The 144,179-nt window shown below is 44.3% G+C and overlaps 2 protein-coding genes across 6 annotated transcripts in view; both read right to left on the reverse strand.

Annotated features, from left to right (window-relative positions):
• Positions 1-7,347: 7,347 nt before the first annotated feature.
• LOC135551990 (growth factor receptor-bound protein 10-like) lies at positions 7,348-66,282 on the reverse strand. 5 transcript variants are annotated; one of them, XM_064983319.1, is made up of 17 exons: positions 66,034-66,282; positions 61,287-61,401; positions 57,674-57,764; positions 44,339-44,582; positions 44,076-44,202; positions 21,452-21,608; positions 19,888-20,003; positions 19,265-19,339; positions 15,584-15,721; positions 15,338-15,448; positions 12,931-13,029; positions 12,663-12,740; positions 12,443-12,559; positions 12,261-12,327; positions 8,773-8,860; positions 8,552-8,645; positions 7,348-8,393 (listed from the first exon to the last, which is right to left on the reverse strand). In XM_064983319.1, the coding sequence occupies exons 2-17, from the start codon at positions 61,335-61,337 to the stop codon at positions 8,247-8,249; spliced, it is 1,800 nt and encodes a 599-aa protein (XP_064839391.1). In that variant the 5' UTR covers positions 61,338-61,401; positions 66,034-66,282; the 3' UTR covers positions 7,348-8,246. The 5 variants fall into 5 exon arrangements, with proteins under 5 accessions (XP_064839391.1, XP_064839395.1, XP_064839394.1 ...); XM_064983323.1 differs by lacking the exon at positions 61,287-61,401 and having other exon boundaries at positions 7,349-8,393; positions 66,034-66,172; XM_064983321.1 differs by lacking the exons at positions 7,348-8,393; positions 8,552-8,645; positions 8,773-8,860 and adding exons at positions 8,870-10,329; positions 10,464-10,510.
• A 27,980-nt stretch (positions 66,283-94,262) lies between these two features.
• The window catches only part of LOC135551992 (triple functional domain protein-like), a 117,383-nt gene continuing 67,466 nt past the window's right edge, over positions 94,263-144,179 (reverse strand). Inside the window, 47 exon segments of the mRNA XM_064983324.1 lie at positions 94,263-98,949; positions 99,211-99,349; positions 100,546-100,746; positions 103,073-103,151; positions 103,359-103,480; positions 103,751-103,913; positions 104,185-104,212; positions 104,470-104,605; positions 104,754-105,001; positions 105,973-106,226; positions 106,229-106,552; positions 106,658-106,966; positions 107,117-107,297; positions 107,927-108,115; positions 108,359-108,436; positions 108,689-108,739; positions 109,036-109,218; positions 109,328-109,397; positions 109,481-109,584; positions 109,782-109,848; positions 110,129-110,277; positions 112,577-112,672; positions 115,871-116,041; positions 116,373-116,557; positions 117,321-117,431; positions 117,846-118,089; positions 118,326-118,425; positions 118,555-118,700; positions 120,730-120,831; positions 125,935-126,125; positions 126,298-126,409; positions 126,743-126,835; positions 126,930-127,019; positions 127,896-127,965; positions 128,197-128,306; positions 128,582-128,648; positions 129,056-129,171; positions 129,595-129,792; positions 129,932-130,054; positions 132,040-132,155; positions 132,278-132,392; positions 132,512-132,661; positions 133,708-133,899; positions 134,216-134,335; positions 134,610-134,776; positions 136,583-136,778; positions 139,445-139,619. Of these exon segments, the coding sequence (XP_064839396.1) occupies positions 98,377-98,949; positions 99,211-99,349; positions 100,546-100,746; positions 103,073-103,151; positions 103,359-103,480; positions 103,751-103,913; positions 104,185-104,212; positions 104,470-104,605; positions 104,754-105,001; positions 105,973-106,226; positions 106,229-106,552; positions 106,658-106,966; positions 107,117-107,297; positions 107,927-108,115; positions 108,359-108,436; positions 108,689-108,739; positions 109,036-109,218; positions 109,328-109,397; positions 109,481-109,584; positions 109,782-109,848; positions 110,129-110,277; positions 112,577-112,672; positions 115,871-116,041; positions 116,373-116,557; positions 117,321-117,431; positions 117,846-118,089; positions 118,326-118,425; positions 118,555-118,700; positions 120,730-120,831; positions 125,935-126,125; positions 126,298-126,409; positions 126,743-126,835; positions 126,930-127,019; positions 127,896-127,965; positions 128,197-128,306; positions 128,582-128,648; positions 129,056-129,171; positions 129,595-129,792; positions 129,932-130,054; positions 132,040-132,155; positions 132,278-132,392; positions 132,512-132,661; positions 133,708-133,899; positions 134,216-134,335; positions 134,610-134,776; positions 136,583-136,778; positions 139,445-139,619 (7,204 nt within the window). The 3' untranslated portion in view covers positions 94,263-98,376.

Consider the following 144,179-nt stretch of genomic DNA (forward strand, 5'->3'; position numbering starts at 1 on the left):
CTGCGGTGGCAGGGGACCGAGCTGCGGTGGCAGGGGACCGAGCTGCGGTGGCAGGGGACCGAGCTGCGGTGGGAGGGGACCGAGCTGCGGTGGGAGGGGACCGAGCTGCGGTGGCAGGGGACCGAGCTGCGGTGGGAGGGGACCGAGCTGCGGTGGTAGGGGACCGAGCTAAAAAAATAGTTGGAGGTAGTTTTGTGTCCTTTGGTCTGATGAGTGCAAATTTTTGATTTTTGGTTCAACTGCCGTGTCTTTGTGAGACGCAGAGTAGGTGAAAGGATGATTGCCACATGTGAGGTTCCCACCTTGAAGGATGGAGGAGGAGGTGTGATGGTGCTTTGCTGGTGACACTGTGATTTATTTAGAATTCAAGGCATACTTAAACCAGCATGGCTACCACAGCATTCTGCAGTAATATGCCATCCCATCTGGTTTGCACAATCATTTGTTTATCAACAGGACTATGACCCAAAACACACATCCAGGCTTTGTAAGGGATACTTGACCAAGAAGGAGCGTGATGGAGTGCTGCATCAGATGACCTGGCCGCCACAATCTCTCGACCTTAACCCAATTGAGATGGTTTGGAATGAGTTGGACCACAGAGTGAAGGAAAAGCAGCCAACAAGTGCTGAGCTTATGTGGGAACTCTTCCAACAGTCTTGAAGAAGGATTCCAGGTGTAGCTGGTTGAGAGAATGCCAAGAGTGTGCAAAGCTTTCATCAAGGCAAAGGGTGGCTACTTTGAATAATCTAAAATATATTTTGATTTGTTTAAAACTTTTTGGTTACTACATGATTCCATGTGTTATTTCATAGTTTTGATGTCTTCACTATTATTCTACAATGTAGAAAATAGTAAAAATAAATGCAAAACCCTTGAATGAGTAGGTGTGCCCAAACTTTTGACTGGTATTGTATGTATAAAAAAAAACAAAAAAAACATTTGGTTTAAATATTTTGTGTATGATACTTAAAGCGGCCACGACGTCTTAGATTTACAGGGGTAATGGCAAAGAGTAAATTGTAGCAATGTAAAGCACTCATAGGCCCCTTAGTGAGTGAATGAGTGTGGGAAGAGTAAATGTCCTAGGATGAATGAAAACAATGTTAACAACCTGCTTGAGTTATTGTTATTATGAGTTATGGAGCTGGCAACACCAAGGTTGTGAGTTCAATTCCCACATTGGCTACATTTACTGTGTGTGTTAAGTGTAAGTGGTTTAGGATAGAGCCACCTGCTGAAGTGACTGTAGCACAGAGCCGTGAGAGACACATTAAACCGGTCTGTGTGTCTGCGTGTGTGTTAGCGTTATAGCCGCTCTGTCATCCTGTGGGATTAACAGTACTTCTGAACAGCCCAGGGCCCGGTTTCCCATCATTCTATGGTTCTAAAATGAACTTAGCCTTCAGATGCTTTTTGGGAAACCGGGCCCTGATTACTCCACTCCTCTAAACACGTTATAATCCACACGTGCCACATGGGCAGGACAAGCACGTCACGCCTCTCTAAGAGGAGCGCAGAGGCAGTGTGCGAATCAGAACACACACACACTCCTGAGTTGCATGAGGATTGGACTAGGAGCAGTTTGACTCGTACTAAAAAGAGAAAGGAAGTTATATAGTGGAATAGGTGTGTAAATAAAAAGTGTACTTTGCCCTTGGTCTCAGTGATGGTCTCCTTGTGATGCTTGATAGTGTGCAGTCCCCCCCACCCCCCACATGATGTAGGCTTACGAGGAAGAGCAAGGCGTCTGACACCGCAACACACAGCCAACACAGAGAGAATGCATCCATAACACCTTCTCAGTGATCACACCACACCACCAGAGCCACGGGATGATTACACAACGTTACAATAATGACCCGATCAGCCTTTTGGTTCATAACAATGTCACCTTTTAATCGAATTTCCAATAATCAGAGAATATATCAATCCCTTTGTACAAAAATACCTGAACAGGATATACAACGTGGTTGATTCAGATGTCTTCCTGACATTTCGCTCTCAGAGAGAACAGGAGTGGACAGACACCTCCATTAAAAAACATGAGCCGGGACTCAAACAAACCACAATGCACCACCCACTGACAGCACACTGCATTCGACTATTAAAAGGTAATTTTGCTGACATTCGCGGAGATCCTATTCTGGGTAAATGCAGCGGGTATTGGCTAAAACATCAATTACCCTCAAAAGCCAAGTGCAGTGCGATGTCGGTTGTTGTGGATTGTGGGTTTGTTTGAATCCTTGCCCATGGGCTTGAGTGGTGCAGAACAGATGGGTTGTGTTCAGTAGTGAACAAAATGTATTAAACCAAAGTGTAACAAAGAAACTACCTGAACATATCCAATTGAAACAAACAAGATTATAGTTTCACCTTGCAAAAAGGTTCTGCTAGGGTTTGCCGTATGGAACAGGACCCCGGATATGGTACATGGAGTTAAGGACAGAGAGACAGGGAAGGTATAAGGCTAGACTGGCACAGAAGAAACTTTTGTCCAACCTTACATTTACTTTTTTATTTATTTCCTGGCTAATTTGATAAATGTATGAGAGAGATATCCTTAGCTAGTCCCGTTTCAGTCTCTCGTCCCTCGCCCCCTCAAACTCAAGTCTGGACCTCGAAGCCAGTTGAACTGCATTTTTTCATTGTTCCCCTCTAATCAGGGAGTGATTTAGACCTGGGACACCAGGTGAGTGCAATTAATTAGCAGGTAGAACAGAAAACCAGCAGGCTCCGGACCTTGTAGGGTAAGAGTTGAATACCCCTGCCTTAGACTATTGATCATGCCCTTTTTATGATGTAGGCCTAGATTAGAAAACCTGGATGGGTGAAGTAAGCAATATGTTCTCAACATTGAGTGTAAGGCAGGATTTCTGAAACTGGGTCCTGGGGCCCCCATGGGTGCACATTTTGGTTTGTGCCTTAGCACTACATAACTGATTCAAATAATCATCTAATTTGTATTATTTTAAATCAGCTGTGTAGTGTTAGGGCAAAAACCAAAACGTGCACCCATGGTGTCCCCAGGACCAAGCTTTGGAAACACCGGTGTAAGGAAAGCTGCATGGCCCAGATTCAATCAAAAGGTGCTTTGTCGACAAGTGCATTGCACTTTAAGGTAATTTACGCTTGTGCCGGCATCTGCAGCGTTTACCATAAATGTGATCTCCACAAACGTCAGGGAAATTGCATTTGTAAGGCGCATTGTCGACAGTGCAGTGGGCTTGTCGACAACACGCCTTTGATTGAATCCTGGCCTAAGTCATGTTCAGGACAGAGACTCACGACTTTGACAGCATCGAAAGTCCTTACATAGACAGTTAACATTCTCTGAGCCAGTCAGCTTATACATCCTGCAGAATTCAATGCATGCTAAAAGAGTCCAGTTTGAAAGCTTAATTTAATACTGTTTATGTTCTGGTATATTATTTTATATATATATATATATAAAAGTTCAATTTGTGATAAAATCAAAAGCAAACAGTCAATGAATCAATAATGAAAAACACATCGTCACCTTCATTTGAGACGGAGTGATGAGTAAAAGCATAACGCCCAATACATAGGTAATGTCCTAAATGGCACCCTATTCCCTTTAATACTGCACTATATAGGGAATAGGGTGCCATTTGGAACGCACTCATAGTGATCTGTAACCTAGATACAGTGTTAGATCTACAGCTTTTCCATAGTTTCACATTCTATAAAATAGATATTCATATGCTGAATTTATATATACTGTACATCCATATGATTGGACTTCTGTGAAGGATTGCATTATAACACAGTGATTAAGAGGCAAAGACTGAGAGAGTGAGACAGAGAGACAGAGAGAGACAAAGGGGTGGTTATAATTTTAGCCTGCCCTAATTGACTAAGATGTCCAGCCAGAGCTTCTGAGTGAGGTGAAGTATTTGATTGTTTGGTAGTGCAGACTCCTGTAGAGCTGTAGAGTCAGGTATGGTTCAGGAGTGATTGGACGGGAGTGACAACAGTGACACTATTCAGAGAGCTGGCCTGGCAGAGTGCCTGGTAGCCCCTTGCTGATGTATGTGTTTGCGCGTGAGTCTAGTAAATCTGGTGAAAGCTTTGAGCAGGTATTATTATGTCACACACTCGCTAGGCCAACAGCTCTGCTGCCTCACGCTAGAAGACTGAGAAGGACGAGACAGGATAAGACGGGACAGGCCAGAATGGGTCGGGACAGAACAGTTTAGGACAGAACAGTTCAGGACAGAATAGGGTAGGACAAGACAGAACAGGGTAGGACAAAACAGGACGGGACCTTACAGGACCAAACAGGGGCTGGCTGAGTCCCAATACTCACAGACATCTTCCTACTCTACCCTTTTTTCCATTGCTAAACAGGAGAGGAGGATTTGGAACATAATACATTTCAGATAAAAGAATAGGTGGACTATGTGCATTATAATAGTATGACTTCACACACACGCTCATACACACACACATACACACACATACACACACACACGCTCATACACACACACATACACACACACACGCTCATACACACACACATACACACACACACGCTCATGCACACACACATACACACACACACGCTCATACACACACACATACACACACACATGCTCATACACACACACATACACACACACACAAGTCGAGAGAAACTAATTTAACTATGGCTGCAGCAAAGTCAACGTAGCATACATTTCAACATAAATACAGGCATGTTGGGGAGTGCTTTAAATGGATCCCTGTATTCTGAGAATGAATACCCTCTCACATCTATTGGTCACTGATCAGTTAGGAACTCCCCTCACCTGGCTGTCTAGATCTTAATTGGACACAAATTGAAAGGACAAACCACAAACCAGCAGACACTAGGTCCTTCATGGAATGAGTTTGACACCCCTGGTCTACAACTTCAAGGTGTGGGTCAGGGACAATACAGCCAAACCTAGGTTCAAATACTACTTGAAATCTATCAGATACTTGGGAGATTGCCTTGAGTGCCAGAGGGGTGGGGTTTGAAGTTTTGGGACTGTTATATTGGTCTATTAAGCCAGGCAAGCTCAATCAAGCACAGAAAGTATTTGAAATGATTTCAAATAGTATTTGAACAGAGCATCATGCTGACTGCAGTAGGAAGCTAACAACTGACTTGGAGAACACTTATTGACATTCATACAATACTGACTGGCGGTGATGAGGTTTTGTTCACTTACAGTGAAAAAATGCATTGGACATATGTTCTAAGTGCAATATTAGTGTGGGTATTGGAATGTAGCCTGAAAGATTGAACTCTTGACAGTACAAATTGAAGGTGCAGGGGGCAGGTTTGTGAAACTTCTCTTCCTTCCGTCCTGTTCTCATCTCTCTGAACTTTAGGGTTGTTCTGGATTTTTTAAATGTTCTGATGGGATCAGGTAGAGCCGGACATAGCAGGAACATGGCATGGCTCTCAGTCCAGAAAGGCTCTCCAGCCTCTAATCCAATCTAATCCAATCAGCAGGCTGGGATTTCTTACGCAAAAAGAGAAGAGGAAGAGCAGGACAAAAGGAGAAGAAAGAGAGGAGGAAGAGCAGGACAAGAGGAGAAGAATGAGAAGAGGAAGAGCAGGACAAGAGGAGAAGAATGAGAGGAGGAAGAGCAGGACAAGAGGAGAAGAATGAGAAGAGGAAGAGCAGGACAAGAGGAGAAGAATGAGAAGAGGAAGAGCAGGACAAGAGGAGAAGAATGAGAGGAGGAAGAGCAGGACAAGAGGAGAAGATAGAGAAGAGGAAGTGCAGGACAAGCAGAGAAGAATGAGAGGAGGAAGAGCAGGACAAGAGGAGAAGAATAAGAGGAGGAAGAGCAGAACAAAAGGAGAAGAAAGAGAGAGGAAGAGCATGACAAAAGGAGAAGAAAGAGAAGAGGAAGAGCAGGACAAGAGGAGAAGAAAGAGAGGAGGAAGAGCAGGTTGAGACATTCAGCTTCATTCAGTTTACAAGAGAACTGTAGGCTGTCTGTTCAGAAGTGCAAATAGTTCTGCAACAGTAATACAACACCATCGCAATGCCATCAGCTCTGACAGGGAAGTTCACATCTCAAACAATCACCTGCCACTTCATACAAACGGCCAACACAGTTTGCTTTTGTTCTGTTTGTTGTTAGCTTTTTCTCTTCCTAGTGGCTGTGTATAAAGTATCGTAGATAGAGTTAGATGGTTGGTCCAATAAGGATAGCAGAGGAAGGGCATGACGCCCCCAGACAACGTCACGCTTCAGGATGCCCCCAGACAACGTCACGCTTCAGGATGCCCCCCAGACAACGTCACGCTTCAGGATGCCCCCCAGACAACGTCACGCTTCAGGATGCCCCCCAGACAACGTCACGCTTCAGGATACCCTCCAGACAACGTCACGCTTCAGGATGCCCCCCAGACAACGTCACGCTTCAGGATGCCCCCCAGACAACGTCACGCTTCAGGATGCCCCCAGGCAACGTCACGCTTCAGGATGCCCCCCAGACAACGTCACGCTTCAGGATGCCCCCAGACAACGTCACGCTTCAGGATGCCCCCCAGGCAACGTCACGCTTCAGGATGCCCCCCAGACAACGTCACGCTTCAGGATGCCCCCCAGACAACGTCATGCTTCAGGATGCCCCCAGACAACGTCATGCTTCAGGATGCCCCCAGACAACGTCATGCTTCAGGATGCCCCCCAGGCAACGTCATGCTTCAGGATGCCCCCCCAGACAACGTCATGCTTCAGGATGCCCCCCAGGCAACGTCATGCTTCAGGATGCCCCCCAGGCAACGTCATGCTTCAGGATGCCCCCAGACAACGTCATGCTTCAGGATGCCCCCCCAGACAACGTCATGCTTCAGGATGCCCCCCAGGCAACGTCATGCTTCAGGATGCCCCCAGACAACGTCATGCTTCAGGATGCCCCCCAGACAACGTCATGCTTCAGGATGCCCCCCAGGCAACGTCATGCTTCAGGATGCCCCCCAGGCAACGTCATGCTTCAGGATGCCCCCCAGACAACGTCATGCTTCAGGATGCCCCCCAGGCAACGTCACACTTCAGGATGCCCCCCAGACAACGTCACGCTTTAGGATGCCCCCAGACAACGTCACGCTTCAGGATGCCCCCCAGGCAACGTCACGCTTCAGGATGCCCCCAGGCAACGTCACGCTTCAGGATGCCCCCAGGCAACGTCATGCTTCAGGATGCCCCCAGACAACGTCACGCTTCAGGATGCCCCCAGACAACGTCACGCTTCAGGATGCCCCCAGGCAACGTCATGCTTCAGGATGCCCCCAGACAACGTCACGCTTCAGGATGCCCCCAGACAACGTCATGCTTCAGGATGCCCCCAGGCAACGTCACGCTTCAGGATGCCCCCCAGGCAACGTCATGCTTCAGGATGCCCCCCAGACAACGTCACGCTTCAGGATGCCCCCAGGCAACGTCACGCTTCAGGATGCCCCCAGGCAACGTCACGCTTCAGGATGCCCCCCAGGCAACGTCATGCTTCAGGATGCCCCCCAGGCAACGTCATGCTTCAGGATGCCCCCCAGGCAACGTCATGCTTCAGGATGCCCCCCAGGCAACGTCACGCTTCAGGATGCCCCCCAGGCAACGTCACGCTTCAGGATGCCCCCCAGGCAACGTCACGCTTCAGGATGCCCCCCAGGCAACGTCATGCTTCAGGATGCCCCCCAGACAACGTCATGCTTCAGGATGCCCCCCCAGACAACGTCAGCCAGAAGGCAGCATGAAGCATCAGGTGATCAGCTTATAAAGACTGGACTGCACAGGTTGATTTTTACACATGGTCAATCGTTGTGATCGATTTGATCCCTGATGATCAATAAAGAAGTGCTGGGAAACCAGCCCCCTGTCTATCGTCTGTCTGAGGTGGGTGAATGAGTAGGAAACAGGGGCTTGGTTGGATCCACAGATTACTATAATACACCACATGTCTGTTTGTCTGTCGATTTATCTATCTGTGTGGCCACTTTCCAATTCCCCCCCCCAAAAGTGTGCAATTGTTCACTACCCCTCATGCATTTTAAAAGCATTAGTGTAACTAAGCATGTACCATCAGCTTCCAACACTCCATTCCTTTCAAATCCACAAGGAACGAGTGAATAAGTGCACACTTGACGAGCTAGTGAACAAGGGGTAGAGAATTTAACTGCAGACAGAGGGTAGTTTAGTGAGATCAGAGGGCAGGCGTATGGTTCATGGGTCAGGGGTGAAGGGTCACAAGGCAACGGCGGTACAGGGGTGTTTGAGCTTGCAGGGCAGCACCCCTCTGTTGAGCTGGTAGAACTCCACCAGGTGGATCAGGTCTGTGAACTTGGTGGAGCCATCATCCAAACTGAACAACATCTGACCTTCCTCTTCACACTGTGAGAGAGAGAGAGAGAGAGAGAGAGGAGACAATATACAATACAGTTGAGAAGGAGGCAGGAGATAGGATGTGAGAGCAAACTGAGATGGAGCCAAATTGGATGAACAAGAAGGAAGTGGAACCGAATAGAGGTAGATGAGTATAAAGAACTGACCGGTAGGATCTGAAAGTGTCTGATCTTCTGGTGGTGGCACAAGGTCAGGACAAACGCCTTGGGGTTACTTTGACTGTCTCTCAGCAGGAACAACCTGACACACCCACACATAAAACATTTTCACTTATGCTGTACATCTATACATAGGGATGGTCTGTGGGTACTAGGATGGATGGATGGGAGGGTGGCTTAAGAAGGATAATACAGCTTCTAAGCCTTACCCGTCTACTTGTCCTTGTTGCATGATCATCTTGTGGGACTCTTCTCTAATGATGCGACCATGGAACCATAGCTGTGTTCTGTGGATCACTGAAAGACAACATCAGGTTTCAGGTGTCTGAAAGATATTTTTGGCTTTCAATGTATAAACACAAGATGTGCACTATACAGCTTTACACATGCAGAGATACAAGCAGCCTGCATCCAAAATGGCACCCTTTCCCTATATAGTGTTCTTCTTATGACCAGGGCCCATAAGTAGTGCACAATGAAGGAAATAGGGTGCCATATGGGAGGTAACCACAGATGTAGGAACTGCTTCATATCCCACTTGTGTAACAATACACTCCATTAAGTCAACCCTCAACCGACAATGCAGCTTTAAGTAAAAAGTGAATTAAGTAAAAAATCTAATTAAAATATCACAATTAAATAGCAGTAGTAAAATAACAGTAGCGAGGCTATATACAGGGGGTACCGGTACAGAGTCAATGTGCTGGGGTACAGGTTAGTCGAGGTCATTGAGGTAATATGTACATGTAGGTAGAGTTTAATCGACTTAAAATAGATAATAAACAGAGAGTAGAAGCAGCGTAAAAGGGGGGGGGGGGACAATGCAAATAGTCTTGGTAGCCATTTGATTAGCTGTTCAGAAGTCTTATGACTCGGGGGTAGAAGCTGTTAAGAAGACTTTTGGACCTAGACTTGGCGCTCAGGTACCGCATGCTGTGCGGTAGCAGAGAGAACAGTCTATGACTACATTGGCTGGAATCTTTGACAATTTTTAGGGCCTTCATCTGACACCGCCTGGTATAGAGGTCCTGGGATGGCAGGAAGCTTGGCCCCAGTGAAATACTGGGCCGTACGCACAACCCTCTGTAGTGCCTTGCGGTCAGAGGCCGAGCAGTTGCCATACCAGGCAGTGATGCAACCAGTCAGGATGCTCTCGATGGTGCAGCTGTAGAACCTTTTGAGGATCTGAGGACCCATGCCAAATCTTTTCAGTCTCCTGAAGGGGAATAGGCTTTGTTGTGCCATCTTCACGACTGTCTTGGTGTGTTTGGACCATGATAGTTTGTTGGTGATGTGGACACCAAGGAACTTGAAGCTCTCAAGCTAGTCCACTACAGTTCCGTCGATGACAATGGGGGCGTACTCAGTCCTCCTTTTCCTGTAGTCATCAACAATCATCTCCATTGCCTTGATCACATTGAGGGAGAGGTTGTTATCCTGGCACCACATGGCCAGGTCTCTAACCTCCTCCCTATAGGCTGTCTCATCGTTGTCGGTGATCAGGCCTACCACTGTTGTGTCGTCGGAAAACTTAATGATGGTGTTGGAGTTGTCCCTAGCCATGCAGTCATGGGTGAACAAAGAGTAGAGGAGGGGACTGAGCACGCACCCCTTAGGGGCCCCCGTGTTGTGGATCAGTGTGGCAGATGTATTGTTACTTACCCTTACCACCTGGGGGTGGCCCATCAGCAAGTCCAGCATCCAGTTGCAGAGGGAGGTGTTTAGTCCCAGGGTGGAGTGCAATAGAGATTGCATCATCTGTGGATCTGTTGGGGCGGTGATGCAAATTGGAGTGGGTCTAGGGTATCTGGGATAATGGTGTTGATGTGATCAACCTTTCAAAGCACTTCATGGCTACAGATGTGAGAGCTTCGGGTCAGTAGTCATTTAGGCAGGTTACCTTAGTGTTCTTGGGTGCAGGGACTATGATGGTCTGCTTGAAATGCGCTGTCAGGGAGAGGTTGAAAATGTCAGTGAAGACACTTGCCAGTTGGTCAGTGCATGCTCGGAGTACACTTCCTGGTAACCCGTCTGAACCTGCAGCCTTTTGAATGTTGACCTGTTTAAAGGTCTTACTCACATCGGCTCCGGAGAGCGTGATCACACAGTCGTCCGGAATGGCTGATGCATGCTTCAGTGTTGCTTGCGAGCATAGAAGTTATTTAGCTCATCTGGTTGGCTCATGTCACTGGACAGCTCGCGGCTGTGCTTTCCTTTGTAGTCTGTAATAGTTTGCAAGCCCTGCCACATCCGACAAGCGTTGGAGCCGGTGTAGTATGATTCAATCTTACTCCTGTATTGATGTTTTGCTTGTTTGATGGTTCATCGGAGGGCATAGCGGGATTTCTTATAAGCTTCCGGGTTAGAGTCCCGTTCCTTGAAAGTGGCAGCTCTACCGTTAAACTTTGTGCCATGTTGCCTGTAATCCATGCCTTCTGGTTGGGTATGTACGTACGGACACTGTGGACGACATCGTCGTCGATGCACTTATTAATGAAGCCAGTTACTGATGTGGTGGACTCCTCAATGCCATTGGAAGAATCTGTGCAAGAAAAACAGTCCTGGAGCTGAGCATCTGCGTCATCTGACCGAGTCACTGGTGCTTCCTGCTTTAATTTTAGCATGTAAGCAGGAGTCAGGAGGATAGAGTTATGGTCAGATTTGCCAAATGGAGGGCGAGGGAGAGCTTTGTACACATCTCTGTGTGTGGAGTAAATGTGGCCTAGAGTTATTTTTCCTCTGGTTGCACATTTAACATGCTGATAGAAATGAGCTATAAATGGATTTAAGTTTCCCTGCATTAAAGTCCCCGGCCACTAGGAGCGCTGCCTCTGGATGAGTGTTTTCCTGTTTGCTTATGGCCTTATACAGCTCATTGAGTGTGGTCTTATTGCCAGCATTGGTTTGTGGTGGTAAATAGACAGCTACGAACAATATAGATGAAAACTCTCTTGGTAAATAGTGTGGTCTACAGCTTATCATGAGATACTCTATCTCAGGCGAGGAAAACCTTAATATTAGATTTTGTGCACCAGCTGTTGTTTACAAATATACACAGACTGCCACCCCATGTCTTACTTGAGGCAGCTGTTCTATCTTGTCGATGCATCGTAAACCCTTCAAGCTGTAGGTTATCCGTGTTTATCGTTCAGCCATGACTCGTGAAACTTAAGATGTTACAGTTTTTAATGTCCCGTTGGTAGGATATTCATGATCGTAGCGTGTCAATTTTGTTATCCAATGATTGTACGTTGGCTAACAGGATTGATGGTGGAGGCAGATTCCACACTCGCCGTCGGATCCTTACAAGGTACCCAGACCAAAATCCCAGATCTCTCCGTCTCTTTCACATGCGAATGACGGGAATTTGGGCCTTGTCGCGTGTCTGAAGTAAATTCTTTGCGTTCGACTCGTTAAAGAAAAAATCTTTGTCCAGTACGAGGTGAGTAATCGCTGTCCTGATATACAGAAGCTATTTTCGGTCATAAGAGACAGTAGCATAAACATTATGTATAAAATAAGTCACAAATAACAATAGCACAATTGGTTAGGAGTCCGTAAAACGGCAGCCATCTCCTCCGGCGCCATCTAGCATTACTAAGTATTTATGAAGTTACTGTTAAATGTTGTTACTAGTGTAAATATTACAGTACTACTATCCATGTATAAGAGCAAAGTAATGTAAAGTGTAGGGTACCTGAGCTGAGAGAAGATGGGTGGAGGAGGCTGGGACTGCCCAGAGCATTCATACGGTGACCACGTTTCTGATGGCAGAAAAAAAAAAAACTATTTTAGATTCAGAATGACAGAAGTACACCTTCTTCTTAGTCTGAGTTTCCCAATCTTCCATCCCATCCACTTCCTCTCCTTCCTACTCACCCTCCATGTCTGTCCCTCCTCCACCGCGGCACTCTGTGCTTCCAGAGGGTTCTCTATGACGCGTCCCGTCCTGCCAGAGAAGTCCATGGCCACCAGAGAGTTCTCAGACACACTCCTCTACAGAGACAGAGATCTTGTCTGAGCCACGCTACCGCTCTCCAATAGATTCTAGTTTGCTTAAATAGAGTAGGGAATAGAAACATGTGAATAGGAATCTTACCACAGGAGTAGAGAAGTGTGAGACAGGAGACTTCTGCTGCTGGGGACTCTTGTAGTTCTGATACAGTAATATCCCATACTGTCAAAACAGAACATATATGTAGCTCACAACAAAATACATTTTCAAGTAATAAATATAAATGAAACATCAGTTATACAGAAGATTCTGTGAGAGAGTGTGTGTGTGTGTGTGTGTGTGTGTGTGTGTGTGTGTGTGTGTGTGTGTGTGTGTGTGTGTGTGTGTGTGTGTGTGTGTGTGTGTACTGTACCTTTAACAGTCTGAAGGCAGTCATCCAGCAGGTTCTGCTCTGTTCATCTTCGGCACACAGCATCCTCAGCTCCTTGCACCCACTCCTCACCTTACTGGGCTGTCAATCAAACAATCAGCCAATCATTGAACCTTACTGGGCTGTCAATCAAACAATCAAATGTTCAGTTAGACAACCCGTCAGCCAGTATTTACTAAATCTATAACTAGATCTATAACTAGATATATCTATAACTAGATCTATAACTATATATATATCTATAACTAGATATTGCTTAAAGCCCCTCAACTAAGATCACTGCCCAGTATGGCAACAGCTTGGCATCCGATCGAAAGGCGCTACAGAGGGTAGTGCATACAGCCCAGTACATCACTGGGGTCGAGCTCCCTGCCATCCAGGACCTCTATACCAGTCGGTGTCAGTTGAAGGCCCTAAAAATTGCCAAAGCCTCCAGCTACCCAAGCCATAGACTGTTCTTTCTGCTACTGCACGGCAAGCAGTACTGATGCACCCATAATAAGTTGCATGGACTCATTCTGGTGGGCACTAATAGTGTTTAACATAGTGTTTTTGAATGACTACCTCGTCTCTGTACCCCACACAAGCAATTATCTGTAAGGTCCCTCAGTCGAGCAGTGAATTTCAAACACAGATTCAACCACCAAGTCCAGCGAGATTTAACAATGCCTCGCAAAGAAGGGCACCTATTTGTTAAAAAAAGGGAAAAAAAGTCTAACCTTTATTTAACTAGGTAAGTCAGTTAGGAACAAATTCTTACTTACAATGACAGCCTACCCCCTGGCCAAACAAACCCCTAACACGGACGACGTTGGGCCAATTGTGCACCGCCCTATGGGACTCTCGATCACGGACGGTTGTGACACAGCCTGGGATGGAACCAGGGTCTTTAGTGACGCCTCTAGCACTGCAATGCAGTGCCTTAGTCCGCTGCGTCACTCGGAAGACACTGAATACTCCTTTGAACATGGTGAAGTTATTAATTACACTATAGATGGTATATCAATACACCCAGTCACTACAAATATGATTAAAAAAAAGATTGAACCTTTTTAACTAGTCAAGTCAGTTAAGAACATATTCTTATTTATAATGACAGTCTAAGATACAAGCATCCTTCCTAACTCAGTTGTCAGAGAGAATGGAAACCGGTCAGGGATTTCACCATAAGGCCAATAAAGACTTTAAAAGTTACAGTGCTTAATGGCTGAAGAGGAGAAAACTGAGGATGGATCAATAATATTGTAGTTAATCCACAATACTAACCGAATTGACGGAGTGAAAAGAAGGAAGCCTGGACCGAATAACATATTCCAAAACCTGTATCCGTTTTGCAACAAGGTACTAAGAAATACTGCAAAAACATTTTGGCAAAGCAATTCACTTTTTTTGTCCTGAATACAAAGAATTATGTTAGGGGCAAATCCAATACAACACACACGGTGTACCACTCTCCATATTTTCGAGCATAGTGGTGGCCGCATCATGTTATGGGTATGCTTGTAATCATTAAGGACGGAGGAGTTTTTCAGGATAAAAAATAAATGGAACAGCGCTAAGTACAGGCAAAATCCTAGATAAAAATCTGGTTCAGTCTGCTTTACACCAGACACTGGGAGATGAATTCACCTTCCAGCAGGACAATAACCTAAAACACAAATCTACACTGGAGTTGCTTACCAAGAAGACAGTTAACATTCCTGAGTGGCCAAGTTACAGTTTTTACTCAGAATTTTGAAAAAAATAAATGTGCAAATGTTGCACAATCCAGGTGTGGAAAGCACTTAGAGACTTAACCAGAAAGACTCACTGCTGTTATCGCTGCCAAAGGTGTTTCTACAAATTATTGACTCAGTGGTGTGAATACTTAGGTAAATGAGAAATATCTGTATTTCATTATCCATACATTTGCAAAAAAATAAAATAATGCATTTTCACTTTGTCATTATGGGGTACTGTGTCTAAAAAAATATATATATATTTAATCCATTTAGAATTCAGGCTGTAACACAAACTGTGGAATAAGTCAAGGGGAATGAATAGTTTCTAAAGGCTAAGATATCGTTACTCATTGTGTATTTATTATTACTTTATTATTACATGTTTTACTATTTCTATTATTTCTCTATTTTCTTTCTCTCTTCGTTGTTGGGAAGGGCCCATAAGTAAGCATTGCACTGTCAGTCTACACCGGGTGTTTATGAAGCATGTGACAAATAAGAATTGTGTGTCAGGCTCAGTGTGTCCTAGCAGGCCCTGTCCCAGCCTATCCCACTAGGCTGAGCCAGTATAACCTGGTTACCTCCAGGGATAACCCCCGCAGAGGTATACACATTACAGGACTGTCTATCTGCTGCCTGGGGCCAGTGTGTGTGAGTGTGTCCCTCACCTTGATACAGAACTGGTAGTCAGTGGGGGCGTTGTGCAGCTTCCTCCCTGTGGTCACTGTGAACACACTACTGTCCTCCAGGTCTGACAACAACTGGAGGTGTCTGGGCTCCTAGAGAGAGGATGGAGGTAGGGAGGAGGTTTGAACAGTCCTTCCTTGGAGTAGTTTCTTTAGTGCAGTGCACTAAACAGATAATTGGGCACTAGGGCAATGAGAAGTAATTTTGGCCACATCCCTTCTTCCTACCTTGGAGGATCCTTTAGTGGAGTAGTAGAGTCCAGAGCGTCTGAGGAACATGGAGAGTCTCTTCCAGGACTTCCTGCCAGACTCCTTCAGATAGAGGAACCCCTGCACCTCCGGACAGCTGCTGGAGTTTAGGAAGTTCTGTACCAAAACACACACGGGAGTGAGCAAGGACTCTCTGGAATGTGTGTGTGTGCTTGTGGATGTGGAGGTGGGGATAGAGGTGTACATATGTGTACATGCACAGGTCAACATTCACAAGGCCGCGGGGCCAGACGGAATACCAGGACATGTGCTCCGGGCATGTGCTGACCAACTGGCAGGTGTCTTCACAGACATTTTCAACATGTCCCAGATTGAGTCTGTAATACCAAAATGTTTCAAGCAGACCACCATAGTCCCTGTGCCCAAGAACACTAAGAACACATGAAGTGCTTTGAAAGACTGGTAATAGCTCACATTAACACCATTATCTCAGAAATCCTAGAGCCACTCCAATTTGCATACCCCCATACACATCCACAGATGATGTAATCTCTATTGCACTCCACACTGTGGAGAATGCTATTCATTGACTACAGCTCAGCGTTCAACACCATATTACCCTCAAAACTCATCACTAAGCTAAGGATCATGGGACTAAACACCTCCCTCTGCAACTGGATCCTGGACTTCCTGACAGGCCACCCCCAGGTGGAGAGGGTAGGTAGCAACACATCTGCCAAGCTGATCCTCAACACTGGAGCCCCTCAGGGGTGCGTGCTCAGTCACCTCTACTCCACCCCAGTCATAGACTGTTCTCTCTACTACCGCATGGCAACCCCCAAGCCATAAGACTCCTGAACATGCACTCAAATGGCTACCCGGACTATTTGCATTGTCCCGACACCCCCAACCCCTCTTTTACGCTGCTGTTACTCTCTGTTTATCATATATGCATAGTCAGTTTAACCATACCTACATGTACATACTACCTCAATCAGCCCAACTAACCGGTACTTCAAATCAAATCAAATTTTATTTGTCACATACACATGGTTAGCAGATGTTAATGCGAGTGTAGCGAAATGCTTGTGCTTCTAGTTCCGACAATGCAGTAATAACCAACATGTAATCTAACTAACAATTCCAAAACTACTGTCTTATACACACAAGTGTAAGGGGATAAAGAATATGTACATAAAGATATATGAATGAGTGATGGTACAGAGCAGCATAGGCAAGATACAGTAGGTGGTATCGAGTACAGTATATACATATGAGATGAGTATGTAAACAAAGTGGCATAGTTAAAGTAGCTAGTGATACATGTATTACATAAAGATGCAGTAGATGATATAGAGTACAGTATATACGTATACATATGAGATGAATAATGTAGGGTATGTAAACATTATATTAGGTAGCATTGTTTAAAGTGGCTAGTGATATATTTTACATAATTTCCCATCAATTCCCATTATTAAAGTGGCTGGAGTTGAGTCAGATAGAAGCTGTTTTTCAGTCTCTCTGTCCCAGCTTTGATGCACATGTAATGACCTCGCCTTCTGGATGATAGCGGGGTGAACAGGCAGTGGCTCGGGTGGTTGTTGTCCTTGATGATCTTTATGGCCTTCCTGTAACATCGGGTGGTGTAGGTGTCCTGGAGGGCAGGTAGTTTGCACCCGGTGATGCATTGTGCAGACTTCACTACCCTCTGGAGAGCCTTACAGTTGTGGGCGGAGCAGTTGCCGTACCAGGCGGTGATACAGCACGCCAGGATGCTCTCGATTGTGCATCTGTAGAAGTTTGTGAGTGCTTTTGGTGACAAGCCAAATTTCTTCAGCCTCCTGAGGTTGAAGAGGCGCTGCTGCGCCTTCTTCACGATGCTGTCTGTGTGGGTGGACTAATTCAGTTTGTCTGTGATGTGTATGCCGAGGAACTTAAAACTTACTGCCCTCTCCACTACTGATCCATCGATGTGGATAGGGGGGTGTTCCCTCTGCTGTTTCCGGAAGTCCACAATCATCTCCTTAGTTTTGTTGACGTTGAGTGTGAGGTTATTTTCCTGACACCACACTCCGAGGGCCCTCACCTCCTCCCTGTAGGCCATCTCGTCGTTGTTGGTAATCAAGCCTACCACTGTTGTGTCGTCCGCAAACTTGATGATAGAGTTGGAGGCATGTGTGGCCACTCAGTTGTGGGTGAACAGGGAGTACAGGAGAGGGCTCAGAACGCACCCTTGTGGGGCCCCAGTGTTGAGGATCAGCGGGGTGGAGATGTTGTTGCCTACCCTCACCACCTGGGGGCGGCCCGTCAGGAAGTCCAGTACCCAGTTGCACAGGGTGGGGTCGAGACCCAGGGCAGTTCAGATACTGGAAACAAGTGTGATAACCAACTGTAACAATGCAAATAAATGGGCTAATGGCTGATCTCTCTATTCTCCTTCTTCCTCCCCTTTTCCCACTCCCCTCTGCAGAACGCTGTCTGGAGGACCATGAGTTGGTGGTTCAGGTTCAAGCCTCTATGACCAGCGACAGTAAATTCCTCTTCAGGAAGAACTATGCCAAGTATGAATTCTTCAGGAACCCCCTGGTGAGTCCACACGTGCACACACTCCGTCGCACACACTGCCTGAGGTGATTCAGTAAGAGGGAGTGACCTCGCCCTGATTAAAAGCAGTGGTTCGCGCTTTCAGTTTCACGCAAATGCTGCCATCAATCCACGGTTTCTGGTTTGGGAATGTTTTAATCGTTGCTATGGGAACGACATATTCAATGCACGTTCTAATGAACTCGCACACCGAATCAGCGTATTCGTCAATGTTGTTGTCTGACGCAATACGAAACATATCCCAGTCCACGTGATGGAAGCAGTCTTGGAGTGTGGAATCAGATTGGTCGGACCAGCGTTGGACAGACCTCAGCGTGGGAGCTTCTTGTTTTAGTTTCTGTCTGTAGGCAGGGATCAACAAAATGGAGTCGTGGTCAGCTTTTCCGAAAGGAGGGCGGGGCAGGGCCTTATATGCATCGCGGAAGTTAGAATAGCAATGATCCAAGGTTTTGCCAGCCCTGGTTGCGCAATCGATATGCTGATACAATTTAGGGAGTCTTGTTTTCAGATTAGCTTTGTTAAAATCCCCAGCTACAATGAATGCAGCCTCAGGATGTATGGATTCCAGTTTGCAAAGAGTCAAACAAAGTTAGTTCAGAGCCATCGATGTGTCTGCTTGTGGGGGAATATATACGGTTGTGATTATAATCGAAGAGAATTCCCTTGGTAGATAATGCGGTCGACATTTGATTGTGAGGAATTCTAAATCAGGTGAACAGAAGGATTTGAGTTCCTGCATGTTTTTGTGATCACACCACGAGGCGGCCATCTCTGTCGGCGTATATAGCCTCGCTACTGCATATAGCCTCGCTACTGCATATAGCCTCGCTACTGCATATAGCCACGCTACTGCATATAGTCACGCTACTGCATATAGCCTCGCTACTGTTAGTTTTCACTGTCTTTTTACTGTTTCACCTAATACCTATTTTTTACTTAAACATCGCATTGTTGGTTAGGGCCTATAAAATAAGCATTTCACTGTAAGGTCACACTATTTGCATTGTTACACCTGTTGTATTCAGTGCGAGTGACAAATAAACTTTGATTTGATGTGTGTGTGCTAGTGCATGTGGTGTAACAGTACTCCACCTGTAAGAGCTGTGACTGGGGGATGGAGCCGTTAGATACCTGACACCATGCCACCATCTGCTCTGGAAAGAAGTTCTGGAGAGAGATAGAGAGATAGAGAGAGATAGAGAGAGAAGAATACAGAAGAATGGGAGATACTTCAGGGACTTCAGTATCACATTAGTGATGGAACCACTATTAAGAAGGTGTGTGACAGAATGAGAGAGAGAGGGGAGATGAGAGAAGAGAGAGAGAGAGAGGAAGGAGGGAGGGAGTGAGAGTAGTTGAGAGAGGGTAGAAGGAGAGAGAGAGAGAGATGGTGGAAGGAGAGAGAGGGACATGGCGAGAGGAGAGCGATCCAGAGTAGATGCAGTATGATCTCACCCCTGACGTAATTCCTTGGTGAGCGCTCATATACACACACACACACACACACACACACACACACACACACACACACACACACACACACACACACACACACACACACACACACACACACACACACACACACCCTACCTTTTGTGTGATCGACATGGTAGTTTTACTGAAGTCATTACCAAAGCTCTGAGGTGAGGTCACTCCCTCTTACTGAATCACCTCAGGCAGTGTGTGCGACGGAGTGTGTGCACGTGTGGACTCACCAGGGGGTTCCTGAAGAATTCATACTTGGCATAGTTCTTCCTGAAGAGGAATTTACTGTCGCTGGTCATAGAGGCTTGAACCTGAACCACCAACTCATGGTCCTCCAGACAGCGTTCTGCAGAGGGGAGTGGGAAAAGGGGAGGAAGAAGGAGAATAGAGAGATCAGCCATTAGCCCATTTATTTGCATTGTTACAGTTGGTTATCACACTTGTTTCCAGTATCTGAACTGCCACTGGAAAAGAGAGGAGAGATTGGTAGGCTGTGAGCACGCGTGAGAGAGAAGCAGGGTTGGCATTGCAGTAGGATGATGTCATATATTTTACTTGATTGGACAGAGAAGCCGAGCCCAGTTCTCCTGTCCTCTCCCTCTCCTTTCACCCTAACACCCAATCCCCTCCCTCCCTCCCTCTCTCAGCTCCATCCCTCCCTTTGTCTCCCTCCCTCCCTCCCTCCCTCCCTCTGTCTCCCCTCCCTCTAACTCATCCCCTGTCAAAGCACAGTCAGAAATAACTGTAGTTTGTATAAAAAGCTGAAGTTGACTATTGAGAGTAATAGACCTCATATATTGTTAACATTCTCTATTTTGATGTATAGGCTAGTGTTCTCCTTTCACGCTCTCTTGATCTTGAGATCACATGACTCCAGCTGATTGGAGACCCCAATTGACACGTTCCAGGTCGGACGGACGGACGCACACATACACACACAGTGCTAAAACCCACAGTTGCTCAAAAAGGATTGAGCCCATACCGTGCCTCACTGCTGGCTAACACAGAACTCAAGGTGTGTGTGTGTGTGTGTCTACGCCACTCTGTCCTGGCGTCTAGCAGGGGAATTTCCTGTTGAAGTAGAAGGACAGAGCTGATTGTCTGAGCTGTCTGGGGGCTCGACCAATGCAGCCCTGGGATTGGCTGTTTGCTGCATTGGCCTGATACTGACACCGTGCCTCTGCACCCTTCCCCCTCACCCTCTCCACCCCTTCCCTTCCCTTTCTCTGCGCTCCTCTCACATACAGTTTTTCCAGAAATTACGATGATCTACCAAGAATAAAACCTTCTTCTATTCCAGTAACAGTCAGTAGAGATAGGAAAGCTTGGTGGAAAACAGGATAGAGAATAAGAGGGAGGCAATAAAACCACACTAAAAAGGTGAGGCAATAAAACCACACTAAAAAGGTGAGGCAATAAAACCACACTAAAAAGGTGAGGCAATAAAACCACACTAAAAAGGTGAGGCAATAAAACCACACGAAAAAGGTGAGGCAATAAAACCACACTAAAAATGTGAGGCAATAAAACCACACTAAAAAGGTGAGGCAATAAAACCACACTAAAAAGGTGAGGCAATAAAACCACACTCAAAAGGTGAGGCAATAAAACCACACTAAAAAGGTGAGGCAATAAAACCACACTAAAAAGGTGAGGCAATAAAACCACACTAAAAAGGTCACAGAAGGTTAAACAGAACTGTGGATTTTATGTGATTGAAGCTTTTAGGTAGCTAGAGTCTACAGTATATGCTTCCCCAACCTTAACACACTCAATGCTCGCACACACACACACCGAGGCCCAGTAGTGGGTGATGCTCCACCAGGCTCCAGCTGTTGTCGTCCAGACAGTGGCTCTTATGGACCAGGAGCTGACACACGTCTCTGGCCCTCATATCTGCCGGCACCTCCACCACCTTCCCTGCTCCATCCTCACTGTACACCTTGATGATCTACACACACACACACACACACACACACACACACACACACACACACACACACACACACACACACACACACACACACACACACACACACACACACAGTGAGAGAGATAAATATTGTCTTCATATAAAAACAATATGACACCGTCCCTGCCCCATCATCACTGTTCACCATTATTTAAATGAAAGGTCACAAAATACATTTGCAGTCATTTACAAACAAGCCACTGTAAAGAGCCTTATATTCATGTCATAATAATCCAGACTAAATAACGGCCATTGTGAGTCAGTTGAAATGTTAATAAAACAGGTTAAGCCTAGTCCTGATCTCCTATGAGCTGTTAGACTTAGTCCTACTGTGTGTCTGTTTCTCAGACTGACACACACACACACACACACACACACACACACACACACACACACACACACACACACACACACACACACACACACACACACACACACACACACACACACACTATCCGTTCTACGTACTATCCAGATGGTTGAATCCGGATCCTGTGGTACAGACTGTTCTCTCTGCTATCGCATGGCAGGCAGTACCAGCCCGCCAAGTCTAGGTCCAAAAGGCTCCTCAACAGCTTCTACGCCCAAGCCATAAGACTGTTGAACAACTAATCAAATGGCTACCCGGACTATTTACATTGACTTCCCCCTGCTACTCAATGTTTGTTATCTATGCATAGTCACTTTACCCCTACCTACATGTACATATTACCTCAATGACCTGGACTAACCTGTACCCCAGCACATTGACTCGGTATCGGTACCCCCTGTATATAGCCTCCACACTGACTCGGTACCGGTACCCCCTGTATATAGCCTCCACACTGACTCGGTACCGGTACCCCCTGTATATAGCCTCCACACTGACTCGGTACCGGTACCCCCTGTATATAGCCTCCACACTGACTCGGTACCGGTACCCCCTGTATATAGCCTCCACACTGACTCGGTACCGGTACCCCCTGTATATAGCCTCCACACTGACTCGGTACCGGTACCCCCTGTATATAGCCTCCAAACTGACTCGGTACCGGTACCCCTTGTATATAGCCTCCACATTGACTTGGTACCGGTACCCCCTGTATATAGCCTCCACATTGACTCGGTAACGGTACCCCCTGTATATAGCCTCCACATTGACTCGGTACCGGTATACCGGTATATAATATAATATCATTTGATGTAAATGAGGATATTCTCGAATGCTGACCATGACCATGACCTACGTTTCTCGTCATCAAAATAGTTGACTCGTGATTACACATACGCACCTGAACATACACATTTAACAATATGCCTGAGATACACCACACACACACACCACACACACACACACACACACACACACACACACACACACACACACACACACACACACACACACACACACACACACACACACACACACACACACACACACACACACACACACTCTACCAGTCAAACGTTTTAGAACACCTACTCATTCAAGGGTTCGTCATTATTTTTTACTTTTTTCTACATTGTATAATAATAGTCAAGACATCAAGACTATGAAATAACACATATGGAGTCATATAGTAACTAAAAAAAAGTGTTCAACAAATCTAAATATATTTTATATTTGAGATTCTTCAAATAGCCACCCTTTATTTCATTGTTTTCATGTCTTCACTATTGTTCTAAAATGTAGAAAATAGTAAAAAATAAAGAAAAACACTTGAATGAGTAGGTGTTCTAAAACTTTGACCGGAAGTGTACATATATACCTCTGAGATATACGCACTAAACATATGCCTGAAAATATACATACATACATTCACATAAACAGTACTCACACTTAAAAATACACATACGCACTTAACGATATACACACACACAAATATTCACGCCTCAAAAACACACCCACATTTACTCAAATACACACATACACCTGTGAGCAAAACCCTATTGATAGAGATATCTCTATCTAACCATCTCTCCATCCTAATCTTCTTCCTCCCAGCAGGGAAGTGTGTTTGTAAGGGTGGATGTGAGCGTGTTGTGTGTGTCCGCAGAAAATGTGCCTAAATTTCCATCATTAAGTTTTATCCCCAAACCCATCAAGACACAACACTAGAAACAAGTCCAGAGTAGAACACAGAATCACACAACACTACAAACACCATAGTAGAACACAGAATCACACAACAATAGAAACAACTTCACGGTAGAACACAGAGAATCACAGGAAAGCAAAAATGACGCCACAGCTCTCTCTGCCTCCTCCTTCCACCGTCCCAGCCCAGTGCCCAGGCTGTGTCTTGACCATTACAGGACAGAGACAGGACAGCAGAGAACAAAGGGTAATGCACTAGAAAGGAGACGCCAGAAACAAAAGAAGAAAAGTATTTATTGCGTCTCGTAGTAGTTTAAGAAAGTTTCTATATGTGGAATGTCATCACCGCTAAAGTTATACACACACACACACACACACACTCTACCCACACACACTCTACCCACACACACTCTACCCACACACACTCTACCCACACACAAGCTACCCACTACACACAAACATGCTTACCTCTACAGCCTGAAAGAGGCAACAGTCAGGAGAGCACGATGGCATTTTCACACTGAGCCTCACTTTACTGAGACAGAGAGAGTGGAGTGAGAGAAAGAGGGAGGGATAGGGGGAAGGAGGGGAAGAGAGGGAGGGACTGAGAGGTAAAGTGAACACGAGATTGGCAGAGGGAGAAGGAGCGATGGAGGGGACATTGAAATAGAAGGAGAGAGACGGAGTGAGGAGAGGGGGAATGAAAAGGAGAGAGGAGGGCAAGAAAGAGAGAGAGAGGAGAGAGAGAAAGAGAGAGAGGAGAGAGAGCGCGAGAGAGAGAGAGAGAGAGAGAGGAGAGCACTTCCTCTCATGCTGGGCAGGATAATGCCTGAATGCTCCTCTGTCTAAGACTCAGCCAGTGGATTAGTGCGGTGTGTGTGTGTGTGTGTGTGCGTCATGCGTGCAGAGAATTCACTTCATGTCACACACAACGTGCAAACAAATGCATGCACACACACACACACACACACACACACACACACACACACAGACCCAGTCATAGTCACGCATCTCCAAACATTTTCTAGCTGCCTCACGGTTTCAATTTCTCTTATCAGACAAACCTTCCCCCTTTGTTTTCTTCCCTCCCCTCTATTCTCCTCTCCATTCCAGCCCTCCTCTCCTCTACAGATGGGTGTGAGATGGAGGGATGAAGGGTTAGGTATGGAGCAGTGTGAGGAACAGATGTCTGTTGTCTTTCATGGGGCTGTGGGGGAGAAACAGTTTGGTCACTAGTTAAAGTGAAAGAGTCTGTAAAGAGTTCTTTAGTTTTAGACTGGGATCACATGTCAGCTATAAGGGCTGGCAGACAGGAGGGGGGGGGGCGAGAGAGACTGGCGATTGCTCAGCTATTCTGCTGAGAGAAAATGGAAGATAAAGTGGAGAGAGGGAGGGGGGATTAAGAGAGGGAGAGAGACAGTGAGTGACAAATCATTTGATATTTATTTAGATTCTAGTTTATTATCCATTTATTTATTCATTAATTTATTCATTTATTTATTTATTTATTCATTAATTTATTATTATTATTTTAGTTTAAACTGAATAAAATCTAGCAATTATTCAAGTGTATAAATTGTAAATAACAATATAAATGAGACTAGTGCTGAGCAATTAGTGCTTTGAGGTCGGTTCAAAAATGGTCGGTTCAAAAATGTGTTATTTGTTTCGTGCTGTTGACAAGCCCAGAGAGCAAATCAAGAGCCTATAGAGCCTAGCCTTGAGCCTATAGACAGGAAAAAGAAGCCTTGAGCGCACAGCAAAGTTGATACCGTGAGATTTAAAAACTTTTAAAACCCTGACTAGAGAGACTCAATGAATACGTTCATGTTTAAAGTTGTTATTCAGCACTGTCAAAACAAAACGTTCAACACTTCTAGAAGCCATAAAATGCAAGACAACCAGCACTGCAGCTATAATGAATAGATATTGCAAAGAGTTACAATGAGCTAGATTGCGTTATTATTAGCAGCTTTGTCACGCCCTGGTCGAAGTATTTTGTGTTTGTCTTCATTTATTTGGTCAGGCCAGGGTGTGGCATGGGTTTTTGTATGTGGTGTGTTTGTATCGGGATTGTAGCTTAGTGGGGTGTTCTAGTTAAGTCTATGGCTGTCTGAAGTGGTTCTCAATCAGAGGCAGGTGTTTATCGTTGTCTCTGATTGGGAACCATATTTAGGCAGCCATATTCTTTGAGTGTGTCGTGGGTGATTGTCCTTAGTGTCCTTATGTTCCTGTCTTTTGTACTAGTTTGCACCAGTATTAGGCTGTTTCGGTTTTCGTTACATTTATTGTTTTGTAGTGTTTGTATTTAGATTCGTGTTGCTTCAGTTTAATAAACATGGATCGCAATCTACACGCCGCATTTTGGTCCGACTCTCCTTCACACCTAGAAAGCCGTAAAAAGCTTCTCCCTTTTTTATATCAAGTAATATTTCACTTTATCTGGACACCGGATTAACACAATGAATTGGTGCATGAGACAGAAATAATGCAGTTATTATAATAATGCGAACTGAATTTTGCCATCAGCTGGTAGACAGTGTCCCCTTTTCTCAGCAGAGGGATGGTGAGTCAGCCTTACAGCCGCTCTCTCCCTCCTCTCAAACCAGGGGCTTTCACTGGGGACATGTCCCCACCACATTCTGATATAGCATTTTTGTACGCTCCAGTTTTATCATTGGAATGTGATACAAAACGGAGGCATCGGTGTGCTTTAGGACCATGCGGACGCTGCCGTGCGGTTGATAGGCTGTTAAGTGTTTATCTGTCTGGGATTAAATAAATAAATACATAAATACATAACCAGTCAGAAGTTGACACATTTACATTTACATTTAAGTCATTTAGCAGACGCTCTTATCCAGAGACACCTACGCATTCAAGGGTTTTTCTTTATTTGCACTATTTTCTACATTGTAGATTAATAGTGAAGACATCAAAACTATGAAATAACACATATGGAATCATGTAGTAACCAAAAGACTGCAAAATAAAAATATATAAAAAAATGTAGGTTCTTCGAAGTCGCCACCCTTTGCCTGATGACAACTTTGCACACTCTTGGCATTCTCTCAACCAGCTTCATGAGGTAGTCACCTGGAATGCGTTTCAATTAACATGTGTGCCTTGTTAAAAGTTAATTTGTGGAATTTCTTTCCTTCTTAACCTCTAGCGTCGAGCAATCCCGTATCCGGGAGCGTAATCATAGCCTCAAGCTCATTAGCATAACGCAACGTTAACTATTCATGAAAATCGCAAATGAAATGAAATAAATATATTGGCTCACAAGCTTAGCCTTTTGTTAACAACACTCTCATCTCAGATTTTCAAAATATGCTTTTCAACCATAGCTACACTGTAACGGTTTTCTTTATGTGAAGGAGAGTCGGACCAAAATGTGGGTGGCTATTGAGATTCATGTTTAATAAAAAAACAACAAAACACAAACACTACAAAACCAGAAACGTAACACGAAAACCGAAACACCCTATACTGGTGGTGCAAAGTAACACATAGACAGTAACAAGGACAATCACCCACGGCACACAAAGAATATGGCTGCCTAAATATGGTTCCCAATCAGAGACAATGATAAACACCTACCTCTGATTGAGAACCACTTCAGACAGCCATAGACTATGCTAGAAAACCCCACTAAGCCACAATCCCAATACCTATGAAAAAACCCCAAGACAAAACACACCACATACCAAAACCCATGTCACACCCTGGCCTGACCAAATAAAGAAAGAAAACACAAAATACTAAGACCAGGGCGTGACATACACAAGCATTTGTGTTTGAGTATTGATAGCTAGCATAGCATTAAGCCTAGCATTCAGCAGGCAACATTTTCACAAAAACAAGAAAAGCATTCAAATAAAATAATTTTCCTTTGAAGAACTTCGGATGTTTTCAATGAGGAGACTCTTCAGATAGCAAATGTTCAGTTTTTCCAAAAATGTTATTTGTGTAGGAGAAATCGCTCCGTTTTGTTCATCACGTTTGGCAAAAAAAAAACAACGAAAATTCAGTCATTACAACGCCAAACTTTTTTCCAAATTAACTCCATAATATCGACAGAAACATGGCAAACGTTGTTTAGAATCAATCCTCAAGGTGTTTTTCACATATCTATTCGATGATAAATCATTCGTGGCAGTTGCCTTTCTCCTCTGAACCAAACAGAAAAGTGGACACAGCTGGAAATTGCGCAATAATTTCGACGGAGGACACCAAGCGGACACCTGGTAAATGTAGTCTCTTATGGTCAATCTTTCAATGAAATGCCTACAAATACGTCACAATGCTGCAGACACCTTGGGGAAACAACAGAAAGTGTAGGCTCATTCCTGGCGCATTCACAGCCATATAAGGAGACATTGGAACACAGCGCATTCAAAATCTGGGGCATTTCCTGTATGAAATTTTATCTTGGTTTCGCCTGTGGCATTAGTTCTGTGGCACTCACAGACAATATCTTTGCAGTTTTGGAAACTTCAGTGTTTTCTTTCCAAAGCTGTCAATTATATGCATAGTCGAGCATCTTTTCGTGACAAAATATCTTTAAAACGGGAATGTTTTTTTATCCAAAAATGAAAAGCGCGCCCCCTATATCGAAGAAGTTAATGCGTTTGAGCCAATTAGTTGTGTTGCGACAAGGTAGGGTTGGTATACAGAAGATGGTCTTTTACCAAATAGGTCTAAGTCCATATTATGGCAAGAACAGCTCAAATAAGCAAAGAGAAACGAGAGTCCATCATTACTTTAAGACATGAATGTCAGTTAATATGGAACATTTCAAGAATTTTGAAAGTTTCTTCAAGAGCAGTTGCAAAAACCATCAAGCGCTGTGATGAAACTGTCTCTTATGAGAACCGCCACAGGACTGGAAGACTCAGACTTACCTCTGATGCAGAGGATAAGTTCATTAAAGTTACCAGCTGTAACGGCGTTCTTCTGTTGAAGGAGGAGCGGACCAAAATGCAGCGTGGTGGTTACTCATGTTTATTGATGAAAATAGACTAGACATGAAATAACTGAAATGTACAAAAACACCAGACAGAAACGTGAAAAAACTATACAGCCTATCTTGTGAATATAAACACAGAGACAGGAACAATCACCCACGAAACACTCAAAGAAAATGGCTGCCTAAATATGGTTCCCAATCAGAGACAACGATAATCACCTGACTCTGATTGAGAACCGCCTCAGGCAGCCATAGACTACTCTAGACACCCCACAAAACCCCAAGACAAAAACACACCTCAATTACCCATGTCACACACTGGCCTGACCAAATAAATGAAGATAAACATAATATATTTCGACCAGGGCGTGACACCAGCCTCAGATTGTAACCCAAATAAATGCTCACAGAGTTTAAGTAACAGACACATCTCAACATCAACTGTTCAGAGGAGGCTTCGTGAATCAGGCCTTCATGGTCAAAATGCTGCAAAGAAACCACTACTAAAGGACACCAATCAGAAGAGACTTGTTTGGGCCAAGAAACATGAGCAATGGACATTAGACCGGTGGAAATCTGTCCTTTGGTCTGAGGAGTCCAAATTTGAGATTTTTTCCCCCAACCACCGTGTCTTTGTGAGAAACAGAGTAGGTGAACAGATCTCCACATGTGTGGTTCCCACCGTGAAGCATGGAGGTGGTGGTGTGATGGTTCTTTGCTAGTTATTTATTTAGAATTCAAGCCACTCTTAGCCAACATGGCTACCACAGCATTCTGCAGTGATACGCCATCCCATCTGGTTTGCAGTTAGTGGGACTATCATTGATCGAATAACACACCCCCAGGCTGTCTAAGGGCTATTTGACCAAGAAGGAGAGTGATGGAGTGCTGCCTCAGATAACCTGGCCTCTACAATCACCCGACCTCAACCCAATTGAGATGGTTTGTGATGAGTTGGACCACAGAGTGAAGGAAAAGCAGCCAACAAGTGCTCAGCATATGTGGGAACTCCTTCAAGACTCTTGGAAAATCATTCCTCATTTTTTAAATTTTAACTAGGCAAGTCAGTGAAAAAAAAAATATTATTTACAATGACAGCCTATACCGGGCCAAACCCTAACCCGGGCGACGCTGGGCCAATTGTGCTCGGTCCAATGGGACTTCCAATCGCGGCCGGGTTGTGATACAGCCTGGAATAGAACCAGGGTCTGTAGTGACCCCTCTAGCACTGAGATGCAGTGCCTTAGACCGCTGTGTCACTCGGGAGCCCCCTTGAATGAGTATGTGTGTCCAAACAATTGACTGGTACTGTATATTTGGAAACACCTACTCATTCAAGGGTTTTTCTTAATTTTATTGAAATAACACATATGGAATCATGATAAACAAATCTAAATATATTTTATATTTAAGATTAAGATGCCTTGATCTATTACCGGTGTGATCATATACATAAAAGTTTGAAATCTGAGAAGAACAACATTGACAGGGCAATTCAAGCATAGCCAATATGAAGTCATACTGTAATGAGCTTTAGCCTACTACAAACCTCATTGCTACAGCTAACGTTTTTAATATGTTGAAATTGCATAGGCTTATGTTTTTAAGTCATGTTTAAAAAAAATCTGATCAGTAGATCTTGGCTTGCATTTTGATTCAGAAATTGATCTTGACTCAGAAAGGTTGGCGATCACTGTTGTAGTTAATTACCACGTTTTCTACACAAAACTATGTAGAATATTGGCCTGTTGGAAACTACAACTCCCTACTACATCCCACAGTTCGGGCTTGATTGGATTTATCTCGACAGAAACTTCACATTGAGCTCACAGGAAAAAAAACAGAAATGGAATTCAAATAAATGAACAGACTTTGATCAATTGGTTGTTCAAAAAACAAACAAAACATTTTGTTAATCTCTCAGCACTAAGACAGAGGGACAGAAAGATAGAAAGAGCGAGAGAGGCCGAATGAGAGACAGAAAGAAAGAAGAATGTCTGTAATGTAATGTAGTACTGAGTCATAATCAGCCTCATGTGTGGATCGCTGCATGCCAGCTGGCCCCTAATACAGCCTGCATGAGAACGAACACACACACACACACACACACACACACACACACACACACACACACACACACACACACACACACACACACACACACACACACACACACACACACACACACACACACACACAGGGACATGCATGCAAGCATTCACGCACACACAGAACATAAAATGTTATGTTAAGTAGCCCCACAGCAAGAGAGAGAGAGCTGTACATTGTCATATGTTACATCCACAGAGATTAATATCTCTGTGTGTGTGTCAGTAAAACTCTTCTTTCACATTACATCTTAACTATTAACATCCTCTTCCCTTCCATCAATCCCCTTTCCTCCCCGACCCTCCTGGCTCCTTCCTTCTCCCTCGGACTTCCTCACACCTCTCCCCGACCCTCCTGGCTCCTTCCTTCTCACTCGGACTTCCTCACACCTCTCCCCGACCCTCCTGGCTCCTTCCTTCTCACTCGGACTTCCTCACACCTCTCCCGACCCTCCTGGCTCCTTCCTTCTCACTCGGACTTCCTCACACCTCTCCCCGACCCTCCTGGCTCCTTCCTTCTCCCTCGGACTTCCTCACACCTCTCCCCGACACTCCTGGCTCCTTCCTTCTCCCTCGGACTTCCTCACACCTCTCCCCGACCCTTCTGGCTCCTTCCTTCTCACTCGGACTTCCTCACACCTCTCCCCGACCCTCCTGGCTCCTTCCTTCTCACTCGGACTTCCTCACACCTCTCCCGACCCTCCTGGCTCCTTCCTTCTCACTCGGACTTCCTCACACCTCTCCCCGACCCTCTTGGCTCCTTCCTTCTCACTCGGACTTCCTCACACCTCTCCCCGACCCTCCTGGCTCCTTCCTTCTCACTCGGACTTCCTCACACCTCTCCCCGACCCTCTTGGCTCCTTCCTTCTCACTCGGACTTCCTCACACCTCTCCCCGACCCTCCTGGCTCCTTCCTTCTCACTCGGACTTCCTCACACCTCTCCCCGACCCTCCTGGCTCCTTCCTTCTCACTCGGACTTCCTCACACCTCTCCCCGACCCTCCTGGCTCCTTCCTTCTCCCTCGGACTTCCTCACACCTCTCCCCGACCCTCCTGGCTCCTTCCTTCTCACTCAGACTTCCTCACACCTCTCCCCGACCCTCCTGGCTCCTTCCTTCTCACTCGGACTTCCTCACACCTCTCCCCGACCCTCCTGGCTCCTTCCTTCTCCCTCGGACTTCCTCACACCTCTCCCCGACCCTCTTGGCTCCTTCCTTCTCACTCGGACTTCCTCACACCTCTCCCCGACCCTCCTGGCTCCTTCCTTCTCCCTCGGACTTCCTCACACCTCTCCCCGACCCTTCTGGCTCCTTCCTTCTCACTCGGACTTCCTCACACCTCTCCCCGACCCTCCTGGCTCCTTCCTTCTCCCTCGGACTTCCTCACACCTCTCCCCGACCCTTCTGGCTCCTTCCTTCTCACTCGGACTTCCTCACACCTCTCCCCGACCCTCCTGGCTCCTTCCTTCTCACTCGGACTTCCTCACACCTCTCCCGACCCTCCTGGCTCCTTCCTTCTCACTCGGACTTCCTCACACCTCTCCCCGACCCTCTTGGCTCCTTCCTTCTCACTCGGACTTCCTCACACCTCTCCCCGACCCTCCTGGCTCCTTCCTTCTCACTCGGACTTCCTCACACCTCTCCCCGACCCTCTTGGCTCCTTCCTTCTCACTCGGACTTCCTCACACCTCTCCCCGACCCTCCTGGCTCCTTCCTTCTCACTCGGACTTCCTCACACCTCTCCCCGACCCTCCTGGCTCCTTCCTTCTCCCTCGGACTTCCTCACACCTCTCCCCGACCCTCCTGGCTCCTTCCTTCTCACTCGGTCTTCCTCACACCTCTCCCGACCCTTCTGGCTCCTTCCTTCTCACTCAGACTTCCTCACACCTCTCCCCGACCCTCCTGGCTCCTTCCTTCTCACTCGGACTTCCTCACACCTCTCCCCGACCCTCCTGGCTCCTTCCTTCTCACTCGGACTTCCTCACACCTCTTCCCGCTCTTCATCTCAGATATCTGACCATGTCATGGAGAGAGAGATGGAAGCGAAGCGTCTAGACATTATGAGCAGGCAGAATTATGTGGTTGTTAGTCTGGGTCAGTGTGTGTGTGTCACACCGAGACGCTCGCTCACACACTCGTGGTCTGAACTTGATTAGAGGCCACAGTTCAGCCTGAAACTCAATTTACCACTTAACTAACCTTGTCTTTACCACACACACGCTGTGGTCTACTCCCTTATCATGACTCAGGCTCTCTAACAGATAAACAGATAATAGATTCCCCCCTTGAAAGAAAAACAGAACTATGTTTTTACATTTTTGTTTTCAAAAGTTTTTCAGCCTCTATTGGTTTCAGGGAAGTAGAGCGAAACACATAAATTATGTTAAGTAATAAGGAAAACACACACTCAATCATCTTATGGCCTTTATCACCAAACCTTTGCATGTCGTAAGGGGAAGAGGGAGGGAGCGAGAGATTGAAGCCAAGGGTTACAGAAACAGTCATCCACATTTTTATTTGATGTTCTAAAAAAAGACTTGTGCCTCTGGGCTCATTTAAAAGCAAGAATTACATTACAGATGAACTGACTCAATCAATCACACACACGCACACAGATGCCAAAGTAAACCAAGCCAATGAGACAGCAGTGGTGAGGGCAGCTAACCCGGAGGGCCTGACTGAGACTTGTGTAAGACTGGCCATTCCCATTGTCTGGGAAACTGCCTTCTCACACACACGCCAGCCAGGTCACCTGTGATACAAGTCAGTATTTGACGTCCATCAATGTCTATGAACGTTGGGAGATGAGGTGGAAACTGGCCACTAGGGACAACAGTGAGTGCTGTTACCGTCTACCTTATGCCTCTGATTCTAAAGGTTGCAAGTTCAAATCCAGCGATGTCATTTTTGAGATTTAATGCCTAAACTTAACCTTAAATACTTACAAATTTGATGTTTAAGAAACATGGATGAACATCTAATTAGGATGTGAGACTGTGAGAGCCAGTTGCGCACGCACCCACACACACTCGACTTCACGTGTCCTTACTAAAAGCGGTCTAAAGCTGAGGGCTATGAGAACATGGCTTACAGTATGAGTCAAAAGTTTGGACGCACCTACTCATTCAAGGATTTTTCATTTTTACTATTTTCTACATTTGTAGAATAAGCGTGAAGACATCGAAACTATGAAATAACACGTATGGAATCATGTAGTAACCAAAAAAGTGTTAAACAAATCAAAATGATTATTATTATTGCCTTGATGACAGCTTGCACATGCTTGGCATTCTCTCAACCAGCTTCACCTGGAATGCTTTTCCAACAGTCTTGAAGGAGTTCCTACATATGCTGAGCACCTGTTGGCTGCTTTTCCTTCACTCTGCAGTCCAACTCACCCCAAACCATTTGAATTGGGTTGAGGTCGGGTGATTGTGGAGGCCAGGTCATCTGAGGCAGTACACCACCACTCTCCTTCTTGGTCAAATAGCCCTTACACAGCCTGGAGGTGTGTGTTCGGTCATTGTCCTGTTGAAGAATAACTGATAGTCCCACTAAGTGCAAACCAGAAGGGATGGCGTATCGCTGCAGAATGCTGTGGTAGCCACGCTGGCTAAGAGTGCCTTGAATTCTAAATAGAATCACTGACAGTTTCACCAGCAAAGCACCCCACACCACCTCCTCCATGCTTCGCGATGGGAATCACACATGTGTAGATCATCTGTTCACCTACTCTGTGTCTCACAAAGACACGGCGGTTGGAATCAAAAATCTCAAATTTGGATTCATCAGACCAAAGGACAGATTTCCACCGGTCTAATGTCCATTGCTCCTGTTTCTTGGCCCAAGCAAGTCTCTTCTTCTTATTGGTGTCCTTCAGTAGAGGTTTCTTTGCAGCAATTCGACCATGAAGGCCTGATTCACATAGTCTCCTTTGAAGAGTTCAATCATTTATTTGGGCTGCAATCTGAGGCTGGTAACTCTAATGAACTTATCCTCTGCAGCAGAGGTAACTATGGGTCTTATTTTCCTGTGGCGGTCTTCATGAGAGCCAGTTTCATCATAGAGCTTATCGGTTTTTGCGACTGCACTTGAAGAAACTTTCAAAGTTCTTGAAATGTTCCAGATTAACTGACATTCATGTCTTAAAGTCATGATGGACTGCTGTATTTTTCAGATTATTTGAGCTTTTCTTGCCATAATATGGACTTGGTCCAACTTCTGTATACCACCCCTACCTTGTCACAACACAACTGATTGGCTCAAACACATTAAAAGGAAAGAAATACCACAAATTACCAAGGCATGACTACCATGAAGCTGGTTGAGAGAATGCCAAGAGTGTGCCAATCATCAAGGCAATGGGTGGCTACTTTGTAGAATCTCAGATATATTTTGATTTGTTTAACACTTTTTTGGTTACTACGTGATTCCATAGGTAGAATAATAGCAAAGACATCAAAACTATGCAGAATATAGTAAAAATAAAAACCCTTGAATGAGTAGATGTCCAAAATTTTGACTGTAACAGTAGGTCAGAACGTTTAAACTTTCACATCTTCAGATCACATCAATTTCAGATCATACAGCAACTAAGATAGAGGGATGGAGGGAAACTTACATAGATACAGACACACAGAAAGACAGAGGGAAGAATTACAGAAAAGATAGTAAGAAAGAGAAGTCCTGTCTATTCTAGAAGAGAACAGTGCTAGTGAAAACTAAGTATACAAACACACTGACTCGCTCTAATTCACATGGCTTTATTAGCATGGGAAACACATGATGTTGCCAAAGCAAGTGAAATAGATAATAAACAAAAGTGAAATAAACAATCAGAATTGAACAGTAAACATTACACTGAGAAATGTTTCAAAATAGAGACATTTCAAATGTTATATTATGGCTATGTGCAGTGTTGTAATAATGTGCAAATTGTTGAAGTACAAAAGGGAAAATAAATCAACAGAAACATGAGTTGTATTTACAATGGTGTGCAGTGATCTCATATTTACCCCCTCTCTTCTTATGTAATGTATGCTCTCGTCTAGAGAAGTGGACTCTAGTGATAGTATTTTCCTTGCTTTTTAGACCAGGTAGGCCTAAACATATTTTTTTAAATGGTAGGCTAACTCCCTCTCTCTTTCCACAAGGCATGTCTGAGACTCCTGTCTGCATTTTTTATCTTTATTTAACCAGGCAAGTCAGTTAAGAACGTTGGACTAGTAACCAGAATTCTTATTTTCAAAGACGGCCTGGGAACAGTGGGTTAACTGCCTGTTCAGGGGCAGAATGACAGATTTGTACCTTGTCAGCTCAGGGGTTTGAACTTGCAACCTTCTGGTTACTAGTCCAACGCTCTAACCACTACCCTGCCGCCCCATTGTTGTGGAGGCTATGCCATCTGGTAAGACCCTGTGTTTGTGTGTGGGAAGAAGTCAGTAACATGTATAAATAACTTTTGACCTTGGTGTGTAGGTATAAATAAGGTTGTATACAACAGGTGTAGACTAACAGTGAAATGCTTACTTATGGGCCATTCATAACAATGCAGAGAGAAAGACAAGAGAGAAATAAAAGAAAAGTAATAACATGTAATAACAAAATTAATAAATACACAATGAGTAACGATAACTTGGCTATATACCCAGGGTATCAATACCGAGTTGATGTGCAGGGGTACAAGGTAGCTGAGGTAGATATGTACATATAGTTAGGGATAAAGTGACTAGGAAACAGGATAGATAATAAACAGTAAAATTGTTAACCAAATAGCTACCCGCACTAACTATTTAGCTTATGGCTTGGGGGTAGAAGCTGTTGAGGGTCCTGTTGGTTCCAGATTTGGTGCATCGGTACTGCTTGGCGTGCAGTAGTAGAGAGAACAGTCTATGAATTGGGTGGCTGGAGTCTTTGACCATTTTTAGGGCCTTCCTCTGACACCGCCTGGTAGAGAGGTCCTGCGTGGCAGGAAGCTTGGCCACAGTGATGTACTGGGCCGTACGCAGTAACCTTTGTAGCGCCTTACGGTCGGATGCCAAGCAGGTGCCAAACAAAGCAGTGATGAAGCCAATAAAGATGCTCTCAATGTTGCACCTGTAAAACTTTTAAAAGCTCTGAAGGCCCATGCCAAATCTTTTCAACCTCCTGCGGGGGAAGCTGAATTGTTGTGCACTTTTCACGACTTCATTGTGTGTGTTTGTGGACCATGATAGATCCTTAGTGATGTAGACACAGAGGAACTCTCAACCCCCTCCTCTACAGCCCTGATGTGAACGGGGGCGTACTCAGCCCTCTGTTTCCTGTAGTCCACGATCAGCTCATTTGTCTTGCTGATGTTGAGAGAGAGGTTGCTGTCCTGGCACCACAATACCAGGTCTCTGCCCTCCCTATAGGCTGTTTCATCATTGTCGTTGACCAGGCCTACCGCCATCGTGTCGTCAGCAAACTTAAGAATGGTGTTGGAGTCATGCGGCTACGCAGTCATGGGTGAACAGGGAGTACAGGAGGGGACTAAGCATGCACCCCTGAGGGGCCCCTGTGTTGAGGGTCAGCATGGCAGATGTGTTGTCTACCCTAACCAATGAGGGTGGCCTGTCAGGAAGTCCAGGATCCAGTTGCAGAGGGAGGTGTTCAGTCCCAGGTTCCTTAGTTTAGTGATGAGCTTGGAGGGCACAAGGGTGTTGAAGGCTGAGCTGTAGTCAATGAATAGCAGTCTCACATAGGTGTTCCTCTTGTCCAGGTGGGAGAGGGCAGTGTGGAGTGCAATGGAGATTGCATCATCTTTGGATCTGTTGGTGTGGTATGCGAATTGGAGTCGGTCTAGTGCATCTGCGATGGTGTTTATGTAAGTCATGCCCAGCTTTTCGAGGCATTTCATGGCTAGAGATATGAGTGCTATGGGGTGATCGGTTACAATGGCGTTTTTGGGCACAGGGACTATGCTGGGCTGCTTGTAACATGTAGGTATTACAGACTGGGTCAGGGAGAGGTTGAAAATGTCAGTGAAACACTTGCCAGCTGGTCAGCGCATTTACATTTACATTTAAGTCATTTAGCAGACGCTCTTATCCAGAGCGACTTACAAATTGGGCATGCTAGGAGTATGCGTCCTGGTAATCCATCTGGCCCTGCGGCCTTGTGAATGAAAACTTGTTTAAAGGTCTTACTCACATTGACTACGGAGAATGAGATCACACAGTCGTCCGGAACAGCCAGTGCTCTCATGCATGGTTCAGTGTTACTTGCCTTGAAGGGAGCATAGAAGGCATTTAGCTCGTCTGGTGTCACTGGGAGGCTCGCGGCTGGGTTTCCCTTTGTAATCCGTGATAGTTTGAAAGCCCTGCCACATCCGTCATGCATCAGAGTTGGAATAGTAGGATTAGGTATTAGTCCTGTATTGATGCTTTGCCTGTTTGAAGTTTTAGAGGTTGTAGCGGGATTTATTATATGCATCCGGATAGTTTCCCGCATTTTGAAAGTGGCAATCATAGCCTTTAGTTCAGTGCAGATGTTGCCTATAATTCATGGCTTCTGGTTGAGACATGCACATACGTAGGGCTGTGGCAGTTATGACATTTTGTTAGCTGGTTATTTTCATGCAAATGATTGCTGGTCTCACGGTAATTGACTGTTAATTAACATAAACACGTTTAGCATCTCCATTGATCACAAGCCGTTAAAAAAAAGAAAAAAAGAAGCTTGGGCTCCATTCCTCGTCTCAGGTTGCACAGTTGTTCACTCAAGTGGTCATATTTTAATTGACTATTCTCAAATTAATCTCGTCTTTACTAGTATGTACAATTTGTTCCGATTTTGAATGGCCCATTATCAAATTGGTAGGAACAGGGGAAGCTAGAAAAAGATGTCATCCTATGGACTCTAATAGCAAATTGTGGCCGCAGTTTGATTTTCAACCTGCCAGGCAGGCTGTTCCAGTTTTATAGTGGAGCATGTGCTTAATTGTAGCGGCTGAGAAATAAATGTAGTAGCACCTGGAATCCTCCTATTTTCAGTGGCAACCATCAAAACTCTGCTTTCAAACAGGATTGCATATAGAAATGTCTGGGCTTATAAAGAACACAAAGTTTGGACACACCTACGCATTCCAGGGTTTCTTCATTTGTACTATTTTCTACATGGTAGAATAATAGAAGATATATGGAATCATGTAGTGACCAAAAAAGTGTTATACAAATAAAAACATATATATTTCATGAGATACTTCAAAGTAGCCACCCTTTGCCTTGATGACAGCTTTGCACACTCTTGGCATTCTCTCAACCAGCTTCATGAGGAGTCACCTGGAATTCATTTCAATTAACAGATGGGCCTTGTTAATTTGTGTAACGGTTTTCTATATGCGAAGGAGAGTCGGACCAAAATGTGGCGTGGCCATTGTGATTCATGTTTAATGAAAACAATGGAAACACGAATCAATACAAGAAAACAATAAACGTAACACGAAAACCGAAAACAGCCTATACTGGTGTAAACTAACACAGAACAGGAACAAGGACAATCACCCACAAAACACTCAAAGAAACACTGCCTAAATATGGTTCCCAATCAGAGACAACGATAAACACCTGCCTCTGATTGAGAACCACTTCAGACAGCCATAGACTAACCTAGAAAACCCCACAAAGCTACAATCCCAATACCTGTGAAAAAACCCCAAGACAAAACACACCACATACAAAAACCCATGTCACACCCTGGCCTGACAAAATAGATAAAGAAAACACAAAATACTAAGACCAGGGCGTGACAATTTGTGTAATATTTTTCCCGTCTTAATGCGTTTGAGCCAATCAGTTGTGTTGTGACAAGGTAGGGATGGTATGCAGACGATAGCCCTATTTGGTAAAATACAAAGTCCATATTATGGCAAGAAGAGCTCAAACAAGCAAAGAGAAACAACAGTCCATGTCTTTAAGATATGAAGGACAAGCCTATAGGCCTATGCATATACATAAGCTCTAATATGCGTAGGTTACATTTTTAGCATCACCTTAGAAAGAGCTGTCCATTTTCTTTGGCTTTGAAACAACATCCACAAGGACCATGTTTTCCACTCAGTTTCAACTTTATGATCGATCATAGTGAGATGAGTTTTAAATGCATGATACTGTTATGATAAGTGTTGGATGTGATTTTCAATTGCATTGATGTCAGAGTGGTTAGAGGGACAATAGATGAATTAATGAAGCCGGTGACTGATGTGGTAAACTCCTTAATGTTATCGCATTAATCCCAGAACATGTTCCTGTCTGTACTAGCGGTACAGTCCTGTAGCTTAGAAGGAGCAGTGTGTGCCCGTGACTGGGACTCTGAATAACACACACTGGGGGAAGGAAAGGCTGACAAACTCTCTCACACTCACACAGCCTTGACGCTCCGAGCTGGGGTGGAAGCGTGTGAACGGGAAATGAGCGTCTGTCTTTCCCAGATGCTGTCGGAGAAGCCGGAACACCGGACGGATAGGCAGGGCTCACACAGCCCAGATACTGAGAGGTTCCCAGCAACATCTCCAGGAAGAGGGACACCAAGCATCCTGTAGCCCTAGAACACTGTGTGTGTGTGTGTGTGTGTGTGTGTGTGTGTCAGTCAGCGGCTGCCCTTCTACTGAAGAGAGAGAGAAAGCAAGACAGGAGCTTTGGCCTAGGCTACTGTTGATTGTGAGGATGAAGGCCTTTTAAATTGAAGTCAAATTAAAGTTAGAGTATGCCTATTGTGAAAAGCTTACAAGGCAGGTCTCCAAACTGTGACCATGTAGCCACATTTTGCGACCCTTAGACTTGGTTGTGTGAGTTAAGAAATGTATTGGTCACATCAGTGCAGGCTGCACATTCATTCACCTCCGGAGCCTGCTGGTTTTCTGTTCTACTTGATAATTAATTGCACCCATCTGGTGTCCCAGGTCTAAATCAGTCCCCGATTAGAGGGGAACAATGGAACTGGCTTCGAGGTCCAGAGTTGAGTTTGAAGGCTATATTCATTATCCTCATGAATCCTGTAATGAAAGGGTCTGTTTGCCTCAGCTTTCTGAAGGTATACTTTTAATGTCTCAGCTCTCAATTCTAAACTCAACAGCAACTATTTTACAAAGATATTTGATCTGGCTTTCAGATATGGAGTGCGCGAGAAGTATATTGGCCAATGCGAGTGCATTGGCCTCATTGAACAGTATGCTACCACTGGAAATGAAATGAATGAATCAGCCCCAAATGAATCAGCCCAAATACAGTTCTATCGGAAAGTATTCAGACCCATTGATTTTTCCAAATTTTGTTACATTACAGCCTTATTCTAAAATGGTTTCTCTCATTCTTCTCTGCAGATCCAAGTTCTGTCAGGTTTGATGGGGAGTGTTTCTGCACAGATATTTTCAGGCCTCTCCAGAGATGTTCGATCAGATTCAAGTCCAGGCTCCGGCTGGGCTACTCAAGGACATTCAGAGACTTGTCACGAAGCCACTGCTGCATTGTTTTGGCTGAGTACTTAAGGTCTTTGTCCTGTTGGAAGGTGAACCTTCACCCCAGTCTGAGGACCTGAGAACTCTGGAGCAGGTGTTCATCAAGGATCTCTCTGTACTTTGCTCCGTTCCTCTTTCCCCTCGATCCTGACTAGTGTCCCAGTCCCTGCCGCTGAAAAACATCCCCACAGCATGATGCTGCCACCACCATGCTTCACAGTAGGGATGGTGCCAGATTTCCTCCAGACATGACACTTGTCATTCAGGCTAAAGAGTTCATTTTTGGTTTCATCAGACCAGAGAATCTTGTTTCTAAGAGTCAGAGTCCTTTAGGTGCCCTTTGGCAAACTACAAATGGGCTGGCATGTGCCTTTTACTGAGGTGTGGCTTCCGTCTGGCTACTCTACCATAAAGGCCTGATTGGTGGTGCTGCAGAGATGGGAGAATCTTCCAGAAGGACATCTCCACAGTGGAACGCTGGAGCTCTATCAGAGTGACCATCGGGTTCTCGGTCACCTCCCTGACCAACGCCCTTCTTCCCCCGATTGCTCAGTTTGGCCGGGCGGCTAGCTCTAGTAAGAGCCTTGGTTGTTCCAAATGGAGGTCACTGTGTTTTTGGGGACCTTCAATGCTGCAGAAAATGTTTTTGTACCCTTCCCCCAATCCTGTCTTGAGCTCTACGTACAATTCCTTCAACCTCATGGCTTGGTTTTTGCTCCGACATGTACTGTCAAAATGTGGGATCTTATATAGTCAGGTGTGTACCTTTACAAATAATGTCAAATCAATTGAATTTACCACAGGTGAACTCAAAATCAAGTTATAGAAACATCAAGGATGATCAATGGAAACAGGATGCACCTTAACACAATTTCAAGTCTCATAGCAAAGGATCTGAATACTTACGTAAATAAGGTATCTCTTTTATTTATTTATTTAATTAAATTTGCTAAAATTTCTAAAAACCTGTTTTCGCTTTGTCATTATGGGGTATTGTGTGTAGATTGAAGAGGATTTTTTACATTTAACCCATTTTAGAATAAGGCTATAACATAACAAAATGTGAAAAAAAGGGAAGGGGTATGAATACCTAGAATACACTGTATATTAGCCTATGATATTAGAGCACATAAAGATGCAGGCAAATGAATATATATATATTTTTTTTTTTACAATTCTGGAGCCATATTTAACAATAGCATATTTGTCTACCCAAATGCATGAGAATCACTGGATTAAGTTGCACATTAAAATATTTTGAATCACAACATCACAAGATAAATAATGTATTTATTCAGTACCATCTCAGTAGACTAAGTGCACTTTTTTATAAAGCATTGTGAATAACTTGATAGGCCTACAATTTTTTTCTACTGCATGATCCCACAAAAAAAATTGGTACGACCAAATCATGGGCTGGTGCCACCAACTGAAAAACTTAGTGGCACAAGTCTGTTAGTCTTGGAGCCCTGCTACAAAGGGAATGTCCTCCGTGTGGAGGAGTTGAGCTATTGTAGTGGACAAAGATGAGAAGAATGGTGCAGCCAAATGCATGCTACTTTGCACCTCGCCATTTTTATTTATGTATTATTATTTTTTATGATTATTATTGTTGTATGTCATTGTTATTATTGTAGGCATTTTTATTAATCTAAACCAGTTCTTTAAATATGCAAAACATGTTTTGTTTCATTCTGTTGAGACATTTTATTTAGTTAACTGTAATGTTGTTTTCCGCAATTTAATATCCTGCTCATATTTCCCCTATAAACAATGGCTTGACTTACTTTTGATATTACCTTAATAAAAGTTTAGAAACATTTGTGAAGGTTTGGTGTGGTGTGGCTATTAGCCTACTATACTGAAGGCCTATGATATGACGACTGTGTGCACTGGTGCTCCAACTGACTCCGACAGCTGAACTTGTTTCAGGCCTACCTATTGGAAGGATGTTTCAGGCCTACCTATTGGAAGGATGTTTCAGGCCTACCTATTGGAAGGATGTTTCAGGCCTACCTATTGGAAGGATGTTTCAGGCCTACCAGAGTTACTCCTGTAATCTAACGCTCATCTTCATAACAAATTCTAATAGAACATTTATGAATTAACCTCCTCCTGTAAATCTGTCTGACAGACGCAGCAGCCTGTCTGACATGAAACAATGCATGTCCGTGTCATATCAGGCCACCGGCATCTCTCTCTGGGGCTAGGCCTTTCTTTCCATGTATCTTTTAAATATTCAAATCATACAGTGGACGCTTAAGCCTATAGGCCAATGCATGCAATGCCGTTATGCATCTGGTGCTCAAATCTCCAACAGCTGAACCGTGAGATGGACAATGTGTTTTAGGAATGTAAAAACCAATAAAATAGGCAATACATTTTTGCATATGCTACAGATCGAAACACAAGGAATAGTGTTTTTGTAATTAGATATAGGCTGTTTAAGGACACAAATATGGCTCATTTGGCCAATATCCCTGGTTTATTGATGGAGCTGACTGCGTGGGAGGATGGCCTAATGGGTTACGTACCCAATACATATGGATGTATTTCTCAAATGTCAGATCAATTGAAATCTTTCCGGTCACCTGTCTGGCGCCAAATGGGTGTGTGTGTGTGTGAGTAATGACCATCATACCAGAATGAATAACACACACAAGTTTGATAAACTGTTGAGTAACATAAGAAAGGCAGGTCTACGGCCAAACACAACATTATGCCAGGACATTACAGTCCAGTCAGCTGATTCAGAAACAAAAGACACGCACTCACACTCAAAAGTAACTCCGTCTGTGTGTGTGTGTACTTACATGGTTGTCTGTGGTGTGTATGAGGCTGAGGATGGGAGAGCCAGTGGGGGTGCAGAGTTCAGGGAAGGGGTTGATGACGGCAGGGAGAGAGGAGGGACGACACTGCTGCTGCTCCTCCTGGAGCCTCCTGTAGAGGGAGACAGAGTTGCACAAAAATAAAAAAGACATCTCGATCACAACCACAGATTTACATTTACTCATAGAAAGATATAGATACTGTGTGTGTGTGTGCACATGTGTGTGAGAGCGAGAGACATAGTTACATGAAGGCGTTGATGTGTACGGGCTGAGAGCGACACAGCCTCTCTTGGGGGCAGGAGAGGGGAATAGGGGGCGTAGGGCGCTGGGAGCGAGGGCCGCGCCGATGAGGAGCGTGCCCGTGATGAGGGGTGTGCACGTGACTGTTGTGCAGCAGCGGGGCCGTCTCTGTGTGGGTATTGCAGCTGGAGTAGAGACTCTCCAGAGAGGAGTTCATGTCATTCACCAACGCCTCCAGATCCACATCATCTACACAGAGAGACAGAGCGACAGAGATAGAGAGACAGACAGAGGTAAAGACGGGAGGGAGGTGGGGAGAGAAAGAGGGGGAGAGATAGAGGTGTATTTAAAACACAGCAAAAAGGAGATTCATGCTGCAAATGTTGCTCTTACCAATAGATGTCACTGTAGACTAGAGATAACTAGGATGCTGTCCTGAGCACAGAGAGAGCTACTCCCAAATCTCCGTTATTCGCACGAAGACGGAGATACAGGGGGTACAGATCCGGGTGCCTTGCGATAATGTTATCGGCGAGTGAGAGCGCCTTTACCATGCGCTCTATTGGCCAATGTGCAATCACTGGAGAATAAACAGGATGAGCTCCGTTCCAGACTATCCTACCAACAGGACATTAAAAACGGTCATATCTTATGTTTCACCGAATCGTGGTTGAACGACAACATGGATATACAGTTAGCTGTGTGTTCCGTGCATCGGCAGGACAGAACAGCTGCGTCCGGTAGGACGAGGGCTGTTGGTTTGTGTCTATTTGTCAATAACAGCTAGTGCACAATGTCTAATATTAAGGAAGTCTTGAGGTCTGTCTCGCCAGAGGTAGAGTACCTCATGATAAACTGTAGACCACACTATCTATTTTTTGAAGCGGTCTATTTACCACCACAAACAGATGCTGGCACTAAAACCGCACTCAACAAGATGTATAAGGCCATAAGCAAACAAGAAAATACTCATCCAGAAGCGGAACTCCTAGTGGCCTGAGACTTTAATGCAGGCAAACTTAAATCCGTTTTACCTCATTTCTAGCAGAATGTTAAATGTGTAACCAGAAGGTGAAAATAAATAAATAAATAACTTCTAGACCACCTTCACTCCACATACAGACACACGTCTAAAGCTCTCCCTCGCCCTCCATTTGGCAAATCTGACCATAATTCTATCCTTCTGATTCCTTCATACAACCAAAAATTAAAGCAGGAAGTACCAGTGACTCGCTCAATACGGAATTGGTCAGATGATGCGGATGCTACGCTACAGGACAGTTTTGCTAGCACAGACTGGAATATGTTCCTGGATTCATTAAATGACATTGAGGAGTTTACCACCTCAGTCACCGGCTTCATCAATACGTGTATAGACGACATCGTCGCAACAGTGACCGTACGTACATATCCCAACCAGAAGCCATGGAATACAGGCAACATCCGTACCGAGCTAAAGGTTAGAGCTGCCGCTTTCAAGGAGCGACAGCTTTTATAAGAAATCCCGCTATGCCCTGAGACAAACCATCAAACAGGCAAAGCTTCAATACAGGACAAAGATAGAAACATACTACACCAGCTCTGACGCTCATCAGATGTGGCAGGGCTTGCAAACTATTACAGACTACAAAGGGAAACCCAGCCACGAAGTGATCAGTGACGCAAGCCTACCAGAGGGGCACTGCCCTTTCCCACCTGGACAAAAGGAATGCCTATGTGAGAATGCTATTCATCGACTACAGCTCAGCGTTCAACACCATAGTGCCCACAAAGCTCATCAATAAGCTAAGGACCCTGGAACTAAACACCTCCCTCTGCAACTGGATCCTGGACTTCCTGACGGGCCGCCCCCATGTGGTATGGGTAAGCAACAACCTCTGCCACGCTGATCCTCAACACAAGGGCCCCTCAGGGGTGCATGCTTAGTCACCTCCTGTACTCTTGTTCAAACATGACTGTGTGGCCAAACACAACTCCAACACCATCATTAAGTTTGCTGACCACCCAACGGTGGTAGGCATGATCACCGACAACGATGAGACAGCCTATAGGGAGTAGGTCAGAGACCTGGTAGTGTGGTGCCAGGACAACAACCTCTCCCTCAACGTGTGCAAAACAAAAGGAGACGATTGTGGACTACAGGAAAAGGAGTGCCAAACACACCTCCATTCCCATCAGTGGGGCTGTAGTAGAGCAGGGTCGAGAGTTTCAAGTTCCTCAAGCTACAGTAAACTAGAGATAGTTAGGATACTGTCCAGAGCAGAGTAGAGAGCTACTGTATGTCAGAAGGACATCTAAGAAACCATTGGAATATAACGGAAGACTCCAGCCTTCCACTAAAATGTTTCCTCTACCATGTTCTAAGGTGTCCCTAGGCTCTGAGAGTGTGTGTGTGCGCATGTGTAGGCCTGAGTCTGCTGACTCTGGAGCACTGGGAACACGGTCACTGCCTCTCATATGTTAAATCTAGAATGTACAATCATAAAAAACATACAAAAGTCTTTATCATCCCCTACAGTCAACATGGGGTGGCAGGTAGCCTAGTGGTTAGTGCATTGGGCCAGTAACCGAAAGGTTTCTGGATCGAATACCCGATCTGACAAGGTAAAAATCTGTCGTTCTGCCCCTGAACAAGGCACTGTTCCCCGGTAGGCTGTGATTGTAAATAAGAATTTGTTCTTAACTGACTTGCCTAGTTATTTAAAATTCTAAAACAGGCTGAAGTCTATCATCCCCTACAGTCAACATACCAAAGTCTCTATCACTCTCTACATTTATCATACAGAAGTCTTCAAGTTACTAAACCAGCTAAATATGCCTCTAGGCAAGTGTATCGGTCTGCGGGAGCCCACACTGATCCAAATGAAGCATGCATCGGCAAGAAAACTGATTCAAACGTTACAAATTGCAGGTTCACCAATGTTTTTAACTCAATCGTTTCTGTCTTATTCTGCAAATATCTTGAATTTGTTGTGACGGAATTGATTCATCCTGTCCTTCAGCCTATCAAACTTTTGTGCATGGAGCTGCATATGACATTGCTTTACAAGTCAGATAACAACTGTGTGCACAGCGCGAAAGATACAGCTGCACGAGCCAACGAGAGGTAGGCCTACTCTATCCCTGTTCTAATATTGGTAGGCTATATCTGCATGGCACCTTCAGCATTCAGATATTTGTAAAAGGACTTTCGTAATATAAAATCATATACTATTAACTTCTTACACTCGTGGGAATTGTCCTATATTGTACGGATAGGGCTAAATTTAAATGTTTCTTACAGAAGAAATATGGAAAGTACATTGCCTTGCGAAAGTATTCGGCCCCCTTGAACTTTGCGACCTTTTGCCACATTTCAGGCTTCAAACATAAAGATATAAAACTGTATTTTTTTTGTGAAGAATCAACAACAAGTGAGACACAATCATGAAGTGGAACGACATTTATTGGATATTTCAAACATTTTTAACAATTCAAAAACTGAAAAATTGGGCGTGCAAAATTATTCAGCCCCCTTAAGTTAATACTTTGTAGCGCCACCTTTTGCTGCGATTACAGCTGTAAGTCGCTTGGGGTATGTCTATCAGTTTTGCACATCGAGAGACTGAAATTTTTTCCCATTCCTCCTTGCAAAACAGCTCGAGCTCAGTGAGGTTGGATGGAGAGCATTTGTGAACAGCAGTTTTCAGTTCTTTCCACAGATTCTCGATTGGATTCAGGTCTGGACTTTGACTTGGCCATTCTAACACCTGGATATGTTTATTTTTGAACCATTCCATTGTAGATTTTGCTTTATGTTTTGGATCATTGTCTTGTTGGAAGACAAATCTCCGTCCCAGTCTCAGGTCTTTTGCAGACTCCATCAGGGTTTCTTCCAGAATGGTCCTGTATTTGGCTCCATCCATCTTCCCATCAATTTTAACCATCTTCCCTGTCCCTGCTGAAGAAAAGCAGGCCCAAACCATGATGCTGCCACCACCATATTTGACAATGGGATGGTGTGTTCAGCGTGATGAGCTGTGTTGCTTTTACGCCAAACATAACGTTTTGCATTGTTGCCAAAAAGTTCAATTTTGGTTTCATCTGACCAGAGCACCTTCTTCCACATGTTGGGTGTGTCTCCCAGGTGGCTTGTGGCAAACTTTAAATGACACTTTTTATGGATATCTTTAAGAAATGGCTTTCTTCTTGCCACTCTTCCATAAAGGCCAGATTTGTGCAATATATGACTGATTGTTGTCCTATGGACAGAGTCTCCCACCTCAGCTGTAGATCTCTGCAGTTCATCCAGAGTGATCATGGGCCTCTTGGCTGCATCTCTGATCAGTCTTCTCCTTGTATGAGCTGAAAGTTTAGAGGGACGGCCAGGTCTTGGTAGATTTGCAGTGGTCTGATACTCCTTCCATTTCAATATTATCGCTTGCACAGTGCTCCTTGGGATGTTTAAAGCTTGAGAAATCTTTTTGTATCCAAATCCGGCTTTAAACCTCTTCACAACAGTATCTCGGACCTGCCTGGTGTGTTCCTTGTTCTTCATGATGCTCTCTGCGCTTTTAACGGACCTCTGAGACTATCACAGTGCAGGTGCATTTATACGGAGACTTGATTACACACAGGTGGATTGTATTTATCATCATTAGTCATTTAGGTCAACATTGGATCATTCAGAGATCCTCACTGAACATCTGGAGAGAGTTTGCTGCACTGAAAGTAAAGGGGCTGAATAATTTTGCACGCCAAATTTTCAGTTTTTGATTTGTTAAAAAAGTTTGAAATATCCAATAAATGTCGTTCCACTTCATGATTGTGTCCCACTTGTTGTTGATTCTTCACAAAAAAATACAGTTTTATATCTTTATGTTTGAAGCCTGAAATGTGGCAAAAGTTCGCAAAGTTCAAGGTGGCCGAATACTTTCGCAAGGCATTGTATATGCAATACCGGTAGCCATTAAAAAAAGTGAACAGTTTGGAGATAAATGGGAAAATTAGACAAAGGTGAGAACACAACAGTTCACCTGACACAAGACTGAATCCAAACATTAGAATGTTGATTTTACACTTACTGTACTTTGTGATATTTGTTGATAAAGTCTGAAAATACTCTGGATACATTCAGTAACTAAATTTGGGGTAGTTGCAATAAGACAAAAAAAATGACAAGGGTTTGAGTGAGGTCTAACTGGTGTTTCCAAGTGGCCACGCACACATCTCCAGACTGTCAGTTTGAGTGAGAGGTCTAACTGGTGTTTCCAAGTGGCCACGCACACATCTCCAGACTGTCAGTTTGAGTGAGAGGTCTAACTGGTGTTTCCAAGTGGCCACACACACACACATCTCCAGACTGTCAGTTTGAGTGAGAGGTCTAACTGGTGTTTCCAAGTGGCCACACACACACATCTCCAAAGTGTGCACAGTTCCTAAATAATTTCAATGCACTTTTATGACTCAAAGAAAAGTCTTCAACTAGAAAGTATTTTTGAGCTCTCCTAGCTGTGCCGTTGAGGAACTAGAGCAAGAACACTTGTTGTGTTGTTTGGAACACAACCCTGCATCTTCTCCTTTACACAATTACTGTTAAGCAATACAAAACCGTCCATTATAAATCCAAATCTGGGTCACATGGGTATAATTTGAAAGCTTGTTACATTTTTTGACAAGTTAAATGATAAAATATGATCTTAGGCTTTCACAAGGGCAATTTAGAGAAGCAGATCGTAATTTTGCAACAGAATGGAGCCATGAGTGCATTTCCTTCACAATACAACAAACAGGCTCATTCTGTTCAGGACGACCCAGAATATAACGCCATGCCATCTGTAACTGTACATCTAACATAGTGATCATGAAAGTTAACACTGTATATAGCATCAGTTTTATGATATGGAAATGTGAGGTGTACAGCATTCCAATTTAAGTGCTTATCAGAGTCCAAATCTGCCATTTTCAACATGTTTATGGGTGCAAGTGCAAAGAGCTACATGAGGGACAATCAATGTAATTTTTTGGGTCATTGATACCAAACGCACTGAAGAAAATGTTTTACCTGTGGAGACGTACCGGGCTACCGGAGTGGACAACAATTTTGCTGATTGCACATCTAACTGCTGATTGGTGGTTTTCGATTGCCAGGTCCACCGTACAAAATATTAGTTTGGCTCTGCTTTAAAACAGTCAGTGCATTTGGTCACTTTTTACACAAACAGGGTAAAGTTGTAATTTCATAACAAGGACAGCAATCATTTTTGCGAGCTGCACTGGTCGGAACGGGAGAAGAGAGCAGCTCTTGGTCAAAACCATTTGCTTTTGAGACTGGGTGAAATTCAAAACTGTTATGTTAATTAGCTATGTATGCCATAGCTAATTTCTAAAGATATATATTGACATACTACTAGCTCAAAAAAACATTTTAAATCTGATATCTGACAAGTTAAACCAGTGGGTGATGAGTATTTCAGATAAATGGTGTGTGGGGGGGGGCAGAAACATAAATTACGCCGATCCATTCCACTAATCAAATCGCACCGAATCGTTTCAAACAAAAACAAACATATTGGAGCACATGTATCTAGATGCATATTGAATCGTGATTGTAAGGAGAGATGCACATCCCTATAACCTAGCATAATATAGCCTGGCGGCGCCGATAGTTAAGTCAGCTCTACATCTAGCTCCTAAGCAACTTCACAGTATTTTTTTATTTTTTTGTGTGTGTGTGTTATTTCTTACATTATTAGCCCAGGAAATTGTTGGTGTTATTACATACAGCCGGAAAGAACTTTCGGATATCAGAGAGGCAGTAACTCCCCAGCATTAGGAACGGGAATACGACTTTCCCAAATTTGATCCTTTGTCCGTACCCCCCAGGGCTATTGAACAGATTCCAGAGGCTGATCCAAAACACAGCTGGCTGAGAAGAGGTGATCGGAGTGGACTTCTAGTCCAACTCAGGAAGCGCGCACACCACCCACCATTCCCAGAATATTACTCGCTAATGTTCATGGAAACATGGCTCTCGGGATATACCGTCTGAGACTGTACAGCTAGTTGGGTTCTCAGTATATCGCCCAGACAGGAATAAAGACATCTCTGGGAAGAAGAAAGGCGGGGTGTATGTTTCATGATTAACCACTCATGATGTGATTGTGATAACATACAGAAATTCTAGTACTTCACCCGACCTAGAATACCTCAATCAAATGCTGATAATTATCTTTGGTTATAGTCACAACCATGTATATTCCCCCTCAAGCCAATACCAGGACGGCCCTCAAAAGAACTTCACTGGACTTGATGCAAACTGGAAACCACAGATCGTGAGGTAGCATTTATTGTAACTGGAAATTTTAACAAAGCAAATTGGAGGAAAACACAACAACGTTCTACCAACACATTGATGGTAGCATTCGCTCTGGGAAAACAGACCACCGCTACTCAGCTTTTCAAAGTGCCTATAAGGCCCTCCCCCGCCCTCCCGTTGGCAAATCTGATGACTCCATTATGCTCCTCCCTTCCTATATGCAGAAACTGAAAAACAGGAAGTACCTGTGCTAATAACTATTCAAAGCTGGTCTCACCAAATCGGAATCCACACTTCAAGATTGTTTTGATCACACGGACTGGGAAATGTTCAGGGTAGCCTCTAAGAATAACATCGACAAATACACAGACACGGTGACTGAGTTTATCAGGAAGTGTATAGGAGATGTTGTACCCACTGTGACTATTAAAACCTACCCTAACCAGAAACCGTGGATAGATGGCAGCATTCGCGCAAAACTGAAAGCGCGAACCACCACATTTAACCAATGAAAGGTGACTGGGAATATGGACGAATACAAACAGTGTAGTTATTCCCTCCTTAAGGCAATATGTCAGTAGAGAGACAAAGTGGAGTTGTAATTCAACGGCTCAGAAACGAGACGCATGTGGCAGGGTCTACAGACAATCACGGACTACAAAGGGAAAACCAGTCAAGTCGTGGACACTGACGTCTTGCTTCCGGACAAACTTAACACCTTCGCCTGTTTTGAGGATAACACAGTGCCACCGACGAGGCCCGCTACCAACGACTGTGAGCTCCACTTCTCCATGAATAAGATATTTAAGCGTGTTAACCCTCGCAAGGCTGCCGGCCCAGATGGCATCCCTAGCCGTGCATGCGCAGACCAGCTGGCTGGTGTGTTTACAGACATATTCAATTTCTCTCTATCCCAGTCTGCTGACCCCATTTGCTTCAAGATGTCCACCATTGTTTCTGTACCCAAGAAAGCGATGGTAAATGAACTAAATGACTATCGGCTGGGTCGGAACCCCACCCTGTGCAATTGGTTCCTGGACTTTGTGACAGACCATCCCCCAAGGGGAAGATAGGAAACAACACCCCCACTTCGCTGATCCTCAACACAGAGGCACCCAACCGAGGATCAAGAGAGACACTCAAGTGTTTTAGTACTATATCTCGACACAATGATGAAAATAATCATGGCCTCTAAACCGTCAAGCTGCATACTGGACCCTATTCTAACTAAACTACTGAAAGAGCTGCTTCCTGTGCTTGGCCCTCCTATGTTGAACATAATAAACGGCTCTCTATCCACCGGATGTGTACCAAATTCACTAAAAGTGGCATTAATAAAGCCTCTCTTGAAAAAGCCAAACCTTGACCCAGAAAATATTGAAAAAACTATCGGCCTATATCGAATCTTCCATTCCTCTCAAAATGTTTAGAAAAGGCTGTTGTGCAGCAACTCACTGCATTCCTGAGGACAAACAATGTATACGAAATGCTTCAGTCTGGTTTTAGACCCCATCATAGCACTGAGACTGCACTTGTGAAGGTGGTAAATGACCGTTTAATGGCATCAGACAGAGGCTCTGCATCTGTCCTCGTGCTCCTAGACCTTGGTGCTGCTTTTGATACCATCGATCACCACATTCTTTTGGAGAGATTGGAAACCCAGATTGGTCTACACGGACGTGTTCTGGCCTGGTTTAGATCTTATCTGTCTGAAAGATATCAGTTTGTCCTCTGACAAATCAACTGTATATTTTGGTGTTCCTCAAGGTTCCGTTTTAGGACCATTATTGTTTTCACTATATATTTTACCTCTTGGGGATGTCATTCAAAAACATAATGTTAACTTTCACTGCTATGCAGATGACACACAGCTGTACATTTCAATGAAACATGGTGAAGCCCCAAAACTGCCCTCGTTAGAAGCCTGTGTTTCAGACATAAGGAAGTGGATGGCTGCAAACGTTCTACTTTTAAACCTGGACAAAACAGAGATGCTTGTTCTAGGTCCCAAGAAACAAAGAGATCTTCTGTTGAATCTGACAATTAATCTTAATGGTTGTACAGTCATCTCAAATAAAACTGAAGGACCTCTGTGTTACTCTGGACCCTGTGCTCTCTTTTGACGAACATATCAAGACTGTTTCAAAGACAGCTTTTTTTCCCCATCTACGTACAAATTGCAAAAATCAGAAACTTTGTCCAAAAATTATGCAGAAAAATTAATCCATGCTTTTGTTACTTCAAGGTTAGACTACTGCAATGCTCTACTGTCCGGCTACCCGGATAAAGCACAAAATAAACGTCAGTTAATGCTAAATACAGATGCTGGAATCCTGACTAGAACCCCAAAATTTGATCATATTACTCCAGTGCAAGCCTCCCTACACTGGCTTACTGGTTCTCCTTCATGCCGTCCCTAGGAGGGGTGCGTCACTTGAGTGGGTTGAGTCACTGATTGACTGATCTCCGAGTGATCTTCCTATCTGGGTTGGCGCCCCCCCTTGGGTTGTGCCGTGGTGGAGATCTTTGTGGGCTACACATGGCCTTGTCTCAGGATGGTAAGTTGGTGGTTGAAGATATCCCTCTAGTGGTGTGGGGGCTGTGCTTTGGCAAAGTGGGTGGGGTTATATCCTTCCTGTTTGGCCCTGTCCGGGGGTGTCATCGGATGCGGCCACAGTGTCTCCTGACCCCTCCTGTCTCAGCCTCCAGTATTTATGCTGCAGTAGTTTATGTGTCGGGTGGCTAGGGTCAGTTTGTGATATCTGGAGTACTTCTCCTTTCTTATCCGGTGTTCGGTGTGAATTTAAGTATGCTCTCTCTAATTCTCTCTTTCGGAGGACCCTAGGACCATGCGTCAGGACTACCTTGCATGATGACTCCTTGCTTTCCCCAGTCCACCTGGCCTGCTGCTGCTCCAGTTTCAACTGTTCTGCCTGCGGCTATGGAATCCTGACCTGTTCACCGGACATGCTACCTGTCCCAGACTTACTGTTTTCAACACTCTAGAGACAGCAGGAGTGGTAGATCTTAATGATCAGCTATGAAAAGCCAACTGACATTTACTCCTGTGGTGCTGTCTTGCTGCACCCTCGACAACTACTGCAATTATTATTGTTATTATTTGACCATGCTGGTCATTTATGAACATTTGAACATCTTGGCCTTGTTCTGTTATAATCTCCACCCGGCACAGCCAGAAGAGGACTGGCCACCCCTCATAGCCTGGTTCCTCTCTAGGTTCTGGCCTTTCTAGGGAGTTTTTCCTAGCCACCGTGCTTCTACACCTGCATTGCTTGCTGTTTGGGGTTTTAGGCTGGGTTTCTGTACAGCACTTTGAGATATCAGCTGATGTAAGAAGGCCTATATAAATAAATTTGATTCAACCTCAGGAGGCTGAAGAAATTTGGCTTGGCATCTTAAACCCTCAGACTTTTAGATGCACAATTGAGAGAATCCTGTTGGGCTGTATCACCAACTGGTATGGTAAGTGCACTGCCCACAACCACATGGCTCTCCAGAGGGTGGTGCGGTCTGCCCATTGCGTCATCGAGGGCAAACTACCTGCCCTCCAGGACACCTACAGCACCCGATGTCACAGGAAGGTCAAAAAGATCATCAAGGACAACAACCACCTGAGCCACTGCCTGTTCACCCCGCATTCATCCAGAAGGTGAGGTCAGTACAGGTGCATCAAAGCTGGGACCGAGAGACAGAAACTGTTTTTCAATCTCAAGGCCATCAGACCGTTAAATAGCCATCACTAGGCGGCTTCCACCCCATTACGTAACCCTGAACCTTAAAGGCTGCTGCCTCATATACATAGACTTGAAATCACTGGCCACTTTAATCATGTTTACATATTTTTGCTTTACTTATCTCATATGTATATACTGTATTCTATTCTACTGTATTTAGTCAATGCCACTCTGACATTGCTCATCCTAATATTTATATATTCCTTAATTCCATTCTTATATTTTTAGGTTGTGTGTTTTGTTGTGAATTGTTAGATATTACGCCACTGTTGGAGCTAGAAACACAAGCATTTCGCTACACCCACAATAGCATCTGCTAAACGTGTATATGTGACAAATACAATTTTATTTGACTAAATAAAAGATCAATATACAGTGGGGCAAAAAAGTATTTAGTCAGCCACCAATTGTGCAGGTTCTCCCACTTAAAAAGATGAGGCCTGTAATTTTCATCATAGGTACACTTCAACTATGACAGACAAAATGAGAAAATAAAATCCAGAAAAATCACATTGTAGGATTTTTTATGAATTTATTTGCAAATTATGGTGGAAAATAAGTATTTGGTTAATAACAAAAGTTTCTCAATACTTTGTTATATACCCTTTGTTGGCAATGACAGAGGTCAAACGTTTTCTGTAAGTCTTCACAAGGTTTTCACACACTGATATTTTGGCCCATTCCTCCATGCAGATCTCCTCTAGAGCAGTGATGTTTTGGGGCAGCACGGACTTTCAACTCACTCCAAAGATTTTCTATGGGGTTGAGATCTGGAGACTGACTAGGCCACTCCAGGACCTTGAAATGCTTCTTACGAAGTCACTCCTTCATTGCCCGGGCGGTGTGTTTGGGATCATTGTCATGCTGAAAGACCCAGCCACGTTTCATCTTCAATGCCCTTGCTGATGGAAGGAGGTTTTCACTCAAAATCTCACGATACATGGCCCCATTCATTCTTTCCTTTACAAGGATCAGTCGTCCTGGTCCCTTTGCAGAGAAACAGCCCCGAAGTATGATGTTTCCACCCCCATGCTTCACAGTAGGTATGGTGTTCTTTGAATGCAACTCCGCATTCTTTGTCCTCCAAACATGACGAGTTGAGTTTTTACCAAAAAGTTAGATTTTGGTTTCATCGGACCATATCGCATTGTCCCAATCTTCTTCTGGATCATCCAAATGCTCTCTAGCAAACTTCAAATGGGCCTGGACATGTACTGGCTTAAGCAGGGGGACACGTCTGGCACTGCAGGATTTGAGTCCCTGGCGGCGTAGTGTGTTACTGATGGTAGGCTTTGTTACTTTGGTCTCAACTATCTGCAGGTCATTCACTAGGTCCACCCGTGTGGTTCTGGGATTTTTGCACACCGTACTTGTGATCATTTTGACCCCATGGGGTGAGATCTTGTAGTGGAGCTCCAGATCGAGGGAGATTATCAGTGGTCTTGCATGTCTTCTATTTCCTAATAATTGCTCCCACAGTTGATTTCTTCAAACCAAGCTGCTTACCTATTGCAGATTCAGTCTTCCCAGCCTGGTGCAGGTCTACAATTTTGTTTCTGGTGTCCTTTGACAGCTCTTTGGTCTTGACCATAGTGGAGTTTGAAGTGTGACTGTTTGAGGTTGTGGACAGGTGTATTTTATACCGATAACAAGTTCAAATAGGTGCTATTAATACAGGTAACGAGTGGAGGACAGAGGAGCCTCTTAAAGAAGAAGTTACAGGTCTGTGAGCGCCAGAAATATTGCTTGTTTGTAGGTGACCAAATACTTATTTTCCACCATAATTTGCAAATACATTCATTAAAAATCCTACAATGTGATTTTCTGGATTTTTTTACTCATTTTGTCTGTCATAGTTGAAGTCCACATATGATGAAAATAACAGGCCTCTCATCTTTTTAAGTGGGAGAACTTGCACAATTGGTGGCTGACCTAATACTTTTTTGCCCCAGTGTAATTCATGGTCCTTTAGGCCTACATACTTTACAATGAGCCAATATTTACAACATGACTGTGAGCAACAATCCCCATGGAGACCAGGCATTGACGACACCCCCAGGAAGTAACGGGTCAAACAGGAAGAAGATTTACAGCCTGCCTTCCCACAGTATTCCTAGAAAAGCATTCCTACAGAATTCCAAGGAGTCTGGATATTCTGGAAAAATCAATCCACCAGCGAGTGAGAAAAGTGCTGAGCACCAAAAAAAAATAACACTATTATAGCCTCTTCATTTGGACAACAGAGGAGAGGAGAAAGGGGAGGTTAGTTGAGAGGAGAGGACAATCACCTTGGTGGTCGGAGTTCCGATGGGCAGAAAGTTGAAACCCTTGACCATTCAAACCGTCCGGTCTGTGGGAGGAAGTCCGGTCCACAGTTTCCTGTGTGAATGGAGATACAGAAAGCACAATAAAATCAGGACAAACACTACCATTCAAAAGTTCACATTCACTTAAAAATGTTCTTGTTTTTTAAAGAAACGCACATTTTTTGTCCATTAAAATAACATAAAATTGATCCGAAATACGGTGTAGACATTGTTAATGTTGTAAATGACTATAGTAGCTGGAAACGGCAGATTTTTTTATTCAATATCTAAAAAGGTGTACAGAGGCCCATAATCAGCAACCATCACTCCTGTGTTCCAATGGCATGTTGTGTTCGCTAAACCAAGTTTAGCATTTTAAAAGGCTAATTGATCATTTGAAAACCCTTTTGCAATTATGTTGGCACAGCTGAAAACTGTTGTTCTGATTAAATAAGCAATAAAACTGGCCATCTTTAGACTAGTTGAGTATGTGGAGTATCAGCATTTGTGGGTTCAATTACAGTCTCAAAATGGCCAAAAACAAAGACCTTTCTTCTGAAAGACCTTTCTTCTCGTCAGTCTACTCTTGTTTTGAGAAATGAAGGGTCTAAAGGAGGCCAGTTTGATTGCTTCTTTAAAATCAGAACAATAGTTTACAGCTGTGCAAACATAATTGCAAAAAGGTTTTCCAATGATCAATTAGCCTCTGGACGCTTATGAAGATATTCAATATATATTTATTTTGTTACAAAAATTTCCAGCTACAATAGTCATTTACAACATTAACAATGTTTACACTATGATGGTTTTTTTGTGCTTTTTTAATGAACCAAAAAAAGAAAGTGCTTTTCTTTCAAAAACAAGGACATTAAGTAACCCCAAACTTTTGAATGGTAGTATACACTGCAGGGAAACATGCATATTCCCTTAGCATTGTATTGTTTTTTTTATGCAAATGGCACATAGGTACCCATAGGGCTCTGGTCAAAGTAGTGGTAGGCATTTAGGTGTCATTTGAGAAAGAGAACCGTTTGGAACACGTCTGGGAGAGCTTTGTCTGCACGGATATGAATCTGTCATCCAGCCAATATATACAAACGCACACAAACGTTTGCATGTGCCTGCACACGCAGATGCACAAACTGCTCTTCACACACACACAGCAGCCTCAGATAAGGAGCACTGCTGAGGAGAATAAAAAATAAAAAAAGGAAAACATTTTCAATTTTCCAGGAAAGCGGAGAACACGGAAGTACAGTTTCCAGGAACTGCCCGCTGCCAGGGGTACGGCACACACACACACACACCACTCCCCTCTGAAAACATCCATAAACGCCCAGAGAGATTTACAGCTCCGAGAAGCAGCCAAGGATTTTCCAGGGACAGCTCTGCTGCATACATACGTCTGTGGAAACCAGAACTACACAACACAAACACACATATAATATGCACATCATCCACAAACTTGACACACAAACCAGAACGGTCCTATACCCGCAACCATACTGACCTTTCACACAGACACACAGGTCCATGGCAGCAGTGATGCCATATTACTGTGCAGGAAGGTTGTAACTACCACATGTCTGTAGGACAGAGTCATTATATGTATATTACCACAATAAAGGGATATTTTAGCGGAAGGTCTTTTCTGACTGTATTGAACAGTTTGAGGACAAAAGTGGGGAAAGAGAGAGAGGTTTGAGAAGCTAGTGTTGTAAAAAATTAGCAGGTCTGACCATCTTAGCAAGCATGCCAGAACTCGGGCCTGCACAGTACACACCATATCCATGCATATGGAGACCACAGAGTTTGAACACAGGTTATCAGTGTGCCACAAGACAGAATTAGCCCGCTGAGCTAAAGCCTAGATTGGAGTGAAAAGTATTCTAGCCTGTTTCTCTGCTACACACTCACACAAAGCGTTTCTCCCTCTAATGTGTCCATGGCTCACATCCAGGTCTCCCGCTTGGACACACACACACGCGCTCAGCTCTTCCGCTCTGAGAGTCTTGAAACATGGCTCAGATGGACAAACTATACCCAGAGAGAGTTTTGTAAGTACAATATGTGGAAGAGAGGTTCATCCTCATCTACACACACTCAACCTACTGTCTCAGCCCTGAGAGGCTGCATGGTGTGTGTGTGTGTGTGTGACAATGCATTATATAATGGATAAGGTTGGCCCATCAACATGATACAGCATGACAGCTTACACACAAACACACACATTCCACGCTTTCAGCCCTAATGAATTAAAATCCTGATTGGGGTGGGTGGGAAAGGTGGTGTGTGTCTGATGTTGTGAAATTGTTTGTTTTGCTGGTCTATTTATAGGCCTTGAGGGCCTCCAGTCTAGTCCTATAGGACACAACGGTTCAGACTCAGACTAAAGCACAAAAGCCTGCTTGACTCACAATAGCCTCATTCACTACAGTAGTAAGGGGGAAAGGGGGAATACCTAGTCAATTGTACAACAATGCATTCAACTGAAATGTGTCTTCCGCATTTAACCCAACCCCTCTGAATCAGAGAGGTGCGGAGGGCTGCCATAGTCAACATCCAAACCTTTGGCACCCGGAAAACAGTGGGTTAACTGCCTTGCTCAGGGGCAGAACGACTGATTTTTAGCTTGTCAGCTCGGGGATTCGATCCAGTAACCTTTTGGGGGTTACTGGCCCAATGCTCTAACCACTAGGCTACATGCTGGTTACTGGCCCAATGCTCTAACCACTAGGCTACATGCTGGTTACTGGCCCAATGCTCTAACCACTAGGCTACATGCTGGTTACTGGCCCAATGCTCTAACCACTAGGATACCTGCCTCTAACCACTAGGCTACCTGCTGGTTACTGGCCCAATGCTCTAACCACTAGGCTACCTGCCTCTAACCACTAGGCTACCTGCTGGTTTCTGGCCCAATGCTCCTACCACTAGGCTACATGCTGGTTACTGGCACAATGCTCTAACCACTAGGCTACCTGCTGGTTACTGGCCCAATGCTCTAACCACTAGGCTACCTGCCTCTAACCACTAGGCTACCTGCTGGTTACTGGCCCAATGCTCCTACCACTAGGCTACATGCTGGTTACTGGCACAATGCTCTAACCACTAGGCTACCTGCTGGTTACTGGCACAACGCTCTAACCACTAGGCTACCTGCCTCTAACCACTAGGCTACCTGCCTCTAACCACTAGGCTACCTGCCTCTAACCACTAGGCTACCTGCCTCTAACCACTAGGCTACCTGCCTCTAACCACTAGGCTACCTGCCTCTAACCACTAGGCTACCTGCATCTAACCACTAGGCTACCTGCATCTAACCACTAGGCTACCTGCCTCTAACCACTAGGCTACCTGGTACAGTGGAATAATAGTAATGCTACTAGGGTAACTATCCCAAAAATTTTCAGAAATGCCAGTTGAAGAAACCCTAAATACTACTGCTTCTATAACCACTTCTAATGGATCTGTGTGACAGCTGAGCATTGTCACGGTTACAGCAGGCATGCAAACATGTGAGACCCAGCCTTGTCACTATGGTTATAGTCACAGACACAGGTGTCGTGTGTGTGTGTGTGTGTATAGTCTTTACCTGGAAGTTAGATTGGAGGAGGAAGTAGTCTGGACACCCGGCTAAGGCCATGTTATCCTTCTGCAGGCTCCGGTTCTGGAGATCACATTTACTTCTCACTCCACTGACCAGATACCTACACAGAGAGACCAACGGACTATCAAACAAGGAACCCTAACTGTAGAGATAGACAATAACAAAAATCACACACACAGCTCTGATGCTTCTCAAACACAACTCCTCAGACTAAATAAGGGATTATCCCATATCACATGACTACTTAACACTTGCAGAGAGAGAGAGAGAAAGAAAGAAAAAGAGATGAGAGTGACAAACTAAGGGCCAGTTTCCCAGACAAAAAGTAAGCCTATAGTCCTGAACTAAAAAGCATGCTCAGAAGAGAATCTCCAGTAAAAGTGCTTCGAGGTCTAGTACTCAAATCTTCTTTCTTATCTAATATGGGCTAGTCTTAGAGTGTCTAAATTGGTCTACATGCATTGACTAAGCACACTGGTCCCAGATAACGCACTGCTACATTCCTGACCGTACCATGATGAAGCTTATCCTAACCTTGCCTGCTTGGGGACAAATCAATGACTGTATAGACAGTATATGAATGGACAAAGCCATCGATCACGTGACACATTTATTCCTATGTGAAGACTCAATTGCACATTGGAGACAAATTAGGTTGGTGAAGATGGCATTTTATGGAGACGTGCAGTTTAAGGACTCCAGGAAGTGATGTTGAAGCTTAGTGCTGCCCCCTCTCCTTGTGTAACTCAAGTTGAAGGCTGACTGGGGTACTGCAGGTGGCCATTAGCAACTAAATATCTTCTGTGTGTGATTTTAAAATAATTGGTTCAAGGACATACATGCCCTTAGCTAGCTATATTAGAATAAAATTATTGGTACCATGATTGTCTTAGATTTCTTTTATTTTTTTTTACACAAATATTGATATTTTTTCATTCACTATGATGGGGATCCTGTTTCCTGATAACAATGCTCACAGGGCGGTTGGCCTTGAACTTGTGGTTCAATGAGAGAGGGCAGTTTCTCTCCCCTGGGACAACTCCTAACTTCCATAAAAAAAGAGGCAATCTGCAGTTGCTACATCCATTTTTGGACTTATAAATGAATGATACAGTGCCTAGCAAAAGTATTCGGCCCCCTTGAACTTTGCGACCTTTTGCCACATTTCAGGCTTCAAACATAAAGATATAAAACTGTATTGTTTTGTGAAGAATCAACAACAAGTGGGACACAATCAGGAAGTGGAACGACATTTATTGGATATTTCAAACGTTTTTAACAAATCAAAAACTGAAAAATTGGGCGTGCAAAATTATTCAGCCCCCTTAAGTTAATACTTTGTAGCGCCACCTTTTGCTGCGATTACAGCTGTAAGTCGCTTGGGGTATGTCTCTATCAGTTTTGCACATCGAGAGACTGACATTTAACTTTAAAAACTTTAAACAACACTTTTTATGGATATCTTCAAGAAATGGCTTTCCTCTTGCCACTCTTCCATAAAGGCCAGATTTGTGCAATATACGACTGATTGTTGTCCTATGGACAGAGTCTCCCACCTCAGCTGTAGATCTCTGCAGTTCATCCGGAGTGATCATGAGCCTCTTGGCTGCATCTCTGATCAGTCGTCTCCTTGTATGAGCTGAAAGTTTAGAGGGACGGCCAGGTCTTGGTAGATTTGCAGTGGTCTGATACTCCTTCCATTTCAATATTATCGCTTGCACAGTGCTCCTTGGGATGTTTAAAGCTTGGGAAATCTTTTTCTATCCAAATCCGGCTTTAAACTTCTTCACAACAGTATCTCGGACCTGCCTGGTGTGTTCCTTGTTCTTCATGATGCTCTCTGCGCTTTTAACGGACCTCTGAGACTATCACAGTGCAGGTGCATTTATACGGAGACTTGATTACACACAGGTGGATTGTATTTATCATCATTAGTCATTTAGGTCAACATTGGATCATTCAGAGATCCTCACTGAACTTCTGGAGAGAGTTTGCTGCACTGAAAGTAAAGGGGCTGAATAATTTTGCACGCCCAATTTTTCAGTTTTTGATTTGTTAAAAAAGTTTGAAATATCCAAATAATGTCGTTCCACTTCATGATTGTGTCCCACTTGTTGTTGATTCTTCACAAAAAAATACAGTTTTATATCTGTATGTTTGAAGCCTGAAATGTGGCAAAAGGTTGCAGTTCAAGGGGGCCGAATACTTTCGCAAGGCACTGTATGTGCCCATTGATTCTTGAAGAATATAACTTAAAAATGCCTCAGCTTAGTTCAACTGTCAGACCCCATCAGAACCCAACATATAAGCGTGTTTTACCAATGTTTGTAAACAAAGAAATGTAAACTAACACTATATAGCACTTTAAACATGGTTAAAACTATACTTTTTATGTCATGGATGATCAATCAGTCCTTAGCTCTGTCTATGAATTAGACTGGTTACACTTTTCCAGCAACATCCCTCAGCTTTTTACAGAAACAGGGGTGGGAAAAGTGCTTTGTTATTGTTATAACTGCTGATGGCAAAGAGCACACAAAAATTCTATTTAAGTGAAAGTTAACATTTTCACCTTGAACAGAGTGGAGCTAGTAGGCAATCTCCGGTGGGCTGCCGCAACACTGCAACGCTAGGAGAAACACTGACTGGGCTAACTCACTGTAAAGCATGGAACACAGAATCTCACCGGTTCTTATCAGTGGAAGGTCGTTCCTCATCTTGCTAGAACAAAAACAGTACCTGCTGTATGCCAACCCGGTAGCGACGAACCTACCGATTCTATTTGTAGAATCGCAATGCTCGTCAGTGGCCAACAACTTGACTTTGAGCCAATCAAAGAGCAATATCCCCCACGTGTGGCAGCATCCATATATCCACAGATAAGCCAGTCACACTTCATATGCAATGTAGGATATGGGATGGTAGCTAGCTAATTGCACAGACACAATGCACACAACACTAAATACTTCCTACAAGTTAGGAAACCTCTGTAGCTGGTACTGACATTATAATTAAATCACAATGGATAGTTTCCATGAAAGTTAGTGCAGGTAGTGCACTATGTTCTGCTAGCTAGCGAATGCACTAGCATCAGCAAGCTAGCTAAACATTTGGCTAAGGGCTAGCACTGGCAGTATGTAATTATGGAAAGTGAATAAAATTGTTTATTTGTCACTTTGCTAAGTAGTTATTTAGCTGTGGACATCTGGCTAGTATCAACAAGGGCTTTCTACAAAAAAGCAACATCAGCGCAGATAGCTTGGAAGCAAGACCATAAGCAATACGCATGGACATGTGTTGCCAAGCAACGCTACTGCCACCTTCTGGTTTGGAGTATGTTAACAAGGCTGAGTGGCTGGAGACGTCCAAGGTCGTTGCTGTGTGAACACAAAAGAGATTGACTGCCGACACTCTGTTCAGTGGTGCTAAGTACTGTCGGCAGAAAAAAACATTTGACAATTCTACCTGTATGTCTGAGCTTTAACGCTAGGAGAAACGACTGGGCCAACTCACTAACTCGAGAAGCTGAAAATAGAAGCCAGCTATTAACAGCTACCCCATTCTCCTGTCTTATCTCACTGACCCCTTCATTCATTCAGACACAAACTAGCTTCATGTGAGAGAGAGACTAATTAGCTTCATGTTATTTTGCATCGAGTTGGACAGGAAATGGGTGTTAATGACATGCCATGTCCATCTTAATAACCATGTTGATGTATTGAAACACAACCCACTTGACATTTTCTGACATTTGTGTTTCAGAAGAGGGGGGCAAGAGAGAGAAACTATTTAACTGACCATACAGAGAGGACCAGAGAGCTGACTGGAACAAAGAGCAACTTAATAATGTCAGGGCCCTGTGTGTGTGTGTGTGTGTGTGTGTGTGTGTGTGTGTGTGTGTGTGTGTGTGTGTGTGTGTGTGTGGAGGCTGGTGGAAGGAGCTATAGGAACATGGGCTCATTGTAATGGATGGAATAAATGTAACGCTATCAAACAAACATATGGAAACCACACTTGACTCTGTTCCATTTATTCCATTCCAACCATTACAATGAGCCGGTCCTCGTATAGCTCCTCCCACAAGCCTTCTCTAGTGTGTGCAGTTTTATTGAGAAGGCCCCCATCCCAAGTAAATTCTGCTGATTCTGCAAAATTCCCTGCACTAACACACCTGATCCTGCAATTCAATATCTGGAGGCACAGCTGATTAGTAGAGAGAGAGCACGAGAGAGGAGGGTTGACAGATGACTCAGTGACAGAGCAGCTTAGCCAGTCAGATAGCTGAGACCATAAAAGGTGCAGATTACATTATGTAATGTCTATGTATAATAAGTCATGGTCTTTATGACAGTCATCCATGTAGACAAACAGAATCTCAGACTCTGGCATGATACAACCATGATTTGAGGTCCACTCTACACACTGTATAAAATGTAAAACATATTATTATTTAGTCTGTGACTTAGGTAAAGATGCATAGTGTGTTGTTGTTGTAGGCGACGTTTGCTTTACGAAACCGGTAGACTAGTCTACTCAACAGTATGTGTGTGGGTCTTATAGGCCAGGCTGTCAGGGGGCATGTTTACAATGTACCCCCCCGCCCTCTCTTTGAGTGCATGACATATGTAAAGTAAGCATAAACAACATAACGTTTGCCAAGAAAATGGTCTTTGCGGCACTTCTCCAAACAGAAACATAACGGGTTAGATCCGGTAAAGAAAGGACGACTCACCTCGAGACCTGCTGGACTAGCACACAGAAACGCAGGGAGCTGAAACACAGGGAGCCAAGAGAGGGGAGCGCGTGACAATCGGTGTCGGTAGGCTATTCCTTTAGATAAAAGGACCAAACAAATGGGAAAATCTCCTGTAGTTATCTCTCACGTAGTCCTATTGAGCTGGGTACACAGTCACACACAACAACCACTCACACACACACACACACATTTAACACTGCACATCCAACAGCTGACTGCCACAAGTTTAACACACACAAGAAGGAAAACTCTTCCCTGAACCGCCTCCATACGCAGCTGACTCCTCCCCATACAGGGAATCCCTCTCGTTAATAAAGCCACCGTCTTCAATATATGCACCATCAAACCAGACTAACAACATTTTTTACAACGAATGGAGCAAATAGAATCCAATACCATAAGCGTATGCAAAGATCATTTAATTGCTATGTCTGTTCCCTGAGATCAACATTACTTTTTTAAAACTTGATTTGAAGCTACCCATCCTTTGTTAACTAAAACTTAAATGACCAAAAACCCAATTACATGTAGCAATAATTTCCTTTGATTTTAGATATGATACAGTATGTTAAGACAAGCTCATTAGGCATTTATAAGTTATACTCATTTCTAGATTTTTTTTACCCCATTTTTCGTCATATCTAATTGCGATCTTGTCTCATCACTGCACCATCACTACACCATTCAACTGACTACCAAAGTCAGCCTACAGGGGAACCAGTCTGCCACAATGAGTTGCTATAGCGCAATGAGCCAAGTATAGCCCCCCGGCCAAACCCTCCCATAACCCGGACGACACTGGGCCAATTGTGCACCACCTTAAGGGACTCCCAGTCATAGAAGGTTGTGACACAGCCTGGAATCGAACCTGGGTCTGGAGGGATGCAGTGACTTGGGAGGCCAAGTTAAACTCTTTCAATGGGTTTATCAATGGGTTTATCTTTAATTAGTTGAAATTACTGTTGAAAAGCAGGAAACAATATTGTAGACTGTGCCTTCAAAGGGGCAGAGCAGTCTAAAACGTGATTTTTCTGTATTTTATATATACAGTGGGGCAAAAAAGTATTTAGTCAGCCACCAATTGTGCAAGTTCTCCCACTTAAAAAGATGAGAGAGGCCTGTAATTTTCATCATAGGTACACTTCAACTATGACAGACAAAATTAGAAAAAAAGTCCAGAAAATTACATTGTAGGATTTTTAATGAATTTATTTGCAAATTATGGTGGAAAATAAGTATTTGGTCAATAACAAAAGTTTATCTCAATACTTTGTTATATACCCTTTGTTGGCAATGACAGAGGTCAAACGTTTTCTGTAAGTCTTCACAAGGTTTCCACACACTGTTGCTGGTATTTTGGCCCATTCCTCCATGCAGATCTCCTCTAGAGCAGTGATGTTTTGGGGCTGTTGCTGGGCAACACGGACTTTCAACTCCCTCCAAAGATTTTCTATTGGGTTGAGATCTGGAGACTGGCTAGGCCACTCCAGGACCTTGAAATGCTTCTTACGAAGCCACTCCTTCGTTGCCCGGGCGGTGTGTTTGGAATCATTGTCATGCTGAAAAACCCAGCCATGTTTCATCTTCAATGCCCTTGCTGATGGAAGGAGGTTTTCACTCAAAATACATGGCCCCATTCATTCTTTCCATTACACGGATCAGTCGTCTTGGTCCCTTTGCAGAAAAACAGCCCCAAAGCATGATGTTTCCACCCCCATGCTTCACAGTAGGTATGGTGTTCTTTGGATGCAACTCAGCATTCTTTGTCCTCCAAACACGACGAGTTGAGTTTTTACCAAAACGTTTGGTTTCATCTGACCATATGACATTCTCCCAATCTTCATCTGGATCATCCAAATGCTCTCTACCAAACTTCTGACGGGCCTGGACATGTACTGGCTGAAGCAGGGGGACACGTCTGGCACTGCAGGATTTGAGTCCCTGGCGGCGTAGTGTGTTACTGATGGTAGGCTTTGTTACTTTGGTCCCAGCTCTCTGCAGATCATTCACTAGGTCCCTCCGTGTGGTTCTGGGATTTTTGCTCACCGTTCTTGTGATCATTTTGACCCCATGGGGTGAGATCTTGCGTGTAGCCCCAGATCGAGGGAGATTATTAGTGGTCTTGTATGTCTTCCATTTCCTAATAATTGCTCCCACTGTTGATTTCTTCAAACCAAGCTGCTTACCTATTGTAGATTCAGTCTTCCCAGCCTGGTGCAGGTCTATAATTTTGTTTCTGGTGTCCTTTGACATCTCTTTGGTCTTGGCCATAGTGGAGTTTGGAGTGTGACTGTTTGAGGTTGTGGACAGGTGTCTTTTATACTGATAACAGGTGCCATTAATACAGGTAATGAGTGGAGGACAGAGGAGCCTCTTAAAGAAGAAGTTACAGGTCTGTGAGAGCCAGAGATATTGCTTGTTTGTAGGTGACCAAATACTTATTTTCCACCATAATTTGCAAATAAATTCATTAAAAATCCTACAATGTGATTTTCTGGATTTTTTTTCTCATTTTGTCTGTCTTAGTTGAAATATACCTACGATGAAAATCACAGGCCTCTCTCATCTTTTTAAGTGGGAGAACTTGCACAATTGGTGGCTGACTAAATACGTTATTGCCCCACTGTATTTCCACACTATGAGGTTGGAACAAAACTGTGAAATATGGAAAATTATGAAAATGCACTTTTAGTTTAAGACTTGTTTGAAAAGACAGCCTGAAATGTCAGCTTGTTTGGCTGGGTGGGGTTTTTGGACCACCTGAGGGTATGCCCTCATCTGCCAATGAATTTAAAAAATTAAAAAATAAAAAATAATAATTATATATATATAACCTTTTAACTAGGCAAGTCAGTTAACAACAAATTCGTATTTACAATGATGGCCTACCAAAAGGCCTCCTGTGGGGACGGGGGCTGGGATAAAAAATAACAATATAGGACAAAACACACATTACGACAAGAGAGACACCACAGCACTACGTAAAGAAAGACCTAAGACAACAACATTATTGGGCAAAGACAACAATACATTAGTAAGAGTGTCCATGATTGAGTCTTTGAATGAAGAGATGGAGATAAAACTGTCCAGTTTGAGTGTTTTTTGCAGCTCGTTCCAGTCTCTTGCTGCAGCGAACTGAAAAGAGGAGCAACCCAGGGATGTGCATGTGTAGGATGGTCATCTGAATCAGGGTTAGTTTGGCAGCTGGGGTGAAAGAGGTGAAAGAGGAGCGATTACGATAGAGGAAACTAAGTCTAGATTTAACCTTAGCCTGCAGCTTTGATATGTGCTGAGAGAAGGACGGTGTACCGTCTAGCCATACTCTAGCCATACTCTCTCAAAAGCTTTGGCCAAGTCAATAAAATTAGCAGAACAACATTGCTTAGAATTAAGAGAAATGGGGACATCATTTAGGACCTTTAAGGTTGCAGTGACACATCCATAATCTGAGCGGAAAGCATATTGCATACCAGAGAGAATACTATAAAAATCAAGAAAGCCAGTCACTGTATTATTGACAAGTTTTCCCAACACTTTTGATAAACAGGGAAAAATAGAAATTGGGCTATAGCAGTTAGGATCAGCTGGAGCTCCCCTTTAAACAAAGGATCAGAGATAGGTTTGGCAATGATAGGGGCAGAAACCTTAAAGAAGAAAGGTTCAAAACCATCTGACCCAGATATTTTTGGGGGGTTAAGATTAAGGAGCTCCTTTAGCACATCGGACTCAGTGACTGCCTGCAGGGAGAAACTTTGTAGTGGGGCAGGGGGAAAAGAGGGAGGAGCATCAGGGCTAGTCGCATTAGACGCGGTGGGAGAAGAGGAAATGTTGGACAACAGCTAGTTTTCAGGTTACACATCCCTCCTATTAGGCTCCTTCAATTAGGCCCCTCTCCCAGACCACTCCTAGTCCTAGTAAAATCCTTGCTTGACAAATTGCAAGTTTTTCTTGTTTCTTTTTGACCATTTTAATTGAAAACAATCATAGTAAGGTATTTTATTTTTACTCTGAAATGATTTGATATTTAAATAAAAATGGCTGCATTGAACCTTTAACCTTTGAAGTGGGGGCTTAACCCTCTGAGAACTGTAGTGATCTACTACTTCTGGTTATTGTTTTCTGAAAAGCGAATGTAACCATGCATCATTGTATAAATCACCTGGTAATCTCTGTGGCCTAAATTACCAAGAGAAAATGGCCTAATCTTGTTTTTGTGTGAGGAGATTCAGTCATTGGTTTAACATGGATTTGGTTGTACTGAGGTACTGTATCAACATAATAAACCACTGAACACACAGATTTGGGAGTCAGATTTGACATTTTTTTGTTCTAACCGGCAATGAACTTTACACATATGCTCCAAATCCATCCTTTTTTGGCTGGTTGTTAACAGGTCTGTAGTGTGTGTACGTGTGTGTGCATGCATTCTCGTGCATGTCTGTGTGTGCCCATGTGTGTGCATGTGTATGTGTGTGCTGTGTCCCTTTTTCAGTCAGTCAGTCAATCAGTTATGAGGTCAGAGGTTGATGTGTAGATTATAATACTGGGAACAGAACAGAAGCTTTGATTCACTACAACATTCCTCTCATACAGTAGATCACGTCTGGCTGCTACATCATGCACGCCCGCACGCACGCCCGCGCACACACACGCGCACGCGCACACGCACACACACACACACACACACACACACACACACACACACACACACACACACACACACACACACACACACACACACACACACACACAATCCACCTTCCACCTTCCACTGTCTTAGAGTAGGATTGCTGATCATGGATCCGGTTTCCCCTATCTCTAAAGTCTCGTCCACCAGCTGTATACGCCTTTGTCTAGCCTTCTGTATTATGTGGTAGGATTTAGCCTGAGGACGACGTTACCCCTGTCCGTGGTTGTGTCATAAATGGCACTCTATTTCCTACTTAGTGCACTTCTTTTAACCAGGGCCCATAGGGTCAAAAGCAGTGCATTGCATAGGGTATAGGGTGCCATTTGGGACCTAGACCATGTAATCTTACTCATTATGTTCTGAAAGGCTAAACTGGCTTGTGTTCCATCTCCCAGAGTCTGGTGTAGAGGCGCTGTAGACCACTGTAGATGTTTGAGTTGGAACACCAGCCTCCCATCTGGCACAAGGAATACGCCACTACTGGAATAGAATACTAAGAAACACAAGAACATCATTCTCCTTTCAACAGAATTATAAAGGATTGCTTTCTCCTTTTTTTCCCATTTCCTTTTCCTGAACCTGCAAGTCCTCTCTTTTTCCAGCAACTCCTTAAAATACATTGAGCAATAATCAGTGGAGGAATTAGATATAGCCTCGACTGGACAGACGGAATTAATTGGAATGTGTGAAACACACTGGATGCAGATGGGTTTTCACCAAGAGAAAGGCGATGGAATCTTACAGCATTGTTAGGATTGAAAACAAGCATATTCACGTCATGTGAAACAAATTATGAATACCAAACTGTCGATACTGAGTGTATAGGTAGCTTACAGTAAGTTAGTCTAGATGTAATGAAATGCATTCTATTCTGCTTCAAACAGTCTATCTACTTTCTGCACGACACGCATCTCAAAGGCAACCGCCCTAGTCAACAGAGCAACAAGTCAATATGTGCACCATCAAGCCAGACTAACAACATTTTTACAATGAATGGAGCAAATGCAATCCATGACTATAAGCACATGCAAAGATTACTTAATTGCTATCATATCTGTTCCCTGAGATCAACATGACTTTTTTTGACACATGTTTTGACGCTACCCATTATTTGTTTTCTAAAACTTAAACTTAAAACCAAAAACCCAATTACATGTAGCAATATTTCCCTTAGATTTGAGTTATGATACAGTATGTTAAGAGAGTTTGAAACATTACCCCCTAAACCACGCTTCTTAATACCCGCCCGCTTAACCCGGAAGCCATCTGCACCAATTTGTCGGAGGAAATACATTCAACTGACGGCCGAAGTCAGCCTGCAGGTGTCCGGCCTGCCACAAGGAGACGCTGAAGCACGATGAGCCAAATAAAGCCCCCCCGCCAAACCCTAACACAGGCGATGATGGGCCAATTGAGCATCACCCTATGAGACTCCCGGTCACGGCCGGTTGTTACACTGAGAAAGTCTAGTCTAGTTTTAAATTGGTTTGAATCCCGGGTCTGCTGTGGCAGGGATGGATAGCATGATACTAGAAGTATAACTTCCTTCTCCTTCCCTCTTTCTTTCACCCTCCCCCAAACCCCTCCCTCTTTCACCCTCCCCCAAACTCCTTCCCTCCCTGCCTCCCTCTGTCTCTCCCTCCTTCTCTCCCTCTCTACACTTTGCACCTTTTTTTCTATCTCGATCCTAAAACGGTTCTTTGGCTGACCCCGTAGGAGAACCCTTTGAAGAACCCTTTTAGGTTCCAGATAGAACCTCTCCACAGAGGGTTCTGCATTGAACCCAAAAGAGTTCTACATAGAACCAAAGGGTTCTTCAAAGGGTTCCTTTGGGGACAACCAAAGAATGATTTTGGAGCCCTTTTTTCGAAGAGTATATAGCTTCCAGAGGATATGCTGTTTTCCTATCCCATCAGTTGATAACCTGTGTCAAGTTTTCTCTGTCTGCCTTATGTGCTGTACTATCAGGACACACACACAAACACACCTCCCAGCATATGGTATGTACAGTACCTTTCCATATCAGACTGTCCACTGAAAGGCTCAGCTTTCCATGAACACGCTAATGTCCATGACAAGAGCATCGCTGCAACCTCTTAAACTCACCCCTACACCCCCACTGAGGAGCTGTGGAACATTCCGTTTAAAACATCAAACATGTCCTTTCTCAGAACAACTAGAACAAAATGAATAAGGGAGAGGAGGAGCGAGGGAGAGAGAATAGTATAAGGGGAATGGGGAACGGGGGGCTGAGCAGTTAGCAGTGGTCCAGACGCTGACACATCTGTTCTGAGCACGCCAAGAAAGAAAAAAAGAAAGAAAGAGGGGGGAAGTATGACTGTTCTCATTGGAGTGTAGTATGCAAGAGTGAGCCCAGCGCCTGATAGCCTGGTCCACCCTGTGATACACTGCAGTGTGATGGTTTGTTTCCTATAGTAACAACAAGGGTAGGGTAGAGTGACACACACACACACATATATGTAAGCAAGCACACATGCATGCACACACACACACAAACAGAAAGAGTTAGCAAGGTTTGAGTGGCAGCTGAAGTTAGAGTTGAATAAACAGTAGTCCTGATAACCCCAGGATTGACAAGGCCACCCTGATTTTCTTATCTCATAGCCATAGACCGGGACTCTGGCCAAAGGCCAATAGAAACAGGGAAGACAAGCTTGTGGCCCAATCAGTGAAGAGAAAACATCCTGTGAACGATACAGAAAAAGCAGGGGAACCTATCAGGGGCTGGGGTAGGAGGCATATGAGGTAAGGGAGTGTGCTGGAGGTACTGTCTGTCTGTCACAGTCTGTGTGTGCGTGTGTGCTTGCGTGAATGTGCTATTCAGATGCATTATGTTGTGTATATATGATAGAGTGTTCACAGACACCTCTGGCACCACTTGTTATTGAGTTCTTGGATGGCTGGGAGCTCGGCCCCATGAGGTACTAGGCTGTCCGCACCACCCTTTGGAGCACTTTGCGGTCAAGGGAGGTGCATTTGCCATACCAAACAGTGATGCAGACAGTCAAGATGCTCTCGGTGGTGAAGCTGTAGAACTTGTTGAGGATCCGATGGCCCACGCAAAATGTTTTCAGCCTCTTGAGAGGGAAGAGGTGCTGCTGGGCCCTCTGCACAACTGTGTGGGTGCGTGTGGACCATGTTAAGTCCTTAGTGATGTGGACGCCAAGGAACTGCTCTCCCATCTTTTTTCTATAGTCCACGATCAGCTCCTTGGTCTTACTGGCATTAAGGGAGAGGTTGTTGTCCTGCCACCACACTGCTAAGTCTGACCTGCTCCCTGTAGGCTGATTCAATGCCGTCGGTGATCAGGCCTACCACTGTCGTGTCTTCAGCAAACTTGATGATGGTGTTGGTGCAGTGGAGGGGGTCTGGCGTGTCTGGGATGATGGTGTTAATGTGTGTCATGACAAGCCTTGCAAAGCACTTCATAATTACATATGTGAGTGCTACAGGGCGATAGTCATTATTAAGGCAGGTTACCTTGGAGCTCTTGGGAACAGGGACAATGGTGGTCAGCCTGAAACATGTTGGGATTACTGACTGGGACAAGGAGAGATTGAAAATGTCTGTGAAGACACTTGCTAGCTGGTCTGCGCAAGATTTGAGAATGAGGGAGGGCTTTGCATGTGTTTCTGTGTGTAGAATAATAGATTTGAGAATGGGGGGGGGGGGCTTTGTATGCGTTTCTGTGTGTAGAATAATAGATTTGAAAATGAGGGAGGGCTTTGTATGCGTTTCTGTGTGTAGAATAATAGATTTGAAAATGAGGGAGGGCTTTGTATGCGTTTCTGTGTGTAGAATAATAGATTTGAAAATGAGGGAGGGCTTTGTATGCATTTCTGTGTGTAGAATAATACATTTGAGAATGAGGGAGGGCTTTGTATGCGTTTCTGTGTGTAGAATAATAGATTTGAGATTGAGGGAGGGCTTTGTATGTGTTTCTGTGTGTAGAATAATAGTGGTCAAGAGTTTTAGGGCCCCTAGTGGGGCAGGAGATGTGTTGCTAGAAGTGATGTAGGATGGTTTTAACTCTCTTGGTAGATTAAAGGGTCTGCAGCTTACCATTTTTGTATCAGGTGAGCAAAAGCTTGAGATTTCTTTCACACAAGTTGCTTTTATCAAAAAACTAAACTTACCCAAAGCCGTCATCTGATCCTGCTGCTGCATGGAGAAACCACTGAGTACTACATGCATAGAGCGTCATAATCCAGACACGTTTCAGTAAGACAAAATATTACAGCTTTTCAACTTTCTATGATAGGAGACTTTCAAATGAAGCTCATCCATCTTATTCTTGAGTGACTGGACATTTGCCAAAGGAACGGAGGGGAGCACCTTCTCGGTTTTCTCTTTGCCTCAATTTCACCAGGACTCCACCTCGTCTCACTCGCCTGCGGCGTTTTGGTATCCCATGGAACGAAGGAATAGGGCCCATATGAACAGTGGAACAGCTGAGTTGGAGTTGAAGTCGTATTTGATGTTGAAATCGAGGTTAGTAACTGTGGATCTGATGTCCAGAAGTGCTTGGCGGTCATAATATATGATAATAGTGTGACCTTTTTGTACAGAAAAAGTAAAGATAAACACAATAAAAGTCACTCTGTCTGCGCCATCTTGTGTTTCAGTGTGTGCATGTGTGTGTACGTGCATGCGTGCTTGAATGGGATGGAACGGGTGTGTGCACTGTATGTTACTGTCTGTTGATGTATTGAATTGTGTCACAGGGCTTCCATTCCATCAATACCCATCAAAGTCCTGCTGATGTTTCTACTACCTCCACCACCACCACCTCCTCCGATGGCCTGTTCAAACACTGATTAGCAGCCGAGGTACGTTACGTAAGGAGTTCAACAACACAGATGAACATTCCACCTCCTGAACGTCACTGACAGGCAGACCGTGTTTTCAGGGGAGAACGGGGTGAGAGGTCACACAGGATTTCCTGGTTGGTAACAGTCGCAACTAGGCCTGGGATGCATCTCAAATGGCACCCTACTCCCTATTTAGTGCACTACTTTTGACCAGAGCCTTATCCTTGGTCAAAAGTAGTCCACTAAATAGCGAATAGGGTGCCATTTGGGATGCGACCCTGAACACAAACATGTTGATGGAGAGGCAGGAGGGAGACAGGAAGGAAGGAAGATAAAGACAGACAGGACGGCCCTGAATGACGCAGCCATGCCGCACCCCCAAAATAAACCACTTTAAGCATCAGTCACCACATCACCCTGTAGTGCTTCTCCTAAGTGCTTGGCTTTTTGTGGTGAATCAAGCCCTCTGATTCACAGTGATAACACAAACGCACACACATGCCTACACACACGTGCGCACACACACGCACTCTCCACCAACAGCCCGCTCACCTCTCCAATCTCTCTATCAAGTGGTGGCTGGCTGGGCACATCACTTCTTACAGTAGAGTGGCAGAGGGGAAATCAGCAACAATAAGCATCTACTACAGGTCTGATTTATCGATACTTCCTGTTTCTCTCTGTTTTTCCCACATTCCCCAGCAAGGACAGGAAGTCATCCTTTCAGGAAGTGGGAGACAGGGAGCTTCCTGTCTTTGTTGGGCGGTGGGGAGTCCGTCAGAGGGGGGAGATAACACCCCAGGACAGAACAGAGGTGACGTTTGTTGTTTTTCTCCCTTCACAGAAACACACTGTGGGACAGCGCAGCCTTTGCCTCCCCCCCTGCCACACACACACGCACACACTAGGTAGGCCGTCATTGCAAGTAGAAATTGTTCTGAACTGACTTCCCTAGTTAAATAAAGGCTAAATAAAAATTTTAAATATATGTATTTTTTAAACATACCCGCACACACAAATTCAGTCTTCGTGTGGGGTTTGAGCATTATTCTGCAGGGGATATTGCCTGGAGTGACACCGCCACCTGGTGGTCTAATGGCCATGTGAAGGGACTGGGGTGATGAACTGGGCACGTATCCACAAAGCATCTCTGAGTAGGAATGCTGATCTAGGATCCATATAATCTTAGTCATTATTATCTAATAGGAAAAACTGATCTTAGATCATGATACGCTTTGTGGATAGGGGCCCTAATCACCAGACAAGCTTCTTAGTTCCTGGTTGAAGTTCAATCAGTTTTTCACAAGGGGACAATGTTACAGAAGGTCAAAAATGTGAAATACGTATGGTGTTGATATGATTGAGTGATTATCAGTCAGGATGCACTAGTCTCTGAAAGTGCCCCGCCTGTTGTAGAATAGGACCTTGTAGCAGCCGTAAGGGGCAATGCAGCAGAATCAGATCAAATTCTTTATTTACAAAGAAAAGAAAATCTTATTCAGACCTACACTCAAACTGAACAGCATCAACAGTCCTGGGCCTGACTCAGGTGAAGAGATCACATACTAATTCATTATGAGTAATAGTAGCCTGGGACAGCCATGTCTGAACACCTGTGCTTGCATTCTAAATAGAAGCCTAGGCATTTCGGGTATTCCCAAAAAACAAGATTTATAGTAGGCCATGCGAATAATATCTAACATTTAGTATGCTTTAAATGCCAGGATGTCATACTCATTTCAGGTTTTCATCTTATAGAATCAGAGACGAAAGAGGAAGCGAGACATCCCTCTCCCTCATTTTTGTTATGGTTCATATACAGTCAATAAACTAAGTAGACCAGACACAGCTGCTATCCCATTAGTGTCTATGGGAGAGCTACCCCTTAAGTAGACCGGAAATGTAAACATTTTTAAACTTCTTCACAACAGTATCTCGGACCTGCCTGGTGTGTTCCTTGTTCTAAATGATGCTCTCTGCGCTTTTAACGGACCTCTGAGACTATCACAGTGCAAGTGCATTTATACGGAGACTTGATTACACACAGGTGGATTGTATTTATCATCATTAGTCATTTAGGTCAACATTGGATCATTCAGAGATCCTCACTGAACTTCTGGAGAGAGTTTGCTGCACTGAAAGTAAAGGGGCTGAATAATTTTGCACGCCCAATTTTTCAGTTTTTGTTAAAAAAGTTTGAAATATCCAATAAATGTCGTTCCACTTCAAGATTGTGTCCCACTTGTTGTTGATTCTTCACAAAAAAATACAGTTTTATATCTTTATGTTTGAAGCCTGAGATGTGGCAAAAGGTCGCAAAGTTCAAGGGGGCCGAATACTTTCGCAAGGCACTATATTGACAATAACTCACAATTCTCTATGTTATCTGACAGAGAGTCATTTATGTTCTAGGCAGCCTAGACAATACATTTCCATCCATACCAGTTGGCATTGCCAAAGACGTCTTTCATAACTTCCGCGTACCAGGTGTACTGTGAGACATTGTCACACGCAGGTGATATCATTTATTTTTGACATTTTTTATTTCCCCTTTATTGAACCAGGTAGGCCAGTTGAGAACAAGTTCTCATTCACAACTGCGACCTGGCCAAGATAAAGCAAAGCAGTGTGACACAAAAAACACAGAGTTACACATGGAATAAATAAACGTACAGTCAATAACACAATAGAAAAGTCTATATACAGTGTGTGCAAATGAAGTAAGATTAGGGAGGTAAGGCAATAAATAGACTATAATGGTGAAATAATTACAATTTAGCAATTAAACACTGGAGTGATAGATGTGCAGAAGATAAATGTGCAAGTAGAGATACTGGGGTGCAAAGGATAAAAAATAAAAAATAACAATATGGGGATGAGGTAGTTGGGTGGGCTATTTACAGATGGGCTATGTACAGGTGCAATGATGAGGGAGATATGAGGGAGATATGAGTCTCCAGCTTCAGTGATTTTTGCAGTTCGTTCCAGTCATTGGCAGCAGAGAATTGGAAGAAAATGCGAAATTGGCTTTGGGGGTGACCAGTGAAATATAACTGAAGATTTATAGATTACCTGGAGCCAGTGGGTTTGGCGACAAATATGAAGCGAGGGCCAGCCAACGAGGGCATAGTATATGAGGAATATAAGTGAGTAGTATATGAGGCTTTGGTAACAAAAAGGATGGCACTGTGATAGACTGCATCCAATTTGCTGAGTACAGTGTTGGAGCCTATTTTGTAAATGACATCGCCAAAGTCAAGGGTAGGATAGTCAGTTTTACAAGGGTATGTTTGGCAGCATGAGTGAAGGATGCTTTGTTGCAAAATAGGAAGCCGATTCTAGATTTAATTTTGGATTGGAGATGCTTAATGTGAGTTCGGAAGGAGAGTTTACAGTCTAAACAGACACCTAGGTATTTATATATATTCTAAGTCAGAACCGTCCAGAGTAGTGATGCTCGACGGGCGGGCAGGTGCGGGCAGCGATCGGTTGAAGAGCATGCACTTAGTTTTACTTACATTTAAGAGCAGTTGGAGGCTAAGGAAGGAGTGTTGTATGGCATTGAAGCTTATAAATGAAGTATCAATAGTAGTACACCTCAATGAGGTGGGTTCATAGTCCCTGATGGCGGGGGCCTAAATCTGGTTTAGTGAATCACGACCTAAAAGGTAACACTTTATATGAAGGGGGTATACATAGCGCATTCATAACACAAGAATCTGGTGGGAGTGAGCCCAATGATAGCTTGTGTTACTGGGTTAGTCCTGCACACCACAATACTGTTTAGCCTCTGCTTAGCTAAAGCCTAGGCATTAGCTTTTGGAGCAAGTCTTTACGTCTCAGTGAATGTTACTCAACATGTTACAATGACCAGGACCGGCTCCAGGCATTAGCGACATAAGCGTTCACTTAGAAATTCAGTTGGGGTCTCAACTTACTGTTGAGAGTTTGAATAGTAGAATAGACAAGGTGCAAGCTCTAGAGTGGCACAGCAATCTAAGGCACTGCATCTCAGTACTAGAGGCATTACTACAGACCCTGGTTCAATTCCAGGCTGTATCACAACCGGCCGTGATTGGGAGTCCCATAGGGTGGCGCACAATTGGCCCAGCATCGTCTGGGTTAGGCCGTCATTGTAAATAAGAATTTGTTCTTAACTGACTTGCCTAGTTAAATAAATAAACTCAATAAACCATGTCAGATAACAATTTTTAGTTTGGTAAGGTAGTCAGTTAAGGTAGTCAGTTATCTAAACTTGTAGTAATCATGACTGAATACTGACCGGGCATGCAGGGCACGTGCCCAGGGCCCCTGACCTCGAGGTGGCCTGTCATGCCAAATAATGTCCCCCAGCCAAGAAGTGTCCCCCCCTGCATCATAATGGTTTTCAATAAACTATTAGCGTCTGTTGCTATATGAACGGTGTGATGACCTAATGATTATAATTTTGGAGATTATTACAGCTTAAATTACATTCTTTTCATCATCGCTATGCAAATTTCGCTATGCAAATTTCCGTGACAGTGTCGCTGTGTTAACAAGTTTTGTTTAGTTAATAAAATGAAAACATTACTTCAAACTACTTTTGGGTACATTGTTAACATGACAACATGAAATCCATGTCTTACATGTTGCTACGTTTCAGAAATGGCAAAGAAAATGTGTAATCTGCTTGACACATTAAAGTTACTTACCTTACAGATCACAAAGTCAGCTAATTTCCACTCTATTCATATGCAAATCAGTTTGATACACTGACTTGTCTGGCGGACATGTTTTTTATTTTCACCTGCCCTTCGCTTATCTACACTGAAATAGCTCATTAGTACACCCTTGTGGTTGAATCTACTGTTATATGTATCTATTGTTGGTCCTAGGACACAACAATGAATAATGTGCAACAAATAAATACCATCAAAGGATACCTTACAACTTACAATAATGAACACCTTATGAAACAGCTGTGAAAGCCAACCTGGCAGTATTTTAAGATTTTTTTATACATAAACTTCCCCCAAAAATTGTACAGTTGTGTCATTAAATCATTTTCATAGATTTGTTTGTACACTCACATGGCAATCCTAGACCCAAATACTGAATTCTGGTGTGTGGAATATAGAGTAGGTGGTTGCTGTGTGGGTGGGAGGTTCTGCCTGTCACTTGTTCTCAACAGGCAGAAGGGGGACTTGTAGCAGGAGACTGCAAAGTCCAGGCACTGCAGCTGCTCTCTTTGTTCTGAGTCTTTGCAGTGCCAGTGTTTTTAGTTCATCTGCGTATCAAATCAAATCAAATCTAATTGTATTTGTCACATATACATGGTTAGCAGATGTTAATGCGAGTGTAGGGAAATGCTTGTGCTTCTAGTTCCGACCATGCAGTAATATCTAACAAGTACTCTAACCTAACAATTTCACAACAACTACCTTATACACACAAGTGTAAAGGAATGAATAAGAATATGTACATAAAAATATATGGATGAGCGATGGCCAAACGGCATAGGCAAGATGCAGTAGATGGTATAGAGTACTGTACATACATATGAGATGAGTAATGTAGGGTATGTAAATATTATATAAAGTGGCATTGTTTAAAGTGGCTAGCGATACATTTATTACTTCCAATTTTAATTATTAAAGTGGCTGGAGTTGAGTCAGTATGTTGGCAGCAGCCACTCAATGTTAGCGATGGCTGATTAACAGTCTGATGGCCTTGAGATAGAAGCTGTTTTTCAGTCTCTCGGCCCCCGCTTTGATGCACCAGTACTGGCCTCGCCTTCTGGATGATAGCGGGGTGAACAGGCAGTGGCTCGGGTGGTTGTTGTCCTTGATGATCTTTATGGTCTTCCTGTGACATCGGGTGGTGTAGGTGTCCTGGAGGGCAGGTAGTTTCCCTGGGGTGTCCTAGGGTGTCAGGTAGGGTCGAGGTGATATGGTCCTTGACTAGTCTCAAAGGGAGCAAAGAAGTTGTTAAGTTTGTCTGGGAGAAAGACATCGTGGTCCGCAACGGGGCTGGTTTGTTTTGTAGTCTGTGATTGACTGTAGACTCTGCCACATACCTCTCGTGTCTGAGTCATTGAATTGCGACTCTACTTTGTCTCTATACTGACGCTTAGCTTGTTTGATTGCCTTGAGGAGGGAATAGCTACACTGTTTGTATTCGGTCATGTTTCCGGTCTCCTTGCCCTGATTAAAAGCAATGGTTCGCGCTTTCAGTTTTGCACAAATGCTGCCATCAATCCACGGTTTTTGGTTGGGGAAGGTTTTAATAGCCTCTGTGGGTACAATATCACCGATGCACTTGCTAATAAACTCGCTCACCGAATCAGCGTATTCATCAATGTTGTTGTCCGACTCTATGCGGAACATATCCCATATCCATGTGATCGAAGCAATCTTGAAGCGTGGAATCCGATTGGTCGGACAAGCATTGAACAGACCTGAGCATGGGCGTTTCCTGTTTTAGTTTCTGTCTATAGGCTGGGAGCAACAAAATGGAGTCGTGGTCAGATTCTCCAAAAGGAATGCGAGGGAGGGCTTTGTATGCGTTGCAAAGTTAGAATAACAATGATCCAGAATGCTTCCAGCCCGGGTTGCGCATTCGGTATGCTGATAAAATTTAGGGAGCCTTGTTTTCAGATTATCCTTGTTAAAATCCCCAGCTACAATAAATGCAGCCTCAGGATATGTGGTTTCTAGTTTACATAGAGTCCAATGAAATTCTTTCAGGGCCATCGATGTGTCTGCTTGGGTGGGGGATATACATGACTGTGATTATAATCGAAGAGAATTCTCTTGGTAGATAATGCGGTCGCCATTTTATTATATGGAATTCTAGGTCAGGTGAACAAAAGGACTTGAGTTCCATGTTGTTATGATCACACCACGTCTCGTTAATCATAAGGCCCTTCTTCTTTCCAGAGAGATGTTTGTTTCTGTCGGCGCGATGCGTGAAGAAACCAGGTGGCTGTATCGACTCTGATAACGTATCCCGAGTGAGCCATGTTTCCGTGAAACAAAGATCTGGGGCGGCAGGGTAGCCTAGTGGTTGGAGCGTTGGCGCGTTGGACTAGTAACCAAAAGGTTGCAAGTTCAAACCCCCAAGCTGACAAGGTACAAATATGTCGTTCTGACCCTGAACAGGCAGATATCCACTGTTCCTAGGCCGTCATTGAAAATAAGAATTTGTTCTAAACTGACTTGCCTAGTAAAAAAGTGACAAATTGAAACTTTGGTTGTTCTCTGATATGACATTCATTGAAATCATAATAGTTGCAGAAATAATAGAATGTGATTGATAAACAAAAGACTTGCCCAGCTGTCCACCTCCTTGACAATTCCCTGTCAGAAGATGCGTAGGTTGATTTTGGCAAATGGCCAGCATGCATCTCGGTCAGCACGGCCTCCTTCTCGTCCTTAATAAAAATCACCCTCCTTGTGTGGCTGCCAATCCTTCCCCTGTAGGTACATGCGCTTGCCTAACAAGTTGGAAGAGACGAGTACATTTGCACTGCTGTCTTTCTTTCTCTGTTTCTCTCTTTCCATCTCTCTGTCTTCCACTCTTTCCACATCTCTTTCTCCCTCTCTCACTTTCATCCTTTCATTCTCACATTCTTCCTCTCTCTCCACCCCCTCTCTCTCTCTGTGCTTGTCTAGCAAAGTCACCTAGTTAAGGGCATTTGGAATTACCATATTTGCTTACACCTACCTGATTGATCAGATACAGCTCGATACCTCAATATGACAGACATATACCTATATCAGCGGAGGCTGCTGAGGGAGGACGGCTCATAATAATAGCTGGAATGGAGTCAATGGATGTTCTGCCCACTCCCGCTCCCTCCCCCCCTGGCGCTCGAGGGCGCCAGGCTGCCAATCATTACGCACACCTGTCACCATTGTTACGCGCATCAGCACCTCATTGGACTAACCTGGACTCCTTCACGTTTTATTGCCTCCCCTATATCTGTCTATTCCTCAGTTTGATCCTCGTGTCAGTATTGATGTTGTTTCGTTTCCCTTGTCCAGATGCTGTCTGTCATGCCCTGACCAAAGAGAACCATTGTTTTTCTATGGTATAGTAGTTCAGGGCATGACTAGGGGGTGATTTAGTATATGTATGTCTATGTTGTATTCTAGTTTATTATTTCTATGTGGGTATTCTAGTTTTCATATTTCTAGGTTGGTGTGCTTGATATGGTTCCCAATTAGAGGCAGCTGGTTATCGTTGTCTCTAATTGGGGATCATATTTAAGTAGCATTTTTTACACCTGTGTTTTATGGGATATTGTTTTGAGTTAGTGCACATAGCACCTCTGTAGTCACGGTTCATTGTTAGTTTATTGTTTATTTGTTTTTGTTAAGTTTCACTTAATCATTAAACGTATGTGGAACTCAACATCCGCTGCGCCTTGGTCCGTTTCTATAAACGATTGTGACACTGTCCTTGTTTAGTTTCATGTCTGTTATTCATTAAATGTTCACTCCCTGTACAATGGAATGGTATCAACCACCATGCGATCATCATTCTCAAAGCCGCTGTTTACTTCTAAGATCACTTTAGCACCGCCCTAAAAACCAGATTCAAATTTGACACAAACCTTCAAATAGGTAGATTGTGATGCCTATGCCGTTCTGTGCCATCACTCATTCATATATCTTTATGTACATATTCTTTATCCCTTTACACGTATGTGTATAAGGTAGTAGTTGTGGAATTGTTAGGTCAGATTACTCGTTGGTTATTACTGTATTGTCGGAACTAGAAGCACAAGCATTTCGCTACACTCGCATTAACATCTGCTAAACATGTGTATGTGACAAGAAAACAGAAAGATTTGATTTGAGGTATGTAATGATACATTATATAAACTCTTTATAGTGTTTTATTAAAATTTTAGAGGCGATAAGGTGATAAGTTGGACAGATCGAGTGAAAAAAATCAATTTTCCCACACAACATCTCTCCTTCTCACCGTCACGCATTAGTTTCGCTTCCCAACCCGCCATTTTTAAAAAGACCCGATGGAGCTCATTGCACGCTTGAATTATGCAGAAACGGGCAGCGTTTAGGTCATGTAATTGATTCTGTTGGAAAGGGGAGAAATTGTGCTTTACAATATTGACATTACAGTTGATCTGGAAGTATTACGTTATCTAATAACAGTTAACTGCTGAACGTTACCCTGAATTGTGAATTTCTCTTAATGTTGCGTCTCTTGTCGAGATCAGTGGTGCCTTCATAGTACTTTGCCTGGTTGGAAATATGAAAGAAAGTCTCCTTGAGGGATGCCATTGAAGTGCAAGCTAACTTACATACAAACAGAAAGCTACAATTACAGTAGCTAGCTAGCGTTAGCTAAATAAACTGTCTGGCAAGCTAGCTGACAGGCAGGCTGAGGTAAATAAGTATAGTAGCTAGCAACGTAAATTTAAAAACAGCTTAAATGATTTCTTCCTATTTAACAATATGTTCTTATATAAAGACAAATATATGGTAAAGAAAGAGGGTTCTCTTTAAGCAGGTAGTCACCGTCAAAAACACAGTCATTGGAGAGAAATTCGGAGGAAATAATTTTGCGTGGACTGAGCAAGCTATTATTAGGTGAAAAGAACTAGAACTGCCCACATCCTCAGTCATTCGCTACCGCTACCAGGTAAAAATAGAGCCAAGCAAGCAGCATTGCAACGGACGCTTTGGTTCATTACATAACCCAGTCAGCATTTTGTAAGTTCTAGCAACAGCCCTAGCAACGGTTGGGACACTATCTGGCATGACAGGCCCCTATTTTTTAAATTTTATTTCACCTTTATTTAACCAGGTAAGCTAGTTGAGAACAAGTTCTCATTCGCAACTGCGACCTGGCCAAGATAAAGCATAGCAGTTCGACACATACAACAACACAGAGTTACACATGGAATGAACAAAACATACAGTAGAAATACAGTAGAAAAAAAAGAAAACAAAGTCTATATACAGCATGTGCAAATAACAAGCTCAGAAGATAGATGGGGGGCAATCAAATCACATATGGTGTCGAGGGCACAGCTGGGGGCAGAGGGTGGTCTATAGCAAGCGGCAACAGTAAGAGACTTGTTTCTGAAAAGGTTAATTTTTAGAAGTAGAAGCTCAAATTGTTTGAGTACAGACCTGGATAGTAAGACAGAACTCTGCAGGTTATCTTTGTAGTAAAGTGCAACACCGCCCCCTTTGGCAGTTCTATCTTGTCGGAAAATGTTATAGTTAGGAATGGAAATTTCAAGGTTTTTGGTGGTCTTCCTAAGACAGGATTCAGACACGGCTTGGACATCCAGATTGGTGGAGTGTGCTAGGGCAGTGAATAAAACAAAGTTAGGGAGGAGGCTTCTAATATTAACATGCATGAAACCAAGGCTTTTATGGTTGCAGAAGTCAATGAGAGAGCCTGGGGGATGGGGGATGGGAGTGGAGGTAGACACTGCAGGGCCTGGCCTGGACAGAGGAGGAGTAGGATAAGGGTACGGCTAAAGGCTAACAGAACTGGACGTCCAGTTACATCAGTGGACGGATCAGCAGGGCTCCGTGTGGTAAACCAGGCCAATTAGCAAAATATGTATAGTGGCCGAAGAAATATGTCCGAAGGGCCTCTTAAGCCAGCAGTCCAATGTGCTTTAGATAGCTAGATTAGTGGCTGTTCGTTCAGGGGTCGCTAGCTGCTATAATTCCAGGTGGGGGGAAAAAATATTAAAAATATCATAATAAAAATGTAACAAAATGTTTAAAAATATAGGTTCAGAGCTTGCGGTAGGAATCCGGAGATATCGAGAAGAATAAGTCCGACGAGCTCTGATTTGAGTCGTGCTGTACAGACTGGCAAGAGTTGTCCGGGATAAAGGTAGCAAAGGATAGCTGACTGCTAGCTAGTAGCTTTGGAATGTATTTGATGGGCCTCGTAAGCCAACAGTCCGTTGTGCTCTAGAAAGCTAGCATTCAGGGGACATTAGCTGCGAAGGTTGGAAGGTGAGAAGGTTCAGAGCTTGCGATAGGAATCCGGGGATATGGAGAGAAAAATAGGTCCGGTATGCTCTGGTTGAAACGCGTTGTACAGACTGGCAAGAGCTTTCCGAGCTAGAGGTTTGCTGATGACCGTTAGCTGGCTAGTTAGCTGGCTAGTTTATGTTGGAGAGATTCCAGTAATAGAGGAAAATAAAAATACGTTAGAGAAAAAGCAGGTCCACACCACATTGGGTGAGGCATGTTGCAGGAGAGTATTTTGAAGTAAGGGTTTAGAAAAATATAAAAAGATGTGCGAAGAAAAATATATAAAAATATATATACATGGGACATGACAAGACGAAGGACAAATACGTCTGACTGCTACGCCATCTTGAATTATGTTAGTCACTGTCACTCAGATATCATTAATGTTGCATAAGTCATGACAAAATGTTAAGAATTGCAGGAAATTAGCTTTAATACTGAAAAAAATTGCTCTGCACCATGGCAAATTTAGTAAAATTGCATAAAATTTGTTATACATTTTTTAAATATTCTATCTCTGCCTATGGCAATACTTGTAGAATTGCAGGAAATAAACATTAAAATATTTTTCTCTCCGACATCAAGATGGGGGCCACAAAAAAAAATTGACCTCTTGGTGGGGGGGTTTGCCAACCAAATCTCGCTAAGGGCCCCCAAAAGGCCAGAGGCCCTGACAAAGAAAATGTGGCCTTAAGCAAGGAATAAACTCTAACACGGAACCCAAACCGGCTGCGCATGTGCGCCATCGTGCGCTATCGTGCATACATTTATTTTGCCCTCCCACACCAAACGCGATCACGACACGCAGGTTAAAATATCAAGACAAACTCTGAACCAATGACATTAATTTGGGGACAGGTCGAAAATCATTAAACATGTATGGCAATTTAGTTAGTTAGCTTGCACTCGCTAATTTGTCCTGGGATATAAACATTGAGTTGTTATTTTACCTGAAATGCACAAGGACCTCTACTCTGACAATTAATCCACACATAAAACGGCCAACCGAATCGTTTCTAGTCATCTCTCCTCCTTCCAGGCTTTTTCATTGTTTAACTTATATGGTGATCGTATCTAAACCTTCATTGTATTTATTACCACGACTACCGGCAAAACAGTTAGTCTTTCAGTCACCCACGTTGGCATAACCAATGAGGAGATGGCACGTGGGTACCAGCTTCTATAAACCAATGAGGAGATGAGAAAGGCAGGACTTTCAGAAATAAGAATGAGTTCTATTTTAGCCCTTGGCGTCACAGATGCTCGTTGGCGCGCGCGAGCAGTGTGGGTGCAATATTGAATAACATGCATTTCTAAATTTATTTTGCGACACTTGCGCATGCGACGTGTCCGGTCTGGTCAGCATGTTAAACTGCTAGCTGGGTAAGGCTCTGAAGCTTACCTGCTCTCAGATTGTTGCATGAATAGTATGACAGCGGATTTGGTACTGTGACAGAAAAATATGAATTTCCATTGAACTGATAAAGAGCTTTTCAGTGGTACCTTGGTTATGAATGATGTTGAATAAATGCGTTATGACGGTTGTTTATAAATTATACTGGAACACACATAAAGGTGTTATACCTAGTTTCTTAACTAAGCTTCTTGATGCACCCATCCCGTTAGCGGGATCATTTTCATCAACATCCACTGAATTGCAGAGCGCCAAATTCAAATTAAATTACTAAAAATATTACATTTTCAAGAAATCACAAGTGCAATATAGCAAAACACAGCTTAACTTGTTGTTAATCCACCTGGCGTGTCAGATTTCAATAAAGCTTTTTGGCGAAATCATACCAAGTGTTTATGTAAGAACATCTCTCTCAGTAAACATAATATTACAAACAGCTAGCAGCCAAGTAGATTGGTCACGAAAGTCAGAAAAGCAATAAATTAAATCGCTTACCTTTGATGATCTTCAGATGTTTGCACTCACGAGACTCCCAGTTACACAATAAATGTTCCTTTTGTTCCATAAAGATTATTTTTATATCCAATATACCTCCATTTGTTTGGCTCGTTATGTTCAGAAACATCGCATGTCACGACATCGCAGACAAAAATTCCAAATAGTACCCGTAAAGTGCGTAGAAAGATGTCAAATGTTTTTTTATAATCAATCCTCAGGTTGTTTTTACAATATATAATCGATAATATGTCAATCGGAATGTAGCTTCTTCCATAGGAGAGAGAGAGAAAATGGCTGTTGCGCATGAAAAACTCTGCTGGCACCCAGCCATCCACTGACGCGATGGGTTCTTTCTCGCTTATTTGTCAAAATAAAAGCCTGAAACTATGTCTAAAGACTGTTCACACCTCGAAGGAAGCCATAGGAAAAGGAATCTGGTTGATATCCCTTTAAATGGAGGCAAGGCATCCAATGGAACAGAGAGCTTTCAGGAAAAACAGCACTTCCTTGTTGGATTTTCCTCAGGTTTTCACCTGCAATATCAGTTCTGTTATACTCACAGACAATATTTTGACCGTTTTGGAAACTTTTATAGTGTTTTCTATCCTGTTCTAAATATTATATGCATATTCTAGTTCCTGGGCCTGAGAAATAGGCAGTTTCAAATGGGTACGTTTTTAAGCCAAAAACGAAAATACTGCCCCCTACACTCAATATGTTTTAAAGACCCCTTCATATAAAGTGTTGCAAAAATAAATGTGTGATTAAATTAATATCAAATCAACTCTAATATACTGTGTGATTGCAAGGTCTCTACTTTACAAGTGTATTTGCAAAGGGACATTAATTTGTGTTTATTGAAATGAGACCGAGATTAACATCATTGCTTCTGTGGGATATAGACCTCAGTCAGTCTGGATTCTTTCAACAGATTAGCCTGAGTGGCAACCTGGTCTCAGAGCATTTCATATTATTCTGTAAGTAAATCCAAATACTCTACATAGTATATGTTACTTTTCATATTGCATGTATTCATATGTGGATGTCAATCACCCATTTCATACATGTTACGAATGACAAAAATCGTATTATATGTTACGAATTTGCAACATATACAACACATAAAACATACTATATGTTACAAATCAGCAAATTCTAGCTAGGTGGCTAACATTAACTAGGCTAGGGGATAGGTATAGGTTAGGGTTAAGTTTAAGAGTTAGGGTAAAGGGTTTAGGTTAGGGTTAACTAAAATGGTTAAGGTTAGGGTTAGCTAACAGGCTAGATAGTTACTAGATGTTGAATGTTTGTCACGGCTTCCGTTGTGGGAAGGAGGGGCGGACCAAAATGCAGCGTAGTTGTGATTCATTTTATTTAATAAGGAAACTATACACGATTAAACTAACAAAATAAAAAACGTACGAAAACCGAAAACAGCCCTATCTGGTGCAAAACACAGAGACAGGAACAATCACCCACAAACACACAGTGAAACGCAGGCTACCTAAATATGGTTCCCAATCAGAGACAATGACTAACACCTGCCTCTGATTGAGAACCATATCAGGCCAGACATAGAAATAGACAAACAAGACATCCAACATAGAATGCCCACTCAGATCACACCCTGACCAACCAAAACATAGAAACATACAAAATAAACTATGGTCAGGGTGTGACAGTAGCCCCCAAGGTGCGGACTCCTGAACCTATCGGGGAGGGTCTGGGTGGGCATCTGTCCGCGGTGGTGGCTCCGGTGCTGGACGTGGCCCCCACTTCACCGTAGTCCTCCCCCACCTTGTCCGCTTCCGTGACCTCCTAGCCACGGCAACCCTAATAAATAACACGGGACAGAGGGGCACCTCGGGACAGAGGGGCAGCTCGGGACAGAGGGGCAGCTCGGGACAGAGGGGCAGCTCGACTGACTGGCGGATCTGGAAGAGTCTGGTTGACTGGCAGATCTGGAAGAGTCTGGTTGACTGGCAGATCTGGAAGAGTGATTGACTGGCAGATCTGGAAGAGTGATTGACTGGCAGATCTGGAAGAGTGATTGACTGGCAGATCTGGAAGAGTGATTGACTGGCAGATCTGGAAGAGTCTGGCGGATCCTGGCAGACTGGCGGCTCTGGCTGCTCCATGCTGACTGGCGGCTCTGGCTGCTCCATGCTGACTGGCGGCTCTGGCTGCTCCATGCTGACTGGCGGCTCTGGCTGCTCCATGCTGACTGGCGGCTCTGGCTGCTCCATGCTGACTGGCGGCTCTGGCTGCTCCATGCTGACTGGCGGCTCTGGCTGCTCCATGCTGACTGGCGGCTCTGGCTGCTCCATGCTGACTGGCGGCTCTGGCTGCTCCATGCTGACTGGCGGCTCTGGCTGCTCCATGCTGACTGGCGGCTCTGGCTGCTCCATGCTGACTGGCGGCTCTGGCTGCTCCATGCTGACTGGCGGCTCTGGCTGCTCCATGCTGACTGGCGGCTCTGGCTGCTCCATGCTGACTGGCGGCTCTGGCTGCTCCATGCTGACTGGCGGCTCTGGCTGCTCCATGCAGATTGGCAGCTCTGGTGGCTTCTTGCAGACTGGAAGCTCCTTGCAGACTGGCAGCTCCTTGCAGACTGGCAGCTCCTTGCAGACTGGCAGCTCTGGCTGTTCCATGAAGACTGACAGCTCTGGCTGCACTAAACGGGCAGGAGACTCCGGCAACGCTGTAGAGGCGGTAGGCTCTGGCAGCGCTAAACAGGCGGGAGACTCCAGCAGCGCAGGAGAGGAGGAAGGCTCCGGCAGCGCTGGAGAGGCGAGGCGCACAGTAGACCTGATGCGTGGTGCTGGCACTGGTGGTACTGGGCTGAGGACACGCACAGGAAGCCTGGTGCGGGGAGCTGCCACCGGAGGGCTGGGGTGTGGAGGTGGTACTGGGTAGACCGGACCGTGCAGGCGCACTGGAGCTCTTGAGCACTGAGCCTGCCCAATCTTACCTGGTTGAATACTCCCGATCGCTCTGCCAGTGCGGCAAGGTGGAATAGCCCGCACTGGGCTATGCAGGCGAAACGGGGACACCGAGCGTAAGGCTGGTGCCATGTAAGCCGGCCCAAGGAGACGCATTGGGGACCAGATGCGTAGAGCCGGCTTCATGGCATTTGAACGCACCGGGCTATGCACCCGCACTGGAGACACCGTGCGCACCACAGCATAACACGGTGCCTGCCCGGTCTCTCTTGCCCCCCGGTAACCACAGGAAGTTGGTGTAGGTCTCCTACCTAGCGTTGCCATACTCCCTGTGAGCCTCCCCCCAAGATATTTTTGGGGCTGACTCTCAGGCTTCCATCCGCGTCGCCGCGCTGCCTCCTCATACCAACGCCTCTCAGCTCTCGCCGCCTCTAGTTCTTCTTTGGGGCGGCGATATTCTCCAGGCTGATCCCAGGGTCCTTCTCCGAATAATTCCTCCTCCCATGTCCATTCCTCCTTTAGTTGCTCCTTGGGGCGGCTACACTCCCCTGGTTTAACCCAGGGTCCTCTCCCGTCGAGGATTTCCTCCCAAGTCCAAAAGTCCTTTTTTCGCTGCTCCTGCTGCTGCCTTTGCTGTTTCCCGTTACCATGCCGCTTGGTCCTGTTGTGGTGGGTGATTCTGTCACGGCTTTCATTGTGGGAAGGAGGAGCGGACCAAAATGCAGCGTAGTTGTGATTCATTTTATTTAGTAAGGAAACTATACACGATTAAACTAACAAAATAACAAACGTCCGAAAACAGCCCTATCTGGTGCAAAACACAGAGACAGGAACAATCACCCACAAACACACAGTGAAACCCAGGCTACCTAAATATGGTTCCCAATCAGAGACAATAACTAACACCTGCCTCTGATTGAGAACCATATCAGGCCAGACATAGAAATAGACAAACAAGACATCCAACATAGAATGCCCACTCAGATCACACCCTGACCAACCAAAACATAGAAACATACAAAATAAACTATGGTCAGGGTGTGACAATGTTGTTAAAATTTTAATGTTGTCTGTGATGAGTTTGCTTTAAGTAATCATCGGTCTTATGTAACCATACCAAACGTAACACATAATACTCATTTATGTGTCCCAGATTTACATTTACTATGTTACGTCTAGTCTATGAGACCAGGCTGTGAGTGGCAGTCAAAATATGATTTGCACAAAAGTAGATAGACACCCCTTCAAATCAGTGGATTCGTCCATTTCAGCCACACCCGTAGCTGAAATGTGTCAGTAAAACATATAATTTTATACTGCATAGCACAAGTGATGTGTGGTTATGGAAACAAATCAGACTGACCATAAAAGGGTTTGGGGCTGGTCCCAAAAACATCTGTGGCTGAAGCTGTAGAAGCCCAGGCCTAATGACGCCACTGGTTTTCCACTGTCAACTTAGTGTATATAAACTTCTGGCACACTGGAATTGTGATTCAGTGAATTCTATGTGAAATATTCTGTCTGTAAACAATTGTTGGAAAAATGACATGTGTCATGCACAAAGTAGAAGTCCTAACCGACTTGCCATAACTATAGTTTGTTAACAAGAAATTAGTGGAATGGTTGAAAAACAACTTTTAATGACACCAACCTAAGTGTATGTAAGCTTCCGACTTCAACTGTATAATTAAATCAATTTCTAGCCTGGTTCTTGGAAGATGTAGTGTTGAAGAGTACAAATGACTAAAAAAAAGCACTCAATAACCGCGTTCCCATCCAGTGTATATGGGAGTAAAGCCATATCGTATAAAAATAAAATCATGACAGCTGTAATGAAACAGGAAGTTTCGGTACAATTGTATAAATGCCGACCGATAATTTATTTGTTCAACATGGTGGGATCTTTTTGTGTCGGTAAAGGAGGTAGAAACTACTATATGCGCAAATATTGATTTAATAACCATCATAATATTATTTCGCCACTACGGCAAATTTACTGTCCTACCTTCCTAATCTTACTTCATTTGCACATACTGTATATAGATTTTTTTCTATTGTATTATTGACTGTACGTTTGTTTATTCCATGTGTAACTGTGTTGTTGTTTGTGTCGCACTGCTTTATCTTGTCCAGGTCGCAGTTGAAATGAGAACTTGTTCTCAACTGATCTACCTGGTTAAATAAAGGTGAAAAAATAATAATCTAAGTAAATTGGAGTCATGCGATGATATGGTGTGTGGTCCTCCCACTACTGCTCGGGAAATAATGGAGTTTATTTAGGCTACACATGAAATAAGTTATAATGAACTTCATAGGGTAATGGACGTGCACGGTGATTAGTTTGATACACCTTTTCCATAAATATTGATGGTCTTTTTCTGATCGATGCTTAATTGCCATTTTGACAAATAAGTAATCTCATCATGTCGACTCACTAGCCTACCCGTACTGTATCTGTCAGCTGTTGGCCAGAGCGCACGTGCCAAGACCAGAGTAGGCATATTTGCTATTTTACGCAACAGTTTTTGTGACAAAACTATTCGTAGAGTTGAAAATGCATTGGATACACATTGAACTCTACATTTTTTTCTCTCCCGTTTATGAAAACGAAAAACTACATGTTGTGTGCACTACGTCATCACGTATTGATAAAAAACTGAAACAAGTCAATTTGGTGAAAATACACCACTGGTAGGAAAATGAACACATATCTTCATGCAGATTTTTGAATATTTACATGAAAATCTGTCGCCAATTGGATGGAAACCTAGATAATGCTAGCAAGGCTTTAGTGAGGACAGCACAAGTGGGTATGTTCCATGTTTAATTTCCAAATAACTGATGGCAAAAACAATGAAAATATTTACATACATTCGCATAAGCACTCATGGTCTCTGTACAAAGAAATATACATGCAAAAGTAAAGAAAATAATGTGAAATAAAACCCTTTAAAAATCATTATGTATTTAATGTATAAAACAGGATGAGATTGGGACAAAAAAAGGACAAGAAACAGAAAAAACAACCCAGTCCACATTTCCATATTTCAACATCCTTATACAACTTTACAAAACATGGATTAACAAATAAATTAAAGGACATGATATGGTATGGGAATGTACAGGTAACCTGACAATGGGCCACTCCCCCCCCCACTCCCAGAAGGAAATATTCCAGTTTTGCATGTTCCTATCAGATAAATCAACATACTTCCCTGGCAGCATGGGCTGGTCAATGGGCCTTTTCTCTTTCTCTCTCTGCCAGAAGGAAATTACCCAATTTAGCAAGTTCCTATCAGGTGACTCACTATACCAGTATACTATACCCAAATTGAACCAGGTTGTCTGTCACAACCCAATATTTGTATTGCAAAAAATAATAGCCAAAATAGAATCTGGAAAACTATTTTTGTTGCTATGTTGATAGTAGATGTTGCAATTATATGACAAGGGAACAACATTCCCACCTCTTTCATTGTCAACATTTTGCCCACATTCTTAATGAAGAATGTTAATAAACTCACTGGTTTGAGACCACAAAATCAACCAAATTAGCACGGCTAATAGCTTTATTGAAAATACTGTCATTGAAGAAAAATTTAAGATTAAATTATATTTTTTTATTTATTTCACTATCCTTTCTACACACTTTCTACCTGGTCATTTAAGTTCAGACTGGAGTATTTTTTCATTGTAAAAATTAATTTTTTTTTTTTTTACTCAGACACCCGTGACCCATTCAAAACCTGCACTATAATTCCCTAACAGCACACATAGCAACAACACATTTAATTATATGACAAATCTAACTGACTGTTTGGCCATATAGTGTTCTAATAAAACATTCCACTACCTTTTACCCCAAACTATTGCATCAACTCAAATCTGGTAACAAGACATTTGATTCAGAGATGATGCAGGGTCAGATTTTCCCAAAACCTAATGGTTAATGTCCAGATTGGGGCCAGGGTTAAACCACTAAATTACCCCCCATTCAACCCAAAGGAACAATGTCTGTAGACATCTATCATAAACACCAGAATCATTCATCAGTGTTGTGTTGTGTTTGTAAGCATGTTGTAGAGCAAGGCTCTCCAACCCTGTTCCCAGAGCTACCGTCCTGTAGGTTTTTGACTCCAACCCTGTTCCCAGAGCTACCGTCCTGTAGGTTTTCGACTCCAACCCTGTTCCCAGAGCTACCGTCCTGTAGGTTTTCGACTCCAACCCTGTACTCAGAGAGCTACCGTCCTGTAGGTTTTCGACCCCAATCCTAATATAGCGCACCGGATACTAATAATTAGCTGGTTATTAAGCTGGATCAGGTTAGTTGCAACTGGGGTTGGAGCAAAAACCTACAGGACAATAGCTCTCTGGGAACAGGGTTGGAGAGCCCTGTAGTAGGTTTAGTATGAGGTTAGACAGCAAGCTAGAGGCACCTATAGGTCAAATCATAGCTAGTTCCAACATAGGGCCCTGGTCTAAAGTGGGGCACTGGATGGGGAATAAGGTCCTATTTGAGATGCAGCCCAATTGTTTGACACAGCACACTTAATCATCTCAATCATGAGAAACAGCTGTAATAGGAGCTCTTTTTACATAAATAACTTCATATAAAATGAGTTTTGTATTCAGCTCATTAACACAATGGCATCCTATTCCATTTGTAATGCACCACTTTTGACCTGGGCCCTGGTAGGACTTTATTAAGGGAATAGGGTGCCATTTGGGATGCACTCGAGAACTCCCAATAAGACAAGCCCTCAGGAAGAGAGTGCCAAGTCCTGTTTTAACACTTGACACAGGTCACTTGTAGAAGCAGTAATCTGTGAGTGGACATGACCTATTTTTCAACAGTAGTCCAAAATGGTCTAGATTAAACAGGTAGGTGAAGTTCAGAAACCCCCTGCATTTCCAGAGATCCAAGCCAAAAGTGGAGATCGTTATTGCCGTGTAGACTGGCTAAAGTTACCGTAACACCAGAATCAAACCAGACCATAACTTCCAGTCAAACAAAGTGTAAACAAACCGTTTTAGGGTTCCATGGCGTAAAACATTAGAAATAAAGTGAAATGTCATTCATTAATAAAAATATCATTAAAACAATAGCGTAGGACAGGGAAGGTAATGCTGGGACAACTTTGGTATATCAGTAAACTACTATAGAAAAAGAAAAAGTGACAAATAAAAAATGATTCATTGATCTAGCCATAAGTGCCATGTAGAGGGTGACGGTTAGGTTACCTAGGAAGTGATAACCATAGGATTTGAATGTCCTATGGGGACACTCAAAATGGCCACCAGCACCCATTATGGCATCACTGACCTGAATGGGGATGTCCGTTCTACTCATTCTAATTCTATGGTGATGAGTTAAAACCCCAACAGGGTCATAGGTCAAATAATGAGGACTACTACCAGCGGAGCTTGCAGTACCAAGTACATGCTTTTATCTCTATTTATTACATGTATAACAGATGTCTTCATAAATAGTTGCATAAAATGTTAAAGCCGCAACATTGCACATGATAAGAATGGGGGAAACATAACATACATTGAGTGCATTTACAGTATTCTGTCTTCCTGCTCCTTTTCCTCATTCACTCTCCATCCGATTGACCATCTCTGCTGCCACTCAGGCTCAGTCGCCCAATTGGTGATCTACTACATTTCATTTGCAGGATTATTTAGTCCCAAGAATGTTCTCAAAAGCAGGCGGCCATTTTGAAACAGGAGGGACAGAAGGCAGTTAAGAGTCTATATACAAAGTAAGGCTTAATCATCTTAAATCTGCGCAACACCATTTTTGTTTTCTAGTAAAAGCAAAAACAAAACAAATCATTCTTTTCTGTTGTTGAGACTTTGCAGCAGTCAGCAGAATCTCTATCTTTACTTAGATTAAGGTTTCTTAGATTAAGTACATAAGCGCAGCAATTGGAAAACTCTGATTAGACATAAAACTATCTCAACAAAGTGGAGGAGCTCAGTCAATGGATGAGTCCTCTCCAGGCTGTAAAGTAGCGTAGCGACTTTCTACTGCTGAGCGTTTTTCTTCAATCTTCTTTTGAAATGTTAATTTTGAGTTTTTTTGTTGTTTTTTTCAAAAACTTTTTTGAAAAGTTGTGAACAATGTTCTCTCTCTTTATACATTGGTTCTTTAAGAAAGGGGGTGTCTCAAAAGTCTTTGAGTCACATATTGTAAAAGCACAAAAACAAAACGGCTCTCTCTTTCTCTGGCAACAAGAGGGAAGGGATGGTTGCTTTGTGCTAACACTAGCTTCCTTGACAACACTCTCTCCTCTGAAATCTCTGTTTGTTTGACTCTCAGTAAGATAGAGGACAAATATGTTACTCCATCGATTTGTCAGTATTTTTCTTGTTTTAGATTTTTTCTTCTTTCGAAAATCAGTTTTAGTGTAAACAAGCAAGCAGCAGTAGACTGGTGAGGACATTGTCATCCTTGTTTTGATTGGCTAAGAACTCAGTGTGTGTTCTCTCAGGGAATACTCTGATTGGCTAAGGACCTCTAGGCCTACAGGCCTCATGTTTTGATTGGTTGAAGGACCACAGGACTCTTTAAAACCACAACATATCTGAAAGAGGATGAGATCAGCAAATTTAATTTTTCCCCCCACCTTATTCTTTCTCTGAGATGCCCAGTCCCAAATCAACCCCTAGTCACTACCCCCTAGTCACCTCATATAGATCTGAAAGGATTTGGATAGGTCTAAGCAATATGGTTCTATCAATCCTGTCTCCACCTTGTCTTCTGAGAGGTTAGGTGGAAATAATATTGCTCATACCTATTAAATCTTCTTAGATCTACACAAGCAGCTAGTGGGAATGTAGCGAGGAGTCCGTTTGGGACTGGATGTCCTGTTCTCTCCTTCCTATTAGGGTGGTGGGAGGGGGCATCTCTCTCCCTCACTCAGGCCAGTGGCTGTAGCCGGCTGTGTAGTAAGCTCTGTACCCCTCCGATGGGCTTTGCGTCTGTCTGGTGCTTCCTCCTGTCTATGAACAGCACTAGGCGAGACGTGTCCAGACACCCACCTTCCACCCTACCCTGTCCCTGGACGTCTGCTAACTTGGCCTGGCCCTGGACCCAGGGCTCCTGCAGACATAGCCCAGCCGGAGGCCTCCTGGACGGGTCGGCCCTCAGCAGCAGGCAGACAAACTCCCGGGCCCCCTGGGTCACGCCCTTGAAGTAGTGGTGGGGGAAGCTGAAGTCTAGCTGACAGATGTTCAGGCACGTCTCCTCCACGCTCTCATCCAGGAAAGGAGAGGCCCCGCTCAGGAGGACGTACGTCACAACCCCCAGACTCCAGAGGTCAGAGGTCAGGGCGGCCGGCTCCCCCAGGACCAGCTCGGGGGAGGAAAACTCGGGGCTTCCCAGGAGAGGGTGGATGTAGTGGGCACTGTTGAGCTGGACGGCATCCCCGAAGTCAGTTAGTTTGACCACGGGCTGGCCGGACGAGGTGTGGGACACCAACAGGTTCTCAGGCTGGGGGAGAGGGGGGAAAGAGGGAGGAGAAGGAGGGAGAGCGATATGGGGGAGGGAGATGGAGTATAAATAGAAGGTTTAGAAAAGAGAGAGGTAGAGAGAAAGTGAGAGAAAACAGAGTGGAGATATGGGATAGTATAAATAGAAGTGAGAATGGAGAAATTAAAAGGATAGAGATAGGAAGAATGGAGATATGAAGGAGAGAAATAGAAAGGAGAGACAGAATTGAAAAGAAAGATGATGAATACAACAGTACAGTACCTTTAAGTCCAGATGGGCTATCCTACAGTTGTGTAGGTAATGTAAAGCTTCTAGGATGTTCCGTAGGTAGCTGGCCACTTTCTCCTCAGTCAGATTCCCCCAGCTGACTATGTAGTCCAGAAGACGACCCTGGTCAACCCTGTAGAGAGAAACACACACGCACACGGGTCAAGCAGATCTGTGAGAATGTTGAATGCTACTCTGTGTGTGTGTATTCACATCTCCAGGACCAATCTGTAACTGAAGAGGTCTAGGAGTGCATGTTGAGCGATTAACCAAAATGGAAATGGAGAAGAGACAGAAGAATCTGCGATGGAGAGGGATATAGAGCAGTTGCTTCGTGAGGTATCTCTACCTGAACACAATCTAGGTGATTGATAGTTGGTATTCAGCAGTCATAAAAGTATGCCTTATGTACTTTGTAGAACTCCTAAAATAGTGATTTTGTCAGACAGCAATGGCAGCAGCTCTACAGAGATGAGATGATGACTTGGAATGAAATAATAAAGTCATCAAATAAAACAAATGTAATATACACTGAGTGTACAAAACATTAAGAACACCTGCCCTTTCCATGGCATAGACTGACCAGGTGAAAAATATGATTCCTTATTGATGACACCTAAATCCACTTCAATCAGTATAGATGAAGGGGAGGAGACAGGTTAAATAAGGATTTAAGCCTTGAGACAATGGAGACATGGATTGTGTGTGTGTGCCATTCAGAGTGAATGGGCAAGACAAAATATTGAAGTGCCTTTGAATGGGATATGGTAGCAGGTACCAGGCGCACTGGTTTAAGTGTGTCAAGAATTGCAACGCTGCAAAATTTTCACACTCAACAGTTTCCCGTGTGTATCAAGAATGGTCCACCACCCAAAGGACATCTAGCCAAATTGACACAGCTGCAGGAAGCAATGGAGTCAACATGCACCGGCATTCCTGTGGAATGCTTTCGACACCTTGTAGAGTCCATACCGCGACGAATTGAGGCTGTTCTGAGGGCAAAATGGGGTGCAACTCAATATTAGGAAAGTGTTCCTACTGTGTTGTAAACTCAGTGTACACAACAGCTGAAATATTTCATTCAATTACAGTAATGTGAATATATTATGGTTAATAAGTGCTAAGCAGTAATGGGCAGGGCCTAATTGTTTTATTTTGTGTTGTTAAGAGAATTCAGTCCACAAAATGCATAGTGCATTTCATGTAAAAAAAAAATATATATATATATATATTGAAATCGAAACTTTTTTCTCATCGAACTGACCTCAAAAAGCACTAATCACTCAGCACTAGTGTGTGTGTGTGTGTGTGTGTGTGTGTGTAACTCACATCTCCAGGACCAGTACGTAGCTGCTGGGGGTCTCATACGTGTCCAGCAGTCTGACAAGGTGTGTGTGTTGTAGTCTCTGTAGCAGGCTGAGCTCCTGGGTCACCTGGTCTCTCTTCATCAGCTTCTTATTGACCAGCTTGACCGCCACCGTGCGTTTGCTCGACTTGTGGTCACAACGCTTGACCACAGAGAACCGGCCCCTGGGGCAAGGAGAAGAGGTTACGGTGGTCATCTTCAGGCTGATTCTTCATCATTATCATTGAAACGTCATTAACCCCTTAAGGTCGATGTCCCGGCCCGTAGTTATCAAATTAGCATAATATAAAAATGTGTTAGTTTAAGCTATAGATATGGCTTTGTTTTTTGCATTGGATGTGTCTCAATCCACCACATCCACCTATGCAACACTTTCACATTTGAGGTGCAAGATGACAGAGCTGGAGCGGTGTTTGTCAGACCATGAGACATACCGAAAATCGGTCTTCTCACAAAATAAAGGGTTAAATACACGTCAATAAAAAAGAACACATTTTTCCCGATCTTTCTTATATCTCTCAGACACTTCAGAACAAACTTCCTTTAGGTCTTTTGTTCCATGTAGTGAATCTGTTATTCAATGTGTTTATATGGGCTAACAGCAGTAAGGCCCAAAACATTTATTTTCATCAAATATATATACATTACAAGTCAAAAGTTTGGACACCTACTCATTCAAGGATTCTTCTTTATTTTTACTATTTTCTACAGTGTATAATAATAGTGAAGACGTCAAAACTATGAAATAACACATATGGAATCATGTAGTAACCAAAAAAAGTGTTAAACAAATCAAAATATATTTTATATTTGAGATTCTTCAAAGAACCCTTTTCTTTGATGACAGCTTTGCACACTCTTGGCATTCTCTCAACCAGCTTCACCTGGAATGCTTTTCCAACAGTCTTGAAGGAGTTCCCACATATGCTGAGCACTTGTTGGCTGCTTTTCCGTCCAACTCATCCCAAACCATCTCAACTGGGTTGAGGTCGGTTGATTGCGGAGGCCAGGTAATCTGATGCAGCACTCCATCACTCTCCTTCTTGATCAAACAGCCCTTACACAGCCGGGAGGTGTGTTTAGGGTCAGTGTCCTGTTGAAAAACAAATGATAGTCCCACTAAGCGCAAACCAGGAGGGATGTTGTATCGCTGCAGAATGCTGTGGTATCCATACTGGTTAAGTGTGCCTTAAATTCGAAATAAATCACGACAGTGTCACCAGCAAAGCACCATCACACCTGCTCCTCCATGCTTTACAGTTGGAACCACACATGTAGAGATCATCCGTAAACAAGGCGGTTGGAACCAAAAATCTCAAATGTGACTCATCAGAACAAAGGACAGATTTCCACCGGTCTAATGTCCATTGCTTGTGTTTTCTTGGCCTAAGCAAGTTTCCTTTTTTATTGGTGTCCTTTAGTAGTGGTTTCTTTGCAGCAATTCGACCATGAAGGTCTGATTCATGCAGTCTCCTCTGAACAGTTGATGTTGAGATGTGTCTGTTACTTGAACTCTGGATTTATTTGGGCTGCAATCTGAGGTGCAGTTAACTCTATCTAATGAACATATCCTCTGCAGCAGAGGTAACTCTGGGTCTTCCTTTCCTGTGGCGGTCCTCATGAGAGACAGTTTCATCATAGAGCTTGATGGTTTTTGTGAAGGCACTTGAAGAAACTTTCAACGTTCTTGAAATTTTACGCATCGACTGACCTTCATCTCTTAAAGTATACTGTCGATTTTCATTGCGTATTTGAGCTGTTCTTGCCATGGTAGCCTAGTGGTTCGAGCATTGGACTAGTAACCGGAAGGTTGCAAGTTCAAACCCCCGAGCTGACAAGGTACAAATCTGTCGTTCTGCCCCTGAACTGTTCCTAGGCCGTCAGTTATTAACTGACTTGCCTGGTTAAATAAAGGTAAAAAATAATAATAATAATATGGGCTTGGTCTTTTACTAAACTGGGCCATCTTCTGTTTGCCAACCCTAACTTGTAACAACACAAATAATTGGCTCAAAAATTCCACAAATTAACTTAACAAGGCACACCTGTTAATTGAAAAGCATTCCAAGTGACTACCTCATGAAGCTGGTTGAGAGAATGCCAAGAGTGTGCAAACCTGTCATCAAGGGAGAAGGTGGCTACTTTGCAGAAAAATACATAACACCTTTTTGGTTACAACATGATTCCATGTGTGTTATTTAATAGTTTTGATGTCTTCACTATTATTTTACAATGTAGAATATAATTTTAAAAAACGAGAAAAATATTGAATGAGTGTGTCCTAACTTTTGACTGTAGATTTTTTTTATACTTTAAAATTCTAAATCAGATACCAACATTATCCTTGCTATGACACCTTCTTAAAATGTTTTATATAGCTTAGCAGTACCCCTCCCCTCCCCTCCCCCAGCTTAGACAGGGTTTAGACTCTTTAGTTATGTACATGAGTACACACACACCTAGGGGTGTTAAGAACAGTGTGTACTGTACCTGCCCAGCTCTGCCACCTCAGTGTAGTGGGACTCAAAGTTTTCCTTCCAGCTCACCCTGACCCCATCATTGGACACAGCTACACACAAAAGGGGAATAGTACAGTTAGAAGAGCCGAGTCATTTTGACTCAATATGAATTAAAAATATCTCTGCCATTTTTAAAGTCATGCCCCCCTCCGTACTTGACTTTTCCTAAATATGCAAGTCATTTATCGTCACATTACATTTATTACTGCTTAATTGCTGTCCTGTGGCAGTATGTATGTACGTGTGTGTGGTCTTACCTAGCACTCTGAGGATGGCTGAAGATGTCACTGAGCCCAGGGCGTTAGCGGCGACGCAGGTGTAAACACCGTCGTCCACCGAAGACACACCTACTATCCTCAGTGTCGCCTCGCCCGTCTCACTGTCACACACACACACACACACACACACACACACACACACACACACACACACACACACACACACACACACACACACACACACACACACACACACACACACACACACACACACACACACACACACTTTAACAGCCAATAACCTTATTGTTTCACTGTCTCACAAACAAGTGATAACTCTGTGTAGTGCGTGTGTGTGTGTGTGTGTGTGTGCCTGTCACCGTGTGTATGTGTTCCTCTGTGTGTGTGTGTGTCACTCTCTCTGTGTGTACCTGTAAGCGATGCAGTGGTGTCCATTGTTGTTCAGGGTGGTCTGGTCAGGTCCCCTCCAAGTGACAGTAGCTTTGGGTCGGCCACACACCTTACACCTCAGAGTCACACTCTCCCCGTTGTCACACGTCACCTCACTCAGGGGGACCAGGAACTCTGGTTGAACTAAGGGTCAAAGGTAAAATTACATCACCACTGAGCAGCTGAGAGTGCCAGAGGTTGTGTCAAAGTGAGAGCATATAATTTATTTACATTCATTTGTTTGTTTTTAAATGTGTTTTTCTGTTCATTCTTTGATTATTATTTAATATTGTACAATAAAATGTATTGTTTGTATGTGGAAAATGGTCATGTACGCAAACAATATATGTAGATCTGTATATCAATTCTGTTATATTTTATTATCTTTATTGAGACTACACAATGAGAGACTTACCATCATAGATATAGTTGGGATTTAGAAGCTGAAAAAAACAGACAGCAAACGAAACATCAGACATCATAGAAGTAGATTTTGTGTCGTTCTGATATTCTTGGTTGGTTACTAGTAACATATCAACAATAGCACAGCCTAGCTCTCTGATGTGGTGAACATTCATCCGAGCCTATTGCTTATACCAATCCAAGCCTCTCCAAACCTACATACGTAGGCCTGCCTAGGCATCACGGGTAGGGCTAGTGGTTGTTAAGGACTGGACAAAAATGATTGATGATGATTTACCTTTACAGAAACCTTATTGGTTAGCCCATCTCTGGACTTCCTGTAACCGTTTTCCAGCTTGCTCTCTTTCTTTCCCTCCTCTTTCTTCTCAGACTTCTTGCGGATGCGCAGGGTGGTGTGCCAGGATGAGGACTTCCTGTTTACCCAAATAAGTACAAAAGTTGAAAGGTATATGATATACTACTAATCAATAACATATATGTCATCATACCACACAATTCCTAGTTTTAGGCTAACAACATTATGTGTGGTGTCACACTAAAATCCTTCCCACAGTCTCTTACTTGATGGTTCCGTCTGGGCAGTCGGGGATGATGGTGGAGGTGTGTCCCAGAACGTAGCCGGGGATCCAGCCCTCGGCGGCAGGGCCCTGTTCTGTAGCGGCCCGGAACACTAGGAACATGTTCTGTTGGTTAGAGGCCAAGATCTGGACCACCTCTCCCTGGGAAACACTGATCTCATCCTCCTTCAGGGCCACGTAGTCCTGGGTCACCAACATGGTCGACATACTACTGCTGCTGCTGCTTTCACTCTGTGGAGATGGGGGAGGGAGAGAGGGGGGAGTGGTGGAAGCATGTTGAATAACTTGCAAGAAACTCACTCCCTCACACACACTCACTCCCCCGCCCAACACACACACACGTAGATCAATCCCCTCATCAGTAACAAGCCAAACACACAGATTCTAACATGGCCCACCAACCTACACACACACACCTCACACTCACAACGAGGTTTAGGTAGAGAGGGAAGAGGACGGACAAAAAGCAGCAGAGTGAAGAGGAAAGAGATACTATTTGAGTAGAGCTTTAGATACTCCTCCATGTGGGAGCTGTGGTTAGCCATCCATTCACCAGTTTAACAGAATAACTTACACACCTCCGTGAGAGAGAGAAAGAAGAAAAAGAGATTGGCACCACTCCTCCTTCGGAGAACGAGTGAATACAATGGAGACGTACACACTCAGGTGGAGGTGTTGAAAAGAACTTTCAGTTTCAGGCACCTCGTCAGAAGCGTTGTTAGAGTTAAATAGAAATGCGAGTCGTTGTTAAAGACTGAAGTGTTATAAAAGCCTTGTTAAAAAAAGAGGAGAAAAAGTCTTCAGTAGAGTTTAGTAGAGTTGTATTAGAGCGTACAAAGTGGTGCAGCGTGGTTAGAGACAGTAACAAGAGACACGTAGTAGTAACAGTAGAGGACTACGAAGTAGTACAGTAGTAGTGGATTACTACTTGGAGTGCAGGTAAAGCTTGGTTAGAGAGGTGCGTTGTAGAGTAGTTTAGAGTTGTCAATTCGTTAGATGCGCAGTAGTAGTAGAAGAATACCACTAGTAGCAGTAGAACATGTAGTAGAACATGTAGTAGCAGTTTAGTAGAGCCATCTCCAGTGGGATGCAGCAGGACACAGGCAGACAGGACAGGTCTCCCGTAGTTGCTGGATTAGTCAACCAGGAGCAGGAGTAGCACTAGGCCGCACTGAAGCCTGGGCAGCGGGTACATCTCTTACCCCGTTGCTCTGGGTGGACTGCTCGCTGGTGGATGAGCACGTACTCATGCGGTCCGCCTCCTTGCTGTGGGTGGAGTGTCTGTGGGACCCTGTCGCGGACTGAGAGGAGGTCTGGGACGTGTTTTGGTTCTGCCTCCCCATGGTCTCTCCTGTCTCCCCTGGGAAGGTGAAGGAGCCGGGCCGACTGGCTGGAGAACCAGGCATGGAGCTCCAGAAGGAGCCAGAGCCAGACTTCAGGCCAGGGCTGGGAGGGGAGGCGGGAGGGCGTCTTTCCCAAAGGCGGGAGTTGCCAGGGGGGAGGCCATGGGGGAGACGGTGCCCGGGCGAGGCTTGCTGGGGGTGGACAGAAGCACGGGCCCAGAGAGAGAGGCCGCACTGGCCCGGGGAATAGGGGGGATGGGAGGGGGCTGGTCGGTTGAGGCCGAGAACGTGCGCTTGCCCTGGGGACTGCCCCCCTGGACCCTCACCCCATGCTGGGCCTCCCTCGTGTCCCTCACCCCCCTTGCTGGAGCCTGCGACCCCGGGTTCGCTGAGACGGCGTGAGGGAGCAAGGAATGAGGGGGGAGACGAGGGGAGGAGCCTGAATCACAAGTGAGCAAAACTGAGTGAAGGGAGGGAAACATCTTAACCAGGGAAATGTCAACACACACACACCCTCTGTAATACTGGGAAAGGTCATGCCTACCTGACATCTTGTTGGGGCCGTCTGGGTCTGCGGCCCCCGGGTGGTGTGGGTGTCGCAGGGGCTGGGGCAGGCGGGAGGGCTGAGGGATCCTGGAGGGCCTCCTGGAGGAGCCAGCTCCGCCCTGGGGACCACCTCCAACGAGGGGACTACCTACACCGAGGGGACCAGTGAGAGGCACACCCTGTAGACCTCCAACAGGGGTCACACTGGGCATGACGCTCCCCACTGACGGAGCGCCGCTGTTGGGTAGAGATGGTCCGTCGCTAGCCCCTACATGGATCCTCTGGTACTCTATAGGGGAGGTCAGAGCTGAAGAGAGAGAGTGAGAAAGAGAGGGATAGAGATTGAACAAAATATTAACCTTTGCAGTATTTATTTTGGCTACATCACAAACCACAACATTTCAAAATGGACTACTTTGGAATGAGTTACGCAAAGGGTTTATGTGAGTGCGTGTACCGTTGAGGAAGTTGCGTTGGCTCTCCAGTATCTGGCTGATCTGAAGGGTCCAGACCTGACGCACTCCCAGGTGGGAGGAGTGGAGGACGAAGGAGTCGACGCTGCTATTGGTCACCCGAGAGGTCAACATAAACTTACAGGGGTCACCGTCCACACTGTCCTCCAACCCCAGACAACCGATCTGGAGAGAGAGAGGAATGGAGGCAGAAAGAAAGAGTTTCAACACACCTTCATCAACACATTGAGGGATGGATACAGAAAGAAACACACCTTCATCAAGACATTGAGGGATGGATACAGAAAGAAACACACCTTCATCAACACATTGAGGGATGGATACAGAAAGAAACACACCTTCATCAACACATTGAGGGATGGATACAGAAAGAAACACACCTTCATCAACACATTGAGGGATGGATACAGAAGGAAACACACCTTCATCAACACATTGAGGGATGGATACAGAAAGAAACACACCTTCATCAACACATTGAGGGATGGATACAGAAAGAAACACACCTTCATCAAGACATTGAGGGATGGATACAGAAAGAAACACCTTCATCAACACATTGAGGGATGGATACAGAAAGAAACACACCTTCATCAAGACATTGAGGGATGAATACAGAAAGAAACACACCTTCATCAACACATTGAGGGATGGATACAGAAAGAAACACACCTTCATCAAGACATTGAGGGATGAATACAGCAGAAAAAAAATATTAAGGGAAAGAAAAGGAGAGAAACTGTGTTGTTGCTTGGAATTAAATACACATTTCCATAGGATCTATCAGACGATACCTTGATGCTGTTCTTGTATAGGAAGCCAGGCATGGAGAAGCCTCTCTTCTTGTCCAGTGGCTCGCTGAAGATGACAATCTGTTCAAAGAGGAAGACCCTTCTCTCCCTCATTCTCCCTCCTCCTCCCTCGGGGTCTGATACCATGAAGGTGTCCTGGAGCAGCAGACGACCCTGGGCCACAATCTTACCCTGGAGGGCGGAGGAAGGCGAAATAAAGAAAGAAAGTAGGAAACAAAAGTGAGTAGCAAAATGTAGGAAGAGGTGAAGAACGAAAACGATAAGAGGACAGAGGAGGAGAGCAGAGGAGAGCAGAGAGTAAGGAGAGAAAATAAGACCATGTGAAATTGGTGGGTTGATTGATCTATTCTTAAGTCTTTAAATGTTTGATATTCTGTTTTGTCGTGTAACTATTTAATATCAGGGTGATCTTACGTCAAATCCTTGGAGTCGTCCCACGTTCATCATATCGTTGCATCTCTTTGGTACGATGCACATGATCTCAACTCCTTTCTGTAGGCCACACACACACACACACACACACACACACACACACACACACACACACACACACACACACACACACACACACACACACACACACACACACACACACACACACACACACACACACACACACACACACACACACACACACACACAATGGGTTAAAAAAACACATGGTTAAGGAAATAAAATATAGTATAAAAATGTATAAAACAAAATGAAAAGACTGCAGGAAAGACAGTGTCCTCTCTTCCTCACCTCCAACTCCACTGAATCCAACCCTGCCTTTTTAGAAAATTTGAGGAAGTCCTACGAACAAAACCAGACAAAATGTATTTGATATTACCAAAAGGTGAAAGATAATGATTACCCAATGATAAGACAACATGTTAGAGTAAGGTAACAAACTGATTCGATACTGGGCCCCCTGGTACGGCTAAGAAATGGGTGTGATTTAGCATCATCTGCTGGACAACTAAGAACATGATAATGTACAGCACTTAGTTCCCTAACATTTACATTACATTATAGTCATTTAGCAGACTTACAATCATCACAAGACGATGATGAAAACACACACACACAGACCCACCCACTCGACCTACCTTGAGCAGTAGTTGGTACTTCATGATTCTCTGGACGGGTTTGATGAGGAGGTCAGTGATCTGGAGACGCTGACCGAGACGTTGTTTCAGGTCCTCGAAGTAGGTGTCGATGTACTCTGACACGATGTGTTCCGACTTGGGCTTGTTCTGACAGTACACTATGTACATGTGGAGCCTCCGCTCCTGAAGACCGAACACACACACACACACACACAGGGTTAGGATACTGTAGATATATACACTCACTCACTCACTCACTCACTCACTCACACAGCAACAGTCAATCACTCACATGTTTGACGAACAGCGTTCCAAGTCGGTCAGGGTCTTCCAGACACTTCTCTAACTCTCCCATGAAGAAACTACAGAGAGAAAGAGAGAGGGTTAGCAAGGCATATCCATTATATGTTGTGTGTGTGTGTGTGTGTGTGTGTGTATGTCATACTCTCTGTGCCAGTCGTAGATCTGGTGGATGTTTCCAAAGACTATCTTGTCTTTTCCCTTCATATCGTCTGGTACCCCTTCCTCCTTCATCCGAGTCATATAGCTCTGAAACACACACACACACACACACACACACACACACACACACACACACACACACACACACACACACACACACACACACACACACACACACACACACACACACACACACACACACACACACACACACGAACATCAATTAACTATAGGAAGAGGAAGTGAGGTCAGAGGGAGGGAGGAAGTAATGTGTTTGGACTCACCTCCACCACCAGGCCCAGGTCTCTGACGTAGTCTCTCTCTGTCTCCACCAGCTCCAACAACACATAACTACACAGAGAGAGAGACAGAGAGACAACGAGAGACAGAGAGAGAGGGTCAGTAACATGTCTTAAACAAGAGTGTCAAACGAATAACATTTGTTTCATTGTACAGTGTCCATATTAGGATAGCTTCAGTCAAATGCTGCTGAGACTAAGTTTGTCCTAATATGGACACTAACATTGAGCGAGAGAGAGTGAGTGACCGAAAGTGCTAGTGATCCATGTTGGAAACAAATGGAATTGCTTTAACACCTTATAACCAATACATCTATCAATCCAGTACATACTGTCGTCGCTTGAGGAAGCCAGTCTTGCGCTCTTCCATCTCATCGATGGGCGAGGAGGATGAGAGGAGGGAGTTGTCAGAGGGGTTGAAGGAGGGAGAGCTGCTGTCCCCGTGATCTACTGAGAGAGAGCTAGGCCTGTCCTCTAGAGCCTGGAGAGAGTGAGAGAAAGAGGGAGAGAGAAAGAGAGGAAGAAAGAAAGAGGTAGATTGTAAACGAGACAATGCCTCCCTGTATGTGTGTGTGTATGTGTGTGTATGTATGTGCGTGTGTATATGTATATTTGTGTGTGTATGTGTGTGCGTGTGTATATGTATACTTGTGTGTGTATGTGTGTGCATGTGTATATATATATATATATATATATACACAGTGGATCAAAAAAGTATGTAGTCAGCCACCAATTGTGTAAGTTCACCCACTTAAAAAGATGAGAGGCATGTAATTTTCATCATAGGTATATTTCAACTAAGAAAGACAAAATGAGAAAAAAGAAATCCAGAAAATCACATTGTAGGATTTTTAATGAATTTATTTGCAAATTATGGTGGAAAATAAGTATTTGGTCAATAACAAAAGTTTATCTCAGTACTTTGTTATATACCCTTTGTTGGCAATGACAGAGGTCAAACGTTTTCTGTAAGTCTTCACAAGGTTTTCACATACTGTTTCTGGTATTTTGTCCCATTCCTCCATGCAGATCTCCTCTAGAGCAGTGATGTTTTGGGGCTGTTGCTGGGCAACACGGTCTTTCAACTCCCTCCAAAGATTTTCTATGGGGTTGAGATCTGGAGACTGGCTAGGCCACTCCAGGACCTTGAAATGCTTCTTACGAAGCCACTCCTTCGTTGCCCGGGTGGTATGTTTGGGATCATTGTCATGCTGAAAGAACCAGCCACGTTTCATCTTCAATGCCCTTGCTGATGGAAGGAGGTTTTCACTCAAAATCTCACGATGCATGGCCCCATTCATTCTTTCCTTTACACGGATCAGTCGTCCTGGTCCCTTTGCAGAAAAACAGCCCCAAAGCATGTTTTCACCCCCATGCTTCACAGTAGGTATGGTATTCTCTTTGGATGCAACTCATCATTCTTTGTCCTCCAAACACGAAAGTTCTATTTTGGTTTCATCTGACCATATGACATTCTCCCAATCTTCTTCTGGATCATCCAAATGCTCTCTAGCAAACTTCAGATGGGCCTGGACATGTACTGGCTTAAGCAGGGGGACACGTCTGGCATTGCAGGATTTGAGACCCTGGCGGCGTAGTGTGTTACTGATGGTAGGCTTTGTTACTTTGGTCCCAGCTCTCTGCAGATCATTCACTAGGTCCCCCCGTGTGGTTCTGGGATTTTTGCTCACCGTTCTTGTGATAATTTTGACCCCACGGGGTGAGATCTTGCGTGGAGCCCCAGATCGAGGGAGATTATCAGTGGTCTTGTATGTCTTCCATTTCCTAATAATTGCTCCCACAGTTGATTTCTTCAAACCTTGCTGCTTACCTATTGCAGATTCAGTCTTCAAAACCTGGTGCAGGTTTTGAATTTTGTTTCTGGTGTCCTTTGACAGCTCTTTGGTCTTGGCCATAGTGGAGTTTGGAGTGTGACTGTTTGAGGTTGTGGACAGGTGTCTTTTATACTGATAACAAGTTCAAACAGGTGCCATTAATACAGGTAACGAGTGGAGGACAGAGGACCCTCTTAAAGAAGAAGTTACAGGTCTGTGAGAGCCAGAAATATTGCTTGTTTGTCGGTGACCAAATACTTATTTTCCACCATAATTTGCAAATAAATTCATTCAAAATCATACAATGTGATTTTCTGGATTTTATTTTCTCATTTTGTCTGTCATAGTTGAAGTGTACCTATGATGAAAATTACAGGCCTCTCTCATCTTTTTAAGTGGGAGAACTTGCACAATTGGTGGCTGACTAAATACATTTTTGCACCACTGTATATAATAATGGCACAGGACTTATACACATGTCTTGTCTGCTAAATGAACAAGCCTCCCCAATCAACCTGACAGAGCTTGAGAGGATCTGCAGAGAAGAATGGGAGAAACTCCCCAAATACAGGTGTGCCAAGCTTGTCGCGTCATACCCAAGAAGACTTGAGGCTGTAATCGCTGCCAAGGGTGCTTCAACAAAGTTCTGAGTAAAGGGTCTGAATACTTATTTATATTTAATACATTTGCAACTGTTTTTAAACATCTGTTTTTGCTTTGTCATTATGGGGTATTGTGTGTCGATTGATGAGAAAAAACAACAATTGAATCAATTTCAGAATAAGCCTGTAATGTAACAAAATGTGGAAAAAGTCAAGGAGTCTGAATACCCTTCCCGAATGCACTGCATATTAATTAACGGACAATTACCGTGAGAACGGCAGTCTTTTGCATGACAATAAGCGGCTGACAAAATGTTATGACCACCACAGCCATAGATCTCACCATCTTGCTCTTGACCAGTTCCTCGATGGCGCTCACCAGCTCTGCTGCGCTGGGCGTCTCAGAACTGCACGGCCGGACGGACAGACGGGAGGAGCTCTGGACAGGGATGCAGGGAGAAAGGTGTTAACATATTCCCCTCAGCGTAGTCTTACTACATGATTGGGCTAAAGGCCTCATTTAATACCATTCCTGTTCAGTTATCCATCAAACAACCAATCAATAAAAGTTCACTTGTGGAACACTCTTTCAAGGGAGAAAATTAAAAACATTTAATCTGCAGAGATGGACCCAAAACTACTGAAAAGACAATTTAAGAAAACATTTTTTTTTCTGGATAGATCCCTAATTACTCCTGAGGCATGTAGCCTGTAAGTTGGTGATGTCTAAGTCGGATGTTGGTTTGTTTACCATGACGTCATCTCTCCTAGTCTACCTCTACAATGTTACCGTTACGGTTGTATTTTGATCTTCTGCTCTCAATGAATGATTCAATGTTGACCAGAACAAGAAAGAGGTTCTGATATGAAGTTGAAGGGTAAAGTGAATCTATGATCACTAAAAGAAAGTGCTTAACGTGACAAAAGGGGAAAACAGTCTGCAATGAGTCTCCTAGGAACGAGGTCAAATCTATGACATTGAAAAACAAGAGCAGGAAAGAGGTTACACAGGTGTGCAAGTCAGAAAGTAAAAGTAAAAAAGAAGTAAAAAAGAAAGTGTAAGAGCGTGTAAATGAGAGAGGTTAATGTTAGGAGATGTAAAAAAGAAAGTGTAAGAGCGTGTAAATGAGAGAGGTTAATGTTAGGAGATGTAAAAAAGAAAGTGTAAGAGCGTGTAAATGAGAGAGGTTAATGTTAGGAGATGTAAAAAAGAAAGTGTGAGAGCGTGCAAATGAGAGAGGTTAATGTTAGGAGATGTAAAAAAGAAAGTGTAAGAGCGTGTAAATGAGAGAGGTTAATGTTAGGAGATGTAAAAAAGAAAGTGTAAGAGCGTGTAAATGAGAGAGGTTAATGTTAGGAGATGTAAAAAAGAAAGTGTAAGAGCGTGTAAATGAGAGAGGTTAATGTTAGGAGATGTAAAAAAGAAAGTGTAAGAGCGTGTAAATGAGAGAGGTTAATGTTAGGAGATGTAAAAAAGAAAGTGTGAGAGAGTGTAAATGAGAGAGGTTAATGTTAGGAGATATAAAAAAGAAAGTGTAAGAGCGTGTAAATGAGAGAGGTTAATGTTAGGAGATATAAAAAAGAAAGTGTAAGAGCGTGTAAATGAGAGAGGTTAATGTTAGGAGTAGTAAAACTCATTATAATAATAATAATAAGGGAATTGGAAAATGTGTATAAACGATAATGAACTGGAACTGGCCATTGAAAGAGAAAAAAGAGATGTAAAGCATCAGATATGAGCTTTAAAGAATCAGAGAATACAAAATAAAGATGTGAGATGAGTTAAATATCAACTGTACACTGCAGAAGGACATTGATAAAGAAAGAAGGGACAATAAAGTGTATGAGAGTCTCACCCTTGCTGTGCTGTCTCCAGACTGTGCTGTGCCCCACTAAGGGTCTGTGTGTGGTGGGGTGTTGGGCTGCACCCTCTGGCCACGCCAGGGCTTACAGTAGGTGCCAATTAATCACACGGTGCAATGGGGTTAACGCACACAGGGGGTGAAGACGGGTGAGGAGGGGTGAGGAGGAGGGAGTAAGGGGGGTCTGAGTCATCGGTTTGTCTGTACGAGTGTTCCCAACACAAGACGTTGCCCTTAGGTACAGATCTAGGATCAGTTTGCACCAATTTTATCCGGAATAGTGTGAAAGAACGCAAAACTGACCTTGCATCAGCCTCTAGAGACTTCTACCTACTCAGTTCTGCATGTGCCTCCGAGTTATTCTGAGGGTGCAATCACGCAACAAACGGAGCAGTCACCAGGCAACGAGGCAGATAAATCATTTAAACAAATTAAATGTAAAAGTGCATAATAAACTTTAATGTAGTTTTTTGAAGGAACTAGTCTGATGATGATAAAATGTAAAAATAAAGATGGAGAGGGGGAGTCATTCTATAGTTGAATAAAGCCCTGCAGATACTGAGAGCAGAGAATGAGCAGATTTGGGCGTAGAAGAGAGGCTGAGAGAGCAAGCGAGTGTAAGGTAAGCAGAATAAAAGAGAGAGCGAGAGAGACGTTTGGAAGAGTGTCCTTTTCCTCAGAGAGAAACCTAGAAAGACCTAGAAGACAGGAACGGCATAAAAATTCTACATCTGTTGTCCTTCAACTAACTTTCATAAGAAGAACCAGAAGAAAAACAGCAACTACGTCTATAGTACAGTTACCGATAGGGGGAAAAGAGAGAGAGGAGAGAGAACTGAAGTATCGAGGGAAGAGAAAAGGAGGGAGAGAGAGATGGAAGGATTGATTCAGGAGATGGAGAGGTATGGAAACTGAGACAAAGCAAAGACAGGACATAAATCAAGGTAATGCTATAGCATGGTAAACAGTAAACAGACAGCAAACCAACGATACAGTCGGAAACAAAAACAAAAAGAGAAACACAAATTAGTGTCAGAGAAAAACGCTGCTGCGCCAAGAAAAGGTGAATCCACGACGGCAACAGTAACTGATGCATGTCCTTGCATTTCTATTCGAATAGCAGCCTCAATGTTTCATGATCAATTTTCATCGAGGCCTGTATTCACAAAGAGTCTCCGAGTAAGATCAGTTCTGCCTTTCATCGTAATGAATACGAGAAGGGACCCAATCCGAGATCAGCACTCTTACTCTGAGACGTTTTGTGAATTATGGCCCCGGCTAAGAAGGACGTGATAAGAAAACTAACTCAAATTGATGTAATGTTTGTCTGTAGAATATAATAACAAAACAATCAAACTCATGACTAAATCATAGGAGAGAGAAACCGTAACAGAAAGGATGAGTTCCCTGGGTGGGAGATCTTCGATTTACATTGTAGTCATTTAGTAGACACTCTTATCCAGAGACACTTACAGAAGCAATTAGGGTTAAGTGCCTTGTTCAAGGGCACATTTTGTACTATTTTTATTAACAACAACAAAAAACATTGAATTAATCAAATATTATTATCAGTCTTCTTTCTCAAATGAAGGGTAGTTGAAATGGGGGTAGTTTATGGTTGTTACTGGTTATAAACCGATCTGTCATTTTTGATGCGTCTACCAGTTGACCTCGGCTCTCTTTCCTTTACCCCCCTCCCCTCCCCACCCCTCCACCTTACCCTCCTGAGAGTCAGGCTGACCTATTCTCTACCTCCCCTCTCCCCTAACCCTTACCTTGTCGTCCTGTGCGTCAGGCTGCAGTAGGCTGTGTTGCTGGATGGCCATGGGGGGTGGTAGGGGTACAGAGTCGGCCCCCTCCTCACCCTCCTCCTCTCCACAGCTCTGCATCCCAGAGGACGAGGACTTGGACAGGGTCCCACTAGAGAGGCCCTCGTTACGCACTCTCTGTAGAGGAGAGAGGAAGAAGAGATGGAGAGGGAAAGAGGTTAGATAGAGATAGAGACAGACAGAGGAGAGAGGAGAGAGAGAAGAGGGGAGAGAGAAAGAGGTTAGATAGAGATAGAGACAGACAGAGGAGAGAGGAGAGAGAGAAGAGGGGAGAGAGAAAGAGGTTAGATAGAGATAGAGACAGACAGAGGAGAGAGGAGAGAGAGAAGAGGGGAGAGAGAAAGAGGTTAGATAGAGATAGAGACAGACAGAGGAGAGAGGAGAGAGAGAAGAGGGGAGAGAGAAAGAGAAGACAGACACACAGAAGTCTTGGAGGTCTCCCCCTTACCTCCTCCACAGTCTCGTCCTGGGGTGTAGCAGCGCTGTCGTCAGAGTCTTTCTGGGTGCTGCCCGTCATCTCGCCACTCTTCCTCACCTTCTTGTGTTTGTGCGCCAGCTTCTTCACATGCCCGTCTGCCTTGCCACTGCTCAGACGACGCACTGGGCTGGTCAGCCACTTCCGCAGGGTGTTACCTGGGACAAGAAGGTAGTAATGTTAACACTGGCATCTCGGCACGCACAATCACACACCTCCTTCTCCACCACTGTGAATTTAGAACTGTTTGTTCAATCCCTTTGCAAATAATTGGCGAGGTGAGTGTGTTTACCTGGTCGTTTAGGTCCGGGCGAGGTGAGTGTGTTTACCTGGTCGTTTAGGTCCGGGCGAGGTGAGTGTGTTTACCTGGTCGTTTAGGTCCGGGCGAGGTGAGTGTGTTTACCTGGTCGTTTAGGTCCAGGCGAGGTGAGTGTGTTTACCTGGTCGTTTAGGTCCAGGTAAGGTGAGTGTGTTTACCTGGTCGTTTAGGTCCAGGCGAGGTGAGTGTGTTTACCTGGTCGTTTAGGTCCAGGCGAGGTGAGTGTGTTTACCTGGTCGTTTAGGTCCAGGTAAGGTGAGTGTGTTTACCTGGTCGTTTAGGTCCAGGTAAGGTGAGTGTGTTTACCTGGTCGTTTAGGTCCAGGTAAGGTGAGTGTGTTTACCTGGTCGTTTAGGTCCAGGTAAGGTGAGTGTGTTTACCTGGTCATTTAGGTCCAGGCGAGGTGAGTGTGTTTACCTGGTCGTTTAGGTCCAGGTAAGGTGAGTGTGTTTACCTGGTCGTTTAGGTCCAGGCGAGGTGAGTGTGTTTACCTGGTCGTTTAGGTCCAGGTAAGGTGAGTGTGTTTACCTGGTCGTTTAGGTCCAGGCGAGGTGAGTGTGTTTACCTGGTCGTTTAGGTCCAGGTAAGGTGAGTGTGTTTACCTGGTCGTTTAGGTCCAGGCGAGGTGTGTGAGCCCATGCCGTGATGTCCAGGCTGCAGGGTGGCAGAGGAGCCTGGCATGATGGAGTCATTACTACACACTGACAGAGTGTCTGGATAGGAGGAGAGGGAGGAGGGAGAGCGAAAGAGAGGTTATCAAAGTCTTGAACACACCCATAACACATCTAATAATAACCATCATTATAACCTGGGGTGTTCCAGCCCTGAATGCTGATTGGCTGACAGCCGTGGTATATCACGGGTATGACAACATGTTCTTTTACTGTTCTAATTACGATGATAACCAGTTTATAATAGCAATAAGGCACCGGGGGTTTGTGGTATATGACCAATATACCACAGCCAAGGGCTGTAACCAAGCACTACGCGTTGCGTGATGCATAAGATCAGCCCTTAGTCGTGGTATATTGGCCATATACCACACCCCCTCTGGCCTTATTGCTTAAATATAAGACTTTTCTGAAACTCAAAAGACGCTGTCCCCTACTACAGATCTCCTCACCCACCTTTATGGTTGAATATCCCCTCCATCTCCAGGGAGGAGCGTGAGTGGGCGATGCAGAGCATGGCGCAGGGTACCAGTCCCTCGTGGGCAGGGGAGCGGTCCGTGGTCCTCACCAGACACCAGTCAGGCTTGTCATGGCACCTCTCCAGGACCTCCACAGTCTGGCCCCTCCGGACGGTCAGCTCGTTGCTGTTACCAGCCATGAAGTCATGGATCACCACGGTCAGCTCACAGCCACCGGACAGCTGGAGGAGAGGAGAGAGAGATGGTCAGGGGGAATGTAGAATCCTAGGAGGAGGTGAATAGATCATGATTACATCATTCCCCTAGGAGGGTAAAGCAGGCAACCAAGTCCTCAGGTCCTTTCCAACTGAAGCCTCTTCATGATAAAACGTCATTTTAGAAATACTGTGTGCTGTTCTCACCCGTCTATGTTCTGTGCGGCCAGAGAGATGACCAGAGTGTGTGTGTATGTGCTCACCTTGTCACTGTCCAGTGTGTTCTGTGAGGTGCGTGAGGCAATAGAGATGGTGTCTGGTTGGCTGCTGCCATCACCCTGGCTGTCCAAGTCCTCTCCATCCCTATCAAACCCCAAACACAGACAGAGGTCAGTGTGTGTGTGTGTGTGTGTGTATTCACGCATATAAGTGTATGTGTGTCTCTGTGTGTGTAGGTGTGTATAGTATACTAATGCACTTGTGTACCTGTACCTGCGGTGTCCCTTGTGGTGCTTGGCGGTGGCAGACTTAGGGATGTGTATGGGTTCCTTCAGAGCTCCTCTCAGGTGGATGGTTCGATCCTGAATCACCTCCCTGATGTGTTTGATCCAGTCCTGCTTGTTCTCAATGCTCGACGCCTGCCATTGGCCAGGGAGAAGGGGTCAAAGGTTAATTCCCAAAATCACCACGGTCTCTGAAGTCATATTTTAGTCTAAACAGCTCCATAAACCCCACTGGAGAATTAACAGTTATATTCCAATACCCACATTAGCATACCATTTAGAATGCATGCGCCTCACATGGCTTCATTTAAGTAGTAAGCTAGTGTGGACATTGAAGCACAGAAAAGGGAGAGTAGGAGAGGAGACAGTAGAGTATTGAGGTGCAGCCGAGGGCTGTGTTAGGTGTTAGGCTAGTTAGTACAGTATTACTCACCATTGATCCATGTTTGCATCCCTGACTTGGCTTTGGTTCAAATATAGAATAGAGAATTTCACTTTTTTGTTTTTAGTTCATTTATATGACATGTTCTATGAGGACAGAATGTCTGGAGATGACGGACGGACAACAGTCACAGTATTTTGGTGGTGGCCAGTTAATGGTTAATATGGGCAGCACAGGTAGATGAGCAGAATAGGAACAGAGTCAGTATACTGTGTTAGACACATCGGGTTAGGAGCAGGGAAACATACTTTCCCAACCACTGGCACAAACATAAAGCTTCCGTATTAAAACTAGCTTTGGAGGTGGGTGTTCAAAAAAGTAAGATGTTTAGTTTGGTAAGGAGAGAAAAAAGAGAGAGCGATGGAAAGAGGAAGAAAGGAAGATGGGAGGGAGAGAAGGAAAATGAAAGAAAGAGGGTCAACATGTGAGGTGTCAAATCATTAAAAAAAAGAAGATCCACATCCATTTTTCTAGACAATAAATATGTATAGGCCTCGACTCCATACAAAGGATATAGAATGTAGTGGGAGCGTGTGGGAGCTTGAAGAATTGTTGGACTTTAGGGGTTAAAGTTCATGTCAGTGGTGTTGGCGTAAGCATGTTAGCCCACGGTTGGTTAGCGAACGAACGGTTAATATTCAGAGATACAAACATAAACAAAACGGCCCAAGACGCAGATGTACTGTACTAGACTAGACTGTATGATAGAACAGTCATCAGACAGAACACAGAGAGATAAAGAGACCAGGGTAACAGATGTACTGTACTAGACTGGACTGTATGATAGAACAGTCATCAGACAGAACACAGAGAGATAAAGAGACCAGGGTAACAGATGTACTGTACTAGACTAGACTGTATGATAGAACAGTCATCAGACAGAACACAGAGAGATAAAGAGACCAGGGTAACATATGTATAGAGATCGAGAGAGGGAGAGAAATACAGAGAGAAACAAGAAACAGAGAAGCACATAGGAAGCTTCACACGAAGCTTCACATCCACCAGACAGCAGCATAGAGTCATGCAATCAAACGGGGAAGATGAAAAGGGGGGAGGAGAAGAGAAGAGACGGAAAAGAAAAGATGGGACGTGAGGAGAGGAAAGTAAAAGAAAGGAGGAGAGAGTAGTAAGGCAGAGAGACGAGAGGTGAGGAGAGAGAGGGGAGAGAGAGAGGAGAGGAGAGAGAGAAGAGAGGTGACGAGAGAGCGAGGAAAGGAGATAGTGAGGTGAGGTGATGAGAGAGAGAGAGGAGAGTTGAGGAGAGAGAGAGGAGAGGAGATAGAGAGGAGAGGTGAGGAGATAGAGAGGAGTGGTGAGGAGAGAAAGAGGAGAGAGAGAGGAGATGTGAGGAGAGAGAGAGGAGAGGAGATAGAGAGGAGTGGTGAGGAGAGAGAGAGGAGAGAGAGGGGAGAGGTGAGGAGAGAGAGGGGAGGAGAAGAGGAGAGGAGGAGAAGAGAAAAGAGAGAGAAAGGAGAGGGAGAGGAGAGACGGAGAGGAGGAGAAGAGAGAGAGAGGAGGAGAAGAGGAGAGAAGGGAGAGAGAGGAGGAGAAGAGGAGAGAGGAGAAGAGGAGAAGAGAAAAGAGAGCGAAATGAGAGGGAGAGGAGAGAAGAGACAGAAGGGAGAGAGGAGGAGAAGAGAGAGAGGAGGAGAAGAGAGAGAGGAGGAGAAGGAGAGGGAGAGGAGAGAGAAGAGGAGAGGTATTCTTCTCTGTTCTTACCTTGAGTACGATCTTGTTGTCGGAGGTGGGGGTTCGTCCCACCCACAGAGCAAACTTACAGGGGTCTCCCTCAACGTGCTCTGTTACCCCCAACTCTGACGTCTGGAGAGAGGGAGACAAATTACTGCCATTTCATAGGAATTCCTTTGGCAATACAAGATGCAATATGTATCTGTCTATTTCTAGCCAATGACACACCAGAAACAGAGAGAGTGAGACAGAGACACACAACTAAAAAGAAAGAAAGACGGAGAGAGAGAGAGAGAGAGACAACTAAAGAGAAAGAAAGACAGAGAGAGAGAGAGAGACACAACTAAAGAGAAAGAAAGACAGAGAGAGAGAGAGACACAACTAAAGAGAAAGAAAGACAGAGAGAGAGAGAGACACAACTAAAGAGAAAGAAAGACAGAGAGAGAGAGAAAGAGAGAGACAACTAAAGAGAAAGAAAGACACAGAGAGAGAGAGACAACTAAAGAGAAAGAAAGACAGAGAGAGAGAGAGGGACAACTAAAGAGAAAGAAAGACAGAGAGAGAGAGAGAGACAACTAAAGAGAAAGAAAGACACACAGAGAGAGAGAGACACAACTAAAGAGAAAGAAAGACAGAGAGAGCGAGAGAGAAACAATTAAAGAGAAAGACAGAGAGAGAGAGAGAGACAACTAAAGAGAAAGACACACAGAGATAGAGAGAGACACAACTAAAGAGAAAGAAAGACAGAGAGAGAGAGAGACAACTAAAGAGAAAGAAAGACAGAGAGAGAGAGAGAGACACAACTAAAGAGAAAGAAAGACAGAGAGAGAGAGAGAGAGAGACACAACTAAAGAGAAAGAAAGACAGAGAGAGAGAGAGACACAACTAAAGAGAAAGAAAGACAGAGAGAGAGAAAGAGAGAGACAACTAAAGAGAAAGAAAGACACAGAGAGAGAGAGAGACAACTAAAGAGAAAGAAAGACAGAGAGAGAGAGAGGGACAACTAAAGAGAAAGAAAGACAGAGAGAGAGAGAGAGAGAGAGAGAGAGAACTAAAGAGAAAGAAAGACACACAGAGAGAGAGAGACACAACTAAAGAGAAAGAAAGACAGAGAGAGCGAGAGAGAAACAATTAAAGAGAAAGACAGAGAGAGAGAGAGAGACAACTAAAGAGAAAGAAAGACACACAGAGATAGAGAGAGACACAACTAAAGAGAAAGAAAGACAGAGAGAGAGAGACAACTAAAGAGAAAGAAAGACAGAGAAAGAGAGAGACACAACTAAAGAGAAAGAAAGACAGAGAGAGAGACACCTAAAGAGAAAGAAAGACAGAGAGAGAGACACAACTAAAGAGAAAGAAAGACAGAGAGAGAGAGACAACTAAAGAGAAAGAAAGACAGAGAGAGAGAGGAGACACAACTAAAGAGAAATAAAGACAGAGAGAGAGAGAGACACAACTAAAGAGAAAGAAAGACAGAGAGAGAGAGAGAGACAACTAAAGAGAAAGAAAGACAGAGAGAGAGAGAGAGAGACAACTAAAGAGAATGAAAGACAGAGAGAGAGAGAGAGACACACAACTAAAGAGAAATAAAGACAGAGAGAGAGAGAGAGAGACACAACTAAAGAGAAAGAAAGACAGAGAGAGAGAGAGAGACGCAACTAAAGAGAAAGAAAGACAGAAAGAGAGAGAGACGCAACTAAAGAGAAAGAAAGACAGAGAGAGAGAGAGACGCAACTAAAGAGAAAGAAAGACAGAGAGAGAGAGAGAGAGAGAGACACAACTAAAGAAAAAGAAAGAGAGAGAGAGAGAGACAACTAAAGAGAAAGAACGAGAGAGAGAGAGACAACTAAAGAGAAAGAAAGACAGAGAGAGAGAGAGACAACTAAAGAGAAAGAAAGACACAGAGAGAGAGAGAGAGAGAACTCAAGAGAAAGAAAGAGAGAGAGAGACAACTAAAGAGAAAGAAAGACAGAGAGAGACACAACTAAAGAGAAAGAAAGACAGAGAGAGAGAGAGAGACACAACTAAAGAGAAAGAAAGACACAGAGAGAGAGAGAGACAACTAAAGAGAAAGAAAGACACACAGAGAGAGAGACACAACTAAAGAGAAAGAAAGACAGAGAGAGAGAGACACAACTAAAGAGAAAGAAAGACAGAGAGAGAGAGAGACACACAACTAAAGAGAAAGAAAGACAGAGAGAGAGAGACAACTAAAGAGAAAGAAAGACACACAGAGAGAGAGAGACACAACTAAAGAGAAAGAAAGACACACAGAGAGAGAGAGACACAACTAAAGAGAAAGAAAGACAGAGAGAGAGATAGAGACAACTAAAGAGAAAGAAAGACACACAGAGAGAGAGACACAACTAAAGAGAAAGAAAGACAGAGAGAGAGACACAACTAAAGAGAAAAAAGACAGAGAGAGAGAGAGACACAACTGAAGAGAAAGAAAGACAGAGAGAGAGACACAACTAAAGAGAAAGAAAGAGAGAGAGAGAGAGAGAGACAACTAAAGAGAAAGAAAGACAGAGAGAGAGAGAGAGAGACAACTAAAGAGAAAGAAAGACAGAGAGAGAGAGAGACAACTAAAGAGAAAGAAAGACAGAGAGAGAGAGAGAGACACAACTAAAGAGAAATAAAGACAGAGAGAGAGAGAGAGACAACTAAAGAGAAAGAAAGACAGAGAGAGAGAGAGAACTAAAGAGAAAGAAAGACAGAGAGAGAGACACAACTAAAGAGAAAGAAAGACAGAGAGAGAGAGAAACAACTAAAGAGAAAGAAAGACAGACAGAGAGAGAGAGAGAGAGAGAGAGAGAGAGAGAGAGAGAGACACACACACACAACTAAAGATAAAGAAAGACAGAGAGAGCGAGACACAACTAAAGAGAAAGAAAGACAGAGAGAGCGACACAACTAAAGAGAAAGAAAGACAGAGAGAGCGAGACACAACTAAAGAGAAAGAAAGACAGAGAGAGAGACACAACTAAAGAGAAAGAAAGACAGAGAGAGAGAGACAACTAAAGAGAAATAAAGACAGAGACAGAGAGAGAGACACACAACTAAAGAGAAAGAAAGACAGAGAGAGAGACACAACTAAAGAGAAAGACAGACAGAGAGAGAGAGAGAGACACAACTAAAGAGAAAGAAAGACAGAGAGAGAGAGAGAGACAACTAAAGAGAAAGAAAGACAGAGACAGAGAGAGAGACACACAACTAAAGAGAAAGAAAGACAGAGAGAGAGAGAGACACAACTAAAGAGAAAGAAAGACAGAGAGAGAGACACAACTAAAGAGAAAGAAAGACAGAGAGAGAGAGAGACACACAACTAAAGAGAAAGAAAGACAGAGAGAGAGAGACACAACTAAAGAGAAAGAAAGACAGAGAGAGAGAGAGACAACTAAAGAGAAAGAAAGACAGAGACAGAGACACACAACTAAAGAGAAAGAAAGACACAGAGAGAGAGAGAGACAACTAAAGAGAAAGAAAGACACACAGAGAGAGAGAGACACAACTAAAGAGAAAGAAAGACAGAGAGAGAGAGAGAGAGACAACTAAAGAGAAAGAAAGACAGAGAGAGAGAGAGACAACTAAAGAGAAAAAAAGACACACAGAGAGAGAGACACAACTAAAGAGAAAGAAAGACAGAGAGAGAGAGAGACACAACTAAAGAGAAAAAAAGACAGAGAGAGAGACACAACTAAAGAGAAAGAAAGACAGAGAGAGAGAGACACAACTAAAGAGAAAGAAAGAGAGAGAGAGAGAGAGACAACTAAAGAGAAAGAAAGACAGAGAGAGAGAGAGACAACTAAAGAGAAAGAAAGACAGAGAGAGAGAGAGAGACGCAACTAAAGAGAAAGAAAGACAGAGAGAGAGAGAGAGACGCAACTAAAGAGAAAGAAAGACAGAGAGAGAGAGACAACTAAAGAGAAATAAAGACAGAGAGAGAGACACAACTAAAGAGAAAGAAAGACAGAGAGAGAGAGAAACAACTAAAGAGAAAGAAAGACAGAGAGAGAGAGAGAGAGACACACACACACAACTAAAGAGAAAGAAAGACAGAGAGAGCGAGACACAACTAAAGAGAAAGAAAGACAGAGAGAGAGAGAGACACAACTAAAGAGAAAAAAAGACAGAGAGAGAGACACAACTAAAGAGAAAGAAAGACAGAGAGAGAGAGACACAACTAAAGAGAAAGAAAGAGAGAGAGAGAGAGAGACAACTAAAGAGAAGAAAGAACAGAGAGAGAGAGAGAGACAACTAAAGAGAAAGAAAGACAGAGAGAGAGAGACGCAACTAAAGAGAAAGAAAGACAGAGAGAGAGAGAGAGACGCAACTAAAGAGAAAGAAAGACAGAGAGAGAGAGACAACTAAAGAGAAATAAAGACAGAGAGAGAGACACAACTAAAGAGAAAGAAAGACAGAGAGAGAGAGAAACAACTAAAGAGAAAGAAAGACAGAGAGAGAGAGAGAGAGACACACACACACAACTAAAGAGAAAGAAAGACAGAGAGAGCGAGACACAACTAAAGAGAAAGAAAGACAGAGAGAGAGACACAACTAAAGAGAAAGAAAGACAGAGAGAGCGAGACACAACTAAAGAGAAAGAAAGACAGAGAGAGAGACACAACTAAAGAGAAAGAAAGACAGAGAGAGAGAGAGAGAAACAACTAAAGAGAAAGAAAGACAGAGAGCGAGAGAGAGACACAACTAAAGAGAAAGAAGGACAGAGAGAGAGAGACACAACTAAAGAGAAAGAAAGACAGACAGAGAGAGAGAGAGACACAACTAAAGAGAAAGAAAGACAGAGAGAGAGAGAGAGAGAGAGAGAGAGAGAGACAACTAAAGAGAAAGAAAGACAGAGACAGAGAGAGAGACACACAACTAAAGAGAAAGAAAGACAGAGAGAGAGACACAACTAAAGAGAAATAAAGACAGAGAGAGAGACAACTAAAGAGAAAGAAAGACAGACAGAGAGAGAGAGAGACACAACTAAAGAGAAAGAAAGACAGAGAGAGAGAGAGACAACTAAAGAGAAAGAAAGACAGAGACAGAGAGAGAGACACACAACTAAAGAGAAAGAAAGACAGAGACAGAGAGAGAGACACACAACTAAAGAGAAATAAAGACAGAGAGAGACACAACTAAAGAGAAAGAAAGACAGAGAGAGAGAGAGACACAGACAAAGGGAACGACTAAAACAGAAAAGAGAGACAATAGAGAGAATGTTGTACTCACGTAAAGTCTGCTCTTGTACATGTACTTGCTCCGTCCGTTGGAGTCTTTGACCTCCTTGCTGAAGATGAGGGACATCTCGAAGAGGAAGAGGTGACGCTCGCGTCCCTTACGGATCAGAGTTTTAGGGTCCCACACATGGAAGGACTCCTGCAGGATTAACTCTCCCTGAGACTCGATGTTCTCGTCGAAACCTACAGGAGAGGGGGAGGGAGGGAGGGGGGAGGGAGGAGGAAGAGAGTGTTCAAGAAAGAGTTACTCCACCATGCGCATGTGCATAAGCATTGTTGACTTTGAAAGTGTGTGTGCAAGTGCGTGCGTGTATGTGCACGTGTGTATGCGCGTGTGTGTGTTTGTGTCTCTCACCCTCCAGCATTGAGAGGTGCATGGCGTCATTGGCTCTCTTGGGGACACTGAGCATTACCTCCAGTCCATCCTTGATCTCTCCTTTCCCCTCCTCACAGCATGTCAGCAGCTCCTACATACACCAGAGAGGTACCATCAACAAATACCCTTTGAAAGCAAATATGTCATATTTATTGTGAATGATAATATGCCCATAAGGTGGATTACCCATAACCTGGGATGTACTGGTGAACAAAAAGATGAGCTGAACGCCAGCCGAGATGGCATGTAACGTAAACACTGATGCTAACCAGTGTGATGGGTGCATAAAAGCTACTCACCAAATAAAAAGGTATGTCCCTACATTCCTGCTCATCACTATGTAAACATAAGCAAATATAAACAAACATTTGTAGAGGTTGTGTATGTGTGTATGTGCTTTATAAAAGTGGTTTGCTATGGTTACCTTGAGCAGGAGCTGGTACTTGGTGATTCGCTGAACAGGCTTGATCAGGTAGGAGGAGATGGAGTTGGCCAATCGGTGCCTCTGCTGGATCTCCTGTACATGCCCACACAGAGAAACACATTGGGTGTGATTGGGTGCAGGGAGCTGTCACTCACAGTATGGGCCAATAGGAGGGCAGGGTACTCACGTCAAAGTAGGGTCCAGCATGCTCTAAGATGAGCTGGGTGGAGTCTGGTTTGTTCTTACAGTAGTTGACGTACATCTGGAACTTATCAGCCTGGACACACAGATACACAACAAAGAGTTAAAACAAATGTAGCTACTCAAAAGTGCCTAGTTAAATAAAGGCTAAATGAATAAATAAATACCATTGTTAAAAAGGCATGTGTTTCCTTATCACATATAAGTAGAGATATTAAGTCTTTATTCCTGTCCTAAGAAATCACTATTTCCACCTATCCTTACATGTCCTAAGAAATAATTATTTGTACCTGTCCTAAGAAATCATTATTTGTACATGTCCTAAGAAATCATTATTTGTACATGTCCTAAGAAATCATTATTTGTACCTGTCCTAAGAAATCATTATTTGTACCTGTCCTAAGAAATCATTATTTGTACCTGTCCTAAGAAATCATTATTTGTACATGTCCTAAGAAATCATTATTTGTACCTGTCCTAAGAAATCATGTTCTGTTATAATCTCCACCCGGCACAGCCAGAAGAGGACTGGCCACCCCTCATAGCCTGGTTCCTCTCTAGGTTTCTTCCTAGGTTTCGGACTTTCAAGGGAGTTTTTCCTAGCCAACGTGCTTCAACACCTGCATTGTTTGCTGTTTGGGGTTTTAGGCTGGGTTTCTGTACAGCACTTTGATATATCAGCTGATGTAAGAAGGGCTATATAAATACATTTGATTTTTTTATTTGATTTGATGTCAAGTTACTTTTAATTTTTCCTTAAAACTTGTTTTCCTTAAAACTTGCTAAAGCATTTTTGGTTAAGGGCTTGTAAGTAAGCTTTGTAATGTCACCTGTTGTATTCGGCATATGTGACAAATACAATTTAATTTATGATCACAAACCTACATTCGGCCATTTTATGAACCAACTCACTTGTCTTGAGAAAGACAAGAACAGATACACACTCACTCACCCAGGTGACAAAGCAGTGGCCCACATCTTCTGGTAGCTGTTCATACTTCTCCAGCTCTTTGAGAAAGATACTGTTGAAAAAGGAGAGAAGAGGAGAGGGAGGAAGAGAGAGAGAGAGAGAGAGAGAGAGAGAGAGAGAGAGAGAGAGAGAGAGAGAGAGAGAGAGAGAGAGGATGTGAGCGAACACCATAAAAGCAGAAAACTCCTGTTAGTATACAAAGCTTCATCACTGGAATGAACCTGATAGGGGATATAGCTTGTTGTGGATGTACAGGGACAATGACTCAGGGAGCGGGACTTACTTGTGATGGAACTCATAGAGGTCCACCATGTTCCCGAAGATGATGTGTTCCTTGTTGACGATGCCAGGAGGGATCTCCTCTACCCCACTTGTCATCTCCCACAGGTACGTCTGGAGGGAGGAGGATGGAGAGAGGGGGTTAGATCACACACACGGAGGGACCAGATATATCCGATCCATTGAGTCACAGCTGCTGCATTTAACGGAAATCTACACGGCAACCCTACATGTTATATGTACATGTGTTGCGTTATTGGTCTTCCATGTTGGTCAGATGTTTGTCCACGTGTGTTGTGTTAAAATTTCACAAGGTGGCGCCAGACAGTGGCAGCAGAATCCCACTGTAGGTAAGGGGGTAGACAAAGAGAGAGAGTAGGTTTACTTACGTCCGTACACTCCCTCAGGTCTCTCACATAGGTCTTCTCTGTCTGGATCAGCTCAGCCATGATGAACCTACATACACACAAGCGTGCACACACAGACAGGTGCGCAAACACAGACACGCACACACACAAATACGCGCGCACACACAGACACGTGCGCAAACACAGACACGCACACACACAGACACACGCACACACAGACACGCGCGCACACAGACACACGGTTAGCCTCTTTTGCTGATTCATATTATTATCAATAGAATACTTTTAGTCCCTCTGCTCTGTTCATTTACACGGATGAATCGTGTCAAAGTCGTGTCTAGTTGTGGCTGTTTAGTGTGTGTATGTGTGTGTCCTGTAGTAGTACTGCTACATGATGAGTGGGGATGACTGGTTGATTGGCTTCTGGGTTTGCTTGATTATGAGTGTCACTGATCTAAATCGGTGTCAGGAAGTTAAGAGGAAGTGATGACGTACTCCTTCCTGCGAGCGGACTTGCGTTTCTCCTCGTTGAGTTCGTGAGCCGCGTCTCTCAGCTTGACCTCTGACCCCTGAGGTGTGGCCGGAATTATGTCCAACTGGAGATCCTTACTCTGAAAGAGAGAGAGGGATGGAGGGAGAAGTTTGGAGAAACATGGGGAGAGATGATTTACAAAAAATGTAAATCCCAAAAAGTATCCAAAAAGTACTTATAAAGAGCGTAGTTAATATATTATTGTTAGGGAATGGACCAATGTTTCTGCTTAAAGCCATCTTCAGTGTGCAGAGATCATTCTTCATAATGGTTTCCAGCAACCATTATATAGACACCCCACCTCACCCCACCCCACCCCACCTCACCCCACCTCACCTCACCCCACCTCACCCCACCCCACCTCACCCCACCCCACCGTCCCACCCACCCACCCACCATCCCAACCAACCCCCCCCACCCACCATCCCAACAAATCCCCCACCCACCGTCCCAACCAACCCCCCACCCACCGTCCCAACCCCCCTACACCCCCTTGACTCACAGCCTTGGAGTTAGAGTCAGATGAGATGCCCAGTGCTTTCTCCAGACTGGTCCGGTACTTGTCCATACGCAGGGAGAAGTCTCTGTAGCGTTTGTCCACCGCTGTCACCCACTTCTTTATCTCCACAGCGTGACTATGGCCCTTATCACAGAAACCATCCGCTAGCTGGATCAGCAGCTTCACACGCTCTTTGGTTTGCTGGAGGGAGAGGGGGGAGGGATGGGGAGGAGGAGAGAGGGGAGAGAGATAGGGTTTGATTTAAAATGTGTAATGTTTGGTATAAAAAAATGTGTGTGTGTGTGTGTGTGTGTGTGTGTGCGCGCTCGTTCTTTTCTACCCTGGCTGTGATGTGGAAGTCTTCGTGCTCCTTCAGCAGCTCCTGTGTGTGGTGGATACTGGAGCCGGTGGAGGTGTGTGTTGACAGGTAGAACTCTCCGGTGTCATGGATCCATTCCAGAGCCTGGGGACACACACACAGACCATTGAGGTGGACATTAAGGTAAAGAGAGAGACAGAGATTACAGATGAGAGGACAGAAACAGAGAATGGAATAGAGCTTTGAGTAAGAAAGACAAAGAGAGCTGGAGAGAGCTGGAGAGAGATGGAGAGAGATAAAGAGAGATGGAGAGCTAAAGAGATGGAGAGAGCTAAAGAGAGATGGAGAGCTAAAGAGAGATTGAGAGAGCAAAAGAGAGATGGAGAGCTAAAGAGAGATTGAGAGAGCTAAAGAGAGATGGAGAGCTAAAGAGAGATGGAGAGCTAAAGAGAGATGGAGAGAGCTAGAGAGAGATGGAGAGAAAGAGAAATGGAGAGAGCTAGAAAGAGATGGAGAGCTAAAGAGAGATGGAGAGCTAAAGAGAGATAGAGAGCTAAAGAGAGATGGAGAGAGCTAGAGAGAGATGGAGAGCTAAAGAGAGATGGAGAGCTAAAGAGAGATGGAGAGCTAAAGATAGATGGAGAGAGCTAGAGAGAGATGGAGAGCTAAAGAGAAATGGAAAGAGCTAAAGAGAGATGGAGAGAGCTAAAGAGAGATGGAGAGAGCTAAAGAGAGATGGAGAGAGCTAGAGAGAGATGGAGAGAGCTAGAGAGAGATGGAGAGAGCTAAAGAGAGATGGAGAGAGATGGAGAGAGCTAGAGAGAGATGGAGAAAGCTGGAGAGAGCTAGAGAGAGATGGAGAGAGATAAAGAGAGATGGAGAAAGCTAAAGAGAGATGGAGAGAGCTAGAGTTAGATGGAGAAAGCTGGAGAGAGATAAAGAGAGATGGAGAGCTAAAGAGAGATGGAGAGAGCTAAAGAGAGACGGAGAGAGCTAGAGAGAGATGGAGAGAGCTAAAGAGAAATGGAGAGAGAGATGGAGAGAGATGGAGAGAGCTAAATAGGGATGGAGAGAGCTAAAGAGAAATGGAGAGAGATGGAGAGAGCTAAAGAGAGATGGAGAGAGCTAAAGAGAGATGGAGAGAGCTAGAGAGAGATGGAGAGAGCTAAAGAGAGATGGAGAGAGATGGAGAGAGCTAGAGGGGGATGGAGCGAGCTAAAGAGAGATGGAGAGAGTTAAAGAGAGATGGAGAGAGATGTAGAGAGCTAAAGAGAGATGGAGAGAGTTAAAGAAAGATGGAGAGAGCTAAAGAGAGATGGAGAGAGCTAGAGAGAGATGGAGAGAGCTAAAGAGAGATGGAGAGAGCTAAAGAGAGATGGAGAGAGCTAAAGAGAGATGGAGAGAGATGGAGAGAGCTAAAGAGAGATGGAGAGAGATGGAGAGAGCTAAAGAGAGATGGAGAGAGATGGAGAGAGCTAAAGAGAGATGGAGAGAGCTAGAGAGAGATGTAGAGAGCTAAAGATAGATGGAGAGATGGAGAGAGCTAAAGAGAGATGGAGAGAGATGGAGAGAGCTAAAGAGAGATGGAGAGAGATGGAGAGAGCTAAAGAGAGATGGAGAGAACTAGAGAGATGGAGAGAGATGGAGAGAGCTAAAGAGAGATGGAGAGAGCTAAAGAGAGATGGAGAGAGCTAAAGAGAGATGGAGAGAGCTAAAGAGAGATGGAGAGAGCTAGAGAGAGATGGAGAGAGCTAGAGAGAGATAGAGAGAGCTCGAGAGAGATGGAGAGAGATGGAGAGAGCTAGAGAGAGCTGGAGAGAGCTAGAGAGAGATGGAGAGAGATGGAGAGAGCTAAAGAGAGATGGAGAGAGCTTGAGAGAGATAGAGAGAGATAGAGAGAGATGGAGAGAGCTAGAGAGAGCTAAAGAGAGATGGAGAGATGAGGAGAGCTAGAGAGAGATGGAGAGAGATAGAGAGAGCTAGAGAGAGCTAAAGAGAGATGGAGAGAGATGAGGAGAGCTAGAGAGAGATGGAGAGAGATGAGGAGAGCTAGAGAGAGATGGAGAGAGATGAGGAGAGCTAGAGAGAGATGGAGAGAGCTAGAGAGAGTGTGTAAATTGTGTGGGTACCTGTTTGGCGCTGCGTTCGAACACCACGTATTGCTGGCACTGGTCTAACCGTCTTTTCCTCATGGTCCAGAAATGGAGAACACGGTTCTCTCTCTGTAACAACTCATTCAGGATGTCTGACCGCAACACAAACACAGAGATTACACTAGAGTAGATAGATTGATGTTTTGTGGTTGCTTTAGGAATAGGTAAAAGGTCGAATTACCACACAGTGTGTGTGTATGTGTGTGATACTCACTCTTGACCTGTTGTTCCGGTGCTTTGACATGGCTGAGCATCCCAGGCATGTTAACACTGTTTCTGTGCATGTACTTCAGGAACACATCAGCATTGCGTCTGGCCAGGGTACATGCCTAGAGAAGCACACACAGTTCGAGACATGGGTCATAGCTGTATACGTGTGTGTGTGTGTGTGTGTGTGTGTGTGTGTGTGTGTGTGTGTGTGTGTGTGTGTGTGTGTGTGTGTTCTTACCTTGAGGAAGGCCTCTTTCTGTTCCAGGTGTTTGCTGATCATGGGGGTGACGTGATCTGACTCACAGTTAGGACCCAGTTTGTCAGCCCCCCCACACCAGTCCTCTTCCCTCTTATACTCCTGCTCCAGGCTCTCCAACACACTGCACACCTACAGATCACAACACAGGATTAAAACTACAGCTCCCATAATGCCACACCAGTCCTCTTCCCTCTTATACTCCTGCTCCAGGCTCTCCAACACACTGCACACCTACAGATCACAACACAGGATTAAAACTACAGCTCCCATAATGCCACACCAGTCCTCTTCCCTCTTATACTCCTGCTCCAGGCTCTCCAACACACTGCACACCTACAGATCACAACACAGGATTAAAACTACAGCTCCCATAATGCCACACCAGTCCTCTTCCCTCTTATACTCCTGCTCCAGGCTCTCCAACACACTGCACACCTACAGATCACAACACAGGATTAAAACTACAGCTCCCATAATGCCACACCAGTCCTCTTCCCTCTTATACTCCTGCTCCAGGCTCTCCAACACACTGCACACCTACAGATCACAACACAGGATTAAAACTACAGCTCCCATAATGCCACACCAGTCCTCTTCCCTCTTATACTCCTGCTCCAGGCTCTCCAACACACTGCACACCTACAGATCACAACACAGGATTAAAACTACAGCTCCCATAATGCCACACCAGTCCTCTTCCCTCTTATACTCCTGCTCCAGGCTCTCCAACACACTGCACACCTACAGATCACAACACAGGATTAAAACTACAGCTCCCATAATGCCACACCAGTCCTCTTCCCTCTTATACTCCTGCTCCAGGCTCTCCAACACACTGCACACCTACAGATCACCACACAGGATTAAAACTACAGCTCCCATAACACACCACAGCTCCCATGACATTCCAGGAGGCTTTCCAGCACACCTACAGGACACAGCACAGGCTCCACCAGTCTCCTTAACTGAAGCTAATCTACTAACGTAACTAGCTAGTTAGCTGAACTGGATACCAAGAGCAATAGCGCCCCCCACCTGTTTGGAGGTCTTGTAGATGGCTACAGAAGTATTTATCTAATGACGTTATTAGGGAATTACAACACCTATTAGAGTATTATCTCCCTACCTGTGATTACAAAATAACCCATAACTATAACAGCCACAGCACCCCCTACCTGTTCGGAGGTCTTGTAGAAGGCTACAGAGGCGTTGACCAGTTTCAGCCTGTCCTCCATCTTCAACATGAGCTGCTGCCAGTGAGACGCTACGTTCTCAGCACAGTCTCTGATCAGGTCCATGTCATAGTGGTTGGCCTGGAGTAGTGCCTCAGCCTTCTGCTGCACCTGCAGAGCACTCTGGTGGGTTTTCTACGAGGAGGAGAGACACAGAATATAGTAGCTCTGTGTTGCACCTTATAGTAGAGTTTTATTATAGAATATCAGACATGTTTAAAGAAATGAGCGAGGGAAAAGGTAAACAGGAGGGGGGCAAGCCAGAGAAAGTGGGAGAGATGAAGTGAAATCTGAGCTTGTGAGATCAGGCTGGTTAAACAAGGCTAAAGGGATATAGAGCTACTGTAGAGAGAAAGAAACACAAAGAGAGAATATATATATATATATGTACTTATTATTGTGTATAAAAAGGATGTGTGTTGGTGTTTGCGTCGCGGAGTGATGAGCTCACCTCGATGGCATGCTGGAACTGTTCGTGTTCTCTCTGTAGCTGTTCTGCTTCCTGTAGAGAACTGGCTGTGATCAGACCAGCATTCAGCATAGACTCCCCATTACGGATCCAGCCCAGGACCTGCGCAGACCAGGAACCAGGATAGAAGTTATCATGAGAGCATTTTAGGACGGTTTCCACTGGTACTATTTGTTGGTATTTACTATGGTATTATTTCTACTGGTATTTAATAGGAAATTATGTGGTATCAATTGATGGTATTGGTGTCATCTGTGTGTGTGTGTGTGTGTGTGTGTGTGTGTGTGTGTGTGTGTGTGTGTGTGTGTGTGTGTGTGTGTGTGTGTGTGTGTGTGTGTGTGTGTGTGTGTGTGTGTGTGTGTGTGTGTGCGTGTACCTGTTTGACTTCGGCCTGCAGGTGTCGTAACTGTACACACTGTTCCAGGTGTCTCCTGTGTTGTTCGCCTGCGACGTCCAACTCCTGCTGCTTCTCATGGAGAAACTCCAGCAGGTCCTGAACACGAGTAGCCATGTCCACATCCCTGTCACACAGCAACTCTACACCTGGAGGGAGAGGACAGGGAGAGGACAGGGAGAGGACAGGGAGAGATGGGAAAAGAGAAGAGAGGGAGAAGACAGGGAAAGGACAGGGAGAGAAGGGAAAAGAGAAGAGAGGGAGAGGACAGGGAGAGATGGGAAAAGAGAAGAGAGGGAGAGGACAGGGAGAGGTGGGAAAAGAGAAGAGAGGGAGAGGACAGGGAGAGGTGGGAAAAGATAAGATAAGGAGAGGACAGGGAGAGATGGGAAAAGAGAAGAGAGGGAGAGGACAGGGAGAGGTGGGAAAAGAGAAGAGAGGGAGAGGACAGGGAGAGATGGGAAAAGATAAGATAAGGAGAGGACAGGGAGAGATGGGAAAAGAGAAGAGAGGGAGAGGACAGGGAGAGGTGGGAAAAGAGAAGAGAGGGAGAGGACAGGGAGAGATGGGAAAAGAGAAGAGAGGGAGAGGACAGGGAGAGATGGGAAAAGAGAAGAGAGGGAGAGGACAGGGAAAGATGGGAAAAGAGAAGAGAGGGAGAGGACAGGGAGAGGTGGGAAAAGAGAAGAGAGGGAGAGGACAGGGAGAGGACAGGGAGAGATGGGAAAAGAGAAGATAAGGAGAGGACAGGGAGAGATGGGAAAAGAGAAGAGAGGGAGAGGACAGGGAGAGATTGGAAAAGAGAAGAGAGGGAGAGGACAGGGAAAGATGGGAAAAGAGAAGAGAGGGAGAGGACAGGGAGAGATTGGAAAAGAGAAGAGAGGGAGAGGACAGGGAGAGGACAGGAAGAGATGGGAAAAGAGAAGAGAGGGAGAGGACAGGGAGAGATGGGAAAAGAGAAGAGAGGGAGAGGACAGGGAGAGATGGGAAAAGAGAAGAGAGGGAGAGGACAGGGAGAGGACAGGGAGAGATGGGAAAAGAGAAGATAAGGAGAGGACAGGGAGAGATGGGAAAAGAGAAGATAGGGAGAGGACAGGGAGAGATGGGAAAAGAGAAGATAGGGAGAGGACAGGGAGAGATGGGAAAAGAGAAGAGAGGGAGAGGACAGGGAGAGGACAGGGAGAGATGGGAAAAGAGAAGATAAGGAGAGGACAGGGAGAGATGGGAAAAGAGAAGATAAGGAGAGGACAGGGAGAGGACAGGGAGAGATGGGAAAAGAGAAGATAAGGAGAGGACAGGGAGAGGACAGGGAGAGATGGGAAAAGAGAAGAGAGGGAGAGGACAGGGAGAGGTGGGAAAAGAGAAGAGAGGGAGAGGACAGGGAGAGATGGGAAAAGAGAAGAGAGGGAGAGGACAGGGAGAGATGGGAAAAGAGAAGAGAGGGAGAGGACAGGGAGAGGTGGGAAAAGAGAAGAGAGGGAGAGGACAGGGAGAGATGGGAAAAGAGAAGAGAGGGAGAGGACAGGAAGAGATGGGAAAAGAGAAGAGAGGGAGAGGACAGGGAGAGATGGGAAAAGAGAAGAGAGGGAGAGGACAGGAAGAGATGGGAAAAGAGAAGAGAGGGAGAGGACAGGAAGAGATGGGAAAAGAGAAGAGAGGGAGAGGACAGGGAGAGATGGGAAAAGAGAAGAGAGGGAGAGGACAGGGAAAGATGGGAAAAGAGAAGATAGGGAGAGGACAGGAAGAGATGGGAAAAGAGAAGAGAGGGAGGGGACAGGGAGAGATGGGAAAAGATAAGAGAGGGAGAGAAAGGCAAGGAGAGAGAGCAAGTCATTCCACTCCTCCTACAAAACGGGCTATCACAGTTGCTCATTTGTGTGTGTGTGTGTGTGTGTGTGTGTCTGCATATCTGACAATGTAAGCTCTGTTGTGCACACGTGTGTACTGCTACTCACCAGAGGCCTGAACTTCGTTGACGTACTGCAACAGTTCCTGTCCCTGGTGGATGACATCAAAGGTCAGGTTGTTCATGGTCAGGGCCTTGTCAGCGTGGTGCTGGAGTCTCTGTTCTGCCAAGGTTAGGTCCTCTGTATCAAACTCACTCATCTGAACACTCAACTCCTCGTTCCATGACTCCAGGTCTGAGATGATCTGGGGGGAGGGAGAGAGATAGGTGAGATATATAGACTCCAGGTCTGAAATTATCTAGGGGGAGGGAGAGAGAGATAGGTGAGATATATAGACTCCAGGTCTGAGATGATCTAGGGGGAGGGAGAGAGAGATAGGTGAGATATATAGACTCCAGGTCTGAGATGATCTAGGGGGAAGGAGAGAGAGATAGGTGAGATATATAGACTCCAGGTCTGAGATGATCTAGGGGGAGGGAGAGAGAGATAGGTGAGATATATAGACTCCAGGTCTGAGATGATCTAGGGGGAGAGAGAGAGATAGGTGAGATATATAGACTTCAGGTCTGAGATGATCTAGGGGGAGGGAGAGAGAGATAGGTGAGATATATAGACTTCAGGTCTGAGATGATCTAGGGGGAGGGAGAGAGAGATAGGTGAGATATATAGACTCCAGGTCTGAGATGATCTAGGGGGTGAGAGAGAGAGATAGGTGAGATATATAGACTCCAGGTCTGAGATGATCTAGGGGGAGAGAGAGAGAGATAGGTGAGATATATAGACTCCAGGTCTGAGATGATCTAGGGGGAGGGAGAGAGAGATAGGTGAGATATATAGACTTCAGGTCTGAGATGATCTAGGGGAGAGAGAGAGAGAGATAGGTGAGATATATAGACTCCAGGTCTGAGATGATCTAGGGGAGAGAGAGAGAGAGATAGGTGAGATATATAGACTTCAGGTCTGAGATGATCTAGGGGAGAGAGAGAGAGAGATAGGTGAGATATATAGACTTCAGGTCTGAGATGATCTAGGGGAGAGAGAGAGAGAGATAGGTGAGATATATAGACTTCAGGTCTGAGATGATCTGGGGGAGAGAGAGAGAGAGATAGGTGAGATATATAGACTCCAGGTCTGAGATGATCTGGGGGAGAGAGAGAGAGAGATAGGTGAGATATATAGACTCCAGGTCTGAGATGATCTGGGGGGGGGGGATAGGTGAGATATATAGACTTCAGGTCTGAGATGATCTGGGGGAGAGAGAGAGATAGGTGAGATATATAGACTCCAGGTCTGAGATGATCTGGGGGGAGAGAGAGAGAGATAGGTGAGATATATAGACTCCAGGTCTGAGATGATCTAGGGGAGGAGAGAGAGATAGGTGAGATATATAGACTTCAGGTCTGAGATGATCTGGGGGGAGGGAGAGAGAGATAGGTGAGATATATAGACTCCAGGTCTGAGATGATCTGGGGGGGGATAGGTGAGATATATAGACTTCAGGTCTGAGATGATCTGGGGGAGAGAGAGAGATAGGTGAGATATATAGACTCCAGGTCTGAGATGATCTGGGGGAGAGAGAGAGAGAGATAGGTGAGATATATAGACTCCAGGTCTGAGATGATCTAGGGGGAGGGAGAGAGAGATAGGTGAGATATATAGACTTCAGGTCTGAGATGATCTGGGGGGAGGGAGAGAGAGATAGGTGAGATATATAGACTCCAGGTCTGAGATGATCTGGGGGAGAGAGAGAGAGATAGGTGAGATATATAGACTTCAGGTCTGAGATGATCTAGGGAGAGAGAGAGAGAGATAGGTGAGATATATAGACTTCAGCTCTGAGATGATCTAGGGGGAGGGAGAGAGAGATAGGTGAGATATATAGACTCCAGGTCTGAGATGATCTGGGGGGGATAGGTGAGATATATAGACTCCAGAGTGGGACAGAGACAGAGACAAAGACAAAGACCGAGACAGGTGTGGATACACACAAGTACACACATAAGGAAAAACTTGCACACACACGAGGTGAGGAGACACACACACACATAAGGTGAAGATACACACACGAGGTGAGGAGACACACACACACATAAGGTGAAGATACACACACGAGGTGAGGAGACACACACACACATAAGGTGAAGATACACACACGAGGTGAGGAGACACACACATAAGGTGACGATACACACACGAGGTGAGGAGACACACACACACATAAGGTGAAGATACACACACGAGGTGAGGAGACACACACACACATAAGGAAAAACTTGCACACACACGAGGTGAGGAGACACACACACACATAAGGTGAAGATACACACACGAGGTGAGGAGACACACACACATAAGGTGACGATACACACACGAGGTGAGGAGACACACACACATAAGGTGACGATACACACAGGAGGTGAGGAGACACACACACACAAGGTGAAGATACACACACGAGGTGAGGAGACACACACATAAGGTGACGATACACACACGAGGTGAGGAGACACACACACACACAAGGTGAAGATACACACACGAGGTGAGGAGACACACACACACACATAAGGTGAGGATACACACACGAGGTGAGGAGACACACACACATAAGGTGACGATACACACACGAGGTGAGGAGACACACACACATAAGGTGACGATACACACACGAGGTGAGGAGACACACACACATAAGGTGACGATACACACACGAGGTGAGGAGACACACACACATAAGGTGACGATACACACACGAGGTGAGGAGACACACACACATAAGGTGACGATACACACACGTGTATGACATTTATCAGGTCATCTGAAGACTACATTTAACCACTGCCCTAAAGAAGAGACTAGGGTACTTCATAGGAAGCACCTCTGCCACACACGCCCTTTCCACACACTCACGTCGATGGCGTCCCTCTCGAAGATGCGCAGCTGCAGGAAGAGTTCTAGTTTGATCTTCCTCTCCTGAAACAGCTCCTCCATCTGAGCCTGGGCCTCGTCCAGCTGCTGTAGAACACTCTCTATGTGGTTTATAGAGCTGTTGTGGGGAGTCTTGTTACTGGAGATAGCAGAGTCCCTACGACACGAGAGAACACACACACACACACACACACACACACACACACACACACACACACACACACACACACACACACACACACACACACACACACACACACACACACACACACACACACAATGAAGAAAATACAAAGTTGGACGTACACACACCTTATTCGGTGCAGCGGTAATTTCACTGGCACTGCTTCAATCATTGTATAATCACACACACACGCGCACATGCACACACACACACACACACACATCTCTAATCTCTCACACACACAGTGTTGTAGCAGAGTCCTGGGGGATGTTACACAATAAGCCACACTGTTATGAAACCAGCATTATGTAACAATACTCAGGGGACAGAATACACCAGGGATGGAGACATAGAGAGAGAGATCGCTTCAGTGTGTGTGTGTGTGTATGTATGTGTGTGTGTGTGTGTGTGTGTGTGTGTGTGTGTGTGTGTGTGTAGGAGGGCCAGGTCTCACCCCACACACTTGATGAAAATACAACCAGAATCCTGGTCAGAGCAGTCAAACACATGCAGCACTTCTAACTGTCAACCTCCTACTCCTTCTCATCTCTCCCTCATCTCTCAATTCCCTTTCTCTCTCCTCTGCCAGTTCACTATGGGAGGATGCTGTTCTCTCTCCCTCCTCTGCCAGTTCACTATGGGAGGATGCTGTTCTCTCTCTCTCTCTCTCTCTGCTGCCAGTTCACTATGGGAGGATGCTGTTCTCTCGCTCCCTCCTCTGCCAGTTCACTATGGGAGGATGCTGTTCTCTTGCTCCCTCCTCTGCCAGTTCACTATGGGAGGATGCTGTTCGCTCTCTCTCTCTCTCTCTCTCTCCGCTGCCAGTTCACTATGGGAGGATGCTGTTCGCTCTCTCTCTCTCTCTCTCTCCGCTGCCAGTTCACTATGGGAGGATGCTGTTCTCGCTCTCTCCGCTGCCAGTTCACTATGGGAGGATGCTGTTCTCTTGCTCTCTTCTGACAGTTCACTATGGGAGGATGCTGTTCTCTCTCTCTCTCCTCTGCCAGTTCACTATGGGAGGATGCTGTTCGCTCTCTCTCTCTCTCTCTCCGCTGCCAGTTCACTATGGGAGGATGCTGTTCGCTCTCTCTCTCTCTCTCTCTCCTCTGCCAGTTCACTATGGGAGGATGCTGTTCTCTCTCCCTCCTCTGCCAGTTCACTATGGGAGGATGCTGTTCTCTCTCGCTCCTCTGCCAGTTCACTATGGGAGGATGCTGTTCTCTCTCTCTCCTCTGCCAGTTCACTATGGGAGGATGCTGTTCTCTCTCTCTCCTCTGCCAGTTCACTATGGGAGGATGCTGTTCTCTCTCTCTCTCCGCTGCCAGTTCACTATGGGAGGATGCTGTTCGCTCTCTCTCTCTCTCTCTCCGCTGCCAGTGTACTATGGGAGGATGCTGTTCGCTCTCTCTCTCTGCTGCCAGTTCACTATGGGAGGATGCTGTTCTCTCTCTCTCTGCTGCCAGTTCACTATGGGAGGATGCTGTTCTCTCGCTCTCTCCTCTGCCAGTTCACTATGGGAGGATGCTGTTCTCTCTCTCTCCTCTGCCAGTTCACTATGGGAGGATGCTGTTCTCTCTCTCTCTCCTCTGCCAGTTCACTATGGGAGGATGCTGTTCGCTCTCTCTCTCTCTCTCTCCGCTGCCAGTTCACTATGGGAGGATGCTGTTCGCTCTCTCTCTCTCTCTCCGCTGCCAGTGTACTATGGGAGGATGCTGTTCGCTCTCTCTCTCTCTCTCTCTGCTGCCAGTTCACTATGGGAGGATGCTGTTCTCTCTCTCTCTCTGCTGCCAGTTCACTATGGGAGGATGCTGTTCTCTCGCTCTCTCCTCTGCCAGTTCACTATGGGAGGATGCTGTTCTCTCTCTCTCCTCTGCCAGTTCACTATGGGAGGATGCTGTTCTCTCTCTCTCTCCTCTGCCAGTTCACTATGGGAGGATGCTGTTCGCTCTCTCTCTCTCTCTCTCTCCGCTGCCAGTTCACTATGGGAGGATGCTGTTCGCTCTCTCTCTCTCTCTCCGCTGCCAGTTCACTATGGGAGGATGCTGTTCTCGCTCTCTCCGCTGCCAGTTCACTATGGGAGGATGCTGTTCTCTTGCTCTCTTCTGACAGTTCACTATGGGAGGATGCTGTTTTCTCTCCCTCCTCTGCCAGTTCACTATGGGAGGATGCTGTTCTCTCGCTCTCTTCTGACAGTTCACTATGGGAGGCTGTTGGTTCTCTCTCTCTCTCTCTCCATCCTCTTTCAGTTCACTATGGGAGGCTGTTGGTTCTCTGTCTCCCTCCTCTGCCAGTTCACTATGGGAGGCTGTTGGTTCTCTCTCTCTCTCTCTCCTCTGCCAGTTCACTATGGGAGGCTGTTGGTTATCTCTCTCTCTACCTCCTCTGTCAGATCACTATGGGAGGATGCTGTTCTCTCTCTCTCTCCTCTGCCAGTTCACTATGGGAGGCTGTTGGTTCTCTCTCTCTCTCCACTACCAGTTCACTATGGGAGGCTGTTGGTTCTCTCTCTCTCTCCTCTACCAGTTCACTATGGGAGGCTGTTGGTTCTCTGTCTCTCTCTCCTCTGCCAGTTCACTATGGGATGCTGCTGGTTCTCTCTCTCTCTTTTCTGCCAGTTCACTATGGGAGGCTGTTGGTTCTCAATTCAATACAAATCAAGGGCTTTATTGGCATGGGAAACATGTGTTAACATTGCCAAAGCAAGTGAGGAAGATAATATATAAAGTGAACATATAAAGTGAAATAAACAATACAAATTAACAGTAAACATCACACATACAGAAGTTTCAAAACAATAAAGACATTACAAATGTCATATTATATATATATATATATATATATATATATATATATATATATATATATATATATACATGCAGTGTTTTAAAGGACACAAGATAAAATAAATAAGCATAGATATGGGTTGTATTTACAATGGTGTGTGTTCTTCACTGGTTGCCCTTTTCTCGTGGCAACAGGTCACAAATCTTGCTGCTCTGATGGCACACTGTGGAATTGCACCCAGTAGATATGGGAGTTTTTCACAATTGGATTTGTTTTCGAATTCTTTGTGGATCTGTGTAATCTGAGGGAAATATGTCTCTCTAATATGGTCATACATTGGGCAGGAGGTTAGGAAATGCAGCTCAGTTTCCACCTCATTTTGTGGGCAGTGAGCACATAGCCTGTCTTCTCTTGAGAGCCATGTCTGCCAGTTCATCAGTGGCCTTTCTCAATAGCAAGGCTATGCTCACTGTGTCTACATAGTCAAAGCTTTCCTTAATTTTGGGTCAGTCACAGTGGTCAGGTATTCCGCCGCTGTGTACTCCCTGTGTAGGGTCAAGTAGCATTCTAGTTAGCTCTGTTTTTTTGTTAATTCTTTCCAATGTGTCAAGTAATTATCTTTTTGTTTTCTCATGATTTGGTTGGGTCTAATTGTGCTGCTGTCCTGGGGCTCTGTAGGGTGTGTTTGTGTTTGTGAACAGAGCCCCAGGACCAGCTTGCTTAGGGGACTCTTCTCCAGGTTCAACTCTCTGTAGGTGATGGCTTTGTTGTGGAAGGTTTGGGAATCGCTTCCTTTTAGGTGGTTATAGAATTTAACAGCTCTTTTCTGGATTTTGATCATTAGTGGGTATCGGCCTAATTCTGCTCTGCATGCATTATTTGGTGTTCTATGTTGTACACGGAGGATATTTTTGCAGAATTCTGCATGCAGAGTCTCAATTTGGTGTTTGTCCCATTTTGTGAAGTCTTGGTTGGTGAGCGGACCCCAGACCTCACAACCATAAAGGGCAATGGGCTCTATGACTGATTCAAGTATTTTTAGCCAAATCCTAATTGGTATGTTGAAATTTATGTTCCTTTTGATGGCATAGAATGCCCTTCTTGCCTTGTCTCTCAGATCGTTCACAGCTTTGTGGAAGTTACCTGTGGCGCTGATGTTTAGGCCAAGGTATGTATAGTTTTTTGTGTGCTCTAGGGCAACAGTGTCTAGATGGAATTTGTATTTGTGGTCCTGGTGACTGGACCTTTTTTGGAACACCATTATTTTGGTCTTACTGAGATTTACTGTCAGGGCCCAGGGCCCAGTTCTCTCTCTCTCTCCTCTGCCAGTTCACTATGGGAGGCTGTTGGTTCTCTCTCTCTCTCTCCTCTGCCAGTTCACTATGGGAGGGTGTTGGTTCTCTCTCTCTCTCCTCTACCAGTTCACTATGGGAGGCTGTTGGTTCTCTCTCTCTCTGCTCTGCCAGTTCACTATGGGAGGGTGTTGGTTCTCTCTCTCTCTCTCTCTGGGAGGCTGTTGATTCTCTCTCTCTCTCTCTCTGGGAGGCTGTTGATTCTCTCTCTCTCTCCTCTACCAGTTCACTATGGGAGGCTGTTGGTTCTCTCTCTCTCTCTCTCTCTCTCTGGGAGGCTGTTGATTCTCTCTCTCTCTCCTCTGCCAGTTCACTATGGGAGGCTGTTGGTTCTCTCTCCTCCTCTTGTCTATTCCATCCTACTCACATTCTGCCCACTCTCTGAAACATTCATATT

This window comes from Oncorhynchus masou, chromosome 13 (genome assembly GCF_036934945.1).
Source record: "Oncorhynchus masou masou isolate Uvic2021 chromosome 13, UVic_Omas_1.1, whole genome shotgun sequence".
NCBI lineage: Eukaryota > Metazoa > Chordata > Actinopteri > Salmoniformes > Salmonidae > Oncorhynchus > Oncorhynchus masou.

Excerpts from the sequence above, each read along its gene's own strand:
- LOC135551990 (XM_064983319.1), bottom strand. The coding sequence starts at position 61,337 with ATGGCCTTAGCCGGGTGTCCAGACTACTTCCTCCTCCAATCTAACTTC. Across the intron at positions 44,583-57,673 it reads TCGGAACTCCGACCACCAAG|ATGATGTGGATCTGGAGGCG; the intron begins GTGATTGTCCTC and ends CTCTCTGTGTAG. Across the intron at positions 15,722-19,264 it reads CCCAGTCACAGCTCTTACAG|AACTTCCTAAACTCCAGCAG; the intron begins GTGGAGTACTGT and ends GTTTTGGTACAG.